Source organism: Rhipicephalus microplus, chromosome 5 (assembly GCF_043290135.1).
Source record: "Rhipicephalus microplus isolate Deutch F79 chromosome 5, USDA_Rmic, whole genome shotgun sequence".
NCBI classification, from domain to species: Eukaryota; Metazoa; Arthropoda; class Arachnida; order Ixodida; family Ixodidae; genus Rhipicephalus; species Rhipicephalus microplus.
In genome coordinates this window covers 99,661,926-99,806,104 of record NC_134704.1, presented here as the reverse complement: position 1 = coordinate 99,806,104, position 144,179 = coordinate 99,661,926, and the positions used below count along the sequence as shown (strand labels likewise).

Sequence of the window (144,179 nt, the reverse complement as noted above, 5' to 3'; positions counted from 1 at the left end):
GTCTATCTCGTGAGACCAAACGAATCGCTGCCCCTTTCTTAGCAGGACACGCATTGGTTCAACCATGTCAGCGAAATTGGGAATAAACCTAGAATAATATTCTACGAATCCCAGAAATGATCGATGGCTGGCTGGATCCGTATGCGCTGGAGTGTCTCGGATGGAAGCAACCTTCTCCTTCAACGGCACAATACCGTTCGCGGTGATCCTGTGGCCCAAGAACGCAAGCTCCGGCGTATCAATGACGCATTTTGTGTTCAATTTGAGTCCTGCCTCTTTCATGCACCTCAGCACGGCGGTAACATTCGCCATGTGCTCCTCTCTACCCTTCCCAAACACAATGATGTCATCGATAGAGAACAGGATGCCACTGCAGCCCTGCAGAATTTTCGACAACATACTCTGAAAAGCAGATGGTGCAGAAGCGAGCCCAAAACACACGCGCCTAAAACGAAAGAGGCCGTCGTGTGTTATAAAAGCCGTTAAATCGCGGCTCTCGGGGTGAAGCATGACCTGATGGTAAGCTGTGCAAGGTCAAGCTTGGAAAGTGGGTTGCCCCCACTAAACTATGCACTCTAAGGCAAAATTACCCGAAAAAGGAGTAACGGAGCCCAATAGGCGTGCGCGATGAATGGATAGACCATTGAGGAGCAACCACAGAGGGAAGCGTGCGGCACGAAACCACTTACTCTCCACTAGAGATGAACCGCCTGGACATTGCAGGATGGGCGAAAAGCGTTGCCAAGGTGACCACCCTCCTTCCCCACAGAACACATGTCCTTCTCCTCCCCTGCTGGCTAAGTCTTTCCCCGTATTTTGCCGGCGGCGATTGCGTAGCGTCGCGCTCGGGGTGCTCGACCACGGCCGCCTAACGGTCTAAGACGATCTAAGAATTACGACATGGTGCTTGTGTGTACGCCTGGATGAGCGTGGGCTGCTGCTTTAGCGTTTCTCTGCACCCGTGAAGTCTGGAGCAAGCCTCGACAGGTCACCACACCGCACTGTATATCTCTGGCTTCAAGATAGTCATGACCAACACACGACAGCAACAGTTGGGAAGGCCAATATGGCGGCTGAAAACAGGCCTATCGAATATATACTTCAGTCCGACTCAGGGCAGAAAACAGCGCTGGATTCTGAGGCAAGTAGGTTATCATTCTTTATTCTGCGCTACTTGTTGCGTGTGCGATACGGATCGCGCTTGCCGGCAACGGGCTCGGTCGTGTTGTATATCGCACGCACGAAATGCATCGGAAAGGTCAGCTTCGGCGTCTGCAGTTTGCCTGTGCTTTGCGACCGCCTGGCAATTGGCCGCCATTGCCGTCGGCCTCCCGTACGCTCGCTCATCGAGTGCTCGCCTGTCTTCGCCGCCGCGATGAGCTCCGTGCTGACGATATTGGGCTGAGACCTCGTCGCTGTGTTGAGAGTCGTCGAAAACACGTTGCGGGTTCTCGCAAAGAGCTTGGTTGTAGTATGTCGCGCGCTGTAAGTGCACCAGCACGGGCTAGCGAGGCTTTCGCTAGCGTCGGAACTCACTGAAAATTGTTCGCCATTACAGTTGGCTTCCCCGTCAGTCGGTCGCAAGCAGCTCGGCGCAGTCCGTTGGCCACGGCGGCGGACTCGCGTTTGCGCGCTGCACTCGCTTGAGTTTGTGGTAAAGGGCCGCATTACCGCCGATTTCTTCGGCGCTAGCTCCAAACCAGCTCGGCGCTGTTCGTGGCGGCGGCTAAGCGTACGCTCGCTCTACTGTTCAAAGTTCGCTGGCGGCAGACAATTCCCGTGCGGTGCCGTGTTTGGTCTCGCGTTCGCTTGCTCCAGCTGAACGACGTCGCTTGTTTAGGACTCGCCGACTTGTTAGCGGCACGGTAGTTCGCGCAGTCGTGACTGCGGCCGCCGCTCCGAAACTGTTGCGCTACGGGGATCGAAATGAGTCTTTGGCGGTGTGTGACATCACGGTGAAATTATTAGCATGTCATATTTCACATATGTTTTCATTTCACCTTGCACGTATTTCTCATATGCATTTGTATTCAATCTTTGTCGCGTGTGACTCACTATTTTACATACTTATTGTGCAGCCGTGGGCACACAGCGTGCTGAAGACTGTGTGCGCTGGTGTCTGCGATGACTGTCATCTATCTCTTTCGTCAGAGCAGCTTCAGAAGGACTGTGCGAGATGTGAAGGTAAAGTTATTTGTGTGTCACATTTTAACGCTTGTTTTTATAATAACGTGCACGTACTTGGCATATGCGTGCATATTCATCTTTGTGACGTGTGCCCAACTATTTTTACTATAATATTGTACGTGGAGCCGTGGGAACACAAGAGGCAGAAGGCTGCATGTGCTGGCGTCTGCAATGCCTGTCATCTATCGCTTCCGTCGGAGGAGCTCCCCAAGGAGTGAACAAGATTTGGGAACGAGACTGGACTTGTACACTTCACCATGAATTCACTTAAAAGAATGGGGAAACTTCATTTGTATGTAGAAAAATGAAAGATTTCGATGTCTCACTTTTGTCTTTCGTTGTTGCCATGACTGTGAAAGCAGTTACACATAGGTGGCTAACTACTTTTTCGCGTGTTCTTTTCCGCGGAATTCGTTGCCTACTGCGCAGAAAAACAGGCGAAAAAAGTATTAGGCCTGGCGGAAAATAAACAAAAAACAATGTTTGAACTGAGGACAAAAAGTACATCCGATTGGAGTATTTGAGTGGGTCAACCGCTCGTCCGGCAAGGTGCAACTGTGAGGACTAACGGTTGCCCGGTAAGTGTAAATGTGGGGATTGGCAGTTGCTCTATAAGGTGCAATTGTGAGGACTAAATGTTAGTCTTCTGGGGTGAACTGTGGGACTAACGGTTACTCACCAAGGTGTAAATGTGAAGACTAAATGTGAGTCCCTTGAGGGGACTAACTGTTAGACCTGGTGTCGCTAGTCCTTAACAGGATTAATGGTTGTGGCAGCCCGATTAGTCCCCAAAAGGACGAACCACACACCCTTATAACACCCTTTTGCCTTAGAGTGTGCAATAGCTCTTCTGTATGAGAGAGGGGAAAGCTATCTGCTACGATGGCTTTGTTTATCTGTCGAAGATCTACACAAAGGCGGATACCTCCATCTTTCTTTTCAACCACAACAATGGGAGACACCCACTCGGATGCCTCTATTCGCTCTATCACGTACATTTTTTTCCAAGCGGCGCAGTTCTCCCGAGACTTGTGGTCGCAGTGAGAGCGGAAGGCCCCTGAGTTTTGAAGCAATTCGCTCTCCTGTCGACCGTGTTTTGACGCGATGAACAAAACCCTTTGCGATGCAAAGTCCTGGATCGAAAATAGCACCAATTTCTTCGACTAACTCTGATGGAAGGTGAATGGACTCCTCCGCCTCCATCATGACTGCGGTGTGCTCCGTTTGAGCGCTAGTACGCACTGCTGTCGTTTCAAGACACTGTAGTGACGACCCATCAATCTGCAAATTGAGCGCCCTAATTTATCAATACCCAAAAGCGAGGTGCCTTGTTCGACGACATAAAGAGAAGCATTGTTGTGCAGTTATTGTACGTGACATTAGCAAAGAAGCAACCGCACACTGGAATGGGTTTCTTCGAATAGTTCAGTAGTCTAATTCAAGCAGCTGAAAGCTGCTGACCTTCAAAATGCTGCCTAAATAGGTCATGCGTCAAAATCGATACTGATGACCCTGAATTCACAAGGAAAGTTAACTTCGTTTCTCCAACTGCTACCAATACGTAGATGATTGCGGGTCGAGTGGATGTTGTCACGGCAAGAATGCTCAATACTTCTTCAGTTATCGTACTTTCGTCGTCTAGTTCACGAACAGGAGCGGCGTTTCTGTTGCAGACTGAGCGGAAATGACCCAATACCGCAACCATGACACCGCTTGTTTTTGGCGGGGCAGCGGAATGAAGATGCGTTGTGCCGAGGTGAACCGCAGCGGTAACACTGGCCCTGTTGGCTGCGCGGTCGCTTCGAGGGGTCGCTGGCAGAAGATGCGGGTGGAGGGGTGTTTCCGCGAGCATTTATGCTCTGTACATCTGCAGTAGCAAATTATTTGCAATCATGGGTTGCCTGCTCAAACTGCGTCGCTATTAGTACAGCTCGAGCGAATGAAAGAGAAGACCCTTCAAGCAGCAACTGCTCGCGCAAGTTCCGAGATATAACGCCCGCAACGAACTGGTCACGCAAGGAATCTTCCTGAGAAGGAAAAGAGCACGTAGCAGAAAGCTTACGTAATGCGGTAATGTACAGTGGTGAGCACTGTTAGGGTTAACACGCGAGCGCGTGGCCGACGGCACTCTCAGCGTCCCGTTACTGTCATCACTAGAAACATTGCGCATGCGCATCACGCCTTCCGCGAAATATTTGTTCCACCGCGCGCATGACGTCATGAATGCACTTGTTCGTCGTCTGCTAGCTGCATTTTTGTTTTCTAAGCCCATTCATCCTACATTCTAGGATTTCTTTAAACATCTGTGCTTGAACAGAACAAGACAAAAACTTGTATATATGTGGGGGCGTGTCTATTCGTCCTCTTCAAAGTTGTTGTGCATGCAACGCCATATATAAAGCAACCAAACATCTTTTTCAGCCGTTGATTCTGTCGCCAGATCGTATTATGGCTAGTGTTCCTGATGATGAACGGCGCTCAATTGTCGATCTTTCCCTGAAAAGTTATTACCAGCGGTATATTGGCGCTTTAGTTAATAGGCTCCTGAAGACTGAACAGCATAATTCAAGCCTACAAGTTTGAAGGTCGCATTCAGGATGCACCCCGCGCGCCCCGCACTAAAGCTACCACAGACGACAAAGACGCCCTCATAGTTGCAGCTGCTGTTCGTAACCCTTTCTTGCCAGCCCCAGCAATACGCGAGGACATGGGTTTGGACGTTTTGGACACCACTGTTCGATGTCGCCTGCGTACTGCGCGCCTTCTCAGTCGCGTCGCAGCGCAGAAGCCACTACTAATGGTGACACACAAGGAAGCACGACAGCAGTTCGCTGAGTTGCACGAAGCATGGGCATCAGAAGAGTGGGGTCGCGTCATTTTTTCGGATGAGTTCACGTTTTCAACGCGACAAGGCCAATGATTGCGTGTTCGGAAACTACCAGGCACACGGTGAGGCAAACTTCCTGCATTGGAAAGCAATTGTTTTAGTTAACGTCAAAATGCCACGCAGGAACGACCCAGACAACGTACGAGGTGTTTCTGCCAGTGGGAGATCGAGTGTGAGCGTGTGGGGTGCTGTTTCAGAATATGGTTTAGGGCCCCTGCAACGTATACGTGGACACTTATCGTCGGAACAATACTGCAACTTTTTGAGCAATGTGCTGTTGTCATATGCGAGCAGTTTATTCCCAGACGGTGACTACCTGTTCCAACAGGACCGGTCACCGTTACGCACGGCGCAGGCTGTCAAGGAGTTCCAGGCGGAACAGCACATGCAGCAACTGGAATGGCCTCCGAAAGGAGCGGACCTGAATGTGATAGAAAACGTGTGGGGCCGTCTAAAAGCTTCTTTGGCAAGGAAGCCCCTTTATTCCGCGAATTCTGACCAGTTGTGGGTGCAAGTCAGCAACGAGTGGGAAAGACTGAAAGCCGATCGGGAATATGTTCGATCACTTTACGACTCGTTACCGTCCAGAATAGCTGCAGTCGTCTGTAAGTGGTCACATGACTCGCTATTAGATTTGCTCATGTTTTTATATTTGGTCTCATGGTCTTGTTTAACATTTATTGCAAAAGTGCAATTTTCTTGAATAAAAAATTTAATAGTTATCCCTCTAACACTCACTTTTTTCCTTCACGCAGCAATCTTCAATCCAGATGGACCTTGAAAGGCAGAAAGTATCAGCTCAACGAACAAAAAATGCGGCTAGCAGACGATGGACGAGCGTAACGATGACGTGATGCACATGCTAGAAAGAGTGTTTCGCAAAGCACATGCAGCGCATGTGCAATGTTTACAAGGATGGCTGTTACGTGGCACTGATAGTGCCATCGGCCACGCGCTCGCGTGTTCACCCTAACAGTGCTCACCACTGCACTTATTGATTGTTTCACCGATTTGCTACACGCGCCTACCGAACCGGTGCCGTTCGACCACGACATTTGTTGTTGTCGTGAAGTGCGCATGCAGCGCTGCGACAGCGGTATCGTGCGATGACGCTTCATGCTGTGTCTGAGACGTGTACTTGATAACTCCCGAATCCGTATGAGTAGTTGGCTCACCGGACTTTGCGTTGGCTGAAGATTGAAGCGGTAGTGTGTGAAATATGCACTGGCCTTCTACGCCGAGGCTGTGGATTAGGAGAGCCTCACGACGGTCCGGCGCACAGTCCGAAGCACCAGATGCGAGCAGAAAATTCTCGAAGATGCGGATCCATTGCGGCCAGGCAACAGCAGGGCGGCCAGGCGTGGGTAGGAACGGGGGCGGTGGTGCCAGTCCGGAAACAGTCATGGCGCGGGAAACAGTGCGCGAAAATCACGAAAATCACACCCTCTCCTAAACGAGCATCTTCGTCGCCATTGTAGTGGCGGCTTGTGTCACCTATGAATGAACGACTAGACAACTTGAGTGGCCATCGGAACAAAAGCCCCTTTATTCCAACTTGCGCATGCTTATATACATAAACAACACTGGTGCCACCTGCGGCAGTGAACGTTTAATCGAAGCCAAATAGACCAATTTACAATAAGTAGCATACAAGGGGGGGGGGTAAAGGAGGGATTAAAATGATAAGATTAAAAGGTAAAGAGATAGAGAGAGGAAGGAGAGAGTGAGGCGCCGGGACAGCGAACGACAAAAAAAAACGACGGAAGTAAAGAGGAGACAGGAAGGTCAGACACAAGTCGCAAGAGTCCGAGGACGGGACACCACTGGGCTAGAGCTCTTGCCGGCGTCAGGAGATGGCGTAGGGTGAGCCCAGTCGACCAGAGCTGCGCTGTTATCGGAGATCGCGGGGGCTGTTACGCCTGGGAATCCACACCGAACGCCAATGCCTCTGCAAATGCAATCTGTGTCAAGGCCAGTGAGCGAGCCCGCTTGATGTGATCAACTCAATGACGTCATCAAGTAGCGACGCTGGTGTGTCACGCAATGCACAGCGACCTCTCAGCCCACGAGCCCGATAAAGGGCACCTTCCAGACTAGTGAGTCTTACGCAATGCGTGGCAACATCCCTCGTCCTTGGGTGCAACCACACGCAGCGGCGGGTCCCCGTTAGAGAATTCTCACATCACGGCCAGTAGCGCTTCTGGTCTGATGTTGATGACGCAAAAACCCACCCGGTGCCTATAAAGAAAGCCAAGCGGCGCGTCGCCAGCAGCTGACCTTATAGTCAGAGAGAAGCCGACGTACACGTCAGAGAAGTCATCTAGGCTCTTCGAGTCCCTAAGCTGTCGGCCCCAGTGCCGAATACGTAACGCCTCTATGTAACGCCTTTATGCTGTACATAAACCTTGCCTTAACTCGCCGTCGTCTCGTCCGCTCGTCTATCAGCTCTGCGCAAAAGCAGCCGCGAGCTGAGTAACACAAGCTACCAAACGGCTGATGACCTTCGCCGTGGAGTTCGGAGCAGAGGCGCCTTCAGGACCATGTTGGCGTCGCACCTTCGTAACAGTGGTGGTTGCTTCGTGCCCTTTTGTTGTCGGCACAGCCGGGGTCCTTGTAAGCGGCGAGGTTACGTTCATCGTAACCTCATCGGAAGTGTGCCTTCGTAACAGGGCACAACCGGTCAGCACAAAATCCAGAGAGCAAGTCATGTCCACATTGGCAGTAGGGGAGGGTGAAGTGATTTTAAATGAAAAGAAGTGAAATGTAAGCCCCGTAACTGTCCCTCAGTGAGAAAACACCTCAACAATAGCTCAGGAGGGGTGGGGGTAAAGGAAGGAATTAAATGATAGGATTAAAAGGCAAAGAGAGAGAGAAAGAGGAGGGAAAGAGCGAGGTGCAGGGAAAGCGAATTACGCTGTCGTCGGAGCTCGGCGTCAGGAGATGGCGTAGAGCAAGTTCAGCCAGCCAGAGCTACGCTTTTGTCGGAAATCGCGAGGGCACAACCAGTCGGCACAAAATTCAGTGAGCGAATCCTCTGTCCAAATTGCCGGCGCTGCTGGACCACAGCTGGGCTGCGTGTTTCCGTATCGTATCCCAGGAGAAGTATGAGAAAAAAATTGGCAGCATATCCACGGAGTGAATAATGGAGAGTGGGGCGAAGCATTCGTCCGTCCATTCGTTCTTGCTTCCGTCCGTCCATGCGTCCGTCTGTGTGACCGTCCATGCGTCCATCCACCCGTCCATGCGTGCGTCTGTTCGTGCATCCACCCCTGCATCTGTTCATGCGTCCATCCATGCATCTGTTTGCGTGTCCATCCGTCCATCTATTCAACACTCCAAGTACCACCATCTCGCATTTTTTCATCATATATTACCCATATAGAAGCACCGCCATCCAGCGGACATTCAAAGGACTAAACGAGAGGTGGCACACACACATTTTCTTACGGCTTGCGCTCCGGGTCTGCTCCCACCTTTAACCATCTCGAGTTCATGGTATATAATAGTCCACTGTATTGTCACGGGGCTGTGACGTGGCTGAAGACAGGAGACTTCGTGTTGTGATTTAACTGTTTATTTGGGCGAACATGTGTCCGGTAAACGGAAAGTCCAATTACAGCAGCAGTCTTGCACAGATAGCAGGACTGATAGCGGCGAACGGAGCGTCGGCCTTCGATCAACAACAACTGACAAGCGGCGAAGTGCGTCGGCATTTATACTCTTGCCGTCGAATGTTCTAGCGTTATCGCCGGCGGTGGCGTAGGTTCCAGAACCATCAGTACCATTCGCACAGTGGGCGTGATCTTATCGAAATGATCTACTACAGTCCGGAACCTTCTCGAAAACTGCAGGCGTGGTTTGCGCTGAGAATCGTGTGGTGCACATGTTTTGGGACGATAACAAACACTTGGGAAATGGAACGTGGCATTGCCCCCCTCTGAAAAAAAGGCATCGTCCCGATGCTTTAACTAAAGATGAAGGTACGATAATAATGCAAGAAAGTACAATGAATAAATTACTATACAACAATAATACAAAAAACACTGTTTCAGTTTGTTAACGCGCATGAAACGGCTTGAGGCGCGCGACATGGACGACTTCAGGTCGCGATCGGCGTCGTTGAGAGTTCGTGATGCCGTCGGGGACAACCTCGTAATCAAGTGGGCTTAGACGTCGAACCACCCTGTACAGTCCGAAGCACCGTCGCAGAAGCTTTTCACTTAGTCCACGTCGGCGTATCGGCGTCCACACCCAAACACGTTCACCGGGCTGGTATTCCACGAAGCGTTGTCGAAGGTTGTAACAGTGGCTGTCGGTCGTCTGTTGATTCTTGATACGGAGACGCGCAAGTTGTCGGGCTTCTTCGGCGCGTTGAAGGTACTCGCTCACATCGAGGTTTTCTTCGTCGGTGACGTTGGGTAACATGGCATCGAGCGTCGTTGCCGGGCTCCTTCCGTAGACCAATTTATATGGAGATATCTGCCTCGTCTCCTGCACCGCCGTGTTGTATGCGAAGGTCACATACGGAAGAATGGCGTCCCACGTCTTGTGTTCGACATCGACGTACATTGACAGCATGTCGGCGATCGTCTTGTTAAGCCGCTCAGTGAGGTCGTTGGTCTGGGGGTGGTACGCTGTCGTTCGGCGGTGGTTTGTTTTGCTGTATGCCAAGATCCCTTGAGTTAAGTCGGCAGTGAACGCCGTTCCTCTGTCGGTGATAAGGACCCCCGGGGCGCCGTGACGTAGGACGATATTTTAAACGAAGAACTTAGCTACCTCGGATGCACTGCCTTTTGGCAGGGCTTTTGTCTCGACGTAGCGGGTGGGGTAGTCGGTAGCTACCACGATCCACTTGTTTCCGAAAGCCGACGTCGGGAACGGCCCCAGTAGGTCCATACCAATCTGCTGGAAAGGTCGGCAAGGTGGATCAATTGGCTGCAGAAGTACCGCTGGCCTTGTCGGCGGTGTCTTGCGTCGCTGATAGTCCCGGCATGTTCTCACATAAGCAGTGACGTCGGTGGTAAGACGTGGCCAGTAGTACCTTTCTTGTATCCTCGCGAGCGTGCGAGAAACACCGAGGTATGACACTGTGGTTCAACACTCGCTAAACCTTTCTAAAACCAAGGAGGTTACGCCCAGCGAGTATCACGTAGCAACCTTTTCCTGTCAGATAGTGCTCAATGTACATGACAATGGCTGCTAATGGGAAATGAGAGACAGGAGAATTCGGCTTTTACTTTGTTATGGCTTGCGCTTCGTATCTACTTCCCACCTTTAACCACCTCGAGTTCATTCATGGCATATACTAGTTCATTGTATCCATGTCACTACGGCTCAACGCTCGCGAAACCTTTCTTAAACTAAGGAGGTTACACCCAGCGAATATGACATAGCAACCCTTTCTTCTCAGATAGTGCTCAATGTACATGCCATTGGCTGCTAACGGGGATCACAACGTGCGCATTAACTAAAAGCTGAATGCTGCTGTCTCTCATTCCCCATTATCAGTCATTGGCATGTATATTGAGCCCTATTTTTTATTGTTAAACATCGCACAGAAGAAATCTTTCAATGGCACTACCTTGGGGGTCAAAATGTTATACTTACTCCATACTACAACGGCTACGAGGGACGAACGGGTGCCGTTATAAAAAGCTTCGTCCCTAAAATGCGGCGCCGCTACTGGCTGAAAGCTATCACATGATCTAAACGCACTGGCGGTATTTTTTGTTTGTTTTATGCAAGAAGGCGGTGCGTATTCACCTTTTCATGAACGCCTCCCTGGGCGCCGCCATAGCCCTCTTTGGGCTGTGCAAATTGGCGCGTATCCTCGAAAATGCATTGCAACGCTGCGCCTTTAGCCTTAGTACTCCCGCGCACAGCGCATCATGGCGCTGTTTTTCGCCTCCTGTGAAAAGGTGTATAGACGCTAGCATAACGCTAGTTTTGCAATACGCTGGTGAAGCTTGATGAAGCCGTACGCCGTAGCAATTACGCCGAAACGTGTGGGCTTTTCGCTGACGGTGTCGCTGAAATGAGTAATGTTCTTACGCAGCTGGTATGCTCCGATTTTTTATTTATTACGCGTTAGTTTGAGCTGCCAACCGGCAAAAAAGACGCACCACTTGAACTACTCCGGATGTCAGCCATTTTGAGGTAAGTGGGTTTGTATCACCTGTTGAATTTGCGCTGTGGGTTTCTGCGTTCCACGCGTAAACTAAGACGATACAAACTTGTTTCAATGTTAGTTGTTTTGTGACGGTGCGCTGTATCTCACTATGCCGCGCGTTCGCCCAACGGTCCTTTGCCATCTTATTTCTCTTTATATCACGCGACCCACACTACCAGCTTGCTCGCTGTTAACGCGCACAGTGTTCATGAAGCTGACGTAGTAGAGTGGTTGGTGCCTAGGCGTTCCTCAGGTGCAACTCCGCTTTTAAGAAGGACACTTAAAGCACAGCATGGTTCTTACCACATTAAAAAGTAGATAGCGCAGTAGTCGCTCCCAGCTTGATGGCTAATCTAACGTTCAAAAATGTTTGGGTTGTTTTGAAAAAAAAAATGAAATATGAAGCAGGAAGCGGTACATGTCACTCAATGGAGATCTCTGTCATGTTGAACAAAACAGGCAGTGCATGTAGTAGTGTCCAGGCACTGTTGTCCATGCAACTTGAATATTAAAAAAAATGTATTGCGAAACAAAGAACAAGGCTACTGAATTCAGAAACATAGTTGTACAGTACAGACACACGTGGTATTTGCAGACACAGTTATTGAAAATATTGCACCCATTTTTTATTACTGTCACTGAACATATATTCCACAAACGTGTTGTTGATACAAATATCGATAAATGAACTGCAAAAAAACTGCTTTGCAAGAAAAAAGAACTAGCAAGAAATTAGTGAAATAATACACAGTATGAAAACACAGACAAAAGGAGACAGACGTGTTCACTCGTTAAAAAAATAAACTGCTTTATATTTCATGCACTTCTGAAAACGAGATAATTTATGAGTCACTGCACACGTCTGTCTCCTTTTGTCTGTGTCTTTTCATGCCATTTATCACTTCATTGTGTTTCAAAACCAATTAGTCCACAAAGCCATTAACTGCAAATAGGTTTCCTAGAATGTGACGTGTTTTGAAATAAATGATCATGTGAAATAAGAGTACTTCACATTGCATGTTATCTAAGGGAGACAATGTCATGATCACATTAAATGACACTTCTGTTCTCAATTTAACATACCGTGCAGCAGCCAAATTTAGCTTATCCTTTACTGGAAGCAGAATTAAAACACCGCGATATGTGAAGCAGTATTAAATTTTGGAGCGAATTGTGTGCTCTAATATCTTGCACACATGACATGAAATTGCACCAGAATGCCATTACACCGAAAGATATTGTCACGGGGATAACAAACACACGTACGAGAGAAACGAGTGTATTTTCAATTATTCTAGGTAGGTGTGACATCCCAGGCGTGCCAGCATCTCGCGCGGCGAGTCTGCTTCTTCTTCATCGATATGTCTACGACGGCGAAGCCAGGCCCGCTGCCTTGTATCAATATGTCCTGCTACCCTTTGCTCAAGCCTCACCATGGTGGTTGTAGTGGCTAAGAAACTCAGCTGCTGACCCGCAGGCCGCGGTATCGAATCTCTGCTGTGGTGGCTGCATTGTCGATGGAGGTAAAAATAATGTAGGCCCATGTACCCAGATTTGGGTGCACATTCAAGAACCCCAGGTGGTCAATATTTCTGGAGCCCTCCACTACGCCGTCTCTCATTATGGCATGGTGGTTTTGGGACGTTAAACCCCACATATCAATACAATCAATACCTTTTGCTGAAACAGTCTCTTTCCTCGTCCAGTTCATGCGAATGCGTAGTCCACCCAATGTAGCTTTCTTTGCAGTTTGTCCACAGCTTAGTTAGTTTTAATTTCTTTCCTAGTGATTTTTTGAATGGTATGTTAATCAGCAAGCATGAACTCCCCCTAGAAATTCTTCATGAATATTAGTGTTGCCTTAAAGGCAGCACTAGACTTACGATACCACTTGGTAAGCACAGACGTGAGGGTGAACATCTGATTCACTTGTTTTTGTTTGTTTTTTAGTTATCTCGTACAGACTGCCGGTCTTGAGCAGGAGTGAATATAAAACGAAAAAATAAATGAAATAACATGTGAATACATCTGAGAAATTACTGTATACAGAACCTGAGTGCTGCATGTGACAGCACTCGCCACTGCACGTGGTACAGTAATTGTTGAATTACATAGCTGGTTAATGAAAAGCAAGCAAAGATTACCATCACGCAGCTGGTTGATCATAAACAAAGTAAAAAGATATGAGCAGAGAAATACAGCAAGCAGTGTGAGATTGTATGTCAAGAATCGACATATAGAGCATATTACTGTGCTCGCATATGAGAAGTAAAGATTAAAAATCAAGGCTAGTAAAGCAAACAGAAGACAATTACTGTATATCGAAGATGCATGAAAAGTGTATAGAAGGCCCAAAACTAATTTATATGAACAATCAAGTGCACGGAATAAAAACGAACTAGTCTGGCATTGAACGAGCTCGACAGGCGGATTCTTTCAAATATGGGCACTGCTGTAGATGAATATCTTTTGTTCTGATATTCGCTAACCCTCATTGGAGAAAAGGCCCAGATTCGCTACTTCCGTACTCGCGGAAAGAATTGTTTCTGATCTGCTCCTAGCTCTGTTTTATCTACTCCGACTATCTATGTCAACCATCGTAACTCTGAATTTCGGTGTGTTTGTGTCTGAAATTTCACTTTTTCAGATGCTTCCAGATGCATAATTATTTCCACGCATGTTTTGTTTACTATCAGAAAAAAACTAGCCATGCGATGACGCCTGGGCTTTCAACGCAACCTAGGAATAAGAGTTACGTGGAGAAGTACGTTTGCATTTTATAAACAGACTCATTACCTTTTGGTTTTTTTGCACTTCGTGAAGAAATGGTATATTGCAAATTCTAACAATATGCACCATAAAACTCAGTAGATTAAAAGGCTAGGCTTTACATTTTATTTAGACAGTTTTTTTTATTTTGCACTCATGTCAAAGAAACAGCACCGATATATAAGGGTAGTGTATTTCACTGTGCTACAGCAGCAAAATCTGGCCACTTTAGTGGCTGGCACTCTTTATATATGCGGTCCATATTGTATGATAAAGAAAATTTCAGTGACCTGTATAAATGCGATATAAGTCAGCAGAAATAAAAATCTATTTTTTTTTAAATTACTGAACTCATGCGACATTTTCCAATTACATGTGTGAACTTCTTTCCGTATTTAATACAATCACTCCTCACATAACGGAATGGCGTCTCATAAACAATTTTAATTATGTCCTTGTTTTTCTCACTTCTTTTGAGTGTCTTGCCCCAATATGTAGCTTGACCAAGATCAACCCACAACAACTAGCCGAAATTCCTACACTGCTCCAGCACCCTCAGTGGCACTGCCAGGCACACTATGCTAAATTCCGTGCTCTTCTGTGCTCAGCTTCGTGCAAAATGTCATGATTCGAAGTGTTTTAAGACAATCTATGCATGCCTTGGGGTTTTGCCGAGTCCTGCCTGCTGTGTTGCATAATGCTATTATTGTAATTATGAAGGGTGATGAAGAAAATTCAGTGCCTCATAGCAATATTCCATAAAAGATCTTAAATACTGCCACAGAAATTAAGGCTTTACATAAAGTCTTAATTTAAAATTGGAATGCAGAGTGTACAAACATGTCAGTCTTTCATCAAGAATACACTTGCGTCATTTAAAGACTGTAAAGAAAAGGGTGAGAAATGAGCCGCAGTAGTGAATACGCTTCAAAAATAAGTTGCAAAGTTAGTCAGTAAGATGGTGGTTGAATCAAAGAAACATCTAAGTGATGCTCCACATGCAATGATTTAAAATGTTAATACTTTATAATTTATATTTTAATTCATAATGTAAATACTCTACAATTTATAGGGATTTAAAAGTTAAAAAGTTCATCCCGACTGAAGAGAGCATCAAGCTGAGATGAACTAAAATTGATATGCGGTCATAGTGGGCCAATGAAAAATTGTTGAATGCGTGTATTGTGCATGATTGCAGAGCCAGCAGCAAGATGTAATTCTGTCAAGTCTTATCAGATTCTCCTTGTCATCCAACAGACTTCTTAATACCTACTGCTCTGTCTTGGTCGTGAGGAAGTTATCGATTTGAACACGAGCATGAAGGTCATAGCGTACAATGTGAGGCTCATTGTTGCTCATAAGTACAGAATTTGAGAATGGCCCCAATGTCTAATTCAGGTCCTGTAAATGCCTTTGACCTAAGATTATGTGCTTTTGCTAGAAACTGTGCTGTAATCACTGTCCAAGTATGCGATTTCTTTCATGATAGGCATACAATCATATCACACAGCTGTTCTTCATTGGTGGGGCCATATGATTTCTTTACAGAAAAGAAAAACGTTTTGCAGTGTAAGTTATGAGCACAGAATAGCCAGTTTTAGTGGAAATATTGTCTGCAGCTGTCATCCTTACTTGAAAAGAAGCTCAGTGTGTGAGAAATCGAAGCCGGAATCCAGATAGTGATCATTCATCCTGCCAGAAAATCGTAGAAGTGCTTCAATATTCTTGCTTTCATATTCCATAGTTCATAGTAAAAAGATTTGAGCAGAATTTCAGCACTAGTTGAAGCAATAAAGATATGACTAAGCGCTTGAATTGAAATGAAAATGTGGTGGTTAGAGTTTTTACCACTGGTTTATATTTATCACAAGCGCAAAGTTGAAATACGCAATATGCAAACACGGACACATGAGATATGCACAGGGAAGTTCGCATGTCTGCGTTCTTTTTTGCTGCTGTGCATCTTTTCAGTTGTTAGTCGGCATTTGTGCACCTGCACGAATGCCGACTGGTGTTTGTGTTTCCATGCCCTGTCTCTTAACTTGAAACCAACTAGCTCAGCTCTGTTATTGGAGTGCTCATGCCGACTTGTCTCTCTTTAAATAATATTGTCCAATTCATTACAGGTAACGTAAATACATGAAATCTTGAGGCATTCCTAATGTGTCCTCATTGTTCATCATGCCATGAAAATTATAGAGCACCTTGTTATTTCTGTAAGATACAACTGCCTTTGAAAAAGCATGCAAATTTTGAACCCCCCCTTCCTTCATATACACATGTCTCTTAAGACACTGGTTATTACTAAGCAATGTCAAATGTATCATAATTTATCCAATGGAGAGCTTACCTGACCTGTTAATTGTCCTGGTTCATTTTATAAAACAATTGTCAACTTTTTAAAAGAAAAATTACTATAGCGTCTATACCATTTATTACCATATTTGAAAACAGATGCTTGCTTTGTTATAACAGATAATAATAATAGCTTAATGAAGCAAGTTGAATGATCTTTTGGCCTGCATCAAGAAGCTGTTATACATTAAACAGCACATCTTTAATGAAGTATTGAGAATTTAGTAAACAATATTGTACAGCCATTTACTTAGAGGTGTAATAAGCTAGCCTGATGAAAAACTAGAAACAGTATGCAAGTGTATAAAGAATCTAATATGAAGGAAAATAGCAGGAAGTTTACATGTCAAAGATGCTCTAGGTGGTGTTGGTTTCGCATTAAGAAATGTATGTGCTGTCATTGGTTTCTAGTTAAGAAATATTTCCTGTTTGGCAAGTAATAACTACATATGAATAAACAGTGTTTTTTTCCTCTTAGACGGCTTTAAAGGAAACTTAAACGCTTTTTGGGGAGGGCTTGAGGTTTTGCATTGTTATATTATTGTCATTAGTAAACCTTGCACATTGAATTAATTAAGAGCAGCCTGTGCACAAATACCATGACATGACTTAGCAACTGATTAGCATTAATTTAGTTGACATGAGAGGCTGGGAGATGAGTGCTCCCTGCCTTTGAAAATGATGTATACTTACAAGAGGCCGCTTTGGATTTTTTAATTACGGTATTCCCGAAACACATTTCTTTTTTCATTTATATAGCATCAAGTTTAATTGCAATGGAATCGATCAGAGTTGTGACAAATGAACAAATATTCACGAATCGCCTCCCGTCTTTTTTTTACACCGTAGTTGAATAAGATTGCGCACATACGCGAACAAAATCAAGTACTAGGGTTTCTTGCGTCACGGCAAGCACACGATCTCATGATAAATATCACGCCAAAGGTAACCTGCATACGCTCTCGGATTTACGTTGTGCACCACTTCGCCTATTGCAACACAATCCACGCATACACCACGGCGTCCATCGCGAAACGATCCGCGTATACATTGCCAACAGCCGGGGAAACATTTGGCAGCAAAAAGCCCAAACATTCCGGTGTCCGTCATGCCTGCGTCGCAGGGATGGCTCAATCTCTACGGAGCGGGGCTTCAGCGCGGCAGCGCAATCGAACTTTTCTTGCGTCGTGTCAAACACATGATCGCGTGCCAGAAGGGCATGCACTACACACTCGCAAAATAATAATGTTAAACACCACTGCGTTCATTGTAAAACGATCTGCACAGCCGCGCGTAAACCCAAATTTCTACGACGTACGGCTTCAACCAGGTTCGCAAAACCACTCTGGCGTGTTTCCGTGTCCCGTATTAATGGTAAGCACCACTACGTTCATTCTAAAATGATCTGCACAGCCGCGCGTAATCCATGTTAGTGAAAAACCCTAATTTCTACAATGTGCGGCGTCAAGCAGCTTCGCGAAAACCACTTTGTGGGCACCGCCGTCTTGCATGAAAAGAAACAAAAATAAGCACAACAGACCGGAAGCGCGTTAGATCACGTGACCTTCTTCAGCCAATAGCAGCACCGCATATTCCATGCACATCTCCTGGGATATGATAAGAAAACATGAGGCCGGGTGTCACAGAACGAGCGCCCAAAAAGGGCGCGCCGCCAAATTCTCGCGACGAAACGCGTCAGAGACACCACGAGGTCAACGAAAAAAAAGAAAACAAGCATCCAAGGACTCCTCGGGCGCGCGACTCTCCGCTCTCGGAAACGTAGGTTCGCCCACGAACCTCCTCACCCCACAACGGCGGCCGAGCAAGTACTCGAATGTTCTAGATCGAAAGGGGCGTGGTGATGCCGGGTTGAGTCACCCGTCGCGGACGGCATTCGAACCGTCTCGCCCTCTCCCCAGCCTTCGCTGCGTATCGCACCGACGAAACGACGAGAACTTTCTGGAATCTCGCGCGGAAGGTATTTAATGGAGCAGCCGAGGTGAGAGATCAGGAGAAGACGGAAGTTAGCGCCAGAGCGCGTAGGGTATCCTGCCGTGTAGTCGGCGAAGGTTTTGTCCGTAGGGATAAATCAGGAGAAGACGTGAGGTTTCCTGGAAGAGAAACTTCGGAGGAGAAGACGGAAGTTAGCGCCAGAGCGCGTAGGGTATCGCACCGTGTAGTCGGCGAAGGTTTTGTCCGTAACGACAAAGCAGGAGAAGAAGAGGATTACCACCTGAGTGGTGAAGGCTCGAGCTACCGGCAAGAGCGTGTGTTTACTGCTATCGAGCGAAGACGCGTGGCAACAGCTGCGTGTGTGAAGCCGACGTGTTTCCGGCGAAGAAGTTTGAAGCTTGGAGAGTGGCCAATTGAAGACACGAGGTTTCCTGGAGGAGAAACTTCGGCGAGGTTTTCTGGAACAGAAACTTCGGGGGTAGCGGAACGACAACAAAGCTGGACTTTGAGTGAGGGATTCTCGGAAGAGTATCATCCAGACTTTTGTTCCAAGGACTTTGGACTGAATGGGTTTTCTATCTCTTTAGTCTTTAAGTGTCTTGGTTGTTCAATGCATGCGACTGCATTGTAGTGCGTATTGTTGTCGGTGTCCGTTGTTTCGAGTGTGGCTGATTGTACTGTGTAGTACGTTGTTTGATTGGTGACGTATTGTATGCAACGATTGTGGAGTGTGCATACTTGTGTATTGTTTTTTGATCTGCCATTATTGAGAATATAATTTTGTTGGTTATCAACTCTCGGCTCTGACTTGTTCTTTGGGCCACAGCCGGCGTCCACTGGCATGCCAAAAAGGACCACTTCTAAATTGTCCACGCTTTCGTGGTGCGGTTCAGGGGACCGATACTTCGGCCCTTGGAGTTAGCCCGGCGATCGCCTTCCGAATTAATGGGTCCTGTGTGACAATTAATCTGGCGCGACAGGACCTTTTGGTGCACAGTGTGTCCAAGGTAGTGAGAAAGAGCCTCGAGTTGTTGATAGTGCTATCGGAACGATTTTGTGTGTTGCTCAGTGTTCTCGTTATCGAGTGCAGGAGAGTGTTCCGATATACTGATTTAGGCAGATATTTTTTGCACGCGGCAAGGTTTATTTGCGAGACACCATGGATCTCGAAAAGTTAGTAGCTCTTGGTGAGAAGATGGGTCTTTCTGGCGCCGAACTACGGAAGTGGGTCACACAGAAGGAAAAAGAAGAAAGAGAGAGGGCCAAAGAAGAAAAGGCAGCTGAGTTGGAGAGAGAGAGGTTGGCAGCTGCGAAGGAAGAAAAAGCAGCTGAGTTGGAGCGAGAGAGGTTGGCAGCTGAGAGAGCCAAGGAAGAAAAAGCAGCTGAGTTGGAGCGAGAGAGGTTGGCAGCTGAGAGAGCAAAAGAAGAAAGAGACCCGCAGTTGAAGTTGGAGCTGGAGAGAGAAAAGCTGGCCGCTGAGAGGGCGATAGAAGAAAGAGAAGCGGAGATGGCTGAAAGAGAACGGCAGCGGCAGCACGAGATGGAACTCGAGCGGCTCCGTTTGCAACAGCGAAGTGAAACTCCCGTCCAAGCTAGAGTTGTAAGCAGCGAATGGAAAGATCATGGCTTCCGCTTGAACCCAAGCAAGCTGCTCGTAGCGTTCGATGAGAGGAAGGACGACCTTGACGCGTACCTTCACCGATTTGAGACGATTGCGAGGAGCCAGAATTGGCCGGAACATCAATGGGCAACTGCTTTGAGTACTTGCTTGAGTGGTGAAGCGCTCAGTGTGTACGGTAGGCTGACGCCGACCGATGCAGCCAACTATGCAAAGGTGAAAACTGCTTTGCTGAAGCGATTTAGATTTACTGTGGAAGGATTCCGGGACAGATTTCGGACAAGAAAGCCAGCTGATGGTGAGACGGCTACGCAGTACGCCGCCCGACGTAGCCATTATTTCGACAGATGGATTGAACTTTCAGGGACAGCGCAGGAGTACGATGAGCTCAGAGAGCTCCTTATTAGAGAGCAATTTCTCACTGGTTGCCACCCAAGCCTGTCGCTGTACTTGAAAGAGAGGAAGGCTGAGTCACTTGAAGGCATGCTTGAATTGGTTGATCAATTCTTGGAAGCGCAAGGTGGAACTAATTTGGCCAAAGTCAAGAAGGAGTGTCCCGAAAATTCGAAAATTTCGGCACCCGAACAAAAGAAGCGTGCACCGGAGAGTGTTCCGCGATGTTTTCTGTGTAACCGAGTGGGTCATCGCGCTAGCAACTGTCAACTAACTTTACGCGCCCTACAGTTGCAAAATGTTTCAAATGTGGTCAGACTGGGCACAAGGCAGACGCATGTCGAAACTGAGCGAGTCAAACTCACCAGGTATCCTGTGTGCTAGCAGCACCGAAATCCGATAATAATGCCGTCACTGACGGATTTGTAGAGTTGAAAATGGGGATAAAATCCCTATTGTGGGTGCTGTAATGACAAAACAGCCAACCGGTGTTTCGAAGGGAATGCTAACGCTGCCTGGAAAAGTTGCGGACAAAAAGATTATGGTGTTAAGAGATACCGGCAGCTCTACTGTTATCGTGCGGAGAAATTTGGTACAGGAAAGTGAGTTAACAGGCAAAACGAAACCGGTTTGCCTAATTGACCGTACGGTTCGGATGCTTCCCGAAGCAGAAATTGAGGTTGAAACCCCGTACTTCAGTGGGAAGGTTACTGCTTTATGCATGACGACCCCCCCCTGTACGACCTTGTCGTCGGAAACATCGACGGGGCACGAGGACCGAATGATCCGGAATGTTTGGGAGAAGACCCTAAGATAGAGCCCTAGCCAACCCAGCGACCGTGAGATACAGTGGAGGAGCAGCCCGTGATGGATCTCACTAGAGCCCAAGGTGAAGCCGCGGTGCAAGAGACAGTGAATGAGAAGATGATCGTGTTGAATGAGTTCACATACTGGGCAGCTGGACTTACGTCGGCACGACCTCAACCGAGCGACAGTGTAAAGGTGACGGAGTCGGCCAGTCAGGCCAAATGTCGGGACGTGAACAAGCGGGTGAATAACCGGGCAGGATCGGTTGAGCGTCATGACCCGTTAGCAGTGTCGGAAGTGACAACGATGGCTGAGACGCCGCCTCAGATACCGTCGTTGGAAGGGGCTCGCCGGAACAAAACGAGCAAAAACAATAAGAAGAGATTAAGAGAGCACCGCAAGAAAGGGCGCAAGCGCCGCTCATGCACAGGATAGGTGCTGAGGTCAAATCCGAATGTATTTGGCAGGGCTGAGTGCCATATGTTGTGTTAATGTTCTTGTTATCCTGTGTCACAATTGTATGTCGAGCGAATCAAAATGTTTGTTGCAGTGATGTGATGTATAGTATTGTACAATTGTGGTAATGAGAACTTTGTATATTTGTATTGTTTGGAATATGTGATGGAGCATTGTATTCATGTACCTGTGGCTATATTCTATGTGTAGTGAGATTGAATTGCAATGTACAGTTGTATTGAGTGATCTATTGTGATTGTGAAGTGTCATGAGCGACGGATTGTGTTACAGTCTGTGAGAGTGTGTGGTGACTGTTCGCGCTCTTTGTGTGGTTTTGAATATTATGAGATAATATTCTTAAAGTGGGGGGCAGTGTCACAGAACGAGCGCTCAAAAAGGGCGCGCCGCCAAATTCTCGCGACGAAACGCGGGAGAGACGCCGCGAGGTTAACGAAAAAAAGAGAAAACAAGCATCCAAGGCCTACCCGGGCGCGCGACCCTCCCCTCTCGGAAGCGTAGGTTCGCCCACGAACCTCCTCACCCCACACCGGCGGCCGAGCAAGCACTCGATTGTTCTAGATGGAAAGGGGCGTGGTGATGTTGGGTTAAGTCATCCGTCGCGGAGGGCATTCGAACCGTCTCGCCCTCTCCCCAGCCTTCGCTGCGTATCGCGCCGACGAAACGACGAGCACTTTCCGGAATCTCGCGCGGAAGGTATTTAATGAAGCAGCCGAGGTGAGAGATCACGAGAAGACGGAAGTTAGCGCCAGAGCGCGTAGGGTATCCCGCCGTGTAGTCGGCGAAGGTTTTGTCCATAGGGACAAATCAGGAGAAGATGTGAGGTTTCCTGGAAGGGAAACTTCGGAGGAGAAGACGGAAGTTAGCGCCAGAGCGCGTAGGGTATCCCGCCGTGTAGTCGGCGAAGGTTTTATCCGTAACGACAAAGCAGGAGAAGAAGAGGATTTCCACCTGAGGGGTGAAGGCTCGAGCTACCGGCAAGAGCGTGTGTTTACCGCTATCGAGCGAAGACGCGTGGCAACAGCTGCGTGTGTGAAGCCAACGTGTTTCCGGTGAAGAAGTTTGAAGCTTGGAGAGTGGCTAATTGAAGACGCGAGGTTTCCTGGAAGAGAAACTTCGGCGAGGTTTCCTGGAAGAGAAACTTCGGGGGCAGTGGAACGACAACAACGCTAGACTTTGAGTGAGTGATTCTCGGAAGAGTATCATCCAGACTTTTGTTCCATGGACTTTGGCCTGAATAGGTTTTCTATCTCTTTAGTCTTTAAGTGTCTTGATTGTTCAATGCATGCAACTGCATTGTAGTGCGTATTGTTGTCGGTGTCCGTTGTTTCAAGTGTGGCTGATTGTACTGTGTAGTACGTTGTTTGATTGGTGACGTATTGTATGCAACGATTGTGGAGTGTGCATACTTGTGTATTGTTTTTTGATCTGCCATTATTGAGAATATAATTTTGTTGGTTATCAACTCTCGGCTCTGACTTGTTCTTTGGGCCACAGCCGGCGTCCGCTGGCGCGCCAAAAAGGACCACTTCTAAATTGTCCACGCTTTCGTGGCGCGGTTCGGGGGGCCGGTACTTCGGCCCTTAGAATCAGCCTGGCGATCGCCTTCCTAATTAACGGGACCTGTGACACCGGGCTAGATGACGGCACGCCAGCGTGTGCAGCGCGCCTACTTGTGCCTTCTTCTCGCCGACAGATGGAGAGACGTAGCGTGGCGTAGGTGGTGATGCGGACGTGAGGAGTGGGCCCGAGCGTTGCGAGTAGTGGAGAGGGTGAAGCGAGTGAGTTGACACGCGGCGAACGGCGATAGGCTCGGGAGTGAATGGCGTCATGCGCGCGCACAGCGAGAGAAGGCGTGGCCTATTTGGCCCCAACCCGGTGCGGAGGAATAAGGTTAAACCACTCACTTCCATTGAAAAGTTTGCCCGACGTATCGCTGCTCTCTAATGCGGGCACTTGTGAAGCCACTGGAAGGTCGATACACTGTCCCGGAAGCTGGCGTTTTCCGGGCGTTTTAGGCGTGCAATTGATGTATTATCTGGCGCAGTAGTTGTGAGTGTAATTTTTCGTTTCCTTTTTATAATATGGCATATGTGTTTAGAGATATGTTTAAAGATTTCGAGTACTTCATACACTAAAAATGACAAACACCGAAGTAACGCCGTTCGAAATGGTGGGTGCTGTGATCTACAACTAGTGCATGCAACAAACCCTACGATTACATATTACTTGGAACGCCGTGTAATGCTACACGAAAAGTGACAGACGCCATATTGATGCCGTTTGAATATGCCGCAGTGCTGTTACATACAACATTACAGTAAGGTGACAGAAAACATTACAGTAAGGTGACAGAAAAAATTGTCATGGCAATTTTTAGGGGCGAAGCTCTGTAAAGCGGCACCTGTTCGTCCCTTGTAGTCATAGTCGTAGTGTGTAACAAGTGTTACATTTTGACCTGCAAGGTGGTGCCAGTGGGAGATTTCTTCTGTGCTTTGTTGAACAATAAAAAGGTCGCGGCGTGCTCGTTAACTGAAAGCTGATTGCTTCTGTCTCTCATTCCCCATTAGCAGCTATTGGCATAATCCAGTAGGAAACGTGAGTAGAAGTGTTAAAAGCCGACTTCTGCTGTCTCTCATTTCCAGTAGCAGCCATCGTTTACCTGCAAGGTAGTGAATAGTGAGATTTATCCTGTGCGTGATTAAACAATAAAAATGTTTGTTCAAAACGCCGTTGACTGATGAAATAAAGCATCGAAAGACGCCAGATGTTTTCTGAAAGCAAAACGAAAAGACGTCAGATGTTTTTAAAGCAAAACAAAAAAAGACGCCAGCTGCTTAACGAAAGACGCCAGGTGTTTTCAAAAACAATGGTTTTATCGGGCGAATTAACGGAAGACATTTTCACGGTATTACTTCCAGGAGCTTCGCCCAATCTCATCACCATTCACCTTGTGGATCTGCCGTCATTTTTTACAAAAAAAAAGCAATGAGTGCACTGGTAGCCAGGAGCGCGAAGGTTTGTCTCTTGTGATTGATTTGAGAAAAAAAAGGCAGATCCCATTTAGAGTAGGAATTGCTGATATGCGAAGCGCGAAAGAGAAAGTTTGATATGTAACTTTAAAATCAGCACAGCAATATGAGGCGGAGGTAAATGATGCCGTACATGACACTCATGTCATGATTATCACGTTTAGACGTGTCATTTACCTTCGCCATCTATTCACCTCTCCTGATATCGAATTTGGTATATGTGCAGCTAGCGAAACAGCCGCGAGCACGCTATGAGCGTAGCGTGTATATAGTAATGTTTTGCACTACATGAATATCATGATTATCATGTTTGGACAAGTCAAATACCTTCGTCGTCCATTTGCGTACCGTAATACCAAACTTGATATATGTGAAGCTAGCAAAACGGCAGCGAGCGCATGGAACGTTGGCGCGTGCACACGCTGGGCGCCACGACAGTATACGCTAGCAGAACGCGAGCCCTCGAATAGGGAGTTTTATAATACCGTTTGCAAGCACTGCGGGCGTAGCGGTAGCCATAGGAGCTTTAGAATAGCGTTTGTCCTGCGGCAAACCGAAACGCACGATCGCAGCGACACCGTAGCCTCGAAACCAGCGCTTGCGGGCCACATGCTGCCCGCGATCGCTGCACGCAATTTCGGATTTTCTGCGTGTGGTCCGTGAATGCGAACGCCGACTCGCGTTAAGACGCATGCGCAGGGCCGGCGACCACACCACAAGGGCTGGCATTGAGCTATTCTAAAACTCCCTATTGTCTGACACTAGGCGGGACGAGCGTCTGTCGGCGAGGTCCTGTGGCAACCGGCTTGAAATGCGACATGCTGCATTAAGCACCGATGACGCTATTTAGACTGTACTGCATTTGCTTAGCTTTGTGACGGAAGGACGCCGGGCACGCTCACACGCGCATGGTGGTGGTGGTGAAACATTTAATAACCAATAAATGGTTACAGAGAGGTGATTGGGTTGGGGCCTTATTGGCCTCCTACCCTCATAGCACTAGGTGAACCCCTATTCCGGAGCTCCATTGGCAAGCAACGCCGCCCGCACCCGTTGAACCAGGGCTTTTTGGGCCTTCAGGTCTTGACATCCGAGCAGGGCCGCCTCCCAGTCCTCTCTCGTGGGGTTGGGGCGGGGGGGGGGATAGATGGATTAGACTGGCACGCCCAGACGATGTGGAAGCTGTCAGCCACCTCACCGCAGAACTGGCACGTGCCATCAAAGGATGAACTGAAATGTTTTAGCCCCGCCAGGCACAGTACGGTATTGGTGAATAGTTTTACAAGGAGGCGCTCGTCAGCGCGATGCAGTCCCTCACAAGGGTCTGGATAACGCCGGTGCTCCTCCTTGTAGTAATTGGTAATATCTTTGAATGAAAGCGCCGAGTTGTCTGATTGGGAGTAGGCTTCTAAAGACAGGGAGATAGCCCGGGAGGAGAGTGCGCAGGCGGCCTGATCGGCCTATTCGTTACCCCTGAGTCCTTGGTGACCGGGTGCCCAAAACAGATTTCGCGAAGTTGGATTAACGTATCGGCAGCTAGGCTCCAGTATGCGCTGAGCAAGCGGTGAACCCCACCCTAGCTGATAGTTCCGACAGGCCCTACGTGAGTCGGTGATGATATGTTTAGAAGAAGCATAGGTGAGAGCCAGAGCGATCACAATCTCCTCCGCATGTGTTGCGCTGTAGGCTTTGAAAGTGAGCCCGTTTACGGTGTTTGTGTTGTGTATGACTGCGGCCGTATACCACCCCCCTATGGTGCGGGCCGGTAACGTCCACGTTGCACACGTGCTCCTCTTGACCAAAGTATCGCTGAAACGTTTCCGCGCGCGCCTGGCGGCGACCACTGTAGTTTTCTTTGGACATGTTGCGGGGAAGGGGTCGGACCCGGAGGGCGCGTCTCCAAGGTTCTGGCACCTCACCCTTTCCTCAATATAGTAATCGTGTTTGATGTGTATTCGGTCCAAGAGGCGGCGACCAGAATGGGTCTGTGCAAGGCGCGTGTATTGGTTAACGAGGTGGGCTTCTCGAAGTTCCCGGTAGGTATTCACCACGCCTAGGGCCAGAAGTCTCTGGTTGGACGTAGTGATAGAGAGGTCGAGGGCCCGCTTGATAACTTTACGGTGGATGACCTCGAGTTGATCATCCTCGTGTTTGCGTAGGTGCACATAGGGAGTCGAGTAGAGTATTCTACTCGTTACGACAGCATGGGCAAGCCACATTGCATCCCTGCTTTGCAATCTGCCGCGCTTGTTGGAGACCCGGCGGACCATACGGCCCACCTGGTCTCTCACCGTGTGAAGTTTGGCTATTGTGGTGTCGGCCTTGCGTTGGTGGTGTATGAAGAGGCCAAGGACGCGGATCTCCTTGGCCTCACGGATAGGTCCCGAGAGAAGACTGATATGAAGCTGAGTTGTGTCCTGAGGGGAGGGACGTACGTGCGCAAATTCTGACTTAGCCGGGGCACACTAGAGTCCGCAGTAGGTTGCGTAGTCGTAGACTACAGTCGCTGCTGCTTGCAGGCACGACTCCATGTGACCCAGGTTACCTTGCATGGCCCAGATCGTGATATCATCCGCGTGAAGAGCGTGATGTATCTCTGGTAGAGAAGCCAATTTGGGGGGAAGATGAAGTATGGCTATATTTGATAGAAGGGGAGAGAGGACCGCGCCTTGAAGAGTTCCCCTCGAGCCGATGACGTAAGGCCCATCTTCTTCATCTTGTATGCGTATGTAGGCTTGATGGTCTGTAAGAAACTGTCAAACATAATTGAATGTTTTATAACCACAGTTGGTCTGACTGCGGTGGTCAAGGATTACCTCATGCTTCACGTTGTCGAGCGGCCCTTTAAGACCCAAGGCCAGGACTACCTTGTCATTGTGGGTGCATTCAACAGGATCTAATATGTCATGGTGGAGCTGTAGAAGTATATCCTGGGCTCACTTCTGAGGGCGGAAACCAAAAATGGTGTCCGCAAAAGTGTGCTGTGTTTCTAGAAACTCGGAGAGTCTGTCGCGTACCATCGTTTCCATCAGCTTGCCGACACATGACGTGAGGGAGATGGGGCGAAGGTTCTCCACGTCAATAGGTTTACCTGCCTTCGGTATGAAGGTCACGAGAGCTGATTTCCATTCAAGCGGGAGAAGAGTTTCTGTGCTAGCTGTGTTGTCGTTCCTGTAAAGTTGTGCATGACCTTATGTAAGTGACGTTAAGTTTCCGTGCGTGTTTGTGTTGGATCGATGAGAGCGCGAAACAGGCGCCATGTGTTACGACCAGACATCTGGCGTGCAGCCTTGTTGCACCTGTCCACCCAGTTAGTGTCGGCTAGCTGAGCAGCATATTCTGCAGCTTGCTCCGTGAGTTCTAGGATGCGTTTCTCGAGGCGTCTGTTATGTTTCTGTTTTTTCCATCGTTTGGTGAGGCTGCGGCGGGCCTGCCAAAGATGGAGGAGGTGGTTGTCCACGTCTGTTTGAGTTTCCGTGAGCTGTATCAGCCGTTCGTGTTGTTTCAGAGTAGACGTCAGTGATTTAGACCAGGTGTCGTATACCGACTGGAGAGGGTCAACGATAGGTAGAGAGGCGCGGAAAGTTGTCCAGTCTGGGATACGAGCTTGTGTAAGTGGGCGTTTTAAGGGACGCATGTACACGGTTGTGTTTAATACACAATAGAGAGCTTTAGTACTGCGGAATGGTGCTACGTACGCATCATGCAAGCGCCTTGCGTTACGTGGCGTCGTTTGCCACTAATCGGCTTTTAGTACGCCGTGGTACCCGCGTACGTAACGAGCGAGAAGCGTGTTGCGCCATCTGGTAGATCAAAACAGAAGCACGTGTTGTTGACAGCCAATGTGAGCCAATCCAAGTGTTATAGCCAGATTATGACCATATTTTAAGCCACAGAGCCAGTCGGCGCTTGCCTTCGACGTCACCATTTTGCAAAACGATGTCTCGCGCTGTCGCGAACTTGTTCGAGAGCGGCGCGATCACCTCATACGTACGAACGCACGCATCTCATGCGTGCGTACGTAGCGGCTGCGTACGTAACGCGATACGTGCGCGTTGCGGTCTGCGCATGCGTACTACGCAGAACGTGGCGTCCTTACGTACGCAACGCCGCCACGTACGCAGCGTACGCAGTACTAAAACTCTGTAATGATCACTACCGAGAGTGTCCTGTGTGTTCAGCCAGTCGGCATGGCGTATGTTGCATGTAATAGTGAGGTCCGGGCAAGTATCTCGTTGAACAAAGTTGCCTACACGTGTCGGGCTGGCGGGATCAGTGTGGAGAGTGAGTCCAAGTGTAGAAAGAAGTTCCGTAAACTTCCTTCCGCGCATGTCCTCTCGCGGGTAACCCCATAACCTGCTTGGGGCATTGAAGTCGCCGGCAACCAGGTGGGGGTCCCTTCCGGCCACCTGCATAGCTTGTGTGAAAGTTTCGCTGAACGTGACGTTCTTAAGCTTTGGGGGACAGTAAATGTTTAAAATATGAACCGGCGGGTCGGATCGCCTTATGGGCAGCACTGACACCATCGTGTATGGGAAAGGCGTTGTTGTTAGGAGCGTGGCTTCCTGGGCAGTATATTGCTTGTGAACAATTATACATGTCTCCGGGTTGTGTTGAAAAGTAGTGTAATTCGTGAGTTTGACGTCCGTGCCGGGTTCCTGAAGGGCAACCATGGCAACGAGGAACTAAAAGGTCTCAAGATAGAGGCGGAAATCAGCCCGCTTCTTGTGGTTCTTGAGACCTCTGCAGTTCCACTGTGTTAGCAACAACGGCTGAGTTGCTCTGGCTCGTGACCTAGGGTTGGGGGCCATGTTCGGGGATGGAGGGTGGCGTTGTGTTGTTAAGATTACTCACTTCACTAGCACCCTGTGCTGACGTGCTGGAGTCTTCAAAAAAGTCAGACTCATTTGGAGTCACTCTGTTAAATTTTGAGGGGCGATTAACGTCCCTAATAGGCCCGACGCGCTTAAGGACGCGTGGATTGTCTTGTATCCACTTTTGAATAATATGAGTTAGAGTTTGTGTCACCTGTGCGATGACAGTCTCCATCTGGCGCGCGATGGTGTCGTGAATAATTTTGGGGAGGTCAGCCAGTTGTGTTTCTATTGCATTCACCTGGGTCTCCAGGGTCGCGACGCGACTCTCTACAGTAGTAGGAATCTCCCTGTCATATTTTCCTCTTCGTCGCTCAACGAGGGCTGAGTAGTGGGATTGGTTCTGAGCGAGTCAAGTTCGCTGGTTAGTTTTTCGTTCTGAGATCGCAGAAGGGCGAGCTCATGCCTGAGTTTTTGTGTTTCGGTAGTGCTTGTGGTTGAAGAAGGTGGAGGGGAGGGAGAGGAGGTGACCTCTGCCCAATCACCTACCTTGAGTAGGTTGCGTGCAGCGTTGCCAGATGGAGCGCCAAGAGCTGGCGATTCCGCCGCGCCAGGTGGTAGCATTGCCGTTCTGCTTTGCCAGGGGTTTGCGCCTTGCCAGTTGACCGGCGCTTCGGTTTTGTTGGGGTCCCCGATGTCCTGGACCCTGGTTGCTGAAGCCTGATGAATTTTTCGGTGCATTCGCGGGAGCTGGGGAGGTGCGGACCCCCGCAAACTATGCACGTTGGGTTGCATTCGTGGGGGGCCATCCCCTCGGGACCAGCGCCCACGTTTTGGCCACAAAGGCTGCATCTTTCGGTGACCGGGTTGGGACAGATATCCGCCCGGTGCCCTAGTGCGCCACAGCGGTAGCACGCTGGCACTGTCTTCTTGTACTCCCTGACGGGTGTCAGTTCTGCGTAATAGTGGACGAAACGCGGAATGTTCCTTTCCGCGAAAGTCAACACAGCTGCGTTGGAGTTCCCCAGCTTGCGTGCATTGACTAGTTTACCACCACGCCACTGCACACTATGTTTCAGGGACGCACTGGTTTCGAGGTTGTGCACAGAAATCACGCCGCGACACACATCACCAGTGAGCTTGAGGTGACCGCGAAGCAGCAGCGGTCCTTTGCTGGTGTTGATTTTAAAGCCCGACAGCAGTTTCTGAACCACGTCGTTATTCTGCGTACCACAGATGATGATGTTTTGCTCCCCATCGGGAGAAATGGTGATGTCATTTATGTGCTGCCTTCCGATAAGTTGGGAAATGGCAGCGCCGAGCTCACCTTGTTGAAACGCTGTCTTGAGGGCTACTGTGATGCGTGGCTCGAGCACGATCACGTAGTCGCCAGGATTCATCCTGAACGTTGGTTTCGGCGTCCCCTTGGAGACTGGTGAAGTCTTTTGTGGTGCTTTAGGAGATGGAGCGCGAGCGTCTCCAGTGGTTGGATTGCTGAGAGGAGTTTTCAGTGCAGACGCTCCTTCCGCGTTTCTTCGGCGGCGATGCCGTCCCACGACGAGTTGAAAAATGTCGGCTTGCTCCGCCGAAATGGTGGATGGGCCATCGTCTGATTGATTTGTCGCGATATAAGACCACGACCGAGTCGGAGGGTCATAGCCACGTTTTCAGGCAGCGCCATGTTGAGGAGTTGACCGAGGGGCGTCTTAGAATCCAGCAGCAGTGGAGCCGCAGCCGTGAGGCTTAGCTCGTTGGCTATGTCGTCATGCGAAGTTGCTCGAAGTGGCCTAAAATTGGGCGCGCCTGGGTAAGATTGGTGTCTCCAGAATCTTGCTGATTTGCAGATGCAGTTGCACAAGTTTTAGAGCAGCCACATTCCACACGCGCATGCGTCAAAGCAACGCGCCGCGGCTTGCGCCTGCGAGTATATGCCAGGCACATCGGTGCCTGGCGTGGCATCGCCAGCGTGACTCGACGAAGCGAACGCCGGTGCGCACGCGCACGGGTCACGTAGAAGTGTTTTGGGGCTTTGAGTGTGGCACGTAGTCATGTTCTTACACGACATGCATCTCATGGCCCCGACGCGGTGGTCTAGTGGCTAAGGTACTCGGCTGCTGACCCACAGGTCGCGGGATCGAATCCCGGCTGCGGCGGCTGCATTTCCGATGGAGGCGGAAGTGTTGTAGGCCCATGTTCTCAGATTGGGGTGCACGTTAAAGAACCCAAGGTGGTCGAAATTTTCGAAGCCCTCCACTACGGCGTCTCTCATATTCATATGGTGGTTTTGGGACGTTAAACCTCACAAATCAAACAAATCATGACATGTATCTCATGATTACCATGTTTCCACCAGTCACATACCTTCACCATCCATTCACATGACGTAATACCAAATTTGGCATATGTGAAGCTAGCGAAACAGCCGTGAGCGCATCATGAGTGTGGCAGCTAGAAGTCGTAGGTGGCTAGACAGATAGATAGATACGCTCAAAGTCGCCGAAGAAATACTTCTCATTTAAGACAACGTTGGGATGACAGCGTTTTTATGATGAGTTCTTGAAACCATGGGGTGAAAACATGAATCTGCAAAATGGCACCCACCAAATCTGCTTCTTGTAGACGGCGTCCAGTTGTCTCTCTTCAAAGTACTGACCCACATCTCGATTATTTGAGGCCTCGAGCAAGAAAAACTGCATCTAAAAAAATGGCAGATCTCAAGTACAGTGGGAATCGATGATATGCGAAGCACGAATGAAAAATGTTGATACGTCCCTTTAAAATCAGTACAACGTTACTAGGTGGAGGTAAATGATGCCGTATATGACTTCCGTGTCATGATTATCATGTTTGGATGTGTCGTTTACCTTCGTCATATATTCATGTCACGTGATACCAAATTTAGTATATGTGAAGCTAGCGAATCGGGCACGAGCACGCTATGAGCGTGGTATATTCTCATGTTCCTACATGACACGCGTGTCAGCATTTTCAGGTTCGCACCAATCATATATTTCGTCATCCATTGTCATAACGTATCATCGAATTTGGTATATGTGGAGCTAGTTAAATTGCTGCGAGCGCATCATGAAAAGCCCATTATACTCCAATATAGCGTTGACGCGCACGCACGCTGGGCACAACAATGGTACGTAAGCGAAACGCGAGGACTTATATAGTTGAACGCTAGGCGCGACCAGCATCCGTCGGCGGGGGGGCGCTGCGAGCGCTCGATGGTGACGGACGCACTCCACATCGCCTCCGTAGATTTCCTGCTATTTCTGCGGACATCCACCTTGGTACCCCTTAAACTTGGATTTATCGTCACCGCCAAGCTCTCCGCTTCGCCTAGACAACACCTTCGTCCAGGTGGGTCCAGTTTTGACAACTTGAGAGACGTTCTTCACTCCCGGCTACAACGCCGCCTCGCTAAGGGCTCTCAGTCCGGAGATGGCGGCCGCTAACGTGGTTACGGGCTATGATCCTGCCTCAAGCCAAACGCTGTCCATGGAGATTTCATCCTCCGAAAACACTATGCCATCGGAAGATGAATACCTCGACGACATGGTGAGACTGTGGCAACGCAAGCAAACGAAATCGAAGTCTGCGTCTCAACAACAACGAGACGCCACAGCGGGCCACCATTCCCCAGCCTTGCAAGGAACGCCGGCGCGCCATTCCTCCGGTGGTGTGCCTACCTCTGCTCCGTCCTCGCAGCCAGCGAAGCAACGCAAGTGGCGTCCGCGTCAAACTCCTCGCTTCTCTCGCGACGACTACATCGTGGTAGTGAAACCTCGCGTTCCCTGCGAGCTACGCACATTTGTCCCGGCCGATCGCGCGGGCGATGCCATCCGCAGCTACCTCGGCGACCGGACTACCACGCAAATTCAAGTGTTGCCAATCTGGGAACAGAACATCTTGGTCTGTAGCACCACCATTTTGCCTATGGCACAGCGACTCCTCGGGGACTTCCAGCTGCAAGTGGGGGATCAGCAGCTGCCCGTTCAAGGCCACGCCAAGGCACCAGGGGATACATGCAAGGGCGTCATCAACGTAAACCCTGCTGAAAGCCCGGAGAAAATGAATTCTGAACTGTATTGGCCTCGAGGTACTATCCTTGCGGTCCGCAAACTCGGAGATTCCGCGGCGGCGGTGGTGACTTTCGAGGGCACGAAGTTACCCCGCTTCCTCTTCTACCACTGCGTGGCGACGTATATCCGCGCCTACAAGAAAACGGTCCCTGTTTGCACCAAGTGCGGTACCATCGGTCATCGACCTCCTCAGTGTCCACACCCCGCTCCAACCCAGTGTGCCAAATGTGGAACCCCCGCACCTGCAGGTCTCAATGCCCACGACTGCCACCCCAAGTTCCTCCTCTGCCACAGCGCCCATGAGACTGGGACCAGTGGCTGCGCGGCAAAATATCGAAAATATCGGAAACGCAAGCAGCCCTCAACATCTCCTCGAGGGACCACCTCATGTTCGTCACAGTCAGACAGCCGCACCAACCTGCATCATTCGGCTTCACCACTCCACGCCGACACTCAAGCATTCCCACCGCTCGAAGCACCAGCGGCGGTACCTCAGGTGAGCAGTTGGGCAGGGAAAGCTGCTTCTAAGCCTCTCTCACCCCCTTCTGTCGATCCTCCTTCTCCCGAACTTGCGGCCCTTCGCCAGCAAGTTGCGGCACTTCAAAAGTAAAATTCTCTTTTAACTAAACAACTCGAACTCTTAAATAAGCGACTTCAACCCCAACAACAGTGTACTGCAAGGCCATCCGGTATTGCCTCCTCTGTCCAGGCGGCTACGCCAGCTACGTCCAAGCTTAGTCCTCGCGCTAAGTCCACTCCCATTAAACCGACGGTTCAAGCAGCCATGTGTACTCCAGCACTCGGAACCGGTGCCACATCTACTCCAGAAGCTCTTGAGGCTCCTGGGGCACCTCAGGTTCACATGCACGCTAACCAAACTCTCCCTAGCGAAGAGCGCACCCCGCGCGTAGAGGAACGCCTCACGCGCGTCGAAGCTTCGATTAATCACCTCCTCACCAGCTTCTCGGTCCAACGCATAGTAGTAGAGGTTACCCAGGCTATTCAAGCCTGGGCAGTCACCCAGTTTCAACCCAAGGCATCGCGTTCCCGCTCCTGCTCGGTGAGCAGTGAGGGTACAGCTCCACGGCGTCGTCGTAAGGTGGCTACCGCCACACCGCCGTCGGACAATCTGGCCTCCGTGCCCCTCCCTGCCTCTGAGGATTCCGAGCGGGACATGGAGGACCAAATATAAAACCTAAGACAGTCACGATGGCTACTAATCGTATGTCCCGTTCAAACATTGCGTCTAAATTCGAGATCATACAGTGGAACCCTGGAGGCTTCGGGAACAGGCGAAAGCGTTCACATCTTTCCCTTTTCCTCAGCTCACTTGGCTCTCAGCCGGCCGTCTTGGCGCTCCAAGAATCTGGCGCTGCTCCATCCCTTTCTGGATACTGCTCCTATGTAGGCGGCACCACCACATGCCTCCTCGTGCATAAAGCTTACACGGCGATACAGATTGACCTCGATCTGGATCTTCCTTACGACTACTGCATGATATCAGTGATGTCTCAGCGGAGGGGCCAACCATCAATACATATCTTAAACGTGTACTGTCCCCCTCGCCTTGCGAGGGCTTCGTTTGCGCATCTCTTCCATCGGGCGCTGCGTATAGCGGCCCGACAACCATTGGTGATTGTCGGGGACTTTAATGCCCCCAGCCCTCACTGGGCTTACCACTACGAGAAGGCCCGGGGCAGAGCGCTCAAGGAGCTCATTTCCTCGCTGAGCCTGACGCTTCTTACCGATCCGGCACAACCCACACGTTCCGGCAACTCGGTCACGCGAGACACATGCCCCGACCTCTCCCTCACCCGTCACATCCGTGATGCTACATGGGAAAATTTAGGCGAAACCCTAGGCAGCGATAACTTTTTACTCCGCATTTCGTTCACACCGCGGCAGAAAATGCGCCAACACTGGGGCCAAGCTGGTCTCACCGATTGGACTCAGTTCAGAATGCAACCATTCCCCGCCGGCCTCTCCTCGACCGAATATGCAGCGTGGGCATCATACGCTCTTTATATGAAACAAGCGAACACTCGCACCCTTGCAACCTCTAATTTGACTCCTGCAATCGATCCACGCCTCCTACATCTTTGGCACGCTCGCCGCGGGCTCATAATGCGCTGGAAACGCAACAAACTTAATAGGAAACTTCGCGCTCGCATTGAGGCGCTCACTGCAGAGGCGGCCGCATACTCCGCACAACTTTCCGATGCTAACTGGGCAGACACCTGTTCGAAGGCTGCAAACCAGATGAGCTCTAAGAGTGCGTGGCGACTCTTTAGAAGCCTTCTCGATCCGTCCACCACCAGGGGAGAAACGCAACGCCAGCTCCACCGTGTTCTGCATGCCTTTCAGGGCACTACGGATGAACTCGCGCGAGAACTTTGTGACCGCTACATCTGCCGCACAATTGATCCCGCAGGCCCAGCATATACGTATTCCGGCGCCCCTAACACCGACCTCGACGCCCCATACACGCTTTCTGATTTACGATTTGCACTCACGAAAATGCGACGGGGCACGGCCCCTGGACGCGACGGAATCACAGTATCGCTCCTGGCAAATCTTCCCGACCAAGCACACCTCTCGCTACTCCACCTTATAAATTCGATATGGGACGGTTCTCCACTTCCAACGGAATGGACCACATCGGTCGTGACATTCATTCCCAAATCGGCAAAGTCCGTTAGTATTGAGGCACTGAGACCCATCTCACTTACGTCTTGCGCAGGCAAACTCAAGGAAACCATGGTTCGCGAACGCCTTTCCGCCTACTAGGAGGCCAGGAGGACCTTTGCCGACACGATGTTTGGCTTTCGCCCGCATCTGTCGGCGCAGGACGTCCTGCTCCAGCTTCAACACGATATCATAGAGCCGACTGCTATGCGCCATAACGATAAAGCCGTGCTCGCTCTCGATCTCCGCGGGGCGTTCGACAACGTCAAACACAGCACTATACTCACTAACCTGTCTACCACAAAATGCGGGCAGAAGACTTTCAACTACATTCGCGCCTTTCTATCACATCGCACCGCCTTCATTCGCCTTAATTCTACCGAGCACGGCCCGTACTTATTAGGCACGCGGGGTACACCTCAAGGGGCAGTCCTGTCTCCTCTGCTTTTTAACCTGGCGATGATGAACCTCCCCTCTCTTCTAAGCGAGGTCGAGGGAATACAACACGCACTATATGCGGACGATATCACAATCTGGACCAACACCAGCTCGTTAGCGCAAATCGAAGAACGCCTGCAAAAGGCTGCCCTTCTGGTGGACACCTACGCAGGTTCATGCGGCCTGGAGTGCTCTCCAGCTAAATCGGCTCTTCTTTCAGTCTCTCCGCTACCGCCACCTCAAATTTTTCTTCCGTCCGGGCCCGTCCCGTCAGTGCAAAATATTCGGGTTCTTGGCCTTCACCTCACATCGTCCTTGGATCCAAAGGGCACTATAGCAGGCCTCAGACGCACCAGCGAACAGGTGAGCCGCATGATACAGCGAGTTTCTACCAAGCGCGGCGGCCTCCGCGGGTCTCAGTCCCTCCGATTGGCCCACGCGTTTGTGACCAGTCGCGTCCTCTACGCCTTGCCTTACCTTCGCCTGCGTCGTCGACACGAGCACCAGCTGGACATCCTTCTTCGTTCAGTCTACAAACGCGCTCTGGACCTACCTATTGCAACTTCCAACAGCCGATTCGCGGCTCTGGGGGTACACAACACCTTTGCAGAGATGCGCGAAGCTCATCGCGTTAACCAAATCAATCGACTGTCGCAGACGCTTTCAGGGCGCCGTCTTCTACACAGACTTGGCCTTAACCCGATATCTGACCAAGACCCTCTGCAGCCGGTACCAGAGCTCTGCCGTCAAAAGCTATGGGTGGAACCTCTACCGCTTAATATGAACCCCGACCTCCATCCTGGCCGTAGACTAGCACGCGCCGCGGCCCTTCATACGCGACACTCCGATCGTCCTGGTGTTTTCTACGTGGACGTCTCGGGTCCCTCCTCCTCATGTCACTTCACGGCTGCCGTGATTAGAGAGGGCAAACACGTCGATGGCCTCTCCTTTCGAGCAGACACAGTAACACACGCTGAAGAGGTTGCCATAGCTCTGGCCGCCTCTTACCCTGCCTCACGCACCATCCTGACGGACTCGCGCTCGGCCTGTTCTCAGTACCTTCAGGGTTCCATTGCCCCGCTGGCGGCTAGCCTGCTACAGGCAGCCTCTTGGCGCTTTAACCCTCATCCCATTTGTATAGTCTTGACCCCAGGCCACTCGGGCCTGCCCGGCAACGAGGCGGCAAATGCCGCTGCCCGCGCTTCTCCTGTCCGGGCCGTTGCCCCTCCATGTCTTGAGACAGAATCTGGCAATACCAACCTGACGTGCTTTCGCGAAATTTTGGCTTATTACCGGGCTTCGCGCCGCCTCTACCCGGACCCCGCACGCGGTTTGGAGAAAGCGGACGAACGACTGCTACGCCGCCTGCAGACGAACACCTTTATCAGTCCGGCGGTCGCCAGGCACTTTTTGCCGTAAATCAATGGCACCTGCTCGACCTGTCATGTCCTCGCCGACACATATCACGTCGTAGCATCGTGCCCAGTTAATCCCGTCCCTTTCTCATCCCCTTTTCCTATCCCAACTAGAGAGGCTTGGGAGGAGCACCTGCTCGGCTGCTCTACCTTGGCTGCACAACGCTCCTTGGTGGAGCGCGCACGGGCAGCTGCCAGCTCCACTGGCGTCCCAGAATAGGGTCTTGCCACTCTAGCACGCCGATGGGCCACGTCGGCACTCTCTAGTAGACTTCTTCTGAAATAAATGTTTTTTACCACCACCACCATCCGTCGGCGCGATCTGACGGCCACCGGCGTGAAATGCGACATGCTGCATTTCGCGCCGATGCGTTACTCAGACAACACTGCGTCTCCCTCTTTTCGTGATGGAGGGATGCCGGACGTGCTGAAACGCGTATGCGCCAAAGCAACGCAGCGCGGTGCGCGCCTGCGAGTGTATGGCAGGACCGGCGCCTGGCGTGGCAACGCTAGCGTGACACGACGAAATGAACGCCAGCGAGCACGCGCACCACGTCACGTCGAAAAGTATTGGCGTTTTCACTGTGGCATGCAGTCATGTTCTCACATGGCACGCATATCATGATTATTATGTTTGCACCAGTCACATAACTTCGTCATCCATTGGCGGCGCGTAATACCGAGTTGGGTACATGTGAAGCTAGCGAAACGGCCGCGAGCGCATCATGAGCGTAGCATGTAATCACGTTGTTACATGACACGCATCTCATGTTTATCATGTTTGCACCAGTATCATACCTTTGTCATCCATTCACGTCCCGTAATACCAAATTCGGTATAATTGAAGCTAGCGAAACTACTGCCAGCGCATCAAGAGCGTGGCATGTAGTTATGCAATTATATGGCACGCATCTCATGATTATCATGCTTGCATCACTCACATACCTTGGTCATCCATTCACATACCATAATACCAAATTTGGTATATGTGACGCTAGCGAAACGGCAACGAGTGCATCATGAGGGTGAACGTAGTCATGTTGTTACATGACACGCACGTCATGATTTTCACGTTAGGGCCTGTCGCTTTTGTGTGCCAGTGAATCATGCCATACCATACAAGCTTGACAACATGCCATGTGAAAGAAATTACTGCAAGAGCTAGATGCAGGACCATGAAAAGTAAATCATGACATTCATGACCCTCATGTCCTGATTTTCATTTTATGACTAGTCAAGTATGTTCTTCATACCGTCATGTTATGCCACACCAAGTTTGGTATCGATACTGTTATTGAAACGGCCAGGAGAGTTGAAAGTCGTAGGCGGCTAGATAGATAGATAGATAGATAGATAGATAGATAGATAGATAGATAGATAGATAGATAGATAGATAGATAGATAGATAGATAGATAATAGATAGATAGATAGATAGACAGACAGATAGATAGATAGATAGATAGATAGATAGATAGATAGATAGATAGATAGATAGATAGATAGATAGATAGATAGATAGATAGATAGATAGATAGATAGATAGATAGATAGATAGATACCCTCAAAGTCGCCGAAGATCTCTAAAAAATGCTTCGCATTGAAAATCAAACACCTCAAACATGCCTCAATAAAAAAATGGCGGTCAAATACCATATTTCCTCGCAGAATGCGTAAAGCAAATATAACTTGGAGGCACCTATGCATGAAATGTCTTCGCGATGACATTTCTGGTCGATTCGTAAAGTTAACAACCAGCGGCCATGATAAAGCTCTCTATAGGCCCGCATTTCATTAACAAGCTGAAAAAAAAAGAAGCCGCCGCGCACGCAGGAGATGACTGTTCATGGTGGAGGCTTCCGGGACACCAACGGCGTCTTCCTGTGGCTTCCACCACGTGCGCTCAATGCGCCATGCAGCTCCCCCCTAGTAGAGATCAGTTGGTTACACAGGCCATTCAAAGAGATGCTTCGCGTCTAATAATCAGCCCCGTGCTCGTTGAGATCCTCACAAACTGCTGACAGAGCTAATCACCGAGGCCGTGTCCTTCACGAGTCCAGTCACTACGTTCTAGCGCGTCGCTCCACCGGCGTGCACCCTTTTCGTCCTCTTCTTGATTGTCTGCTCGCACCCAGAGCACGTGGGCATGGCTGATTAGTTTACTGGCTGGGAGATATTACTAGCTTAGTAAGAACATTGTATGGTCATGCTAATTAAGCCAGGTCGTGCGTGCTAAGACCAAGGTAATTAAGCGACATATTACTAAGACTAGGCTGATGAATAGATGTAAAGCTAAACATCGTAAGCTTGTGCTACTTAGCACAATGCTTATTAGGAGCATGTAAGTTAGAACCAAGCTCATCAGTGCCTATGACTGTGTTAATTAGCATTGTGCAACTCAAGATTATGCCAATTACTATCTTTCGATCAAGACCTCGCTAATTATACCTGTTCATTCGCAGAGCACACTCATCGAAAAAAAAAACACTTTCTTGCAAGAATGAATGTGAAAACCAACAAAGGTAAATCTGTACCCACATGAAAGTCTACATGAAAGTCTGAACAGTGAGGTTACGGTGGAAAGGTGTGCGTGCTTTTATGCCTGCAGGACATCACGTTACGGTGATGTCCAGATGGAGGTTACGGTTGAAAGGTGTGCGTGCTTTCGCCCCGCCGCGGTGGTCTAGTGGCTAAGGTACTCGGCTGCTGACCCGCAGGTCGCGGGTTCGATTCCCGGCTGCGGCGGCTGCATTTCCGATGGAGGCGGAAATGTTGTAGGCCCGCGTGCTCAGATTTGGGCGCACGTTAAAGAACCCCAGGTGGTCGAAATTTCCGGAGCCCTCCACTTCGGCGTCTCTCATAATCATATGGTGGTTTTAGGACGTTAAACCCCACAAATCAATCAATCAGGTGTGCGTGCTTTTATGCCTGCAGGACATGTCCTAACATGCACACCGTCCACCACGATGTTGATACGCAAAGAACATTTCAAACCCGTATATTGAAGTACCTATCATGATTATCATTTTAAGTCCTTTGCAACCGATATCAAGTGTTATTTTATTTACAAATTACCAGCTGCTCTACTGAGAGCTTGACACGTGAGCCCATAAAAGCGGCTCATTGTAACACACCTACTTACTCTGACGAAGGCCGTGCCATGGCTTAAACGTTAGTAAAGCGGCTTCTTCCTTTTCAATGTGTGCTACCTTCAGCTTCATTTAGCACACAAGCACACACATTATATATATATATATATATATATATATATATATATATATATATATATATATATATATATATATATATGAGAAAACCAAGAATCCACAATTCTGTTGTGCAACTATAAAAAAATATAATAACACTATGATCGGCCTTCCTTAAATCACACACTAGACAAAAGCCGATACTAAGCTTACACGCGAATAACATACGTACGAGAACGTCTTGGCGGTAGCAGCTATATTCAAAGGTTATCATTCAAAGGCCTAATTTCGCAGCTAAATATGTTTTCTTCTTCTTTGAATTCATCCATTTGGCTCAACCAGCCAACGCCTGGTATTTAAAAGTTAATTTCATTTCTTTCGTTGCTACCGTCCTTGATTCATGAAACGAAAAAGCAACGTTCAATTTCAGACTTACACAAAAGATGACAGATGAAGACAGGCACTGCCTTCGTATTCGTCTGCCATCTTTCTTCTTTTGTGTTTGTCTGAAATTAGGCGTTGCTTTTTCCTTTTTTGCACAATGAACGAACTTGCCCGAGCCTTAGTCTTAGCATGATTTCATAAAAAAAACTTCGGAACATCTCCCGCAACAAAGGATGTAATTATGAAGATCACTTTTAAATACAATATTTTTAATGCAGAAATTTTGGTCTGTCTGTCACATGATGCAGGCATGCGGATAAACGTTAAGCACTCGCTTAACGCTTAGGCATTTTGAACATTGTCGATGAATAGGCAGATATCACGAACACCTGAGGCGCAATATCAATGCGTAAGTATTTGGAGATTAGCTCTTTTACTACGAAATATACAGATACGTAATTCCAAAGACCCTAATGTTTCTTACGCTGCGCTGAAATTGTGACGCTATGCACAAAAAGCACTCTGCCGACAAGGGATCCTTCATGTGCGTGCTCACGTGAAGGCTCCTTACTGATGACGACATCATGCTGCCTTCTAGCAGTGGCCTTGAGTTCTGCATGTCTCCCGATGACACTGCCAGATGACGTCTATATCTCACGCAGCAAGGCCTCTATTTTATCAATACCAGCCAGATGTGGCCGATCTAACATGGAGGAGACAACGTCTGAGGCAAAGCAAAACATAAACGGGCACTTCCCCTGCTGAAGAATGATATTTGCAGCGAAGCACCAAGACATGACGCCTAATTTCGGCATTGAGGATTATCAGACACAGTTCTTGAAATCCCTTGTATTCGAGACTGGAGATGTATAGGTCTGGTTGTGTGCATGAATGCGTGTCTGCCCCTGTTTCTGTGCGTGCGTGCATGTTCAAACCACAGCAGGGCGTCGAAATATACTTTGTTTCACACACACGTTACTTGTAGCGATCCGGGTTTCGTGGCAGAGTGGTGGACCTAGTCTTTTCCTAGAGCACGCATGGAAATGCTTATGCGCACGAAAATTGGAAATGTAGATCCTGGACAGATGTCATTGCAGCTGGCACTGTCGACAATGATATGATGCAGTGTGCATGTGGCACATTACTTCAAATGCTCATCTAAATAATAGCCATTCTGAAATGAATATCTATGACATTTTTTAATACTGCATATTTGCTACGACACATTGCCAGAAAAAAAAACAGAACATTGTATCCTTATATTGTTTTATATGTCAATGTAGAAGGAGCAGCGATTACATATTGCGCAATGATGTTGAGAGCATTAGTCCATCTTCAATCATCCCCGACGTCTACCGAAATCGTATGGCATGTGCGAGCGTCTAGCCAAACATATTAAAACAATTCCGTACGTGTTGTGAGGTGTACAAGTGCATCCTCTTCCACATGATTGCCATGCGTGTCTGTTTCTGCACTGAATAAAAGAAAAACGCAAATAGTATGAAAATAAGTAAACTGAAGGGCAATGTGTCAATTTGCGATAAATTAGCTTAATTAAACGCAATGCTTGCACTGAGAACAACAAGAAAAGAAAAAGAATTACGCGAGGCCTGCATGGAAAGCACGGCGCTTTCACGGTGAGTGCCAGAATGGCAGCACTTATAAAACTAGTAAACTATCTTAGGGCTACTAATACAAGTAGGCTTGGAAGCTACCCGCTATACCGTAAATCACAACTTTTGTTAACATGGCAAGCACTCGCTCCGCCGTTATTGGTCATTCTGCAGAGAAACGAGGTACCCGCTAGGCATTTGCAAGGCATTACGTGCACTTTGTTTATGCGGTACCTGATGGTGAATTGTATGCGAGATCTTTGCAATCAGTTGGATGGGAATGATGGATAGTACATAGATTTGCCTAGCCTTCCGGCTGGCGGGTTCCGAACGGACTTGTGGCTTCGTTTAATGAAGTGTTTTAGTTGCGATTAGAATAAAAAAAGCAATCGTTTTGAACTTCATGACCTCATTCAAATTGGTGAGCCTAAGAGGTCACGGTAGTGAAGTGCAATCGCTGAACATTTTCAAATTGTTACTTCGTGACAAAGCAGCTCCAAGCCGCTCGAAGCCAAATGGAGCCGAAAGTAGGAAGGCATCATCATTCCCATGCTTGCTGGAGCCTCATGCATTGCAGCTCCCATAGACACTAGTTCCAGAGTTTCATCTTGCGTACTTGTAGAAAACTCTATACTCATGATAGCTTGCACTGCAAAAAGGCCTCGGTCACCAAACACAAACGTGTTGAGCGGCTCAACTTTTTGAAGGACCTGCGTGAACAATCCCTCCAATATTACGAGGGCATGAGATGCACCCGCATAGTTATCAATAAAGGCAAAAAATCCTGAATTTATCCACAATGAATTCGGCAGAAGTTGCATCCTCTAGTTTCCTAAGCGGTATACTCAACATATGATTCGCTGTCTACAGTAATATAGTTACTCGTGCTGGGTGGCAGGGTCGCGTTGCGGATAACGGTAACACATCATTCACCCAACCTTTCTTTTTAACTGGTAGTATGCAAGGTATATAACGTCTTACATGACATAACGCGTGTAATACCAGACCTATCATTTTGACCTATAATAGACAGTGACGTTTGTTATGGCATCCTCTAAAGCGATTCATTTTGTCACAAAGAATTGCTCATTTTCGTTCCATGACACCGACTATGACTGTGTAACTAGTAGTAGCTCCTACTATGCAACAGTTCTTTATTTCCTGACCTTCTAAACCAAATGTTTTGGTCATTTCAGTAAATGCTTGTTTTGTGGGATATAATATTTGACGGGCTATTTTTTATTCACTTTTTAAGTAATTTGAACGTTATTAACCAAGACTGTTATTAGGCAATAACTTGAATATTTGACTCATTTCTTAAGAAACAGTGCTAGACAACCATTATTAAACATATCCCATAAGTCAACAGCAGCCAAACGTTAGCCATGAGAAGCGAAAATGACCAAGCACGAGCTAATCGAAGTCTGCTACGTGACGGTGCGCATACAATATCCACTACAGTTGTGCACGGGCTCAATGGTCGAGCCGTAGCCCAGCCCGGGACAGCCCGACGTACTAAATCAAAACCAGCCCGATGCTCGAAATCAAAAGCTTGGGACTGGACCAGTCCGGCCTGACAATACGGAGGTTTGCGGCGGAGAGAAGAAGTCGCTTTCCGATAACGAGGTATTTTATTCAGCATATCAAAGTGAAACCTAAGCAAACAAGAAACGACAGTCACAATAAGCATATACCATTGTAAGTTGTGTAAAAATTAAATATTCACTGATTCCGGCTTCAGTGAAGTGTAGCGCTTCTGCGTCACACATCTCGCCCAACTGAAAAACCACTTGAACTGCGAATGTCATTTAGCGCAATCATTGTATATTTACAATAATCACACTGTTTGTACGTCCAGAAGTTTAGTACCTCAAGTATATATATCCAAGGTAAAGGCGGTACGCAGTACAAAACAGATCTAGCGCAATCCACCTGTCCTTCCATCCATCCGTCCGTCCGTCCACCCATCTATTCATTCATCCATTTATGTGTGCAGATTCAGGAGAATTTCATTATTTAGCGGTAATTACTAGAGGACACTTTTCTAAAATCTTAAAATGGCAATGAGTTTTTTGCATTCATGACTTCAATTTTGTCAATTGATTTACCTGCCTCACCAAACTAATTAAAAATAATAATTTAGGTTCCTTAATAACTGTTCTAACTGATGTCTTCAACCCTTTTAAGAGGCCTGCCACTACAGAAAAAGCAACTCTGAAGACGGCGAGCAAATAGCGCCGTGTTTTAATTTTTAATGAATATTGCACATATTTATTATAACACACACACTCTCTCTCTCATTATATATATATATATATATATATATATATATATATATATATATATATATATATATATATATATATATATATATATATATGATCGACATAGCAATGTTTAAAATAAAATGGAACCCTACTTTTTCGGCAATACATATAATTTGTCTAAATTATTCTCCTTTGCATCCCATACAAGCATGCTATAACTCAAAGTAATGTCCCTTAAACTACGTCAGCCATGCTGGCTTGCCCTAGCTGAGTATATAAACCTTAAGACGCCATTCATTTATGTGAGTCACCAATCTGTGCACTGAAGTCACACAGTACGGAAGCATCTAGTATTTCTCCTCTACAGAAATGCAAACGCCGCACACATTCGGGTCAGCGGCCGAGTGCCGTACTAACTGAAGCACTGCAAGAACTCGCCATGAATAATTGTAAGCCAAACAAACTAAGGTGCACGCCTGGAAAAAAAGTCTCTCCTCTTCTATGAGCACACCTCCTGGAATGGGCCTGTTGTGCGTCTATTCAAACACTGCTAATTTGTAATAATATAAATTGATGAGGCTTAGCATACCCAAAACACGATATGTTTATGTGAGATGCTGTGAGGAAGGGCTCCGGAAATTCCGACCGCCTGGGGTTCTTCAAAGGTCGCCTAAGTAAAAATACACGGGCCTCCAGCATTATCGCTTCTTTTTATTATGCGGCCGGTGTCGCCGGGATTTGAACTGGTGGCCTATCAATTAGCAGCCAAGCATATAACCACTAAATCATTGTGGCAGGTTAGTGCAATGACTGTTAGGCATGTTGAAAATGGAAAGATTTTGTGATAGATGGGCAAGCCATCAAACACGTGGACTTAAAAACCAGCAAGTTTATATAAGCAGTGACTAGCACACTATATAAAATGTAGAAATAGCTATAGCTGTACTTACGTCATTTGTACAAGCATATCTAATTCTCGCGCCAGCACGAGGAGGAAGTCCACATCTGCAATAAAAAAAAACCATTGCATTACGTTAGATCGCACTACATCACACTACATAACAATACATAACATTACGTTACATTGCACTGCATTACATTACAATTAACTACCCTGGTTCACACACCGACAAGCTGAAATTATTTAAGAAAAAGCGAGTTTATCCCACATCATGTTGACCTGTCAAAAGGCGGTTGAAAAGGGTGGTGCGATCACTTGTGATGAGCAGTGAGACAACATGCTCTTCAGCAGAGATCCAGAGGAACAGCTCTGGCCAACCTGACGAGCCGAGGATGCCGCTAAGGCTCAAGGGTTCCTGGCAGACGTCTGAGCGTGAGATCTGAACCTATGAGGCTGCCGGATTCTTACAATAACATTCCATATTTCTCCTCCAAGGTGAAACAAAACCGAGAAAGTATAGCCGCGTGCGTTTTGAAGGAAGTAGGACTGTAATGCCATATCGCCTTGTTTATCCGCTTCAACGTATTTGCATGTTATTGGGCTGACCTGTTCACCAACCTAAGTCCCGCATGAAACACCGAAGACGGAAGCACCAACAAAGGGATCACCGCATGTGCGAATGGGCGCTCTGACAGGCTCTTTTCGGGAATTCGGTGTTCTGTTGCTATGTGTCATGATACATTTCATCATTGTTTGACATCTTTGAACGACATGCGAGAAATTTAGACGTTATTGTGGGCTGCACACAACAAGTTATACGAACTAAAAAAGTAGGGCACCATTTAGGACAAAAAGTTTATGCGCGAGTCATCCCAATATATTTCGTATGTGTACGTGCCCAAGAAACATCTCTCGAGCGTCAAAACGAATCCCAGACAACCGCGAACGAAGGAACATTTTGTCAATTATTTATTCATTTTTCGCAGAATTGTTGGTATGCAATCGCCGCTCAATAAGCCCCAAAGTTTGATAAGAAGGGCTGGCGATATTTTACCCCAAATTTCGGACATGATGTTTTGTACACTTTCTTTTCTCTTCCTGCCTCCCCACAATAAGCAAGAAGAAACAATAAAAAACCTACCCGGTTTCAGTACTAATTGCACGCATTCAGTTTTGCTCTGGCTCGCAGATATCAAATCATATTGCGTTTGGCGAACCACGTCGATAAAGTAAACTTTTGCTTTAGTGAGGCATAAAAGTGTTGCTTATTTAGTATGACAGTCGCCGGCATGTAAACTGAGCCGGCAATAACAGTGGAATGGGACGCAGGATTGAAACTATGTCTAGTTCGTAGTACCTCGCAATGCAACGGCAACGCAACCACATGCAGCCAAAAGAAAGGAAGTGGAACGCTAGGTTTCGTGTAATGTCTTGTCTCTGTCCGTTGGTGGCAGCGATGTCTACGTTATGAAGAGTGATACGCCTGATAATCTGCATCCAGTACTACGAATCGCAACAGTGTTGCTTAAGATCACGCGAATTTCCAGTGGGCTCAATTGTATCTCCCCATCTTTGCCTCCCTTAATCCACTTGACGCCAGCGTAGGGTATCAGTCCATACGCGCATCTGATTCATTTTCCTGCCTTTATTTCCATCTGGGATGTTGCTGCTCTACATCCAGCACACTGCTGGTGTTTGCTTAGCTTTTGCATTGTAAACTTCGCCTCCTATAAGTGTATGCGGACTTGTGGTGATTGTTAGACTCGCTGGCTTTGTCAGTGTATGCAACCTGGTAGTCTTGAACTGTGTTCATTGAACAAAAGGCATCGTATAGGCATTACCAGACGTTAATAATTTACTTTGAATAAAATTTGGGCACCGATCAGAGACAGATGTTGTGTTATTGTTGTAATGCACTTTTGTTGAGGGCAGTAAAGCAACAACTCTCTGCTGGTTAATTCTCACGCATTGCGTAGCATTTTTGATATTACTTAATAGAATTATACTATTCGAACTGGTATGGATGACACCGAAAAGAAAGCGCCATTGTAACTGGAGACGATCCCTCCGGTGAAAGGAGTGGTTACGCTATGTTGAGCCTGCCAACAAAAATTTTATAGCGGAATTACGCAACCCATTGTTCTGCATCGCTTCACTATAGATCCTATGCAAAATTGCTGCCATCTGTCGGCCGTTGTGTGAATAGCCGCCATGTTAGAGGCTAAGCGGGGCGCAGTATGCACAGTCCGCGCAGGGCCACGTGTGTTTACGTAGACGTAAACGCAAGGCGTAATGACGTGAGGCGTTTGTCAGCTGATAATCGCAATGCCGACGTATTGCTGCGTCTCTTACAGAGCAAAGAGGAACTAGGAATGCTGAAGAAGAAATGTAAGTCGTAAACTTAGTGTTCCTTGTTATTTTCTCAAGCTGATGACGTTTCCAGCATGTGCTCCGGCTACTGTTCCTGAAACATGCGTTTGCGTTCTTCTTTCTAAGCGTGGTATGTTGTCATGTTCCTACATGACATGCGTGTCAGGATAATCATGCTTGCAGCAGTCATATGATTCGTCATCCATTGACGTCAGGTAACACCAAATTTTGTACATGTAGAGCTAGCAAAATGGCCGCGAGCGCTTCATGAAGGGCCCATTTTACTACAACGTTGCGTTGACGCACGCCCACGCTGGGCACAGTCACGCTACGTTAGCGAAACGCGGGCACTCTATGGTCTGGTGCGACCGGCGTGACCAGCGTCTGTCGGCACGGCCCGACAGCCGCTGGTCAATTGGCGCGGAATTCCCGACGATGCGTTACCCAGACAACACCATGTCTCCCTCTTTTCTTGACGGAGAGATGCCGGACGCGCTGAAACGAGCATGCATTAAAGCAACGCAGCACGATGCATGCCTGCGAGTATATGGCAAAACCGGCGCCTGGCGTGGAAACTCCGGCATGACGCGACGAAATGAACGCCGGCGAGCACACGCCGCGTCACGTCGAAATGTATTGGCACCTTGACTGTGGCATGTAGTCATGTTCTCACATGACACGCATCTCATAGTTATCATGTTTGCACCAGTATCATACCTTCGTCATTCATTCACGTCCCGTTATACCAAATTTAGTTTAAGTGAAGCTCGCGATACGGCTGTCAGGATATCATGAACGTGGCATGCAGTCATGTTTTTACATGACACGCATCTAATGTTTGCGCCAGTCACATATCTTCGTCACTCATTATTGCACCGTAATACCAAATTTGATATATCTGAAGCTGGCGAAACGACTGTGAGTGCACTAAGAGTGTGTCGTGTAGTCATTACTACACGACATGCATGTCATTATTTCCACGTTAATATCTGTCACGTATGTTCGCGATGATGTCATGTCATACCATACCAGTTTTGCAACATGTCATGTGAACAAAACCACTGCAAGAGCCGCAGGACCATGAAATGTAAATCATGACATTTATGACATACATGTCATGATTTTCATGTCACGACTAGCTAAATATGTTCTTCATACAGTCATGTTATGCCATACCAAGTTTGGTATTGATACTATTATCGAAACAGACAGGAGAGATAGAATCCGTAGGCGGCTAGATAAATAGATAGGTACGCTCAAAGTCGCCGAAGTTGGCTAAGAAATGCTTCGCATTTAAAACGCGCCGTTGGGTCTGGCTCTTGAGCGCAGAAACGCGTGGTCTTCTTTTCTAGGTCAAAATCCGCTCACGTCCTCGACCTATTACAACTAGGTGATAACATGGTATTTCAGTTGCATTGAGAAATCTAGGTCTGTTTTTGTACCAGCGCGCTGTTGATTGATTGATATGTGGGGTTTAACGTCCCAAAACCACCATTTGATTATGAGAGACGCCGTAGTGGAGGGCTCCGGAAATTTAGACCACCTGGGGTTCTTTAACGTGCACCCAAATCTGAGCACACGGGCCTACAACATTTCCGCCTCCATCGGAAATGCAGCCGCCGCAGCCGGGATACCAGCGCGCTGTTATTGTCATAACATTTACTTTCACAAGTGAGGTATGCCCGACCACGCACTCGCATTTGTTCCAGCTGTTTCTTCGTAAAAGTGCAAACGCAGTCTAACTGAGCAGTATAAAGTTGAATGAGTTATAGCCACAAACTGCTGATGCAGTTGCACTTGTAATATTCACGTGGACTTGCTCATATACGACAAAGTCTCCGCGTTCACCATAAACATTGAGTGAGTTTGGCGTTTAATGGGATCACAGCAGAGGATTCAGCTGTGAGCAGATGAAGCCTTTTAAACACATAGGTTCACTATGTACCCTCGCTATCGCTTGGCAATTTTTAAAAAATTTTTGCCTTGGCATGCAGAGCACGAAACGACCCTTCATCTGGCAGCCTAGCCCCCACTTCAGATCAAGGAAGTGGCCTGCATACCTGCGAAAAAAAAAATTCTTTCTAAAGAACTGCACAGATTGATTTAAAATTGGGGCATTTTGTTTTTAAATCTTATACTAATAAATACACTCTCGCTTACAAAATAAATGAATCGATTCGCCAAGCTGCACTTACAGAGCCGTGCTAATGAGCGCTGCCACCACAAACGAGTGCAGAATTACGGGCTTCATCTTCACGGCGTCTCTAAGACTCAACTTCTAGTCTTTGCTTAAATTTATAACAATGGTTGACAGACAGGACATTTGTTATACAGCCTACGTACAGCTAGTCTTTCTCTGTCATTCATTATGCCCTTGTGTCTATTGTTCAGTCGGGGTGGCAGGCATACGGATTGCGTGTTCTCGGATTCTTGAATTAATTACGAAGTATTTCGATCGAACCAAATGGCAAACTACTCGTGCCGAATATTCGAAGTCTCGAATTTACGCACATTGCCATGAAATAAATAAATTAGGAATCTTGGCCAAAGTTTCAACTGGCTGCCACAAGAGCAATACGATAAACAGGCTCAAAATATGTAAGAGTGGTACCACAACAACAAAATAAAATGAAAGTTCTACAACTCGGTCCTACTTTCACAACAATTTAGCATTACGCTTATGATTTTACTCTATCGATTGCTCACAAACACACAAAAAAAAACTAAGATTGTACAAAGATAATTTAAGCGCGAGTGCGTCTTACAGAGGTCATTCGTTCTTAAACGAGGCTTTTCAGTGGCTTAACCAGTGATACGAGTAGGAGACGGCGAAGCGTTTGGGAATTTAAGTCACAATATCGCAATGAGTGATATATTGATAATTGGCGCTGCAAACTCTCTCACGTCAAAACCTTTATGACGCATGTGCAAGGATACACATTGTTGTACGCTGTGGTGACGTGTAGTCTCCAGCTTCAAAAATCTGATATGTCTTTGTCGGCAGTGGTGCAGCCAGCTAACGAACTGGGGTTCTTTAGCCGTTGCACGCCATGAATAAACATCAATTTGTATGCTATGCTTAACATGTAAAACCTGATACTCCAGACTATGCTCATAAATAACGAAAATTAACGTCCCAGCTTTAGAAAGTTGAATAGCATGCTTGTTTAGTCTTAGCATAAAAACACAAAGTACTTACCATTTCCGAAGGCATTTTGCACGATATAAAACAATAGCGGAGTTAACAACAGCCAGGTAAAACTTGAGACTGTGAAATAGGCTGATCTTAAAGGGATACTAAAGAGCTAGCAAACGCTTTTTCGTTAGTTCGTAAAGTACCCTTTCACAATTCTGAAAACACCACTCTGACCGCAACACGATGCTTTGTGAATGACAAAATGCGCTAAAAGAAAATGCAAGTAAAGGGGCCACCAAGAGATTCCCGCACAAAACACCCTGACCTCATAAGTTTTGAAGACGCCTACAGTGTCCCAAGTAGCTTCTAATTAATAAAATTGAAGTAAATTGTCATGTAGGAGCCATAGACCTAGCATACAAAGTTTCAGAAATTTTCACCTAGCCAATTTTGCGAAAATACGCAAAATACATTTTGAAATTTGTTATGTCACAATGGGAGATTTTGTTGCGTAATTTAAAATGAAGCTTCAATGTTGATTTCCTCCGCTAATATCAAAGTTTTGACAGTGAAGCTTATGACATTAAAAGTATTTGAGTGCAGTTTATCAATGTAAGCTAAGTCATTGTTTATAATAAGCTCACACCAAACATATAATCTGGGTCCGCTCGGCGAGGCACCGTTCCAGCGAGTTTTCCAGTCTGACTGCAGCGCCAATACACATAGCCTAGCGGAAAAAAAAAAGCAACCTTAAGACAGCTTCGGTGAAAACGCAACGCGACGCGTGCGTCTTGCACCCTGCATCTGTCGGCGGATTGTGGCAGGAATCACTTCATGGCGCCCCTTACTTCATCGGAAGGTCAAGCCGACCTCAAGAAGAGAAGACGTCGGCGCCGACGGAAATCAGGCTCTCGGTTGTCGCTGCAGGTGGCAAGGAGGACCGCAAGGAGGACCGCAAGGAGGATCGGCGTGGAAGAAAGTTCACGGAACATATTTCCACTCTGGGCCTCACTATCCTTACGGACCCTGCACACCCGACCCGTGTTGGTAATTCGGTAACTCGAGACACATGTCCAGATCTCACACTTACCAAGCACATCAAATATACAGAATGATTAAACTTGGAAACCCTCGGCAGTGACTACTGCATTTTTCTAACTACAATTCGGACATATCCCCTTACCCGTCCCCACCACCAAGCGAAACTTCTGAACTGGGACAAGTTCCGTTCGGAGTACACGACTTTGGCACCCATAGCTCAACAAGGCTATGCCTCTTGGTCCCAACACTTTGTGACATCCCTTCGCCAAACAGAATGGACGATTCAGCTCTCAGAAGCCACTGTGGCGGTGGATAACCATCTCCTGTGGTTCAGGGAGGCTCGGCATAGCCTAGTCCGCCGATGGCACCGACAAAAGCATATTCGTCAGCTCAAAATCCACATAGCATCGCTCACTCGGGAAGCAGCCGAGTACGCGGCCAAGCTCTCTGACTCCATTTGGGTTGAACGCTGCAACGATGCCTCCAAGCATATGTCAAACCGCAACACGTGGTGTTTCTTCAGGGCTCTCATCGACCCTAGCCAAACATGCACAGAAACGCAAAAGCATCTTCAACGTGCACTTCACGCTTACGCGGGTGACGCGGATGGATTGGCATAGGCGCTTAGAGATAAATATCTTTGTGGCTGGCAGGGCCCCATCCGACCAGCGTTCTCATATGCAGGCTTGGAGAACGCAGACTTAGATTATTGCTTTCAACTACATGATCTGAAAGCGGCCCTGTCCAAAATGAAGCGAGGAACGACGCCGGGTAGGGATCGAGTGACGGTTAGGCATCTAGCCAACCTCCTAGACCCAGTAAATCATCAGCTCCACGACTACTTCAATCAAATTATGTAGGGGCATGAACCATGGCCAATTGATTGGAAAACGGCTTTGGTAACGTGTATTCCCATACCAGGCAAGTCTATAAACATCGCAAATCTACGACCTATTTCCTTAACCTCGTGGGTAGGGAAGCTTATGGAAAAGATGCTTAGGGATAGGCTCTCCGTCCGTCCATCCGTCCGTCCGTCCGTCCGTCCGTCTATCTATCTATCTATCTATCTATCTATCTATCTATCTGTCTATCTATCTATCTATCTATCTATCTATCTATCTATCTATCTATCTATCTGTCTGTCTGTCTGTCTGTCTGTCTGTCTGTCTGTCTGTCTGTCTGTCTATCTATCTATCTATCTATCTATCTATCTATCTTTCTATCTATCTATCTATCTGTCTATCTATCTATCTATCTATCTATCTATCTATCTATCTATCTATCTATCTATCTATCTATCTATGACTTTTAGTTCTCCTGGCCGTTTCGATAATGGTATCGATACCAAACTTGGTATGGCATAACATGACTGTATGGACAACATATTTGTCTACTAATAACACAAAAATCTTGACATGTATGTCATGAATGTCATGATTTACCATTGACAGGCGTGCACATCTGGTTTGGCCACACTGCACGATTCCCTTAGAGTGCATAATCTCCGTTTCTGCCCTAGTTTTCGTTTTTTTCTTTATTGCCTTGCATATCAAGAGTGTTCGCATTTTATATTGCCACGAACGTAATTACAGACAGCGACGAAACGACGTCTTGCTTGCCCTCTGACCAGGACGCAAAAGCCCTCTTCTTTCTTCACTTCCCAAGGATTCCACCTACAGTTGATGGCTCATACCCATTACCTGTGACATTACTCCCTCTCCTCGAAAAGCATCGGCTCGATGCTGGTAATGAGCGTTGAGAAAAAAAATTAGAAAGAAAATATGCTACCATGGAACCCAACAACTCCGTCGTAAGAGGAAAAAAATAGGCTGGCGTCATAGAAGTACTCAATAAAGAAAGGGGTAAGTACACAAGACAATAAAAGAAACCAAAGTGACAAAAAATAGTCATTGGATGGTAAGTTAGTCCACGTTCGATGTATGACGCGAGAAATATGGCTTGAGTCTTGACACGTGCACCACATCACTTTGTGGAAACCGACGGGAACGTCTTGAGGCGCCCTCAGGGAGAACTTCATACGTAACGTCACTGAGTCGGCGCAGAACTTTGTAAGGGCCAAAGTAGCGCCGAAGCAACTTCTCAGAGTGACCACGCTGTCGGATGGGAGACCACACCTAAACTTCATCGCCTGGTTTGAAGGTAACCTCTCGGTGTGTAAGGTTGTAGCGGTGTGCGTCGGCAGTTTGGCGAGCCTGAATATGGCATCGGGCGAGTTGACGGGCCTCCTCGGCGCGTTGAGCGAACAATGCAGCGTCCGTGTTGAACGTGCTCAAGTTGTTGGGAAGGAGCATTGCGTCGAGCATTGTAGTGACCTCTCGACCATGAACTAAGCGAAATGGGGTGAAACCTGTACTCTCTTGGACTGCTGTATTATAAGCAAAAGTTACGTAAGGGAGTATATCATCCTAGTTGTTGTGATCAACGGCCACATACATTGATAGCATATCTGCAATGGTCTTGTTCAACCGTTCAGTGAGTCCATTTGTTTGGGGGTGATAACCCGTGGTTTTCCGATGTTCTGTACCACTTAGTCTCAGCACTTCTTGAAGCATCTCTGCGGTGAAAGCTGTACCACGATCAGTAATTATTACAGTTGGCGCTCCGTGACGAAGTACGATGCTGGTGACAAAGAACTGTGCGATTTCGGCTGCGGTAGCTTTGGGCAGGGCCTTTGTTTCACTGTAACGCGTTAAATAATCGGTGGCAACCACAATCCACCGGTTTCCAGACGAAGAGGTGGGAAATGAGCCGAGCAAGTCAATGCCAATTTGATGGAATGGTGTCTTCGGCGTGGCGATAGGCTGTAGTAGTCCTGCTGGTCGGACAGGTGGAGTCTTACGGCGTTGACAGTCGCGGCATGTGCGGACGTACTGCTTGACTGTCTTCGCGAGGCGGGGCCAGTAGTATGAGCGGCGAATTATTTCCAATGTGCGCGTGTAGCCAAGGTGTCTGGATGATGGTTCGTCGTGACAAGCAATTAAAATATCGTCCCGAAGCGAGGTCGGCGCAACCAGTAGGTACGTAGCCTGGGTATGGTCGAAATTTTTCTTATAGAGGACTCCATCCCTGATGCAGAACGAGGCCAGCGAACGTGCGAAGTTTCGAGGAAAGCTGCGTTTTCGGCCTTCGAGGTAGTCAATCAGCGGGCTTAGCTCCATGTCGTCGCGTTGTTGTTGCGCCAAGTCGGTTGCTGACACAGAGGAAAGGAATGTATCGTCCTCTTCAACGTCCGCGTTCGTACTTCCAATTGGTGCACGTGAAAGACAGTCAGCATCAGTGTGTTTGCGTCCTGACTTGTGAATGACTGTAACGTCAAATTCTTGCAGCCGAAGGCTCCAGCATGCTACACGACCGGAAGGGTCTTTGAGGTTGGCGAGCCAGCATAAAGAATGGTGGTCGCTAACTACCCTGAATGGTCGACCGTATAAATAAGGGCGAAACTTTGTTATAGCCCAAACAACGGCTAGGCATTCCTTTTCTGTTGCAGAGTAGTTTTTCTCTGCAGATGATAGTGTTCGACTTGCATAGGCGATCACGCGTTCTACGCCATTTTGCCATTGAACCAGTACAGCTCCAAGTCTGACGTTGCTGGCATCCGTGTGTAGCTCTGTGGCAGCGTTATCGTCAAAGTGACCGAGTACAGGTGGGGCTTGGAGATGGTTTCGTAGCGCGTCAAAGGCGTGATACTGATCATGACCCCAAACAAACGGTACGCCGTCTTTCGTAAGTTCATTTAGCGGTTCAGCGATTTTAGAAAAGCCTTTGACGAAGCGTCTGTAATATGCGCAGAGTCCCAGAAATCGGCGGAGGTCGCGCTTGTTTGTTGGGACAGGAAATGCGGCAACAGCTTTCGTTTTCTCAGGGTCTGGATGTATACCGGCGTGGCTGACGACGTGACCAAGAAATTTCAGTTCCTCGAATGCAAAGTGGCATTTCTCAGGTTTGAGAGAAAGTCCAGCTGTTCAAATCGCATGAAGAACTGCCTGTAAGCGCTGGACGTGCTGCTCAAACGTGTCTGAGAAGACGACCACATCGTCAAGGTAGACAAGACACGATTGCCATTTTAGCCTAGAAAGAACCGTGTCCATCATTCTTTGAAAAGTAGCTGGTGCCGAGCATAAGCCGAAGGGAAGGACCTTGAACTCGTAGAGTCCGTCAGGAGTAATGAAGGCGGTCTTTTCACGGTCGCGCTCATCAACAGATATTTGCCAATAGCCGCTGCGTAGATCCATGGAAGGAAAGTAACGAGCATTGCGAATGCGGTCCAGCGAGTCGTCTATTCGTGGTAAAGGATACGCGTCTTTCTTCGTGATCTTATTCAACTTTCGGTAGCCGACGCAAAATCGCAGAGTACCATCTTTTTTTTTACTAACACAACAGGGGACGCCCAGGGACTGGTCGATGGCTGGATGACATCGTCCTTGAGCATCTGCTGGACCTGTTGGCGTATAACGTCTTGTTTTTTTTGCGAGACTCTGTAGGCATGCTGTCGAATGGGTCTCTCGGTAGGCTCGGTGATGTTACGATGCTTGGCAAGCGGTGTTTGGTTAACTTTCGAAGTCGTAGCGAAGCACTCCCGAAATGAGCCGAGTAGCTTCAAAAGACGTTCCCGTTGTGCAGACGGTAGACCCTGGTTTACGTTGAGAGTGCTTGCAAATGTCATGGCGGAATCGTCGCACGACGAAAGAGCAGATAATGTTGAGGGACCAGGGGCGTCAGCAATATCCTCAAGGTATGCGATCGCAGTGTGTTTGGTAAGATGGCGATACTCCTCGCTGAAATTCGGTAAGATGGCGATACTCCTCGCTTGCCAAGGGGTAGTTACCTTCCTCAGTTGGGATGCTAGGGTGCTGCTCATAACCGAATAATCGGCGCCGGTGTCGACGAGAGCAGTGACGACGTGATTATCCACGTGTACGGTGATGTCGGCGGAAACAGTCTTATGACTTTTGGAAACGACTGGAAAGTCAGAACGGTCTTCGTCGGGTCTTTGCGTCGAAGGAGGCTCTTTGACAGTTCGTTGGAACGCGGCTTCACCCCCAGAAGCCGCGGTTTATAGTTTCCCCTGTGGGGACTCGGTGACCGGCCTCTGAAAGGAGCATAAGATGACGAGGGAATGGTAGGTGACGTGGGGCGGCGAGGTGATGGTGATCGTGATTGGGGGCGTTGACCAAGGCGAGGAGCTTGCTGGCCCGTAAGGTACGCTTCGATGTCGCGAGGACGCTCACCATAACGCGGGCGCCGAGCATCAGGGTGAAAGCCACGGAGACCAAGCTGGCGGTACTGGCAGTTACGATAGACGGGACCCGCTTCGCCACAGTGGTAGCAGAGTGGACGGTTATCGTACGTACGCCACACGCTGGCCTTTGTGGCGTTCTGCCGCGATCCAGACGGACGATAAGTTGGTGCACTCGGAAACCTTGAGGCGGGTGGCGGAGTCGAAGAGGTGCCCTGGAATCGATGGCTAGCCTGATCCATTCTCCCCATGGTGGGATCAGGGCCATGTGGTGCAGGGGATCGAAGAGCCGCCGCATAAGTCAGCACAGGGGCCTCAGGCCTTGTTGGCGCGAGTGGGGTGACCGCCTGTCGGATCTCATTTCGGATTAAGTCTGTGAGATCACTTACAGGTGGTTGGGGTCCCGCTGCTTGGAGTTGGCGCAGCTCGTCCCGCACGACGCTTCTTATGAACTCAGCGAGGGCATGCCTCTCGCTGTCAGCCCCGATAAAGCATGCAGCAGGGGTCACGTCGTGGCGTTCATACTGTGACGACCTATACTGGAGAGTACGCTCCATTGTGGTTGCCTCATTTATGAACTCTGCCACAGTCGTCGGTGGATTGCGCACGAGTCCGGCGAAGAGCTGCTCTTTTACCCCACGCATTAAATGCCGCACCTTCTTTTCCTCAGACATTACAGGGTCAGCACGCTTGAAGAGTCGAAGCATGTCCTCGACAAACATCGAAACTCTCTCGTTGGGTCGTTGGTTCCGAGACGAGATTGCCTGCTCCGCTCTCTCTTTCCTTTCAGTGCTGCGGTACGCATCACGAAACTGTCGGCTGAACTCATGCCACGTCGCAAAGGAACCCTCATGATTCTCGTACCACGTTTTGGCAGAGTCTTCTAACGCAAAGTTAACTCTCCACAGCTTGCGAGCTTCATCCCATTCGTTGATGTTGGCAACTCGATTGAAGTGATCAAGCCAGTCGTCAACATATTCATAAATGTCTCCGTGAAATGAGCGTGGTGTTTGCGGCGCATGAAAAACACGCGGGAGAAAAGAATAGGCGTCGTTGGTTTGACTCGCCTGGTTGTTAGTTGAAGTTGTCATCTCACCTTGAGAGAGGGAACGGTACTCGGGAGATAGTCCTCGCAGGCGGCGACTGCTTCTTGCCGTGGGAGCTGTAGCTGTCTCCAAGTAGCTCAGTGTGTCGGCTGAAAATCTGCAGCCGAGGCGCATTTACCCAGCACCTCCACCAGTGCCACGAACGTAATTACAGACAGCGACGAAACGACGTCTTGCTTGCCCTCAGACCAGGACGCAAAAGCCCTCTTCTTTCTTCACTTCCCAAGGATTCCACCTACAGTTGATGGCTCATACCCATTACCTGTGACAATATATTTACATATTGGTTCAAATTCAAGTCCATTACAAAATACACCAACAGCATTTAATGAGGTACCATCAGCTCTTGACTGACTATTAATCAATACTTGGGCATTCGTAACAATCGCTCAATGTGCCCAATCTAGTCTGGCACATCCTCTTGGCCTTTCAGCATTTCATGAAAATGACACACAGATTCGCAAAAATATTGGCGCACAGCTAGCACTTCTACATTCGCGTTTTCAAAGGCACATCGGGTTTTCCATATACTGTGCAGGCCCAGAAGCATGATGAGATGATAAGGTACACCTGCCTCGTTTTTAACCGAAAGAAAACGGATGCCATGTGGACTTAACGGTAATTCTTTTTTCAAGGTTCTTTGCAGTATGTCCCAAAAAAAAACACCGCTTCAGCACTCTATAAACACGTGTTCAATTGTTTCCGGTTTATTACACAAGTGACAGTTTGTGCTCCTTGGCACGAATATTCCCCTATCCTGCAACCACGTTTTAACTGGTAAGGTATCAGCATGCAATTTAAAGAAAAAAGTTTTGACCCCTGCTGCTTCAAGCATTCTTTTAACACGTTTCAGAACATCCTGACCTGGGCCTGCACAATATAGCTGATGGTACAATGGTACAGGCAGTAAAACATCGACAAGGTCTTTATACAATTTTGTACGTGGTACTTCAGTCAGATACTCTAACAAAAATCTCACTGACAAAAAGTGGAAAGACGAAACAACTTCCTTTAAATACCCTTGCATTGGTCCTTGCATATTTGATGATGGTACGAGAAATCCTGTCAGCACTCTAGATAACCTTAGTTGTATAACAGTTCTCAAAAAGGGGTCATCTACATCACGCAGAAAAAGGAAACGATTGACAAGTTGTCTAATGTACAAATGAACTAATCCAAGCCCGCCATCTCTAACTTTTATGAACAGGTTTGTGCAGCTTGATCTTTCCCATACAGAGCTCCATATGAAGATTGCAAACACTCTGTGTATTTTCTGAACACTTGTTCTATTGCAGTGCAAAACCTGCATTACGTACCACAGCTTGCTCACCATAAAGAAGTTGCACGTTGTGGCCTGTGCGAATATTGAAATACCTCAACCTTTTCATTTTTCTACATCATTGCGCAATGCGTGTGTTTCTTTTTTCCAATACGGTTCACTGTCGTGATAGAACTCCAGCCGCACTCCTAAATACTTCCTTGGTGTTTCCTGCCATTTAATGTTTAGAAATACTCTTGGCGTGACGTCCCATTCCCCATGCCAGAAGCCAAGGCACTTATCCCAGTTCACGGCACTACCATTCGCCTGGCAAAACGTTTTCACGGCATTTACAGCATGCATTATGCTCTCATAATTTGTACAGATAACTGCAATGTCGTCTGCGTATGCAAGGAGGCTAACCTCAGCTTCATGCAATTTAAAGCCGCTTATTGCAGTGTTATTTGCTACACTTAAACAGAAAGTTTCAATAAAAATAGCAAAATGCAGGGGTGATAGTGGGCACCCCTGTCTCGCTGACCGCAGGACAGGTATACGCTCACCCGCAGTTTTATTTATTGCCAATCTCGTCGTGCAGCCTGTGTAAGCCATGCGCACTCCGTCGCTAATCAAACTCCCTACGTTAATGTGCTCAAGTAATGAAAGGAGCAAGCCGTGCGGCACGCGATCAAATGCCTTTTCGAGGTCAGTTTGAAGCATGGCTACAGTGAGATGCATAGCGTCACAACTTTCTAAGATTGACCGTGCTATGTTTATGTTGGTCATCATTTTTCTTCCCTTTATGCCACAAGTTTGGTGGGACCCAATCAGTTTTGTCAAACTGTCTGGAGTCTTCTGGCCAATATTTTCATCAATATTGTATAGTCAACATTAGTTAGGCTAACTTGTCTATATGCAGTAACACTTCTTAACTTCGCGGGATCTTCTGTTTTAGGTATTAAGACCGTGTGGGCTGACAAAAACGATGGTGGAAGTTGTTCACATTTAAAAGCCTCGTTAAATACCTCCCCCAAAATAGGTGAAATTACGTGTTTGAATTCCTTGTACACTATAGCACTGAGACCATCTGGTCCTGGAGACTTACCATTGTTTAACTTATCAATTGCTTTTTCAACTTCTCGCTCTGTTATAAGCAATTCCAACATCTCCTTCCTTTCATCATCAAGTCTTGGCAATAATGAATGAAATCGCTATTTAAACGATCTGCGTGTACACTGGATGGTGTGAATAACTCTTTGTAATATTCGAAAAACGCACCGGATATTGCATCTTTCGTGTGGCACCTTGTTCCTTTATATTCTATTTCTATTATTTCACTTTTACAGGCATGTCGCTTCTCATCTCCAAGAGCTCGTTTTGTTGGCATTTCTCCCGATACCAAGTTTTCTGCTCGAGCTCGGATCAATGCTCCACGATAACGTTCTTGGGCTATCAACTCTAGCTTGTGTTTAGTTATGTTTATCTCCTCGGAAAATGTTCCGGCCTGAGTACATTCTTCCGCTACTAACTGTTGCAAGTTTTCACGCAAGTGCACTTCAAGTTCTTTTTCAGCATGCCTCAGGATACTGGCTCTCTCAAGTGCTTTCAGTTTAATGGTCTGTTTAAATATTTCCCACTTATGTCCCCAGGATTCAAGTGTTCTATTTGCTAAGTCTTCTATGGCCTGTAGAAAAATGTGATTAAACTCTTCATGCTTTAATAGCTTTACAATAAAGTTCCAGAGGTCCCAAGAGAAATGTTTGTTATTCCTTTTATGTTTACCCACTGAGAATGAAACCAAATATTGATCACTAAACGTAACAGGTGTAACTCTGTAATCATGGCACGAAGGAATGATTACGGAAGACACGTATACTCTGCCCAGTCTAGCATGATTGGAACACTGAAAGTGGGTAAACGTAGCCCCCTTTCCACTGCAAAGACATTCCCTTACGTCCTCTAGCTGAGCCTTCGCCAACATATTGATTAGAACGACAGTGCTTGAATTTCTGTATGGCCTGGAACTTGATTTATCTATACTCGAACAAACGCAGTTGAAATCACCGGCCAAAAGTAGTTTACGTTCACATTACAAATACACATCAAGTTTTTCAAAAAACTCCTTTCGATCTTGAATCACAGTGGGTGCGTACAAACAGATTACTCTCCATTTTTCTCTTGGTAAGGATAAAACACATATAATAAAACGACCCGCTTCGCAGGTAGTTACGGACTCCACTTTCGCATTGAGGCTCTGCCGAATTAACAAGAGACAGCCTGCAGACGTATCCACTGCGTGACAAACGCACACATCGAACAGTCTCGTGAAAGGCTGCACCATTCGCTCAGCGTGCTCTGCACTCTCTAGGGTGGCGCTCCGGTCACCGAGCTGAGCAGACGTGCTCCGAATGAGCTCCGCAGTTTTCGCTAATTGTGCCGCCTTAACTGCTTCCAATCGATTGTATATCATCACTACTGTGTCCGTGAACATCCCTGGACTCGATTGATGCTATTTTTGGTCCGGCCAATCGGACTTTTCGTCAATTTTTGACGTTTTCTTCACTTGTGCGACGCTGGGCCTAGCGGACCACGCCTAGGCTTAGCGCGAGTACGGCGGGGACGCGCAACTGCGTCGGCCGCCCGGCCCGGCTCAACGCTCGACTCCTCATCGCCGAAGATGGCCTCGGCCTCATCGCAGCTCAACGCCGTTTCCCACAACCGTTTCGCGGCCCTTGCTACGGAAGACATGGACTTTTGTGCTGGCGGCAACGACACTACGACCACCGACACGATCAACGACCAAGAGGTGCTACGCAGCACCGGCCGCACCGCAGTCGCGCTGCGCGGCAACGACTTACACCCAAGCGACATCGCGGGATGGAAAATCTCCGGAAAACAAGTAAGCCAACGACTTAATAAGCCCCAGCTTAACGAAGTTACCCAAAGCAACAAGCCAACTCCGCAATTTAGTGAAGCTCAAGCAAAACGCATGGTAGCGAGAATTACTAAAGCGTCCCGCATGCCGCTGAATTTGACGCGGGAAGAGCAGAAGGTTGTAATACGACCGAGAGGAGGGCTATTCCTAGCAAAACTGGAAGCTGACATCGTAATGTCCGCAGTCATAACGGCAGCCAACGTTCCCAAGACCGCAGCGAAAGCAGATACGATCTGTATTAATCCCACGCAGAACATCATCGTGATCAGCACGCCCGATGAAGAACGAGCACGTTACTACGCAAGCGTACGCTCTCTGTACATTGGGGGCCGTAGCTACGAAACGCATGCCTACTGCACCGCGCCTCACGGCACAGTGAAAGGAGTAATCCGTGGCATCGCAGTAGAGAACACTGCCGAAGATCTGCACGAGAATATCGTTAACCAAGCAAACCCGCAGGCCCTCGAAGCACACAGGATTGGAAACACTACCTCGATCGTCATTTTGTTCGCAGGAACAAAGGTTCCCAACTACATAAAGTATGGCTCCATTATAGTAAAGTATGGATTATACAGACAACACCACAACGTATGCAAGACATGCGGCAAAATCGGCCATCGAGCCGATGTAAGCCCCACGCCGGAAACCAAGATCTGCTTTGCGTGTGGCGCGCCTAACCCGACGGCAGACCACGCGGCGCGGTGCAAGCCACGTTGCAAACTGTGTAACGGAGCCCACGCCACGGGCACGGAAGGCTGTACGAACAAGTACAAGGTGCCCTTCGTAGTTACTCAGCGCAGATGGGAGCGCAGAAACGCGGCGTCAGCGTTTTCGTCGCAAGACTTCCCGCAGCTGCCACCGCAACAACAGAACGAAGCGCATCTATCAAAGAGAGGACGCAGCCGCTCGAGGAAGCGGGACAAAAGCAGGAGACAATCGGCGAGCCGCGGCAGAAGCACCGACGGCAAGCGCAGCGAAAACATGAATTACAACCGCAACCAGCAGCGACCGGGCAATGTGATAAATGGGGCCCAAGCAATCAACCCGCAAGCGGCGAACCGCAATCCGCTCAACCACGTAGCTGAAGCAAAGGACAACACCATCCAGTCACTACGCAATGAAAATGAGCAGCTCAAGCGATGCATCGCTGAACAGAGAGCTCAAATGCAAGAGATGAACGCTAAGTTGAACCAACTCATCAACGCACAGCAGCAGCAGCAGCAACAACAGGTGACTCCGCCACCGCCACTGTCGCCACCGCAGAGTCAACCAAGACCCCCGACGCCAAAGGAAAACAACACAAACTCAGCCATGGAGGTACAAGTCCCAGTTACTACGGAAGCTAACAGCGCAGAACACGAAACGATCGACGTTGCTAGGACAAGCGAACCGGCACCCAAGAAGCGAGCGCTCGAATACGCACGTGAACGAAGAGTCAACGCTAGGCTGGACAGCCTAGAAGAACGTCAAGATCAACTAGAACAGACCATGAAAGCCAACTACGAAACCCTGAGCCAAGGCATCAAAGCTACTAACGATCGCCTCGATGCTACCAACGCACGCCTCGACACATTGGTGACACCCGTACATGGCATGCAGTCTACCATACAAGGAATACAGACTAAGTTGGATGCACTAATACACGCGCTGACGGCGTCAGGACTAATCCCCCAACAGGCCTTCACCCAACCGCAATAATGGACGGGACAACGGCAACAGGCACCGCTAACCACAGAAACAGAGCACAGACACAACAGCATCATCTCCTCATATGGCAATGGAATCCCAACGGCATACAGGGGAGAAAAGCATCGTTACAACACTACATAAAACAAAGCACCAAGAGACCCGACGTTATAATACTACAAGAGACGCACAGTGAAACCCCACCGACGTTACCGGAGTACAGATCCTTTGCGAAGCCCCCCAGCGCACGAACAGTTGGTAAAGGCGCAGGGCAGGGGGTCTGCACCTTGGTAAAGAAGAATCTAACTTCAACAGATCACGAGCTGCTACCCAACGGTGCCATCGAGCACAGCATGGTTGAAATCGTCACAGGGAAGCGCAAGCGCCGTGAAAGCACCTTTATAATCAACGTGTACAGCAATCCGAAGCACTTCCAGCAAAAATTCCGCACCCTTGTGCACAAAGCGCAACAGCTCGCGGGCTCCAACGTAACCCTACTGTGTGGAGACTTCAACGCTCAACATACGGCATGGGGGTATCTATACACGACGGCGAAGGGCCACAGTCTCTACGACGAAACAATGGACGCAGGTTACCAATTGCTAAACGACCCCAACGCACCTACGAGAAACGAAACGTCGTCGCAGCGAGACACAAACCCGGACCTCGCTTTCATAAGCACGGCCTCAGCACTGCGTGGAGTCACGTGGCGGAACACCGGGGAGACGTTGGGAAGTGACCACTGCATACTCGAAATTACAATACCCATCGCAGAGAACACGCAAAGAGCACAGCAACAGCAAATCATCGACTGGCACGAGTACAGAAAGAAATTAGAAGACAACGTTACGGAAACCATTGAAAACACAGAAGCATGGACCAACATGTTGAACGCCACGACCAAAGACGCCACTCAGACGGTAGAAGCGGAGCCGGAGGCTACGATGCTGGACAGCAGACTAGCGCACCTCATGGAAGCCCGCAACTCGCTGATACGGCGCTGGAAACGTCAACGCCACAACAGAAAGCTACGCAAACGTATAGCACAAATAAACAGAGACATCGAGCATCACAGCGCAGTCCTCTGCAGACAGCAGTGGCACGCGGTGTGTCAAGAAGCGGACGGTCAACTACACAAAGGCAAGACGTGGCGCCTGCTACGCCACTTGCTCAACGATCAGACAACCAAGGGAGCTCAGCATTACATGCTGAACAAGACAATTCACAAAGCCGTCAAAGAAATGGGAGAGGCTGAGGTGCAACGACGCCTGGACGCCAAGTATCTCCCCGTAACGCCAACGCGCCCACTCCCCAGCTACGAAGGGGCAACCAACGAGAAACTAGATGCCGACATCGAAGAATGGGAAGTGCGAGCGGTTCTACAAACAATCAACTGTAAATCAGCATCCGGACCGGACCACGTCACCAACAAGGCATTGAGGAACTTGAACGACACGGCAATCGAAGCCCTCACCAAGTACTACAACCAGTGCTGGCGGACGGGCAAGCTACCGCAACAATGGAAGACCGCGAAAACGATCCTGATCCCCAAACCGGGCAAACCACCCAGCATAGACAACCTGAGACCCATCTCTCTAACGTCGTGCGTGGGCAAGGTGCTTGAACACGTCCTACTGAACAGATGGCAACGTTATTTGGAAGAATCCAACATATATCCACATACAATGCTGGGGTTCCGGGCCAAACTGTGTACCCAGGACTCCATGCTGTTGCTCAAGAACGAAATCGTGGACAGACACTTTCCCACGTTGGATAACAGAGCGGTGCTCGGACTGGATCTCCAGGGAGCATTCGACAACGTACACCACTCGGCCGTCCTTCGGCAGGTGTCCCACTTCAACATGGGGGAGAGGACGTTCGCTTACGTCAAAGATTTCCTGACCAACCGCACCACGCGGCTTGTGGCAGGAGAACTACAACTACCGCTCAAGCAGCTGGGGAGCACGGGGACACCACAGGGCTCGGTGATCTCCCCTCTGTTGTTCAACCTTGTCATGATAGGCGTTGCAAGAAGATTGGAACGCGTTAGAAACATCAAGTACACGATCTACGCGGACGACATCACGCTGTGGTCAACGGGAGGAAGCGACAGCCAGATCGAGGCAGCCCTCCAAGAAGCCGTCGCCGCCGTAGAAGAATACCTACGACCCACCGGACTCAAATGTTCACCAACCAAGTCGGAACTGCTAGTGATCTCACCGCGAAGTGCGCGACGCCCGACAACGCAGAACATCAACGTTGTAACCCAAGACGGAACGCCGATACCGCACGTGCAGACACTCAGAGTTTTGGGGCTGCACCTCCAGGACTTGAACCGCAACAACGTGACGGTACAGAAGCTCCACGCAAAGCTCTCGCTGGCAACCCGCCTACTCAAGAAGGTGGCCACGCGGTACCAGGGCATGCGAGAAGACAGTCTACTACGACTCACCCAGTCGTTTGCAGTCAGCCACATCTCTTACGTAGCGTCGTTCCACAATTGGAAAGCGGCGGAGAAGATAAAGATTGACGCGATGATCAGAAAGGCGTACAAGACGGCCCTGGGCTTATACCCCCACACCAACACAAAACGCATGCTCGCGTTGGGCGTTCACAACACGCTGGAAGAAATCGCCGAAGCCCAGCGAACGGCGCAGTATCACCGCCTGTCCCAGACCAGGACGGGAAGAACGATACTACAGCGCATCGGAATCAACTCGCCAGCGATGACTCCGGAGGTAGCAAAGCAGCTACCCCGAGACGTTCTCCAAAGACTGAAGGTTCCACCCTTACCGAAGCACATGCATCCACAAGAGCACCAAGAAAGAAGAACGGCGAGAGCCAAGGCCCTCACAAAAGGTCACGCCAACGATCCGCGCGCGTACTACGTGGACGTGGCGAAGTATCCCCACCAGCCAAATACGTACGCAGCAGCAGTCATCGCAGCAGACACTGGAGTACTCACAACGTCGGGAAGCATACGGTGCAAGTCGCCCACGCAAGCCGAAGAGTTTGCAATCGCACTGGCACTAGCGATCCCGGATTGCCGCACGGTCCTCAGCGACTCGAAGACGGCAATAGCCAACTTTGCTACAAACAACGTCCATGGAACCACTGCAAGAGTATGTTCAACTATAGCAAGACCGGAAACCAACATTACCGTCAAGTGGTTCCCTGCGCACGCCGGGGAGCTGGACGTGGGCCCGAACCGCAACGAGGAGGCAGATACGGAGGCACACGCGCTAACTAGCCGCGGGTCTCTGTCAACGCATTCCTCGGAGCCGCAACGACCCGATGCCGAAGACGGAGAGTATTTCATAACAACCTAGGCCGACGTTCAGCAATGGTACAGAACGAGCAGACGCCTCTACCCACCGCCTCACCGAGACCTACAACGCAGAGAAGCAGCCACACTACGGCAGCTGCAAGTACAAGCAATATGGACCCCCGTCTGGGCAAAGCTCGTTTGCCCGGAGGTTTACACCACTGATGTATGCCAACACTGCAAGAAGGCGCGAGCCACCCAGAGACACCTCCTTTGGGACTGTGCACCACCGCCGGGTAACCACGAAGTAATGCCAACTGCCATAAGCAGCAAAATTATCAGCCGAGAGCCAGGCAATCAAAGAGACGTGGTCCAGCACGTGCTTAGCATCCTGGAACGCCAGCGGCCGAAAGCGGCGCCCCCACGGGTTTTACGCAAGTAGGTTGCTGCTCCGGGACGTCCGAGCACGCTAGTGTCTCGCTTTAATCCCCCTACCCCTTCCCCCTTTATGCCGGATCGTCAATAAAGTTGTTTCACTCACTCACTGCACTCTCTACTTTAGTTTCCTGTACAGCGACGATGGCTAGATCTTGTTCTATATTCAGGCGGTAAAGCTGGTTTTGCCGCCGTTTGGCAGAAAGCCCACGTACACTTAGGGTCGCCAATCTAGTTGTCCCCATCGTGATGAGAAAAAGCCGAGCGAACGACGCTTACCTTACCAACACCTAACCCACTGTCTGGCCGACGCTCAAGGCGTCGTCCCATCGCCGCCGCGTGAAAGCGACGACGAACACAGGCGGCCAGCACCCCGAGACTTTTTGGAGCCAGTCACTCACCACTGCCCTTGATCTTCCTGGGTCAGACGCTGCTGGGACGCCGCGTCTCCCTCATTTAGGCGTCGCTTAAATGGCGTAGTTTCGACTATATCCATGTGCGAACTAGCGTCGGACCCGATGACTGGTTCAGGCTTGTGTTGGGTTTCCGTCTGAGTCGAACGCTGTAGCGTTGGAGTGCACATAGCCGTATTTTCATCTGTGTCATGCTTAAGTATCTCCACCTCTTTTTCGCTGGTCGCCACTGCATGAGACGCCTCCACTCCTGCCTTCGACTCCGCGGCCCTCTCTGCTTCCTCTTCATCAATCAGCAATTCAGCGTGGTCGGCATTTGTTGCTCGACTTGCTACACTGGCGTAGGAACGAATACATTCCGCCTGCTCATGCCCAAAAGCGCGACATCCAGCGCACCTGGGTCCCCTGAAGTCGCGTCGAATGTGTCCAGTGTTCTGACAACACAGGCACAGCGGCGATCTTCCTGGCACGACCACCAGTGCCGTGCCGCTCCCGAGACGCATCTGCTGGGGTATGCGATCCGTAGTAACGCCTCCTTTAAGTAATAGACGAACGAATCTTGTGGTTGACTCAACTCCTTCGAAGTCTTCGTCTCTCTACTTGTCGCTGATAACTTTTTTCACTTCACCGTACTCCCGGAAAGCACGCCGTACAGTCTCTGCGTTGACGTCAAAGGCTACCCAATGCAACTTGAGACGCACCTCTGGCCTCTCTGGGTCGACGACGACGCAGGGTCGGTCTTTCACGGAGAGTAGGCCAGCGTCCAGAAGTGTCTTCTTGGCCTCATCTGTCTTCATGTTAAAAAGCCAGACGTGCGACTTCTGACACGCTCCTATGCCGCTCACCTCTTGAATGATGCCTTGTTCCTTGAGCGGCTTTCGGAAGTCATTAATCCCGTACGGACGCGCTGCAATGTCACAGTGCAGAACCAACGTGCGTCTGAGTCCTTCTCCTGAGGGCAGTGGTGGCAGAATTAAACGGTAGTCCTTGGAAAGTGATGTGCAAGAGAAACAACGGCCAGCGTCGGCCGCTGTAACAGCTCTTGACGAGCCTGCCATCCTGCGTCCGCACGCGTCGGTGACCAGAAGCAGAATGTCTGCCCTAGTTTTCGTGTGGTGATAATAATGGCCATCGTGGGCGTGCCAACCGCTTTTGATGATAACACTCGCAATTCCTTGCTTTTACTTCAGCGTCGCAGTGTAATCAACGTGTGGGCAAGATAAAACAAAAAGAGAAAGATAATCGGTTTGCGGTTGATTTTCGAACGATTGTCACATCTCGTTCGCCAGCGCTGCTTTACTAACACCCTTCTTACAGAGACCGACCGGAAAAGGCTTCCCTTTACATGGAAATGCCGAGCGTTTCTTTGGAAGAAAGAGCGCAATTGTTTCGCTTTACCGGCACAAAGCGAAACTGCGTGAAATTTTCAGCATTGTGAACCGAACTTTGTCTACTATACATAGAATTTGCCAGGCCTTCCGTGATGACAAACCGGGCTACAGTCCTCGCCTTCGGCTGCAGTAGTCACTCTCTGTATTTTTTATTTTGCTCCTTTCAAATAGCATTACCATACCTGGAACACAAGCGGAAATATTGCACTATAGACATCTATAGGGGGATCCCGCAGTGCTGCCACACCGGATGTGGAGGCCTGTCTGTGTCAATGACTAATGAACGGCGCGCACTAAGCCATTGATAAGGCTTGCGCCACGCGCTTCACTGTTTATTGCCAGTAGTACAGTGCAAGCTGTTATGTACAGCGACAATAACTCTTTAGAAAAAAATGTTTAATGATTTCGAGTACTTCGCACTCAACTATGGGAGAGCAGTGAGCTGTACCGCAAAAATGTCCACCCTTAACGGTACCCTTAACGGCACTAAACTCTGCATGTTTAAAAAAAAATTGGTGAATGAGTTAGAGTACTTGGTACTCTACTATGGGAGAGCACTAGGCCATCCCGTGGGCCTCTGATACACAAAGCGCTCAGAAAAAAACTGGTAAACAATTTAGTGTACCTGGTACCCTACTGTGGGAGAGCACTAGGCCGTCCTGTTGCTGGACTTGAGACCTAAGAAATACAATACACTACTGTACAGTATCCTGACCGTAGTACTTCGCACTACTGTTGGAGCCGATGAGTCAGTATTCCAATTCATGCCTCCTATCTTTAGCACCACGAAAAGCACAGGCTATTTCCGCATCTTACTAAAGTTACTTACTTACGTACTAGTATCTCACGCTCTTGAGAAAGTGTGAGACTGTTCTTAACAAAGCACATGCTGTCTTATAATCGACGATAGCAAAGTAGGGTATAGATGGCCTGCGCCAAGTAATTACTTGCTAGCAGTATGGCAAACCTCAACTTAATCCTCCTTGTCGCAACTACTGTGGCCGCTACATAAAAGAAGTAGGTATTCCAAATATTTGTGAAGAGTGACCACAAGTGAGCATGGTGAAGCTAGGCGAACCTTCCAACGGCGAGGCGTCCCGCTTGAGTTCGGCTGCACCTATTGAAGCGATAGCTACATTGGCCGTATTCGCACTGTTTAGGTGCGGCTGTAGGCCGCACTGCGAGCTGAGCCGTTGTCTCGAATGTTGCAACCGCAGCAGTTGGCAGCGCTGCTTGCTGCGCCATCTGGCATAACATAAGAATAGAAGCCGGTTAAACCACATCGCAACAGAAAATGAGCTGGCGTTGCATCGCAGCGTGGTGGGATTCATCGGCAGATATGGGAAGTGAGTCGGAGATACTGAAAGAAGCCGGACGTATTTTTTGGAAAGAAATCAAAAGGGTGCCACGAGCGGAGGACACAGCGAAAGAAGGAGCTGCACGCCTCTAAAAGCCCAATTGTACAGAGAACCAAGCTAAACAGCAAGATTAACCGCATCTCTCGATACGCACACCCAGGCATAACTGAGTTAAGCCACGCCCACTTTTATTCTGGTATACGCAATAGCTTCACCTGCGCGATCGCCGTCCGTAGCATGGGGCTGACGGTGATGTACATACTCGCACTTCTGTGGGCGCCGACGTTCCTCGTATGTTACTGCTCCTCAGTAACATACGAGGAACGTTCGGTCTCACGAGCCCTTCGCAGCGCCGCCTTGTCTTCCAACGTCGGCGAAACCACCGCGGTACCGTCACCTCCAACGACGGGTGCAGTGCTGGCATTCGGTTGTATTGCATTCGTTGTTGATGGTAGCGTTGTCTCCGGGACATCCATCGCACGACCCGATCTCGACGGGAGACTGAGAGAGAAGGCGGGCGTGCGAGAGAGAGGGGAGCGCGCGCAGATGTGGTGAGCGAGGAGAGCGGAGGAGCGAGTGAAGAGGGAGGGGGTATAAGGCGCGTTATTGACACCGATATCAGCGTCGCGTTCGTGGCTTATTCGGTAGAGCGTCGCGCTGCGGCCCGCCAAGTCCTCTTTCTTTAAAGATAGAGAGGAGACTACGGACGCCGCCGACGGCGGTGGATGGTTTGGGGTCGCTTATAAGTGTATTCACACTTAAAATGGGAAGTAGATACGAAGCGCAAGCCGTAAGAAAGCAAAAGCCGAATTCTCCGCCTCTCATTTCCCATTAGCAGCCATTGGCATGTACATTAAGCACTATCTGACTGAAAAAGTTTGCTACGTCATACTCGCTGGGCGTAACCTCCTTGGTTTTCGAAAGGTTTAGCGAGCGTTCGGCCGCAGTGCCATGAATACAGTGAACTAGTATATACCATGAACTCGAGGTCGTTAAAGGTGGGAAGTGGACCCGAAGCGCAAGCCGTAAGAAAGTGTGCGTGTGCCACCTCTCGTTTAGTCCTTGGAATGTCCGCTGGAAGGCGGTGCTTCTATATGGGGAATATATGATGAAAAGATGCGAGATGGTGGTACTTGGAGTGTTGAATAGATGGACGAACGGACACATAGATAGATTCATGGATGGACGCATGAACGGACGCAAAGCGGCTGCATGGACGAACGCAGGGACGGACGCACGAACAGACGCACGCACGGATGGGCTGATGGACGCATGGACGGACGGAAGCAAGAACGAATTGACGGACGAATTCTTCGCCCCACTCTCCATCATTCACTCCGTGGATATGCCGCCATTTTTTTTTCGTGACGGAGAACGCCGGACGCGCTGAAACGCGCATGCGTCAAAGTAACGCAACGCGGCGCGCGCCTATGGCAGGACCGGCGCCAGGCATGGCAACGCCGGCGTGACGTGACGAAACGAACGCTGGCGAGCACGCACACCGCGTCACGTCGAAATGTATTAGCGCCTTCACTGTGGCATGTAGTCACGTTCTCACACAACACACATCTCATGATTATCATGTTTGCACCAGTCACATACTTTGTCATCCAAGGGCGTCACGTAATCCGAAATTTGGTATGTGTGAAGCTAGCGAAACAGCCCGGGCGCATCTAGGGTGTGGCACGTAGGCATGTTGTTACATGACACGTACGTCGTGATTATATTGCTGAATGTGTCATTTACCTATGCCGTCCATTCGCCTAATACCGAGTTTTGTATAAGTGAAGCTAGCGAAACGGCTGCCAGCGCATCATGGGCATGGCATGTAGTCATGTTATTAAATGACACGCATTTCACGATTTTCATGTTTGCACCAGTCACATACTTTCGCCATTCATCCACGTCCCGTGATACTAAATTTGGTACAAGTGAAGCTAGCGAAACGGCGCCGAGCACATCATGAGCGTGGCATGTAGTCATGCTGTTACACGACACGCGTGTCATATTTTTCATGTTAGGGTCTGTCGCTTGTCTTCGCCATGCAATCATGTCATACGATACCAATTTTGCAGCATGCCATGTGAACAAAACCACCGCAAGAGCTGCAGGACTATGAAATGTAAATCTTGGCATTCATGACGTACATGTCATGACTTTCATGTTATGACTAATTAAATATGTTCTTCATACAGTCATGCCAAGCCATACCAAGTTTGATATCGATACCTTTATTGAAACGGCCAGGAGAGGTAAATGTCATAGGTGGCTGGCTAGCTAGCTAGATAGATAGATAGATAGATAGATAGATAGATAGATAGATAGATAGATAGATAGATAGATAGATAGATAGATAGATAGATAGATAGATAGATAGATAGATAGATAGATAGATAGATAGATAGATAGATAGATAGATACGCTCAAAGTCGCCGAAGTTCGCTAAGAAACGTTTCGCATTTAAAACGCCGCCAACCTGGCGTTTCTCATGACATCATGAGATCGCATGAAGTGTCTGTCAGAATTAGAGTTGCGCTAGACAAGTTTGTCCCTCGTATACTAGCGTTGCGTCCCCCTGGGCCCTAATGTAGACCCCATTAAACCTGGATATTCAACTCCTTCGCCCATTTCTGAATCAGGAAATTTATTCACCCTCCTTGCGGCGTAGACCACGTAACAATGAATTCCATGCATCGCGCCATGTTCGCAAGTTCGTCTTAGTATCTATTGTAAACGAGATGACGCGACCTTTCTGGACTGCTAAGACAGCAGACGCTACTCAGAGCAAAAGGCTAAACTTCGGAAACTCAGACTTTCGGAGAGCGTGTTTCGCGTTTTTTCTTGCCTGAACATATTCGATGTTCAAGTTACAGTTGAAGAACCTTAGGGCACAGCCTTGTCGGCGTCGTTAGGATCGCCGGGCTTCCCTTCGGTGCGGGGCGCCGGAACCGAACAGAGCAGGCAGCCCCGTGCACTTTGCAGCAAGAAGAAGAGCGTGAAGGCGCGCTGTGCAGTGCTGCGCGAGGGGTCGAAGACGGCTCAAGAAGCACACCATTGTCACTGGTGCGGAGCTGAAATGCGACTCTTCGAGCCTCCAAGCCTCAATTACGGCCACAACGCCGAGTGCCCGAATACGTGGAAGTGGGGCCTCGGACTGCGGCTATCCGTCACCGGCTGACAGAATGCCTGTGCACGCATCAGCGCCAGCTGCCCAGACCCATGCTCCGGAGCAGAGGGCGAACCAGGCCTGCGGGCTCCATTCGACACCACGGGTGGTCATCAAGCTCAAAGAAAACGCACTCGTCACATTCAGCGTGCTGGAGGCATGTTTTCCACGAAGAGATGGTTTGTGTGTGCGTGTGTGCGTGTGTGTGTGCGTGTGTGTGTGTGTGTGTGTGTGTGCGTGCGTGCGTGTGTATGTACGTGTGTGTGTGTGTGTGTGTGACTCGCCAGCTGATTGAAAGAAGACGTCATCCCCGATTCCCCTAAACCTGGACTTTAGGAACTTTGAGGGCATACAAACGCGAGAAGGGGCCAGAGAGAGCAGATCTGAAACCAACTCTAAAACTGTAAAAATGTAATTAAATATTTCGCATTCCTTTTCGGAACTTGAGTCCGGTTCTCTCCAACAGCAGCTCTTCTGAAAGACGAGGTCTTCGACCACCTGGGTGGACGCGAGAGAACCAGCGCATTCAGCAGAGTTTCTAACCTCAACCGCGTTCTAACCCAGTTTCTAAGGCCGCTTTTAGCCATTCTTTAAGTGCAAGTTACAGCTGCGACGGCTGACACTGGTTGCGGCGGCGGAAAACCACGTTAACCAGTTCTTATGCTGTTCATGATTGCACAGACTCTAAAGCGAAATAGCGCCCTTTCATTATTATCATGCCACAAGGAAAACAAAATCAGCACTCTCATATTTTCCTTCGTCTACAAACTACATTTCTGACTTTTTCTTTGTTTTTTTTTCGTTGATATTTCTTGGAAGCTAATGCGGCAGTAGCGGACAAGAAATTAGCAGAAATCGTGCCACGATTGGCCCTATACTGTACTGCCCTTTGGTTTGTGGCACACCCCCATAGTGGGTTTTGCCATTTCGCCAGGAGCGAACCAACCAACAAGTTAAAGTAGAAGAAGACTAAATATCCGCCATGGCTTCGGGTAAGGCACATTCATATTGCATTGGTTTGGTTGGTTTGTGGAGATTATCATTCGTTTCAAAGTGATTAAAGCTCTAAAAACCCCAGATAATTTCCACCGCCTGGAGTCCTTAAACGTGTACTGCCATGGTCCAGTATACGCGGGCCCTTACGAGTTCCCCTATATCGCTAGGAGATCGGTGTATTCGGGATCGAACCCGTTGATCAATTGAGCACAGAAAGCGTTGAGGCACTGCAATGGCTCGTTCGTGTTATATGCGAAGCATTTTTTCGTGAACCTCGGCGACTTTGAGCGTATCTATCTATCTCGCCGCCTATGACATTTAGCTATCCTGGCTGTTTCGATAATGGTATCGATACCAAACTTGGTATGGCATAACAACACTGTACGAAAAACATATCTGACTAGTCATAACATGAAAATCATGACCTGTATGTCATGAATGTAATGATTTACATTTGATAGTCCTGCAGCTCTTACAGTGGTTTCGTTCACATGGCATGTTGTAAAACTGGTATGGCATGACATGATCGCATGGCGAACACAAGAGACAGACCCTAACATGAAAATCGTGTCATGCGTGTCATGTAACAACATGACTACATGCCACGCTCATGATGCGCTGGCGGCCGTTTTGCTGGCATCACATATACCGAATTTGGCGTTACGGGACGTGAATACTTGACGAAGGTATGTGACTGGTGCAAACATATTAATCATGAGATGCGGGTCATGTAACAACATGACATGCCCTGCTCATGATGCGCTGGCGGCTGTTTCGCTAGCTTTATTACACCAAATTTTGCATTACGGGACATGAATGGACGACATAGGTAAATGACACAGCCAAACATGATAATCACGACATGCATGTCATGTAACAACATGACTACATGCCACACCCATGATGCGCTCGTGGCCGTTTCGCTAACTTGATATATACCAAATTTGCTATTACGTGACGTCAATGGATGACGAAGTTATGTGACTGATGCAAACATGATAATCATGAGATGCGTGTCATGTGAGAACATGACTACATGCCACAGTCAAGAAGCCAATACAATTCGACATGACGACGTGTGCGAGCTCACGGGCATTCATTTCGTTGCGTCACACCGGCGTTGCCACGCCAGGCTCCGGTCCTGCCATATACTCGCAGGCGCGCGCCGCGCTGCGTTGCTTTCACGCATGCGCGTTTGAGCACATCCAGCGTCCTTCCGCCAAGAAAAGAGAGAGACGCAGTGTTGTCTGGGTAAAGCATCGGCACGAAACGCAGCATGTCGCATTTCGCGCCGGTTTCCGTCGGGCCACGCCGACGGATGCTGGTCGCGCCGATCGCACCTGGCGTCAGACATGAGTGCTCGCGTTTTGCAAACGTAGCGTCGCTGTACCCAGCGTGCGCGCGCGTCAACGCTACATTGGAGTATACTGGGCCCTTCATGATGCGCTCGCGGCCGTTTCGCTACCTCCGCATATACCAAATTTGGTGTTACGTGACGTCAATGGATGAGGAAATATATGACTGGTTTAAACATGATAATCCTGACACGCGTGTCACGTAAGAATATGATAACATACCACGCTAACAGCGTGCTCGCGGCAGTTTCGCTAGCTCCACATATACTAAATTTGGTATCACGTGACGTGAATAGAGGACGAAGTTAAACGACCTATCCAAACCTTATATCATGACACGGAAGTCATGTACGGGATCATTTACCTGACACCTCGTAACGTTGTGCTCATTTTGAAGTAACATATAAACCTTTGTCATTTGTGCTTCGCATATCATTGATTGCCACTGTACGTGGGATCTGCCATTTTTTTTTAATATTGCTGCGCATTTCTCAGAATGTCATCGTCGAATCCTTCGATCGATTCGATTGCAGATGGTGTAGATAGCAGAAATGCATCATTATATTTCTGTGCGGGTGACCTGTTGGCTGTTGACTGAAGCGCACTGCCTATGCTGTAAACGAGAGCTGCTCACGTAGTGTATTTTTGTTCACGGCAAAAGTAACACCATCTCGGGATGTTACCGATCTATTACTTTCAGTGCTACTTTAAATACTGCGCAATACGTATAATAGGCACAGTGTCAGTAATGAATAAAGTAAAACGCCTTGAATGGTATTTCAGCGGGAGGGTGAGAAGGTCGAATGTAGATTTGCTTTTCTCAATGTGACCAACATAATTATCATGGTCATGAAGGAGGGGTAATTTTTAACAATCCTACGTTGTAACCAAGGGCATATTTACGTCATCTTCGAGGAAGTACAGCGCCGTGCGTGCAGGCGTACACACACACACGCACACACACACACACACGCACTTTTGCATATATTTCCGCATATATTCAGGCACATATCTCGGTTATTTGTGTCAGCTTGACTAAGTGCGTTCAGGGTGTCCCTCAGAGAGCTTAGTTGAAGTTTGGGTGTAAATGGTGGCAAAAGTAGAAGCATCAGTTCTGATGTACTAGCCTTTTATCTTCTATTCTTCTGCACAGGCACGTCTTCTACGAAGTACAAGCCACAAAAAAAAAGGCACGTGGAAAAACAAAGTTAATAATATCGCCTGTTGCTGAGGTAATTTCTAAAAACAATTAACGTAAAGTAACAAAGTGAATGAAACAATAAATGTACGCCAAGTGCTGTAAAGGCCAAATAATCAGGCGTGCGGAGCGATTTACCGGATACAGTCTCTCGTTCACATACGGTGGGGACTTAAGAGCTTCGGTTAAACTCCTCGGCAGCGCTACAAGCGCTATAAGTGGTCACCCTGTGTATTCCAGGAGCGCCCTCTGCTGACGCGTCGACCACACAGGCACTGCCATCCCCAAGCGGCGCAGAGGGTGAGTTAGCGTTTCAGATTCTAATATAAGTAGTGGTTATGATAATAGCATTACTATAATTATCATAGTTCGAAATGCCTAACCCTATAGCTATAGGCGAATCGCAGCATTTTACACGCATTGCCATAGAACAAAATACATCGCATTATTTTCCGGAGACATTAAGTCCATGTTATATCTCTATCTGTGGCTGTCAGATGCAGAGCGCTTGAGGTTACCAGGCTGTCGTATGCTGTCTTCATTGCTTGTCGTAACGCAGGGAAGACCACATGTGTAGCATATGCATGCGTAGCATATCCAGAGGGCGCTTGCTCTAAAGACAGGTGCCCTTTGTCACACCTGTCCCGTTTATTAGGGAGGCGATCGCCGGGCTAATTCCAAGAGCCGAAGTATCGGCCCCCCGAACCGCACCACGAAAGCGCGGACAATTTAGAAGTGGTCCTTATTGGTGCGCCAGCGGACGCCGGCTGTGGCCCAAAGAACAAGACAGAGCCGAGAGATGATAAACAAACAAAATTATATTCTCATTAACGGCAGATCAAAAACAATACACACGTATGCACACTCCACAATAGTTACATACAATACGTCACCAAACAGACAATGTACTACACAGTACAATCAACCACACTTGAAACAACGGACACAGACAACAATACGCACTACGATGCAGTCACATGCATTGAACAACCAAGACACTTAAGGACTAAAGAGATAGAAAACCTATTCAGTCCAAAGTCCTTGGAACAAAAGTCTGAATGATACTCTTCCGAGAATCACTCACTCAAAGTCCAGCGTTGTTGTCGTTCCGCAGCTCTCGAAGTCTCTCTTCCAGGAAACCTCGCCGGAGTTTCTCTTCCAGGAAAACTCCCGTCTTCAATAGGCCACTCTTCAAACTTCAACTTCTTCGCCGGAAATCCGTCGGCTTCACACACGCAGCTGTTGCCCGCGTCTTCGCTCGATAGCGGTAAACTCACGCTCTTGCCTGAAGCTCGAGCCGTCCCTACGGACCACAAACTTCGCCGACTACACGGCGGACTCTCTACGCACTCTGGCGCTCACTTCCGTCTCCTCCTGTTCTGTCACTACGGGCAGAACCTTCGCCGACTCCACGGCGGAATTCCTACGCGCTCTGGCGTTAACTTCCGTCACCACCCGCTTTCTCGTCTCGGCCGCTCGATTAAATACCTTCCGCGCCACTTTCCAGAATTTTCTCGTCCTTTCGTCGGCGCGATACGCAGCGAAGGCTGGAGAGAGGCGAGACGGTTTGTCAGCCCTCCGCGTCGGGTGACTCAGCTCGGCGTAGCCACACCTCCTTCGTTCTGGAAATTTCTAGCGCTTGCCCGGCCGCCGCTGTGGGGTGAGGAGGTTCGTCTGCGAAGCCGTGCTTCTGCGGGGAGAGCGCGCGCCCGGGAGCCTTGGATGTTTGCTTTCCTTTTTTTTTTCTTTTTACCTCGCGGCGTTTCTACCGCCCGTTGTCGCAAGGATTTGGCGGCGCGCTCTCTTTTTAGCGCTCGTTCTGTGACACTGCCCCCCCCACTTTAAGAATATTATCTCATAATATTCAAAACCACACAAACGAGCGCGAAAGTCACCACACACTCTCACAGACTGTAACACCATCAGTCGCTCATAACACTTCACATTCACAATAGATCACGCAATACAATCTTACATTGTAGTTCAATTCCACAACACATGAAATATAGCCACAGGTACATGCCTACAACACTTCATCACACATTCTAAACAATACAAACGTACAAAGTTCTGTCTATCCAACAATTATACAACACTATACATCACACCATCGCACAGAACACTGACTCACTCGACATACACTTGAGACACAGGATAACAAGAACATTAACACAACATATGGCACTCAACCCTGCCAAACACAATCTGATTCCACCTCAGCACCTATCTTGAGTACTTCGAACAGCGCTTGCGCCCTTTCTTGCGGTGCTCGCTCGACTTCTTGTTTTTCCACGTTCCCTTTCGGCGAGCCCTTTCCAACGACGATATCTGAGGCGTCGTCTCAGCCATCGTTGTCTCTTCCGACACCGTTAACGCGTCATTCCATTCGACGGGTCCTGTCTGTTTATTTACCCGCTTGATAATGTCTCTACATTTTTCCCGACTGGCCAACTCCGTCTCCTTTACACTGTCGGTCGGTTGAGGGCGTGCCGACGTAAGTCCGGTTGCCCGGCCCGTGAACTGATTCGACACGATCGTCTTCTCCTTCGCTGTCTCTTGCGCCGCAGCTTCACCTTGTGCTCTAGTGAGATCCGTCACGGGATGCTCCTCCACTGTATCTCGCGGCCGCTGTGTTGGCGAGGGCTCTATCTTCGGGTCTTCTCCCAAACATTCTGGATCACTTGGCCCTCGCGCCCCGTCGATGTTTCCGATGACAAGGTCATACAGGGGGGCCGTCATGCATAAAGCAGTAACCTTCCCGCTGAAGTACGGGGTTTCAACTTCAATTTCTGCTTCGGGAAGCATCCGGGCCGTACGGTCAATTAGGCAAACCGGTTTCGTTCTGCCTGTCAACTCTCTTTCCCGTACCAAATTTCTCCTCACGATAACCGTGGAGCTGCCGGTATCTCTTAACACCGTAACTTTTTTGCCCGCAACTTTTCCAGGCCGCGCTGGCATTCCTTTCGTAACACCGGTTGGCTGTTTTGACATTACAGCACCGACAATAGGAATTTTCTCCCCATTTTTCAATTCTACGAATCCGTCGGTGACGGCATTATTATCGGATTTCGGTGCCACTTGCACACAGGATACCTGGTGAGTTGGACTCACTCCGTTACGACAAGCATCTGCTTTGTGCCCAGTCTGTCCACACTTAAAACATTTTACTGCCGGAGGGCTCGTAAAGATCGTTCGACAGTTTTTCGCGCGATGACCCACTCGGTTGCACAGAAAACATCGCGGAATGCTCTCTGGTGCACGCTTCTTTTCTTCGGGAGCCAATTTCTTCGAATCATCGGGACAATCCTTCTTGACCCTGGCCAAATTAGTGCCACCTTGCGCTTCCAAGAATTGATCAGCCAATTCAAGCATTCCTTCAAATGACTCAGCCTTCCTCTCTTTCAAATACAGCGACAGGCTTGGGTGGCAACTAGTAAGAAATTGTTCTTTAATTAACAGCTCTCTAAGCTCATCGTACTCCTGTGCTGTCCCTGAAAGTTCAATCCATCTGTCGAAATAATGGCAAAGTCGGGCGGCATACTGCGTAGCTGTCTCACCATCAGCTGGCTTTCCTGTCCGAAATCTGTCCCGGAATCCTTCCACAGTGAATCTAAATCGCTTCAACAAAGCAGCTTTCACCTTTGCATAGTTGGCTGCATCGGTCGGCGTCAGCCTACCGTACACACTGAGCGCTTCACCACTCAAGCAAGTACTCAAAGCAGTTGTCCATTGATGTTCCGGCCAATTCTGGCTCTTCGCAATCGTCTCAAATCGGTGAAAATACGCGTCAAGGTCGTCCTTCCTTTCATCAAACGCCACGAGCAACTTGCTTGGGTTCAAGCGGAAGCCATGATCCTCCCGTTCGCTACTTTCGACTCTTGCTTGGACGGGAGTTTCGCTTCGCTGTTGCAAACGGAGCCGCTCGAGTTCAATCTCGTGCTGCCGCTGCCGCTCCCTTTCCTCTCTTTCTTCTTTCAGCTGTCGCTCCCTCGCTTCTCTTTCTTCTCTCGCCCTTTCGGCTGCCAACTTCTCTCTCTCCAACTCGGCTTCTCTTTCCGCTTAGGCTCTTTCGACCGCCAACCTCTCTCGTTCCAACTCAGCTGCTTTTTCTTCCTTGGCTCTCTCAGCTGCCTCTTTCTCCTTCTGGCTTACCCACTTCCGTAGTTCGGCACCAGAAAGACCCATCTTCTCACCAAGAGCAACTAACTTTTCGAGATCCATCGTGTCTCGCAAATAAAACCTTGCCGCGTGCAAAAAGTATCTGCCTCACTCAGTCTATCGGAACACTCCACTGCACTCGTCAACGAGAACACTGAACAACACACAAAATCGTTCCGATAGCCCTATCAACACTCGAGGCTCTTTCTCACTACTTTGGACACACTGTGCACCAAAAGGTCCTGTCGCGGACGCCAGATTAATTGTCACACCTGTCCCGTTTATTAGGGAGGCGATCGCCGGGCTAATTCCAAGAGCCGAAGTATCGGCCCCCCGAACCGCACCACGAAAGCGTGGACAATTTAGAAGTGGTCCTTATTGGTGCGCCAGCGGACGCCGGCTGTGGCCCAAAGAACAAGACAGAGCCGAGAGATGATAAACAAACAAAATTATATTCTCATTAACGGCAGATCAAAAACAATACACACGTATGCACACTCCACAATAGTTACATACAATACGTCACCAAACAGACAATGTACTACACAGTACAATCAACCACACTTGAAACAACGGACACAGACAACAATACGCACTACGATGCAGTCACATGCATTGAACAACCAAGACACTTAAGGACTAAAGAGATAGAAAACCTATTCAGTCCAAAGTCCTTGGAACAAAAGTCTGAATGATACTCTTCCGAGAATCACTCACTCAAAGTCCAGCGTTGTTGTCGTTCCGCAGCTCTCGAAGTCTCTCTTCCAGGAAACCTCGCCGGAGTTTCTCTTCCAGGAAAACTCCCGTCTTCAATAGGCCACTCTTCAAACTTCAACTTCTTCGCCGGAAATCCGTCGGCTTCACACACGCAGCTGTTGCCCGCGTCTTCGCTCGATAGCGGTAAACTCACGCTCTTGCCTGAAGCTCGAGCCGTCCCTACGGACCACAAACTTCGCCGACTACACGGCGGACTCTCTACGCACTCTGGCGCTCACTTCCGTCTCCTCCTGTTCTGTCACTACGGGCAGAACCTTCGCCGACTCCACGGCGGAATTCCTACGCGCTCTGGCGTTAACTTCCGTCACCACCCGCTTTCTCGTCTCGGCCGCTCGATTAAATACCTTCCGCGCCACTTTCCAGAATTTTCTCGTCCTTTCGTCGGCGCGATACGCAGCGAAGGCTGGAGAGAGGCGAGACGGTTTGTCAGCCCTCCGCGTCGGGTGACTCAGCTCGGCGTAGCCACACCTCCTTCGTTCTGGAAATTTCTAGCGCTTGCCCGGCCGCCGCTGTGGGGTGAGGAGGTTCGTCTGCGAAGCCGTGCTTCTGCGGGGAGAGCGCGCGCCCGGGAGCCTTGGATGTTTGCTTTCCTTTTTTTTTTCTTTTTACCTCGCGGCGTTTCTACCGCCCGTTGTCGCAAGGATTTGGCGGCGCGCTCTCTTTTTAGCGCTCGTTCTGTGACACCCTTACACTTATTCTTCGAGTTTCTTGATGATAATTAAAGTGTGGAGCACGTTAAGTAACACCACGTTTAAAATTAGGAAAAAGAAGAAACAAGCGAGAAAAAAAAATAAATACAGAGAAAGAAAAGGACAAAGAGGAAGAAAAGTAGAAATAAATGAAAATACATAAACCTGAAAACTGAAACAAAACTGAGAAATCAATAAGAAAAACAGGAGAGAAGAAAAAGAAAAAAAAAGTGATAGAGAAACAAAAAAAAAGGCTGCCCAGCTCGGCGACCTCCTTCAGTTTTGGGAGCACTAGTGCCAAGCTGCCTTAATTTTGCTGCAAATGACAAGACCACGTAAAAATGTTTTGTTGGGATTTTTCTTGTCTTTTTTTTACCTTTGCGTTACTAAAGGGAAGCCAAGTACGGCCTAGAGCAGCTCTCGTGGGCCATTTCCCCAAAAGTGAGTGTATGAATGAATGAGCGAATGAATTGCAAATTCTTAAATCATGCTTCCAGTATCCACTACAAAATGGAGGGTGAGGGCGTATGAGACATGTGCATCCACGGCCCGACGAAGGAAGTTTCACCCCTCGAAAATGACAAGACCACTTTTGGAAACGTGCCCAATGACAACCCGTGTTCAGAGATTTCCCAGCTTCTGAAGCTTGCTCACTTTTATTTTTGCCCCTGAACTGCTATCATTGTTAATGAATGGAAACAATATTTGTGTTACCTGTGCGTGATGTATTCGGTTACGTGCTGCTCCGCACGCATATACAGTTAGATGAATTATAGAAAAAAAAGCATACACACACGCTGGCATGTGCCTTATCTGCGTCAAGGCTATGAGGCATGCGCCGTAAAGCGAATGACTACTAATTTATGTTGTTAAGGTGTTTATTAGCCGGCAACCAGCGATCATACGCTATGGTGACAGTGACGGTCAAGCACGGACTCCCAACGCGAGCGGCGTCCTTGTGTGGTAGCCGCAACTAGAAGGTACTCAAGAGTTTGACCCATTTCAGAGTTCGGAGGCTTGGCTACAAAATTCATGCGCCCAAGCCCAAGCACACATGTATTAAAAGCAGTCCCATTGAAATGATCTCCCATTGAAATGCGCTCATTGACACAGTAAATGGCAGCGGTGCCCTTGAACTGAGCAGCACAAAATCTCAGACCAAGTATTTACCAAATAGTTTTTGCCACTATCAATGCCATAGCTTTATGTATATATGTGTCTGGACGTGTTTATGTGAAGAAGACCACGTATACGTGACGAATATATGACGTCAACACACAAAACCAACTTTAGCATAAAACTTGTTATGCGCCGTCCTATAGCAACGCCGTTAGCTGATACAGGGCATTACTGCGGTGCAGGTCATATCCTCATTACTGTCAAGTGGTGGTCTTGGCCGAAATATTACTTTTTTTATTATTTCTCTCAAAATTGCCATGCAATGCTTCGCTTCGTGCAAGTTGTAAACACACGTGTATCGGTCAGCGCGACACGTGGTCTTTTCTGGGCAACTAAGCGTATACGTGAAAGGTACGCTGTTATTCCCCAAAAGACTTTTTGTTAAACGTAATGTTATAGTTCTGAGGGAGTTTCTTTTTTTTTCATTTTCTACTCCTCCTTACGATGGTGCATCTGATCTTTCACTTTGTTTCATTTCACGCAGACAAGATGGCAGAGTAAGTAAAAAAAAACGCACAATAGTCCCGAAGCTTATTTCGCAATGGTCCTTTACTTTCGCAAACATCATTTTTAATAACATAACCCACGATAAAGCCACTTTTGCCACCTAATGCAAATTTTTATTTTAGTGCTACTACCTTTTGAAATAAGTTGATATTGGCGATCAGCTTGTCAGGGTATACCCATCATTGCAAATTCGTTAACAATCATGGAAACTCACCATCGTTGTGATTTCCACGTCAGGTATCTCGTGATTGAATAAAAATGTTTAGTTGACGAACTCGGCGCAACATCCTGCCAGATAGTGCGACGTAAGCGTAACCAAAGATAACCATGATAAAAGTTTGGCCTGTGATTCACGCATTGGCAAATGTTAATAGTCATGACAACACGAGCACACACCATCGAAAGCTATTTAGAACATATTTATATTGTAAACTGTGGTATGCGCAATCGGTATATATTTAGGAACTTATAGCGACGTCTCGATTCGTAGGCTCCACCCGTCTGGCCCAGCCTGAATGTCGCTACCGTAGATTTCCCTATGAATAGACTATAGAGGGAACTCTGGCACTAGTGTCTATGGGAGCTGATACGCACGGCGCTTCATCGAACGTGGGCATGATGGGCAGTGCTCAAACATGCCTTGTTTTTCCTAGTCTTCGTTCTTCCGGCTCCGTTTGGGTCCATGTGGCCTGAATCTGCTTTGTCATGAAACGACAATTGACAAGTGTTCTGCAGTTGTACTTCACCACCTTAACCTTTCAGGCTCACGAATTCAAATCGGTCGTGAAGTTCAAAACAGTCAGTTCTTTTATTTTAGAAACGAAACCAAAACATGACAACAAAACAATCACAAGCGCGTTCGAAGCGCTTGTGGCTGTTTGTGACTAAGAAAATTTGTTTACTAACCATCATTCTCACGGTCGCTGAACGATCGCTATGCCAGAGTCTCCTCTAGTTGTTTTAAGTGCGAATGCACTTTATAAGCGACCCTGAATCCGCCGTCCGCGGTGCGCCTCCTCTTCTCCCCTAGCAATGACGCGAGCAGCGGAGAGAAGCGTCTGTAGTAACGGTGCAGCGACCTCACACACCACGTGATTGCGCGCGCTCCGCCAACTGGAAAGGGAGAAGGCCTCAGTTCTCCTCCCTTTCCAGTCGCACCACGTCAGCTAATGGGGCGGCTGCAAGAGGCGGCTTGACCGGTTCGGCGGGAGCGATAAGCCGACCGGTCCCAGCACGTCGCAGCAACGCACGTGCGGCTTCAGAATGTTGAAGGTGCGACGGTGAGATGCCGTGCAAATGCTGTGTGCCGCGATGCCGTGGCAACTACACCGTGGACACGAAAGTGCACGTTTTCAAGTTCCCAAGGGATCAAACTCTGACGAACGCGTGGATACGCGCTGTGCCACGGGAAGACCTCTCCGTGACCGAGAATTCCAGGGTAAGCTTTCTTTCTGGTAGAGCATTGTTGTTTCATTGCAAATGTAAATTCAATATTTGCATATGCTCGAATAAGTGGTTCACAAGCCGCACTTTGTCAAATACTCATTGGTTTGCTCATTGTATCTAAATTTCCTTGGTAGGTATGCGAACTTCACTTCAGAGAGGAGGACATCATTCGAGAAGCCCCGCATACCGATGTAACTACTGGCCGCACAATTACAGTGCCATTATCCCATGTTCACCTCCGCCCGGACGCTGTACCGTCCAAGTTCCCGAGCTGTCCGACCTACCTGTCTAGGTAGGTCGGACAGCTCGTACGAAAGCAGGTTGAGGCATTACATCCCAGTTGCAACGTAGTTGTCAGCAGCGAGACGCTGTCGAAGATACAGGAAGTCCTTCCTATCCTGGTCCACGTTGCAGGATATGCCGTGTACGCAACCCTAAAAAGGTTGAATTGTGCAAAATGCAAGGACTTGTTGACTGTGGATAAGACAATCACAGTGTCGGCCGCCCATGAACACTACGATCTCGTGAAGCAGTTGGACCGTGGAGGTCTAGTTTACCCATCGATGTTTGCGCTTAATGCTGTTGCTCACTGCTACGTTGTCGTAGAGCAGCTCGCTACGCAACCGGAACTGCTCCTGATGCGCGAACAGCGCCAGTTCGTCATGGAGCTGGCGCTGCATTTGCTGGCCAACGAAGAGCCATCTGACTTCGACACCTGTGAGAACGGTCACACAAGCGAATCAGTGCTGAAACACATCCTGCGGTGCAGCACTAACATTTTACTGAAGAACGTTTGTGGAAAGCTCAACGACAAACTTCTTGACGCTGCTGACAAGGCAAAAAAACGGAAAGCCACAACTCTACAGAACAAATAGGTGAACAGCTTCTAATAAAGCGCAAACACAAAACGAAACTAGTTTGTGTAAATAAATGTTTCGCTCCTATAATTTGCTTCGAGTGAAACTTATTTTAAACTACGTGCATGCTCGTTCTTGCAAGAAAAAAAAAAAGCGCCCGCTTGGTAATTCCATGCGACAACCTCTCTTGAACAGTGCTCCGTACTTTTACCAGTCCGCCCTATCGCCTGACGTCACTAGAACAAAGCTAAGGCCTTGCCTTTCTAGAGGGTGTTGGCTCCGCCCTCCGCTCTGTGGCTGCTCGCGCCCGCGCAGCCACAACTTGCTCGAGATTGGCGAGTCGTCATAGGTATGGATCCATCGCAGGCATCAACCTCGACTGCGATACCTCCACCAACGAGTACAACGCAATCGAATGCGAGCATTGCACGCGTCGTTGAAGTTGTCGCGTCGGTTGAAGACAAGGCAGCGCGGCGAAGGGCCCGTGATGCCGAGCGCAAGCGGGAGAAGCGGGCCGCGAACATAAACATCATTATTGTGCGAATTTACTGTCACATACATGTGTCAACTTAGCAAGATTTCCCGAGAGGGTCTAATGGTTCCTGGGGATTGCAATGTGGTCACACGGGGGAGTTTACGTGAACTCATTGGCGAATGCCAACGGATTTTAGCTTTATTCCTCCTCATAGCATCACCCCGTGTATTCGCACTTAACCATACTCACCCTCGGGGAAATGCTTGGGAGTTTTTTAGGGGCGAAGCTCCTTAAAGCGCCACCTGTTCGTTCTTCGTAGTCGTAGTCGTAGTGTGTAACAAGTGTTACATTTTGACCTGTAAGGTGGTGCCGGTGGGAGATCTCTCCTATGCTTTGTTGAACAATAAAATGTTCGCGGCATGCGCGTTACCTAAAAGCCGAATGCTCCTGCCTCTCATTCTCCATTAGCAGCCATTGGCATGTTCCAGTAAGAAAGGTTAGTAGAAGTAGGAGTGTTAAAAGCCGACTTCTGCTGCCTCTCATTCTCAGTAGCAGCCATTGTTTACCTCCAAGGTAGTGCCTGGTGAGATTTATCCTGTGCGTGATAAAACAATGAAAATTTTTTGTTCAAAACGCTGTTGATTGAGGAAAAAAACCAACGAAAGACGCCAGATGTTTCCTAAAAGCAAACCGAAAAGACGCCAGATGTTTCTAAAGCAAAAAAAAAAAAGAAGACACCATCTCCCTAACGAAAGACGCAAGGTGTTTACTAAAGCAATGGTTTTATCGGGCGAATTAACGGAAGAAAATTTCACGGTACTACTTCCAGGAGCTTCACCCTATCTCATCCTCATTTACCTCGTGGATCTGCCGTCAATTTTTTATAAACGGTTTCAAGGTTGAAAGCCTTGTGCCCCCAAAAAACTTCCACTCACCTCATTTACCAGCTCGTAAAGTCGAAACTAAAAGGGTGTTTTCACGTATTTTCTAAGTAGGTAAAATATTGTATTATTTTCTCACATAAGAAAAAAACATATGTAATATTCAAGGCAATCTTTTGTAGTTTTTATGTAGCTCAAAACAACAATCATTTGAATATATTTTGCCAAATAAGGAAAAAAATATTGGCACCATATCCACGGAGTGAATGATGGAGAGTGGGGCGGAGCATTCGTCCGTTCATTCCTTCTTGCTGCAGTCCGTCCATGCGTCCGTCTGTGTGACCGACCATGCGTCCATACACCTGTCCGTGCTTGCGTCCGTCCCTGCGTTCATACATGCATCCGCCTCTGCGTCCGTTCATGCGTCCATCGATGCATCTGTCTGTATGTTCATTCGTTCATCTATTCAACACTCCAAGTACCACCATCTCGCATCTTTTCATCATATATTCCCCATATAAAAGCACCGCCATCCAGCAGACATTCCAAGGACTAAACGAGAGGTAGTAAACGCACACTTTTTTAAGGCTAGCGCTTCGGGTCTACTTCCCACCTTTAACCACCTCGAGTTCATGGTATATACTATAGTTCACTGTATTCATAGCACGGCGGCCCAAAGCTCGCTAAACCTTTTTAAAACCAAGGAGGTTACGCCCAGAGAGTACAACGTAGCAACCTTTTCCTGTCAGATAGTGCTCAATTTACATTCCAATGGCTGCTGGTGGGAAATGAGAGACAAGAGAATTCGCCTTTTACTTTCTTACGCCTTGCGCTTCGTATCTACTTCCCACCTTCAACCACCTCGAGTTCATTCATGGTAAATACTAGTTGATTGTATTCATGGCCTGGAAACGGAAAAACTTTATTTAAAAAAAATGGTAGCACATCCACGGAATGAATGATGGGGAGTGGGGCGAAGCATTCGTCCGTCCATTCGTTCTTGCTTCCGTCCGTTCCTGCGTTCGTCTGTGTGACCGTGCATGCGTACATCCGCCCGTCCGTGCGTGCGTCTGTTCGTGCGTCCATCCCTGCGTTCGTCCATGCATCCACCCCTGTGTCCGTTCATGCGTCCATCCATGCATCTGTCTGTCTCTCCGTTCATCCATCTATTCAACACTCCAAGTACAACCATCTCGCATCTTTTCATCATATATTCCCCATATAGAAGCACCGCCATACAGCGGACATTCCAAGGACTAAACGAGAGGTGGCACACGCACACTTTCTTACGGCTTGCGCTTCGGGTTTACTTCCCACCTTTAACCACCTCGAGTTCATGGTATAAACTAGTTCACTGTATTCATGGCTATGCGGCCCAACGCTCGCTAAACCTTTCTAAAACCAAGGAGGTTACACCCAGCGAGTATAACGTAGCAACCCTTTAATGTCAGATCGTGCTCAATGTACATGCCAATAGCTGCTAATGGGGATCGCAGAGTGCGCGTTACCTAAAGGCTGAGTGCTCCGGTCTCTCATTCCCCCTTAGCAGCCATTAACATGTGCATTGAGCACTATCTTTTATTGTTCAACAACGCACAGAAGAAATCTCTCAGCGGAACCACCTTGGAGGTCAAAATCGTAAGGACCGCTATTTAGGGTATGTGCCACTGGTGGTTACGTACTACGAGGGACGCACAAGCCACGGAGCTTCGCCCCTAAAAAGGAAACCCTGCAGGGTTGCCGGCCCGGGCTCAGGCCACCCCGACGTTTTGTGCGGTGAGGCGTAGCCTTTCCACCGCTGTCCGGGCCCGCCGGATTGCCCACAGTTGGTCGTGCAGATCTGAGCTAGTCAGAGCACTTAGCCAACGCTCCTCGAGAAGGTCCGGTTTTATATTGTCCTCTCGGTATATTACTGTGACCTGTGTGCATTGCCGTACAATATGTGCCATATCTGCGTGTTCGTGTTTACAGAGGGTACAGCTTGTTTGCGGGTATTGTCTGGAATTTACTCTGTTCGGGTGTACTGGATTTGAAAAGGTTCTGGTTTGCAATCTTTGCCAGTCTGTTTCTTGAGATCTGTCTAGCTGTTTGTGTGGTGGCGGATATTCTTCTCGTTGTCGCCTATAATGTGCCAATATGTCATGATACGTGACCAGTCGGTCTCTGTCGTCTTGTATCGCATATTCATTATTGTCATCAGCTCCATCGTCCCCATCGCCTCCACCGGAGTCGTCCCCCCTTCAGTGGTGGGTGTGGGGGGCCGGGCCGTCGCTATCCGAGTCGTGGTGGGTTAGTTCTCGCACGGTTCGGTGAGCCTTCTCGTTGAGCTTTTGAGGGATGGTTGTGTCTTCGATGTTAAATCCCCCGTGTGGGCCGGGATCCACTTGAGGTATTTGGGTACACTTTTGCCGTTCCGGAAGTCTTCTGCCCTGCGGTTCAGGATTTTGGCTGCTTCGGTGGAGACCCATCTCTTTGTGAAATTCCTAATGGCCATCTTGGAGTCGCTGATTATTAATCTGTCGTGTTTTTGACCATTGACTACAGCCAGTGCAATGGCCATTTCTTCCGCTGCCTCCGACGATTTGGTCCTTATGGAGCCCGCGGTCAAGGTCTTCCCTTTTGTGTCTATGACCGCCATTGCGAAGAAGGAGCCATGCATAACCCTATTACTGATATCTTTATTTCGAGAATACCGGGCGGCGTCTACAAAAAGCACACCCTCCCGCATGCCATGATTTTTAAGGATCATTTCCGTGCGGCTTTTTTGTCTCTCAACGTTGTGTTCAGGGTGCATATTTTTTGGGATGTTTTTCATAATTGTCGCGGACCGGACATCCGGGTGAATCTGCGTCTTGGGACCTTTCATTCCGTGGTAATTAATGGAGATCTTTTCCAAGATTTCTCTACCACCATGGTTCCAGACAATCGTTCGAGTTGCGCTATCCTTTGTGCTTCATTAATCTCGTCCAGCGTGTTATGTACTCCGAGTTGTAGCAGCCTTTCGTTCGTTGTGTATTGCGGTAGACCCAGCACAGCTCTGTACGCTTTTCTAATCAGCGCGTCGACTTTGTCTTTCTCGGCTTTGTTCCAGTGGACGAACGCCGCTACGTACGCGACATGGCTGATTGCGAAGGCCTGGACGAGTCGTACGACGTTTCTTTCTTTAATGCCCCTTTGTTTATTGGATACTCTTTGTATTAGCCTAACAGCCGCCATGACTTTATTTTCCACGCGCGTTATAGTTTCCCCATTGGTTCCCCTGGCTTCGATCCAGAGACCCAGGACTATGATCTTCTGAACCAAAGGTATCGCCGTGCCATTTCTAGTGGTTATTCTGATTCTTTTGTGTAATTGTGCTACGTTTCTGCAATGTATGCCTAGTCTTTGGGGGGTGGTACAGTAGCAGTTCTGATTTGGCCGGTGAGCATTCCAATCCGGTGCCATCCAGATTACTCTCGACTGCATCCACGGCCTCTTGAAGTCTATTCTCCATCTCGCCTTCACTGGTGTCTTGCGTAGTGCAAATCGTAATGTCTTCTGCATAAATTGTGTGATTGATGCCTTCGATTCGCTCTAATTTTTCTGATAATCCCATCATGACGAGGTTAAACAGCATCGGTGACACGACGGACCCTTGTGGTGTGCCAGCGCTGCCCATGTCCACTTGGATGCTCTCCTCCTCGTTCAGTCTAACCGTGGCAGTTCTTACCGTAAGAAAATTTCTGATGTATTTGTACGTGCGCTCACCTAGGTCAAGTTGCGCAATTCGTTTTAGAATGGCTGTGAGCTCGATAATGTCGAAGGCCTTCCTTAGATCTAGCCCGATTATTGCCCTCATGCCTCGACCAATGGGGTGTATGACTTGCTTCTTTAGTTGTATCATGGCATCTTGTGTGGAAAGCCCTGTTCTGAAGCCGATCATGTTGCTGTGGTATACGTTGTTAGACTCAAGGTAGCCGTTAACCATGTTGAGGCAAGCATGCTCCATTACTTTACCGACGCAAGAAGTCAGGGATATGGGCCGCATGTTCTCGATTTCTAGGGGTTTACCTGGCTTAGGAATGAAGATCACGTCGGGTTTCTTCCATTCGTCGGGTATCTTCCCGCTTCTCCAGCACTCGTTGATGAAGTCTGTCAAACGGCTTGTTCCCTGGTCGTCCAGGTTCCGGAGCATCTTGTTGGACACTTTGTCGGCACCTGGAGCTGACTTGGTCTTGATAGCCTGCAGGACTGCCCTGATTTCTTGCTGTGAAAAGTCTCTGTCAAGATCTTCGTTGGGAGAACCCGAGTATTCCTGGTGTACGACTGCCGGGGGTCTGCCGAGATAGAGCTTGATGATTTCCGCTGTCACCGCCGTTTTGGTAGCCGACGGGTCCAGCAGGTGCTTGAGGATTTTCCATGTCTTGCCTGCGTTTATGTTGCCGTCCATGGCATCGCACACATCGTCCCATTCCTGATGGCATAGCTGGGTACAGTGTGTTTCGATGTGCTTGTTTAGCTCGGCGAGTTTTCTCCTTAAGTTTCGATTGTGTTTTTGCCTATGCAGCCGTTTCTGAATAGATTTTTTGGCTTCGACAAGGTGTGCAAGCCTGCAGTCCATCCGCATTGAGAGGGTTCCGCCACACTCATCTTCCTCTTCTCGTCGAGCCAACCAGGTAGTCCACTCCATTTCGGTTGTGGCTTTTTCTACGTCTCGTAGAAGTTCCCTGCTCCATTCTTCTATGTTTTCGATGGGTCCCTGTTCTTTCTCGTTTCTGCTTTTGCGGAATTTGCCCCAATCTACGCGGATGATTGTTCGTTTGCAATTCCTGGTGGGAGGATTGCCTAGGGCGATGCTGAGGATCCTGTGATCACTTCCCAGGTCTTCGAAGGTGTCTTCCCACGTGATTCGCCCGACGTTCTTGCAGAGGATTAGGTCCGGCGTGGTGTCCCTGTGCGGACCTACACCGATTCTGGTGTGCGAGGCTAGCTTCAGAATGGTTAGTTCGGCCTTTTCGATGAGGTCGGCAAGGTTTTTTCCTTTCTTTGACGAGTGCCCATATCCCCACTGCGTGGGTGGAGCGTTAAAATCTCCTCCAATAACAAGTCGGTTGTCGCCTGCGATGTTCATCGTTTCGTTAATTAGTTCTTAGAAATAATGCTGTAGGCCCTTTTTAGACGGGCTGCTGTATACGTTTAGGACAAAAGTGCTGCTCTCCTTTTTGCTGCGTGGCACGACTTCTATAAGAATGTGGTTGATATCCGTGACTTGCTTCGTATAATGTGGGATAGCAACTAGCCCCTTCTTCACTAATGTGGTCACGACTATGTTTCTCCCCTTTCCTTCTGTGCGTTGTTTGTGGGTGGCATACCCGGCAATTTTGGCGTGGTCGAATGTCTCCTGCAAAATGATCACGTCAGGTTTTTTCTTTTTGTGGTGATTTTGATTAGTGACGCCATCGATGCTTTTTTATTAGAAAAGCCACGGCAGTTCCACTGCCATATGACGAGTTTTCTAATTTTGATGCCCGCCATGTCTAAAAATTTTCTTCTCTAGCTCTTCGAGCCGCTTGTCGTAGTTTAGTGACAGCGCCTTACTCTCCGCCTCACTGTCGCTAAGTCGCACGACCAGCATCACGAACATTTTCTCCAATTTGTCCGACAGTTTGTTTATCATGTCTTCGAGGACGTCTGCTTTTTTTGTGCTAGAACGGGGCCTCTTGACCTCTTTTTCTGCGTCATTTTGCTATTTCGTCTTCGACAGCGGGATTTTTCGCTTGGCGCCTGGTTGCTGTGTTTCCACTGCTACCATTTCTACCTCCTCATTCTCTCTCTCCCCTGTGGTTTTGGTCGCTGGCGTGGAGAATGCCGCGATGGCGGTCGACCGAGGCGACGCCTGTATCTGCATTTTCATGAGTATTCATTAAGTGTTTAGTGTAGTTCATCAATTTTTTAGCTGATTCACTGTTTTGCTTTTTTGCTTTTTCTGGCTCCAGTCTGAGTAGCTTGTTTTCCGTTCTGTATTTCTCTACGCGTTTCTCTATGTCTCTGTAATTATCTCTAGCGTTACTATTATTGCCGGACCTTGTAGAATCGCGATTGGCCACTACGTCTGACCAGCCCACCTTTTCTGGCGTCTTCTGTTCTTCTTGCTGCTTCGTTGTCGCTTCGGGCGTCCGTCCCCTCGAGGTGGATCATCGCCCACTCCTGGTCCTGGGTCTGCTTCTGCACCTTGACCCCAAGCGACGTAGTCCCCAGGCTCCCAGCCTGGACTTGGATCTGGATCTGGACCTCGATGTGGGTTGACGGGCTGGTTGTGTGTTGCTGCTTACCCAGGTGTCCTGGTCGGGTGAGTCGGCTTCCCGCTGGAGTTCGTCCTCGTTTCTCCTCGCAGCCCACCTTCGTTGCTTTAAGAAGTATGGCGTCTTAAATTTAACCCTGCAAGTTCGGTCTGCCGTGGGGTGTGCGTCTTCGCAGAGCTTGCACTTGGGAGTGCATTCATGGTCTCTGGTAGAATTTTTGGCACCACACGCCAGGCGCAACTTGTCTGTCAGTCTTGGGCACACATCGGGCCTGTGCCCGAGCCTCCCGCACTCTTTACAAAAGTCTATTTGCTTCCGGTAGAGGGAAACTTTCATCATGATGCTGTTGAAGTAAGCCCACATGGGGACCCTGTTGCATTCGTACAGTAGTATCACGGTGGTCATGCTCCCCAGTCTCTTGGCGTACGCCAATGAAGGGTTCCTCGCGTTCACCAGGGCATGCATGAGCTGATCATGTGTGTACTTCAGGGGAATGTAGCGGATTATCCCCTTGGCCATGTGTTCCGAAGCCGAGACGTAGGCGTTGGTCTCGTACTTCCTCCCGTTGATTTTTAAATCCTTGATTTTGACGAATTTCGTCGCCGTCTTCTCATCCGGTTTGCTGATCACCAGGATATTTTGTGTAGGGTTGGGGCAGATCGTGAAGATTTCGTCGTTGCTCACCCCTGCTTCTTGCCGTATCGCTTCGTCAAGGCTAGCTCCGCACGTGTGTCTAATGCTCAGCCCCTCTCTTGGTCTGACGATTATCTTGATGTCATCTGCAGGAAGCCTTGGCATCTTGCTTGCTTGTAAAATCTTGCTCACGATGCTCTTCCTACCTTTGCGCGTTGGACTTCTCGAGTGGGTGCCTTTCTGTGCTGTCTTTTCGTCAGAGGTCACACGGCCCTTCCTTTTATACGTGAACACGAACCAGCCCTCCACGTCACCGTCAGCGTCTCGTCTCGTTGGATCGCTATCGTCCTCTCTAGTATCATTACTTGAGATTTCCCCCACTTCTGCATCATCTACGTCCATTTCGAAGGTGCATTCGATCCCTTGGCTTAGAACTCGGCACCATTGATCACCCTTCCCGAGGCCGGCGTCGGCATTGTCGGTGTAGGCTTAGCTGGGCACACTTGTAACTCGGGTGGTTTTTCCCATCGAAAAAGCTTCAAAAAGAGTCTCTCACCTAGGTTTCTGGTGCCAAAGCGTTTGGATGGACCCGCTTTATCCTGTGGTGGTCGATTGCCAGGTATTTGACTTGATAAAACTGCGGAACACATTCATAAAAGGCAGAGCCGACGTGAAGCGCGTCCGCAGCGTTGCGTTGCCCAGCAGCCATTCATGGCACTGCGGCTCAACGCTCGCTAAATCTTTCTTAAACTAAGGAGGTTACACCCAGCGAGTATAACGTAGCAACCTTTTCTTGTCAGATAGTGCTCAATGTACATGCCAAAGGCTGCTAATGGAGAAATAAGCGTGCGCGTTAACTAAAAGCCGAATGCTCCTTTCTTTCATTTCCCATTAGCAGCCATTGGCATGTACAGTGAGCACTATTTTTCATTGTTGAAGAACGCACAGAAAAAATGTCTCACCGGCATCACCTTGGTGGTCAAAATATTATACTTGTTACATACTACAACGGCTACGAGGGACGAAAGGGTGCCGCTATGAGGAGCTTCGCCTCTAAAAAGTAGAAAATAAGCGGGCTCTTTTTTAACGCTTTTCTTGCCCACCGATGCTATTGAGACACGTCAGTAGACAAAACCGAATGTCATCGAGGGTTTGTATTTGTAAACACTGAAAAAATGTCTATACGCGGTTTCAGATTGCAAGCGTTACATCCAAGGAGCATTTAGGAAATTGCTGGAGTGGAAATTGTAGCCTAGGGGTGAAGCCGTGTCTCTGGAAAGATGGCGGCTGTGGCGGGCACCTTACTAGGGGCATGATAAAGTACCACCGTTCAGCCATTAAGAACCGAGCGTTCCACTCGCACGCCCAACGAGTATAATGTGGAAACTTTTTCGGGCCACATAGTGGTCCAAGTGCGTATTATACGTACTGGTTTTTCTTTGTGAGCTTCGATCGGAGGCAAAGCCATTTGAATATTCAGTCACCCATACTCGTTTTTGTATGTTATCTCGTCGGGAAATTTCTTTTAATTTAGAACTCATGTAGATCTAACACTAACATATCAAAGCCACTTAATTTCTAAGTGGGCACTATCAAAAAAGAGCATGTTTCCGCCATCTTGGCAGTGGCAAAAGATGGCTTCACTTCAGCTTCTACTCCAGCAATTTTTTTTAATCCCCCTTGGTTACACCCTAAAAAAACTTCCGGTCACCTCAATTACCAGCTGTTAACATCGCAACTGAAAGGACGTTTTCAAGTTCTTTTTTACGCGAAAGAAAGTCTTTCTAACTTTTTAGATAAAAGGAACGTGCACAAAGTTAAAGGGACTTAAGCGTGTCGCATTCCAGTAACAGATTGAGTGACCCTGCCCTCAGTGCTGTCTCCAACTTCCCGCTGCCCTGCCCCTCTACTCCAGTTTTCTCAATGGAATTCGCCATTAGCGCGCAGGGAACGTTGCAGAAAGAACACAGACATAGGACAGAGCGCACTTCTCTGAAACGTTTCCTGCGCATGTAAGAAAGTATACTTCTTTCAAAAATGCAGTGCCAACCAGCCCAAGAAGACACTCTTTTGCCCCTCTAGTTAATTCTAGAAAACTCTATGCTTGCTAACACCTATGATTACGTGATGACTGACACAGCTGCTGCAAAAGCTGCCGCCAAGCACCACGTGTCGGCGTGCTCACCTCCCACGTGTTTAAAAGTGGCTGACGCGACAGAGGAAGTGATAGCGGCTCTAAGAGGGCTATATATATATATATATATATATATATATATATATATATATATATATATATATATATATATATATATATATATATATATATATATATATATATATATATATATATATATAAGAAATGTTGACAAAAAGAAGGAATGTGACTCACGAGATGTCACCGTCGCGGCGTCCTTACAGGAGGAACGATAGACTGAAGATGTGCCAGTTTTCTTTGCACTGGCTCGAGACGGGGTGCCAAGGGGGAGCTCTCTTCTTGCGCGCCCAATGGCGCTGGTGGCAACTGATCTGCCGTGTAAAGGACCTCGGATAGGCCTCGCGATGTTGCCTGTTGTCACAGTATCCGTCGGTTCAGTGACTCCTCAGGGAGCTTGAATGTTGCAATTTGCCAATTTCCGTTTAGTATTTTGCTTCTTTGCTTTGGAAGCAGCTGACGTAGCTGTATGCTCCTCTTGTTGTTGCTGAGCAGCCAGTGCTGATGCCTGTAGGCCCGTGTGCTTACACTTCGGTGCACGTTAAAGAACCCCAGGTGGTCAAAATTTCCGGAGCCCTCCACTACAGCGTCTCTCATAATCATATGATGGTTTTGGGACGTTCAACCCTACATATAAATCGATCAATCGCTGCTACCTGTTCTTTTTATAGAGCATATTAACAATGTATTTTTAGTTCTTGCATTTGTATATCGTAAGCACGAGCATCTAAGCTATACTGCCGCGACGTCGACATCTCATGAGTAACTGAGTAACATTCCTTCTTTTTGTCAAAATTTCTTCGAGATATATATATATATATATATATATATATATATATATATATATATATATATATATATATAGGCAGGCAGACTGGCAGGCAGGCGGGCGGGCGGGTGAACGAACGCGCGCGCGGACGGATAGAAGCATAGACGGAAGCACGGATGGACGTACAGATGTATGGAAGAATGCACGCACGGCACGGACGGATGGACGCATGCATGGTCGGATGAACGTATTCACGGACGAACGCGTGGACAGACGAACAAACATTTCGCTCCGCTCATCATGTTTCACTCCGTGGATATGCTGTGATTTTTGTCTTTGCATGATGGCGAACAGCACACACACCAGCGAATATGAAGTAGCAACTGCGGTAGGCACAGCGGCTTTTGCCTAACCTGTGAAACTAAGTGCCCAACTACAGCGCCAGCACATCTTCGTCTCGTAGGAGTGGTAGAGTACGTGAACTGAACCAGAGATGACCACATTGAAGGTTCTGCGAAATTGAGTGTTTTCTTGCCTTTTGTAGTGTTCAGCAATGTGCAATAAATTTATCTATACAATATGTATCAGCAACAGCAAATTGAGGGAACTGATGATACTTTGTACCTTTATAAATTGATAAGGTAAAAGAAACCGTGGCAAACAAAATGTTTTTCCTACACTTCGCAGTTTAGCTTACGCTGAAAATATTGTGTTCTCTCATTTCTTTCGTTTAGTCAGTGATTGAAGTGATATAAAACTAAGCACTCAGTATGTGTATGTACTATGTTGATGAATTAACTCATGAAACTTCAACAATGCAGAAGCTCACTCACAGGTCTCATGGGGCTCAGTATTGTAGCCGTGGTCGTGGTCCTAGGTGTCGTCGGACTCGCCGTCCTGGTGAACAGTAAGTATCAGTCGATTCCATTTAAGCGTTATCGTACAAACTTGTACGCATGTTGTTTAAATTCACTTATTTCTGATTATGATAAAAAAACTTCATTTCATATACCAGACGTAGCTGGGTGCGCAGAAACGAAGAACCAGACAGAAACTCCAAGAATGGCATGCCTAAATAATTGACTGCAACTTCGCCTGAAGCACTTTTTCAAGTAACCATTCAATGGATTCGCTAAAAGAGCTCATTGCCTCAAGAAATCAACGCGGAAAAACTTCAAGAAACCATTCAATATGAGCGGAGTTAAAAAGATTTGTCGCGCGCTGCGAACGCATTCTCTCTTCTCTCATCCCGATGAAAGTGCTGGAAGCTAAGCAGAGAGACATGGCAGAGGTAAAGAAAATACGTCACGCGTGCCCAACGACCTTGAGCACTTTTTCCTTTCTTTTCTTCGAATACGCGGTTTTCAAGCGTGATAGCGCGCGCACGCGTTGTCAAGTCGCAGCCTCCCGAGGGAATACCAAGGAGGATTAAAAATATTGCTGGAGTGGAAATGACTTCCCGGGAGTGAAGCCGTTCCACTGGCAAGATGGCGGCCATGATGGCGGCTGTGGCGGCCATCTTGCTAGGGGCATGATAAATTATCACCGTTCAGCGAATAAAAACGATGCGTTTCCCTCGCATGCCCAACAAGTTTAATGTGGGAACTTTTTCTGGTTGAATAGTGCTCCAAGTGCGTCTCACAGTTACTGGTTTTTCTTTGTGAGCTTCTAATTGAAGGCAAAATTTCTTGAAGATTCAGTCATCTATACTCGTTCTGTGTGTTATTTTGTCGGGAACAACAATCTTTTAACATAGAACTAACGTAGCATTTACATAACATATCAAAGCTACTTGATCATCAAGTGGGCACCATCAAAAAAGAGCATGTTTCCGCCATCTTGGCAGTGGCAAAAGATGGCTTCACTTCTGCTCGCAAGGCATTGCAAGAGCTTCCACTCCAGCAATTTTTTTTTAATCCTCCTTGGCGAATACCCTCAACGACTGAGCACGCTATGTTCAAATCAGCCAATGGCGGATAGATAACCTTCTACGAATAATTTTTTAACGTGTTCCGTCATTTGTCGAGAGAAGAGAAAGCGATTTTTATGCTGACATTCATAATTTATTGGGAATCGCAGGCGGCGTGCTATGATATATTATTGTCTCGCATGTTTTCTGAAGCCTCTACTACCGATCAGCAGCGTTTCCCAATTATGCTCAGAAAGTGTTGCAGGGCCCTTCTAACAGTAAAAAACGACAAGGTTTTGAGCTTGTTTTGAGTGGTATTCTAGTTCACTCGCCATGCTTCGCTTCTCGGTCCGTATCTATAATTGTGCCGTGACAACAGAAGCACCTGTGGGCGCTACATCGACTGCCATAGGCTTTTCCATGGCGCCTATTGCAAGTACACTTGGAAAGTACTCACTACGCCACACTTTGCGTAGTTGAACAGCTCGCGCAACGCGACACTTTGCGAAGTAACCACTACGCCTAACTTTGTGTAGTTTTCGAAGTACCCGCTACGCCACACTTTGCGTAGTTGCGAAGTGCCCACTGCGCTGCTCTTTCCGCAGTTAGGAAGTACCCACTAAGCCACACTTAGCGTAGTTGCGAATCGCACACTACACTACACTTTGCGTAGCCGAAAATTACCGGCACTCTTCGCTGTGTTACGAAGTATACAAGACGCCACACTTAGCGTTGCTACCTGAAGGCAGCATATACAGTGACTATACTTGGCGTAGTTGTGAAGCGCGCTCCATACGCCAGAGCTGCGTACAGTTCTGAAGTACCTACTTCGCAGTGAGAGGCCCTCCCAGCGACGCTTGAAAGGCTTCCCATAGTTCCTAAGTAGTGATGAAGGGCTGACCCAACGGGGAGAATACGCAGGGCAGCCTAAAAGGATGTGGTCAAAGGTGGCGGGTGACTCTGTAATGAGTGTGCCAGTGTGCAATCAGGACAATAGAAGCGGAAGGGGGGTAGTATGTCGGAGGTTGGATAAGTTAGGTTTTCGATTCCTATCTAGGTGAATCGTTTGGAGGGGGAAATGCCGTGGTGGGGAGGAGAGATCACATGCAAGACGTGCTTGTCGGGCGAGTTCGGAGAATGTGTGGGTCCGCTACCTCGAAAAAGATTTTCTAGGGTGCCATTTGATCGGATAATATGTTGTCGGGCTATGTTATTAGCAGCTTCATATGCGAGATTGCCAGAATAAGCCTGTACTCGCACGGTTTCAATAAGCATATAGAGATTTACGATACACACCCTGAATATTCACCGCACGGGTGAATAGATCGTCGGTACCCGAGGAAATTCTAATGGTGTTCGTTTCCGCCTGATGTGGTGTGCGTCTGCAGCGTAGTAATTAGAGCCCCATGTTTTAGTACCGGTGGCCTATATTTGCAAAGAAATTCATCGGGACATGTTTTTATGCACATTTATTCATTTACTCTTAAACACCGCATCTTGATTACCGCCGCTGGTCTTTTATTTCGGTGAACTTTCCGTCCAGCCCCTACTTGTAGCAGCGTCCGAGCCACCAGTTTCTGGTCGACCGAAGGGACAATTCCTAAGGACTTGGCTTTCATATTGCGAGTGCAGTAAAATATGTTATATAACAAAATGCAGGAAGCTAATAAAGGGCTTGCTTTTTATTGTCGACAACTAGTTGAAACGGAGGTCCAAGAAGTAGCCTTAGGGTTGATTATTCGCAATGGTTTGATCAAAGCGTAGTATATATTAAATGCGAAGCATTTCTCAGCGAACTTCGGTGACATTGAGCGTATCTATCTATCTATCTATCTATCTATCTATCTATCTATCTATCTATCTATCTATCTATCTATCTATCTATCTATCTATCTATCTATCTATCTATCTATCTATCTATCTATCTATCTATCTATCTATCTATCTATCTATCTATCTATCTATCTATCTATCTGACAACGCCTTTTAGCTCTCATGGCACTTTAGATAATGGTATCCATAGCAAACTTAATATGCCATAAGATGACTGTATGAACAACATATTTGACTAGTCATAACATTAAAATCATGACATTATGTCACGAAAGTCATGATTTACATTTCACGGTCCTGTAGCTCTTCCGGTTGTTTTGTTCACACGGTATGTTGCAAAACTGGTATGATATGACATGATTGCATGACAAACACAAGCGGTAGACCCAAACACAAAAATCATGACATGTCATGTAACAACATGACTACATGCCACGCTCATGATGCACTCGCGGCCGTTTCGCTAGCGTCACGTATACCAAATTTGGTAATACGGTACACGAATGGATGTCGAATGTATGTGACTGTTGCAAACATGATAATCATCAGATGCGTGTCATGTAACAACATGACTACATGCCACGCTCATGATGGGCTGGCGGCCATTTCGCTAGCTTCACCTACACCAAATTTGGTATTACGGGACGTGAATGGATGATGACGAAACACTGATATTGGTGCAAGCATGATAAACATGAGATGCGTGTCATGTAACAACATGACTACATGCTACGCTCATGACGCGCTTGCGGGCGTTTCGCTAGCTTCGCATGTATCAAACTCGGTTTTACGTGACGCGAACGGACGACATGGGCAAATCACACGTTCAAACGTAATAATCACGACATGCGTGTCATGTAACAACATGACTACAGGCCGCACACTACACTACAGGTCGTTTCGCTAGCTTCACATATGCTGAATTTGGTATTACTTGACGCCAATGGATGACGAAGGTATGCGACTGGTACAAACATAATAATCATGAGATACGTGTCATGTGAGAACATGACAACATGCCACAGTCAAGGCGCCAATACCTTTAGACATGACGCGTTGCGCGTGCTCGCGGGCGTTCATTTCGTCGCGTCATGCCGGCGTTGCCATGCCAGGTGCCGGTCCTGCCATATACTCGCAGGCGCGCTGTGCTGCGTTGCTTGACTCATGCGTGTTTCAGCGCGTCAGGCACCCCTCCGTCACGAAAAAGAGGGAGATGCAGTGTTGTCTGGGTAACGCATCGGTATACAGTAATGTTACTCTATGGAATCGGCGCAAAATGCAGCATGTCGCATTTCGCGCCGGTTGTCGCCGGGCCGCGCCGACGGATGCTGGTGGCGCCTGGTGTCAGACTATAGATTGATTGATTGATTAGTGGGGTTTAACGTCCCAAAACCACCATTTGATTATGAGAGACGCCGTAGTGGAGGGCTCCGGAAATTTCGACCACCTGGGGTTCTTTAACGTGCACCCAAATCTGAGTACACGGGCCTACAACATTTCCACCTCCATCGGAAATGCAGCCGCCGCAGCCGGGAATCGAACCCGCGGCCTGCGGGTCAGCAGCCGAGTACCTTAGCCACTAGACCACCGCGGCGGGGCCAGACTATAGATTGCTCGCGGTTTACTAACGTAGCGTCGCTGTGCCCCGGGTGCGCGCGCGTCAACGCTAAATAGGAGTATGTTGGGCCCTTCATGATGCGCTCGCGGCCGTTTTGCTAGCTCCACATGTACCAAATTTGTTGGTACGTGACGTCAATGAATGACGATATATATGACTGGTGCAAACATGATAATCCTGACACGCGTGTCATTTAAGAAAATGACAACATACCACGCTCATAGCGTGTTCATGGCCGTTTCGCTAGCTCCACATATACTAAATTTGGTGAATAGATGAGAGAAAGGTAAACGAGACATCCAAACATGATAATTATGACATGGAAGTCATGTACGGTATCATTTACTTTCACCTCGTATACACTGTGTTGATTTTAAAGTGACATATCAACATTTCTCACTCCTGCTTCGCATATTATCGATTCGCACTGTCTGTAGAATGTGCTAATTTTTTATTTAACTAAAAATCATTTAGGGGACGATAGACAACTGGATAAGAGCTAGCGAATAAGGCGTCTGTTGCTCAACCAATGAAGCTACGGCGGCAGTCGCCTTCACGTCTACTCCGTTGGGTATTTCAGTGCAAACCATGAAGCTGTAGTGTTCACCAGTGCTACCCGTAGCCATGAAGGCGCGTGTGGAATACTCTTGACAGATGAAGTCACGTAGCTCATCATCCTTTTATGAGCTGGCAGACTTTCAATATGAATGAACGAAGAATGCACCACACTGTTTCATTCGTTTGGCACACAATAGTAACGTTTTCTCCAATTTCTCTGAAACATGTGAAGGCTTCTACTGCGAGCATCGCATTAAGCCTCCCTCGCTTTTAATAAACAATTTTGATGCCTCGAAGTCCCTGGATCAGTATTTATAAACCGGGCTTTGACGGCAACTAATTATTGCCTTTTGTTGCCTATAATATGCATATATAACACAGGCATTGACAAAGTGTAATGGTTTGCGAATACGTGAAGTTTTCACCGAACAGGGCCAGTCGATAGCCATTTCGCAGTAAATTAGATGCCGACTTGATGGGCAGGTTATTTCATAGACGAAGACCCTGGTAGGTTTATTCGGCCTCGTACTTCTCAAACACATCTATTTTTATCTCTTCCTGACAGCACGCGTGTACATAGACAGCATTCCAGTGCATGTCTCCTACCCGTCTTCCGCCTTTCTTTTTTGTCGTTTACCTAATTTCGATTCTGACTGCTTTGAAGCTTGAGCGGATTCGCTAGGCTAAAGAAAACATTGAGGGTGAAAACAACAGAAAATCCCGACACGTGGCACAGGTTCAGTGAAGTAACAAATAAATTGTGGTTATGTAACCTCTCAATATGACGTGAGTGATGCCAAAATAGTATCCCTTCGCTGTGGCAGATTGCAGACTTTTTTTTGGCGGTCGCTGGAGGTTCGTTGATTTATTTAGCCTAGCCCCACAGGATGTGCGCAACGATCTTCAAGCGTTGCTTCCTAACACATGTCATTTATTCTCATCAAGGTAGGACATGTCAGCAGGTAAGGAATCAGTGTACGGCTGTAGGGGCATCTGAAACACGTTGCGCTCTTTAGAAATATCCGCAGGTTGGAAGCACTTCTTGCAGCTGACGTATACAGCCACTGAAATGGGGGGGGGGGGGGTGCCTGCGTAATAAATGTGTCTACAGGCGTCTGGCATTATGGCTTCCCCCCTAAAGATTCATGTAAACTAGATACACCATTCCGTTTAGTCTCTTTGCGTCACTAGATTACCCAAAAAGAGAATGTGTGCACTTATTGCTTTTTGTTGCGAATTGACAGTAGAGGTCTTTTTCTTTGTGTATTCGCTCAATTTGTTCTTTACTGTTCTGCCTTTACTGCGTCGTTGCAATAGCCCGCCTATTGATTATAGCTCCATGCTTCGATAATTGTGTGAGCGTACATGCTAGAACACTCCACAAAGAAAAAAACACGTAGCTTTATTTTTTTTTTCATGGGTGTATGACGTATTATGTGTTCTTGTGCGTTTACTTGGTTCACGTATTTTTAACTCTTTTTTTCTTTCTTTGCCGTTCTGCCACTATGCCTGTCAGTATTGCGTGCCACTTTTACTCACAAACGTAATGGTCATTGGACATCCAGTATGACGAGACGCCAACCTTTAGAAAAAAAAGGCTTATTACAAAGAGAAGGTCAAGCTACTGAATGTTTTCCAGAAGAAATTGAAATTGCACTGAAATGTGATGAAGATGAACTTAATAATTCGAATTATTTTATTGACCACAACTGGAGTTCTTATGTCTGAAATATCTTGATTATACATAACAGAAAACTGGTCACATGCGGAAACTAATAATCTTTTTCTTTTTTTGTCACCACTCGTCGCACGATGGCGAGAGCGTTTCTTTACCTTAGTCTTGTTAGCGTGTTGTACGCACGTAAGTACACGCAAAATAGAGTGTGACAGAAGTTTGGCAGTGCTGGCTGCAGTATAACTTACACATCTTTTTCTTTGCCTTCTTTCATTGGGCAGGTCTAGGAGCCTTCGCTTGCTGCGGTCCCACGGCGAGCCGGGGAGGAAAACGAAGGCGTCGCTATACCTCGGGGACTGATTGATAATGTACTATACGCCTCTCAAGATCACAGCGGCTACGCGTTTATTACAGTTTGATTGAGTAAAACGCCTTCATTTGTTTTATTTCTTTAAAGGCGATAGCATTAGAAAGCTCGTGTCTCAGAAATTCAGCCGTCGGCGTCGGCACTGTAGGTTATGAGCAAAAAGTTGTCCGTGAGCGAAAAATTGAGAAAGAAACAAATAAAATCACGAAGACGATTTTCGGTCCCATTGAGGATTGAACCTAGGACATTCGTGTGGCAAGCAGATGTCCTACCACAATGCCACGATGTTACTTGCAGCTGCTTCAAAAAAAAAAAACAGTACATAAATGTCAGGTAGTGGAACGAGTCTCCTCAACGCGTTCTGTTCGACAGGTGTCACGACGAAAATGAGCCCATTCGGTGATTTGCAGGCGCATTTGGGAGGCCATCAAACTACATCGAGAAAAGCCGGGATAGTGCAGCCGTTGCCGCTAAAAACACACAGCAACACTCAAAAACCGCAGGAAATGAACAAATTAGTCCATCTAGCGGAAATCATATAGCACGTTTTTGCGGAGGCGTTGATAAAACAAACACCAAACACTAGATAATGTGCTGCCATCTGTGAGGCATTGTGAGACTCTTTATGCCCCTTCATAAAATGCCATTTGAACAAACCACAACACGTGCATAGATTTAGTTTTTCATTCTCACGACACCATTAAAGAAGTGAAGTACTGCAGTTGCGATTTCACCGACCATAAGGCGATGCTTTTTGCGGTTGGAAGGAGGAGGTCTCCAGAAGAACAAGTCGGACAATTGCCAGATAACTAACCCACGACGGATGACAGAATGTGGCCATTTATGAATACAAGTGTCACGCCTACGCGCAGTTAATAATACAGGACCATGTGACAATATGGCTGTACAATATTTTCATGAAGTTGTTATCAAACTTCTGTGAAATAGATCGAAAACCTATACCAATACTCTAGACCCTTTCGCTGTAAGCAGTGGAACGGCTTCCAATTCTGTGCATTAGCGTAGCGAAGAAGTATTGACGGGGAACGAATGCTTTAGCGAGTAGCCCGCTCATTTTCAACACTTTTCTCGGCTTAGTCTTGCCAAATAGTTCAAATGCATTTTCTTTTAAACTACACACAACATTATAGGAGTTAGTCATCAACTTTAAGCACTTTCCATTTACCAGAAAGCGGAAAAACAGTTTTTTTTTCCTTACTCTGCCCCAACTAAAAAAAAAAAACAAGTTCTTTGCTTCAGTGTTAGAGAGTGATAACTGAAATAACCGGACGTTCCATGAGAAGTAACACGTGATGCTGCTCCTGCTATGTTGACATCGACCGAAAAGGTGGATAGATACGTCGCGCTTGCGCACTCGCACGTTTGTGTGCGTGTAACAAAACATTAATAAGTATGCACTTAGCGATTGAAGGGCGCACTAGGAGCCAGATTTCACTATCGCGTTCAACTCGTGAAGGCGAAGCCTAAGGGGCCTCTACCCATGTGTGTTGTGTTAAAATACGAGAAATATAAGACAAATAGTCAGAAATGCGAGAAAATATATTCAGAAATAAAGCAACGCATGACAGTTAGGATGATGATAATTCTTCGCGTCTTCTTCAAGCATGGCGACAATAAATAGCTGGAGTAAAATTGCTCGCCGGGCAAGTCAATACGTGTTCAAAAGCTCTAGAAGTTTGTCTAGTTAATGCCTCAGCGGCGCCTCCCGGAACAGCACCTAAAAAACACATGTATATTCTCACCATAGAGTTGCGAATTATGCTCCGCGAGTTTCAATGACATCTTGTTTTGCATGTTATTTTGTATTCAAATAGCACTTGCCTTTTTTTCGTGTTTTGTACCTTTTCGTTCCTACTGAGACTTCAAAAGATAACGACGAAAATAAAGACACTTGACTACCATGCCTGAGCTATGAACATTAGGTCCCCATATTTCTGGTCAAGTATATTAGAGTTATTTGTAGAGAGCAGTGAAGTTTTTCATGAGTCAACTTATTCAGATTCACTCAAACTCCCTCCGAGTCTGAGTTTCCAAGTCTGAGGAAACTCTAGTGAGGAATAGTTCGGCATGGTCAAGTCTGAGAAAGTCTGGCTGGGAAAATATTTAGTGACTTAGAGTCCGAACAAGTCTAACAAAGAAAACTTAGCCTCAGTTCTAGCAACGTCTCCTTTATTTTATGGATGACAGCCAGATGCACCTAATCTAGCCGTTGACCACACTCTTCTCTAGCCGTTTTCTGTTCTCGCTCATCAATTAACTTCACGAGATGAGCTGAAGGTCATAGATGGTCCGAAATGCGAAAGTACGGGTTGACGATTTAGAACATGGGCGAAGATGAGCACACTTCGTATACGAAGAAGAGCATACCTCAAATTGTTGTATAAGATGAGCACACCTCACATTGTTGGCAACTGTGGCAGCTTCATACGGCGATGAAAGACAGATGGCTCGCCACTCGTGCACGCTTTGAATATCTGGGTGACCATACGTTCTATTGGCGTCAAATGAAACGCAAACAGCAGGGCGTGTGGACCATGCATTATAAAAGATACAGTGCGCGCCATACAGTCATTACGACTGACAGGCGCGCACGTCGGGTTAGGCAGCACTGCGCAATCCCACTTTGATTATTTCCCTTGCGTTCCGGCTGTGAGATATGGTAATAATGATGGGCAAAATGCACGTGCATAACGCTTTGGTATTTTCAGTTTTCATTTTTTCACTTTATTTTGTCTATTTTTGGTTTCTTTTTTGAATATTAGAGCCAGAATAGGCGTGATCGCTCGATGATGCCAAAAAGCATGTGCAAGCTCTCCAATGGTGCTGACAGGTGGGCTGCACTGTACTTTTGCTAAGGCTTATCCACGCACTTTACTGTTCTCGTTTCATGTGACGTCGATAGTACGTGAAACCCGTGCTGAATAAGTTCAACATTTGATCATGTGGTAAAAACAATGCGTGCCGCACTATTCATGCTAAGAATTTACTCGCAAAATCTGCAAAAGTAACCGAAAAAAAACAACGATGGAAACGAGAAAATGGTCTCGCAAAGAAATTCAAAAGCTCTTTTTATCTCTAGACGTCTAATGTTGATCAACCCGCCGTGGTACTTCAGCATCTAAAGTGTTACAATGTTAAGCTCGAGTATGCATCCGTGAATTACCACCCCGCATATCGACAAGGTATAGAAAAACAGAAAAACAAAACAATACACCAGCACAAGTTGAGCTAGATGCACGGTACGAAACCAAAGTGTGTCTAAATTAATGCGGAAGACTTTAGTACGGCACACCTCATAATTATGTCGTTGTTTCATCACGTAGAACTCTATGAGGGTGTGATAATTATTGAGCTTTGACGTCCGAAAACCACCGTACAAATATCACTGTATGAGGGAGCCTGTATTTGAGCGCTGAGCGAATTTCGGCACTTTGACGCTCGCTAATGTATATCTAAATGTAAGCAAACTGGCCTCAAGCACTTCTCATCTATCTAAGTGTGGCTGCTGTGGTGAGGAATTCGATCACACCACCTTGTTGTCTCGACCACCATAACCACCAAAGACCACCGCGATGGATCTGCCGACCAAATCGAAAGCGTGGTGCCAAGAGCTGTAGTATCTTAGGCGAGGGGCTAAATAGACGTCTATTCATGTCTGTCAGTGCGGGTCCTCTCCTCGTCTCCGTTTTTTTGGCACAATACCTATATTCCTCAAGTGCATGAACAAGCTAGCTTGGCAGCGGGCCCTGTTATATGACAGCTGCTTCGCCACAACCACAATAAAACACGTTGTATACCAACGAGGGAACATCAGCACCTACGTTATCGCTTATGGCTGGAATTGTGAGTCGAAAAATATGAAGTCCGGGCCACTCGGCTGCTCTAGTATCGGAGAAAGACACATTCGAATCGACCTCTCGTTTCTGTCACCAACCCCCACCTGTTGAGTGCACAGTGACGCGGTAACATGGGCAAGCCTTTTGCCGCTCCAAAAACAAGGCTGTGGAATCATTCATCACTTAAGTGGTATACGTGTAACAAAAACACTTTGCATGCGTATGAAAACCTGGATTACGAAAGAAAAAAAAAATACCTGGTTTATTCGGGCGTTCTCAGCTGAATTGTCAGCGGAAACTGCACCTGCAATGTTCGAGAAGCTTCGGAACTGTAGCAGATTATTTCGTGAAGATTACGCCCACATCAAGAACATCACAGGTTTTTCTGGAAGCTACGTAGCCGTTAGCTATAACGCTAGAATATTCTACGGCGCGCGCTGTACCGCTTGTCAGTTGAACCACGGCCGCCGCTTTATTCGCGGGTATCGGTGCCACACTGCAAGTGTGTATCGCTGTCATTTTACTGTTCGTTCGCCGACCACAAGTTCATCTTAATAAACAGTGGCATCTTCGACCTTGAATCTGCTCCCTTTATCCATGTCGTGACGTATTTTATAAAACCACAAAATCGTGGACCATTCGTCCTCCCCCCCCCCCCCCCTGTTGGTGTGCGCCACAGTTAATAGGCGAGAAATAATGAATGACATTTTAATCCGCGCCCCTAGCGTGGCAGTAGAGTGTTCTACCACAGAGCTACGCTGGCTTTTTTTTGTGTCTTTAATACTAGTTCTAGAACCATGCCGCTTCATTGAACTCATGGAAAGAGAGACCTGATAAGGGCGCTATAACGTTCAAGGAAATTGCGTTAATTTGTGCATCGCAGGGTGGCAAAAGAGTAAAATTGCAAGCAGTCATCGAACGATTGTCATAGCGCAACGAGTTCATAACTTGATATTTCCCACCCACTGCGAAGTGCTGAACCATATTTTTTTATCTTCACCAGCAACATGCACCGCCAACGAAGCGCGCAGAATGCTTTACAGATGTGTAGCGGGTACCTCGCTTTTCCGCCCAAAGACGAATAATGGGGAAGTGGGTGCTGTGTTAGGTCACAAATATTAAGATTTGCGGGGTAGTCGATACTTCGCAGAAAGCCAGAAAATCAAACACACTTGGTTCTGCCCCAACATGAAGCTATGATCAGAAGTCACACTATAGGCATTATCGTAATCGGCAGTGATATTTTTAATACCAAGAAAAGAATATGGACAGTAGTTATCGCCCTCCTAGTTGTGATACATGTATTAGAGTCCTGGAAAATCATTTAAGACCACGCACATTTTGAAAATGCCTTGTCAACTATTTAAACGCCTATAATAAGCCTCTCTGAAATTTTCTCTGTTGTGCTGCTGCAAATTGCGCTGTACATTGACTGTGTATTTATGTGCTTTTTAAATTTATGATAGGATGTGTAATACTTGTCAAGTTCTATAGAATAATTTTTGCCTATTAGACTGATAAATGCATATATAATTGTCCTTCCGCTCTGTATATCACCGTGCACCTTTTGGAGAAAAATAATAGCACTTGTCCCTCTATATTCAATCACGAATGTCTACCCATAAGACTAGACATGGTCACCTGAAAATGAGTTCATCCTATGTTTGTGTGTTTTTAGTAACCACCGTAAATGGGAAGAAAGTAATATGAACGATAAGAAAACTTCCCCTCTGCAGAGACCGAACTAGCAGTCTTTGAATTCGAATGTTGCAGCTTCGTGCCCTGCCGACGGCAAGATATCGCTTCATCCACCGTATTTTTTTTACATTAAGATCACAATGATTAGACTTCCTTACTTCCTTTCTTGGCTTCATTATGGCCTATAGCTTTCATTATTATTGCATTTAGCAAGAAAAAAAATCCCATAAAAATTGCCAGTTTCAGGTATTGTCATGAGGTTCGCAAGTTTCACATCGTGCACATGTGGCTCCTTCACAAATACATTGTGTTTGTATAGTCATTATGCGATTTCGTGATGTGTGGCGAATCTTGTATGTGTGTTTTTATCGCGTGATTTCATGAATTTCATGACGTGCGTGGGTGTGAGCACGCAGGGTATGACAGAGCAGCAAGACATGTTAAGCAGCCAATCAGCCCACGACAATAAGAATATCTGGGGCTTCACGTCCCGAAAACCCGATATGACAACGAGAGATGCCGCAGTGGAGGGCTTTAGAAATTTCAACCGTTTGGTGTTCTTTGACTTGCACAAGCATCGAACAGTCCCTCACTAGGATTCTATATAACCCCAGCATTACCACCACAGTACTATGAACGGTAATGTACGCCGAAAGCTTTACTGGTGGTACTGATTAGAAGACGCTTTTATTAGGGGGCGCCGTAGAGGCAAGGAGAGTGGACCATTTGGTGTTCTTTGACTTGCACAAGCATCGAACAGTACACAGTTCCTACCAATTCGCCTTCATCGAAATGTGACCGCCGCGTCCGGGATCGAACCCGTTACCTTTGATCCAGCAGCCGAGCACCTTAACCGCTACACAAACGCGCCAGACCAGCTCACGCCAGTCGAGATGGGAATGGTACACAGGAAGGTAGGCAGTGCGTTCTGTGGCTCACTAGATTCTGACATTATTGGACTTTTCCTTGTGCAATTGCGTAAATGAACATGTGCATAGTGAGCACGGCAGTGGCACTGATCCTTTAAAATAACAAAAAGTATTCACTCGTGTCACACAAGACGTTCATAAAAGGGTGCATAAACAACTTGGACTTCGTTTGGATTTGTGAAGGGAAGAAAGGGGAGACCACTCGAATCTGCACTGAATAGGCGTGAACTTGAAGAGTTTTCTGTTAGTTTGGAGCAGATTTTCAGATTTCCTGGTTGAGTCCCTGTGACCGGTAAAAAGGGCGTCATGACTGTACGAATACACACACCTACACTAGATACCACCGTACGACGTGAAAACCTTTCTACTAGGCAAGCAAGGTACAGCACCAATGATTAAAAAACGTGTAAATAGAAGTGTTCGCAGTAGTCTTTATTATTTGCTTTGTTCATGAGAAAAACAAAATTGGCATTAGAAAAAAGAATGTGCCCGGAATTTTCCATACATTGAAAAAATAACGATGAGCATGGGTCTGCAAAACGGGCTTATGCGGAAAACCCGTTAAAGTTTTGTCGATGAATGTGGATCACCGGACACAAAACGTCACGCTAAAGTTTTGAACAATGTTGGCTCTTGTTCTTGCGGGAAATATCGCCACTGATGAACAGGTTCATGGAGTCACGGTGTGCGGTTTGGAGGTGCTAGGGACTGAGGCGGACAACTCAAAGACTGGCGTGCTGAAAAAGACAAAAAACAAAGGTAAATAAAAATACCCATGTACGTACGATAAAATAAGTGTTTTGCAGCGTGAGTACACGCTCTCAATAAGGGGTATTTCGAAGGTTCCGTGCATGTGAACCTGCAGATAATACAAATGGTGCTGGCCCAAATAAGGCTATGGGGTTATTACTAACCACACTTGGATAAAGGAGGTAATGTGGTGTTTATATGTGTCTGATTACATCTATTCATTTAAAAAAAATGCCTCAAAGTCTTGTAAAAGGGTTTTGAACAAGAGCTTTCGCAAGAGGATTTGTATAAGCAAAACAAGATTGAATTAAACGAAAGTACCGAATATATACAATATATAATATCACACAAGGTGAAACGGTATATTGGTCATAATTATATATTGGTATAATGGCCACAAACAAGAATATCAAAGAGAAATTCGCTGAAGTGGGCAGATACCAACTATATAAAAACCGAATAGTATATTTTGTGCGCGAGTCGGCAGTGCAAATTCAAATAGATATGCATTCCACAATAAGTAAAAAGAAATAAAAAGACAGTATGCAATTACGAGGTTACGCTCCGGATTGTGAAACGTAGAGTCGGTTAAATTTTGTCAGACTATTTTTTTTCAGAGACAACGAAAAAAAAAAAGAAATCATTCAAATGTCACGAGGAAGCGCTGACAAAGTGAATGAGCTAGCGCTTCTGTATATATGCACGGGAAACTAAGCTGATTATGCAGTCTGCGATATGGGCGGGGTGAAATTTCAAGCAGCGAGGAAGATTTTCTGTCCGTATGAACGCGTTGGTGAAGCGGATAGAAGAACTCAAACTTAGAGGTAATAAGAAAAAGAAGTGAAATATGTTTTATTCGTGAGAAATACAGAATATAATGAGGGAATGGCAAGGAGCGACAAACGAGTGACCCTGTTTTGAACAGATTCTAATGAGCTCATTGTGTTCTTTTGGTAGGGTGACCACAGTGGACAGGCGAATTCGAGATGCGGGCTATAGTAAACGTCTGAAATGTTGTCTTGCACTTGTTGCACGGTGAATTTCGCTGGGTTCGATCAAAGTACTGCAGTAACCATGATGCGTTAGTAGATATAGTAGCAACGTAAAGGCGCCAGAAAAAGTTTGATAGGAGCTTTATTCCCAAGTACTTGTGCCAAAGAACTGGAAAATCCATGCTATTGTTTATGTTTTTACAAGTAAGAGAATAGAATGCTTTGCATTTAGGTGCATAAGGGTTATTAGCCAAGTGTTACACCGAATTAAAATCAGATAGATATAGTTTTGAAGAAGGTTATGGTTATCAGAAACACGTAAAACTACCAGCGTGATACTAGATTATTAGGATGGTCATCATTACGCGTTAAAAGCTTGGTCCCAACCGTTACCTTGTGGTACGCCTGGGCTAATATAAATGGCGATGAAATATTGTTAACTATTGACAAATTTTGGCGATTTAAAAAAAGCTCGTTTGCCGACTTTGTGGCTGTAAATTTAATTGGAAAGCAGTCAACTTTGAAATAAGACGGAACTGGGCTACATGGTCGAACACCTTATAAAAGCCGAGAAAACACTGACATTATGGTGCATGTCAAAACGCTAGTGGGGAGGGGGGTGAAATTAGAAAATTTCTAATAACCAATCGAATAGCCTTCAATTCAATTCGGTTGTCGAGCCAAAAAGTACATATTTGAAATACCGAATATCTTCAAAATTATTTTTCAAGTAAACAGCAACAACGAGAAATGTTCTAATGAGTGACACGTGGAAACATCGTAGAATATCTTTTCTTGTTTTCTAATGGCTGACATGCAGACAGCTAATGTAGGGCACTATCAGCGGCCTATTAATGACGAGATGAAGGCGTTTGGCTAATAACTGCATTGCCGCTGAAGCAAGAGTTTGAGCAATAAACTATTTTCTCTAAATATGTCATGATGTTAACTATAAATATTGCTTCATATTTAGGTAGCAATTTTACTTACAATCGGTTTGCAAAGCAACAAGTTCACTGTAGTAATCCCTTCTATATTTACCTCGCAGTTACAAAATATTTACAAATATCTGGTTGCCGCCCAGTTTGAAACAATTCTAGCAATTTTTTTTCGCAGTTGAAAGTAATTGTAGTGCTCGTTTATCAATGCTCCCAAATATTTGTGCCAAACAAATGGGGCGTTTGTCAAATTGTCAGCTTACATTTACTAGTCAGATTTAAAAATCGTTGCCTTACTTTAGGAAAAGTATTTCAATAGCATTTAATTCGTACTTATATTCTATTTGTTGTCCCCGCTATTCATGTGGTATTCGATTTGGTTTAAAGGGTCGCTATTCGCGCACCCCTACAGAGCGCAAATCAGTCATGAATTCATAAAGTTTGTGTCTTGGATGATAAACTTTTCCTGAAGCTGTGCCGATTAGCAAAAAAAAAAAAACCATTTTCGGAAAGGTTTGATTAGTGGTGAAAAAGCAAAAAGAAAGTTCCATGTGACAAATAAAATGGTGTGCGCAAACATTTTGCTACAAATACATGTTAGATAAAGCGGGCTGTAGTAATATGGCGAATATCTGGTACCTATTGTTACCTATTTTGAAGATAGAGACCAGTTTCGCAGTCTGAACATTGCATTGAGAAGAAGCCTTCCTGGAGATACAATATACTACTAGTCCCACTATTCACCTTCCTGAGTGGCACAAATCATTCGGACCACCAATTATTATAGAGTAATTCGCAGCAAGCCCCTTCTTGCGTTCGACGAAAACTTGCAGTGGAATGCCACAATCGATGAAGTTCAGCGCAACGGTGAGCGAAGGTGCCTTTCTGCGCATCGTAGTTACCTTCGTTTATTTGAAGAGTTTCGCAAACACCCCTGGGGCACATCCAACAGTTGCGAGTAATGCAAAGGCAGTTTTATACATAGCTGCGTACCAGCGAAATCCGGTTATATTTCGGTGCCAGTATACTCACCGCAAAGTGACATTTCCCGAGAGCCCTGCACGGACGCGCATTGCGTGCCCTGAGGACATTGGGAGCATGGCCAGCCGTCCGTGTACACGGGCTGCCTCAGCATGTTTCCTCTGCAAAGACACATGCACACAGACAAAATAAAAAATATATAGTTATTACGAGTATCTCCCAGCGTGCGCTGATCGGAAAAGTGTGCGGAAGGACATTTCTAGTCGTAAAACACGCTCTTACAGCCGCGGCTTGGTTCGTGCCGTGAGTATTATTAAAAAACTAGAGAGAAAATTACGGCGAAGGTGGGTGAATCTTCTATTTTAAGGCCCCATTGGTCTTTGCCACCCGCCGGGCCAGAGCGAGTACACTTAAAAAGAAGTACTTGGGGAGTATTTCTGCCATGCAACAATAATCATCATCTACTTCGCGTACTTTCCTCGCGTTATCACCAAGGTTTCGGTGGTTCGCGCTCACGATCAGTGCGCTCGTCATCAGTGTGACATAGCATTCCTGACAGGAAAGTGGTCAGCGCGGGGTTTTCAAGAAAGGAAACGCGAGCAAGTGAGATGACTATTATTGTTCCGTGGCAGTACAGAATAACAATGCTCTCTTGATCTTTGCTAGAAAGCCAGACCTCCCACTGCCTCGGAAATGTGTTTCTTCGTCAAAAGGGAGAGACCACCTGGCGCGCTTGCTCACTGCCTATACCTTTGAATGCCAAGGTCTCATCTGCGCAGAGCAGCGGCCCACCTCGACGACAGCGTCTCCAGAGTAATCTCCGTCATTCTGGCAACTGTACTACAACCCCACATCATATGTGTTTGAGTGTTGCTGATCATTCCCAGCATAATTTTCACGTGTCGTCCTGATGCCTGTGCGAATATATCGGCGAAACAATCCTTGTATAGTGAGCGTGAGGAGAGTGAACTGCACATTTTCGCTGTTAATGGCCGAATATGTTGGTTACGAAGAGCGCAGCGCAAATGCTCGAGTGTGCAGCACTTCGCTGCCCCTAGTTAATAGTCCTTCGCACGTTTCTCCATCTTTCTTTCTTGCCAGATTACTCAAATATTGCACATTGTGAGCAATAGGGCTTACATGAAAGGTGAAATCATACAAGTAAAATGATTAGGTGAAGGAATAAACCACTGAATGTTTTAGGGCAAAGACGTTACATACACATAGTCACATCACATTGACTGTGAAGACGTTAGCGGCCGGGACGCGAAAAAAAAAACATAATTTCTTTACTGGGCGCACATATAGGGGCGGCAAGTCAAAATAATCATCACAATATAAGATGGCAACGGCGAACACAGCTGCCGGTTTTCGAAAGTGTGTTCAGTGGATGAGCCGTGGCGAATTTAAGCGTCAGTGCTATATGCGTTCGTAGTTGTATACTCCGTCATTGGCACCGCACGAACAATTAGAGCAATCTAAAACATTAAAGAAGGTTTCAAAACAACGAGGCGCTTTTGGCATCGAGGGGTGTAACGCCTTTAACACATCTTGCCGGTGTGATCCAACCGCAATAAAGACAAACCAACAAATGAGAAGCGCAAATACGCCCATCGTTGTTGACAATATACTTACCCAGGTTCGTAGTTGCACACCATGTAACGTCCGTTTAGCTGTGGGCAGTCAGTGGCACCGCAGCCTACTTTTGCAGTGCGCGACCAAGCCATCTGCGATTGTGACCAAAAAAGTCGTGGAAGAAGTAATGAAAATCCACCGTGCGAAAAAGGCCTGGGATACACCGCATGTATTGTTATATGTGTTTTTTGTCAAGTTTTATCAGCCCAGCGCATGTGTCGCATACCTGCACTGCGTATTCGGGATTTCAATGTTTTTTTTTTCCATACTGAATGACGAAAGCTATATATTGAAGCAGTAGGGATGATGAATTATTGCGAAGAACCTAGGTGTGAGTGACTTTCGTTGTTTTGCACACTGTATGGTTGCTGCGACGCTTATATGGCTTCTGTAACGCTCACACAACCTCCTGAAACAGCCGCATCTCGCAGTGTGGCGCGCGTTGTGAAAGTGTGCGCAGCACACAAATGTTTTATTACACTCTTCCGGATATTTAGGGAAGACAAATGCGGGCTAATGAAAATTCCACCAGCTGGTCGGAAAACCACGTGAGAGAACGAAGACCCAGCGAATGAAGAAATATTTTTTCTATTTGCCACGATTGAATTTTTTTCTTTCTTGTTCCACACTTCTAATTTTCGTACATGTGAACCAACGAGCCAAATGTTTGTGTTTGCGCATGCACCACGGCTTTGCGGACTCCACATAGAAAGATTTCATTGTAAAAATTGGGATGCTACTATAGCGGAATCACGAACAGTATGGAATGAAATATTGCGCATTTTCACACAGTGAAGCACAGAGCTTCCATTCGTTAACAATTTGAGTGCCACCTCAATTCCGCACTGTTTGTCACGCAAGAGACGCGCACCCAAATACAGCCTGTTGAAGACTCTTTGCAAGCGTCATCACGTGATGGTTGAGTGTGTGAAACAATTTCGCCGCTCGCTGCATCACGCAATGAGCTTATAGACATATGCACCGACTCTCTCACGGAAAGGGGGTTCATTAAGCGAAAGAATATACCATGTTCGTGATCAACGAAGCCACCTTCCGAAATGCATGGCGTCATTAGCGAAGCCCGGTAGAATAACAGTGGCGAAAAAGACCACTGACGAAAAAAGACCACGTGTTCCAACTCCGTTAGTAGGAGATTAATGAGCGCGTTCGAAGACACTATAGCTTGAGGAGCGATTGTTGTCATTAGCGAGCAGGCCATTTTTGGCTCGCCTGACTAAAAGCCTGACGCATACCATTGTCATCACAATGAATGAATAAATGAACAAACTCCGTATTTCTGGAATTCAGGCAATTAAGTTGCTTGTTCCTGGAACGAAACAATTGTTTTCCAACTTGACATCGTTTTCTGTACCAGTTTGTTAACGGCTGCGTGAAAAATGGTTTCATTAACAAAAGCAGTATTCGAGGCTGCTTGAGTGAACTCGCTTGAGAAGTGGAACAAATCTGATAAAGTTTCTGTACACACGTGAAGTAAATGCATGAACATCAAAGAGGTTTGTGAATCAATTATACCGGGTGTTCAAGGTTAAGCTTTATGCTTTTCTCAAACTTCAACACTAGGAGGAACATGTCAAACACTTTTGTACATAGCTTGTGCATTCAGGGGGACACAGAGTATGAGAAAAATATATATGGCTGTCAGTGGTCCAATTAACACAGATTTTATGTTTAGCTTCTCAGTGACTGCACTGCGAAAAACATGTAAAACACTTTTTTACAGAGATTATGTATCCAGGGGGACCCAAAGAAAAAGAAAGATCGTGGCTGTCAGTGAATTAATTAACTCAGATTTCATGCTTAGCTTCTCTATCACCACAGCATGCTTGCTTATGTGTATTGGAAAGTTGGAGGTAGTCGCGTTTCTACGAAGTTACACTTCCAAGGATACTTCTAGCATGTGTGTGCTCCGAAATATCCCGCGGCAAAGCTTAATATGTGCGTGATTGCGCACGCAAGGCGGTGAAGATCGGCGCAATGTTCTTTGCCGATGTGACGAACAATTATAGGTTGCTATTGCCAGCCAGTAGTAAAAGGGTAACCGTTGCCATCTTCAAATATATGTCTTCGAGCCATTGTCAGATTAAACGACCCACGCAACTGCCGCGCCTCTTTGGGGAGGAGCTTCGCGCCAGTGCTGCAGACACTGAAAACTTAATTACAAATGTAGGTTAATTAGGTGACTTACACCCATATCTATTGTCTCACTTTGGGTCCTCCAGGATACATAGGTTATGTACAAAAGGAGCAGGAGGATGAAGGAGGGAAAAAAGGGAGGTTATCTGCAAAGGGGGTTCTCATGTTCTTACCAGTGCTGAACGTCGAGAACATCATAAAACCTAATTTTGAAGACCCGGTAGAAGATTACACACGTGCAAACACGGACACAAGAGAACATGAAGATAGCGCAAATGCTCATTGGCCTGTTGTGTGATCTCTTTTCTCGTGTTTGGGCCTGGACGTCTACCTTTTTTTATCATAAATGCCTTCCAAATAACTAGTAGAGTAGATACGATCTACCTCAAATTATTCTCGTTGCATGCTTACTATCAGTTTAGAAGGAATTCGTAGAGGAAAATAGTGGGAAGTTTACAGAACCAAGCAATGCTCATGGCGACATTTTATATTATTCACTCTTGACGTAACTCAAGCATTAATTGCGACTGAACTTCATTCTGCGCGTTCAATCGGAGCCCCTTCTCACCTGCGTAAAGTGTCCGTTTCGGGGAGAGAAGTTGAAGCGGCCAACGATGTCCCGGCTAGTGCTCCGGTGTTCCTCCCACCAGGTCCTGATAGCCTGCTCCCAGTTGCCTCGGGGTGCCAGGAACAAATTTTGGCCGATGTATCCTCCTTAAATTGAGAGTATCGTCGTCAGGCAATGAAGAATCCAGAAAAGGAATAATGAAACATGGCTTAATTTTAGGGGGGGGGGGTTAGAGAGGCTCTGCAGTCGAGGGCGCCACTGGCCTTAGCTGCCCGTTGAGCATGGTCGATCAGAGATTGCTGGTTGGCCAGGATAGAGCGTCCCACTGCTCTAAAGTGTGCGTCTTTGTAATTTATGTATCTGTCACGGTTGGAAGGAACTATTATCAGCCCTAAGTAATCTGGTATGGCGTAGGACTCCCTTCGCATGAAGTGCAAGTTTCAGCCCATCAAGCATACGCGATTACAAATAGACATCATGGGATGAAAAAAAAATAGGCTATACAAGCTTTAGCTTCTGTCAACGATTTACAACAGAAACCGATGCGCTGATGCATTGCATAAACAATGCTGAGGGCTTCGAGTACCTAACTACATGGTTAAAATGAAGATCCAAATAACAGCTGCTGTAACTTACGCATACGGGTATCTCAACCTTTCATTTGATTAGTCCTAAACAAAAGGCAAGTACACAGACATTTAGCTTCCCACAGCCATATCTGGCAGGAAAAATAATGGCAGTATACAATTCCCCGTAGTGACCGACAGCATTACGCTGTTACCAGAATCGCAGTGTCCTCTATATACTTACTAACTTGACCACATCCAAAGCAGCCATGTTGGAAGCGGCAACTTTGTGAGTGGACTTGGGCACGCCTTGCAACTTCTCCATCATACTCCTGAGGAATAGGGAAAAGAAATAAAACGCAGCGGTATAGTAAAGGCTACGTCTAGCACCATCTCAGTGCAGGTAACACGACAACGTAAACAACGAGTTTTAAGCCTACAGTCACAAAGAAAACAATTGAAAAGCTCCGTATACCCATAGCACACAATAGCATCTGCTCAGTGTCGAATGCCTACAGGCCATTTTCCTCTCTCTAAGTGATTATGCAAAAGAAAGGAAAAGAAAAGTGCCGCCCGTAACTGTCCATCACTGGGATGACACCTCAACAGTACGGCACAAGGGTAAGGCGAGTGGAAATAAAAGTGGATAGGAAAAGAAAAAGAGAAGAAGTGGCAGAGAAGAAGAAAAAAAAGGCATTCGAGTCGTGTTCGCGTGCGCGTGTCTAGAACCTCAAAGGCCATTTTTCTTACAAATGACCGACTATAGACTTGAGATAAAGTGTCGCAAGCGTCGAGATGGCCACATGTTGTGAAAGAGGATCATTAAAAAAAAACCTCCGGATAACGATGGAACACGCATTCTTTCTTATACAGAAATTTCATATCAGCCGTGAAAGTGACAGACATGAATCGGCTTATACTTTTATATGAAAATTATCTTAATATTGCCACGTTCCATTTCCCAAGCTTTTGTTATCGTCCCAAAACACCACACGATTCTCAGCGCAAACCGCGCCAGCAGTTTTCGAGAGGGTTCCGGACTGTAGTAGATCATTTCGATAAGATCACGCCCACTGCGCGAATGGTACAGATTGTTCTGGAACGTACGCCGCCGCCAGCGGTAGCGCTAGAACATTCGACGGCGGGAGTATAAATGCCGACGCGCTTCGCCGCTTGTCAGTTGTTGATCGAAGGCCGACGCCGCGTTCGCCGCTATCAGTCCGAGACTGCTATCTGTGCAAGACTGCTGCTGTAATTAGACTTTCGCTTTACCGGGCACAGGTTCGCCCAAATAAACAGTTAAATCCCAACACGAAGTTTCCTGCCTTTGGCCACGTCACGACCCCGTGACATCTGGTGGAGGTGCTGCTTCGTTCATGTACCGCACGCCCCCGTCAAGCCGTGAACCCAGCCCACGTCGCGGAGAAGACACCGACGCCAACCAGGAGCAGCGAACAAGCCGCCGACAGCAAGGGCTACCACCGGAGTACGGGATTCTAGAAGACAAGGCGCGGAAGACCAAGGCCATGACTGGACTGCAGCGACAATGACAACCGCCGCATCCCTGCCCACGATGGTCATGCATCAACCCAGGGAACCACCAATTTTTCATGGGTCATCGTTCGAAGACCCGGAGTCCTGGTTAGAAACATACGACCGTGTGGCCACCCTCAACCACTGGGACAACGAAGAAAAGCTCCGGCGTGTGTACTTCTACCTGGAAGACACCGCAAGGACCTGGCTAGAGAATCGTGAGTCCACGCTCCGAACGTGGGATGTCTTCTGCGGCGCATTTCTGCAAACGTTCGCTAGCGTCGCTCGCAAAGAAAGGGCCGCTGCTCAACTAAAGACCCGGGTTCAGCTACCGAATGAGAAGGTTGGAATTTTCACAGAGGAGATGACCCGCCTATTTCGTCAAGCTGACCCAGACATGCCTGAGGAGAAGAAAGTTCGTTTCCTCATGCGAGGGGTCAAACAGGAGCTCTTCGCGGGACTAATGAGGAATCCACCGAACACCGTCCAAGAATTTGTATCCGAGGCGACCACCATCGAAAAAACCCTTGACATGCGCACCAGACAGTATAATAGTCGCCTGACTCCAGAATGCGCTGCTGCTCAAACTAGTGACTCCGAAAACCTGCGTGAAACGATCCGAGCGATCGTGCGGGAAGAGCTGCGCAAACTGTTGCCTCCGGCGCAACCTCAAGTGGATTCGATCGCCGACATTGTGCGAGAAGAAGTTCGGCAATCACTTCGAATTCCCCATACACCGCTGCCCGAGCCAGAAACTATGAGCTACGCCGCTGCAGTGCGCCACAACGCTCCTCCCCGTCCACGCCAAAACGCCGCCCCGTCGCACTTCCGTCGCCAGACACCACCGACCACCGACCACAGACACCACCGACCAGAACTCCTGCAGGCCCTGCACGACGATCCGACGGCAGGGCACCTCGGTGTTTCTCGCACGCTCGCGAGGATACAAGAAAGGTACTACTGGCCACGTCTTACCACCGACGTCACTCGTTATGCGAGGACATGCTGGGACTGTCAGCGACGCAAGACACCGCCGACAAGGCCAGCGGGACTTCTGCAGCCAATAGATCCACCTTGCCGACCTTTCCAGCAGATTGGTATGGACCTACTGGGGCCGTTCCCGACGTCGGCTTTCGGAAACAAGTGGATCGTGGTAGCTACCGATTACCTCACCCGCTACGCTGAGACAAAAGCCCTGCCAAAAGGCAGTGCATCCGAGGTAGCTGAGTTCTTCGTCGAAAATATCGTCCTACGTCACGGCGCCCCGGAAGTCCTTATCACCGACAGAGGAACGGCATTCACTGCCGACTTAACTCAAGCGATCTTGGCATACAGCCAAACAAACCACCGCCGGACGACAGCGTACCACCCACAGACCAACGGCCTCACCGAGCGGCTTAACAAGACGATCGCCGACATGCTGTCTATGTACGTCGATGTCGAACACAAGACGTGGGACGCCATTCTTCCGTAAGTGACCTTCGCATACAACACGGCGGTGCAGGAGACGACGCAGATATCTCCATACAAATTGGTCTACGGAAGGAGCCCGACAACGACGCTCGATGCCATGTTACCCAACGTCACCGACGAAGAAAGCCTCGATGTGAGCGAGTACCTTCAACGTGCCGAAGAAGCCCGACAACTTGCGCGTCTCCGTATCAAGAATCAACAGACGACAGACAGCCACCGTTACAACCTTCGACGACGCTTCGTGGAATACCAGCCCGGTGAACGTGTTTGGGTGTGGACGCCGATACGCCGACGTGGACTAAGTGAAAAGCTTCTGCGACGGTACTTCGGACCGTACAGGGTGGTTCGACGTCTCGGTCCACTTGATTACGAGGTTGTCCCCGACGGCATCACGAACTCTCAACGACGCCGATCGCGACCTGAAGTCGTCCATGTCGCACGCCTAAAGCCGTTTCATGCGCGTTAACAAACTGAAACAGTGTTTTTTTGTATTATTGTAATTTATTCATTGTACTTTCTTGCATTATTATTGTACCTTCATCTTTAGTTAAAGCATCGAGACTATGCCTTTTTCAGAGGGGGGCAATGCCACGTTCCATTTCCCAAGCTTTTGTTATCGTCCCAAAACACCACACGATTCTCAGCGCAAACCGCGCCAGCAGTTTTCGAGAGGGTTCCGGACTGTAGTAGATCATTTCGATAAGATCACGCCCACTGCGCGAATGGTACAGATTGTTCTGGAACCTACGCTGCCGCCAGCGGTAGCGCTAGAACATTCGACGGCGGGAGTATAAATGCCGACGCGCTTCGCCGCTTGTCAGTTGTTGATCGAAGGCCGACGCCGCATTCGCCACTATCAGTCCGAGACTGCTATCTGTGCAAGACTGCTGCTGTAATTAGACTTTCCCTTTACCGGGCACAGGTTCGCCCAAATAAACAGTTAAATCCCAACACGAAGTTTCCTGTCTTTGGCCACGTCACGACCCCGTGACAATATGATGAAATCTTGAAAAGGAATGGAAAAAAAGAACTTGGTTTCTTTCTAATATACTCTAGGACTGAATGTGGCTATTTCTAAGAATACAAAGAAGGCGTGATAGCAAGATGGCATCAAAGCACGCGAACAAGAATCATGATCGAAAACACAGTATTTAGTGCATCTTGTAAATTATGGATGGTTTATTTTCTTATCGCGCAAAACAGTCGCTTGTTGACAATGCAGATAAGATAGCTACCAGCTTACATTCGAGAAAATAAAAGACAAGAGAAAAGAAACCTTCCATATTTTTAGGCCACATTAGTATGAGAAACGAATGTACTTTTACGTGTAACGTAAAGCACGCTCACACATTTTCTTTGCAGCTGGGCAGCGTCACCGGACGAAACCACAAACTTTTGGCGCAAGAACTATAATAACATGATTTTGAGGTCTTATGTGTCGAAACCACGATATGGCTCGGAGGTACGCCATAGTGAGGAATCGTAAAATAATTTCTACCACCTGCGGCTTTCTCTTAAGTGCAAATAAATCTTGCAACACGCCTCTCCAGCCCTTTGACGTGATCGAAATGTGGCCGCCTCAGCCGGGATTCGATTCCGAAACGTACGGTTCAGTAGTCAAGCATCTCAACGACTTGACCACAGGGCTGAGGGTAAGCCTATTCACCGATGTGTGCAAGGGGGAGGGGGAGTTCACGAAGGTGGCCACTCCCTAAGCACGAAGAGGGGGGGTGGGGGTGCGCGGTCAGCCCTATACATGAACATGATTACGAGAAGAGGGGCGATGCAAAAAAGCTGCAACCCCCCCTCCATCTGGGGATCCTGAGCACGCCAATACACTGCCTCATCTCTGCTTCTTATTGCCTTGAAATAGATGGAAAAGCCTGCATTACCCAAGATTGGCAAGTACTAGCCCACCATAGACAATAGTGATGATAATGTTCGAAGAGTGAACACACTAAACTTTTCCAAAGCGGCCGTTCTCATCTCAGGTCAACATCAGATGTGGTTCCAGCATTTTATAGCAGCCTAACAAACATTAAATTTGTGTTCGTATGACTCAGTAGGCTATAGGCAGTAGGCTTTTTTTTTTACCTGAAAATATTTGTATGTAGGTATGTATGTATGTATGTATGTATGTATGTATGTATGTATGTATGTATGTATGTATGTATGTATTTGTTTATATACCTATACTGTTCGTGTGTATGACCAAAACATGCTAATTATTATGTATTCACCGCTTCCATGCGATACATGTAACTTTCCCATCTGCCCTCCTGCTTGGTCCTTATAGGACTGCAGTATGTAATAAATAAAAATAAAACTAAATAAATAAAATAAAATATTCATGCGTTCACTAGTTAGAGCATCGAACGCGTTATAATCATGCGTTGTTTACACAGGAGGAATACACTAAAGAAAGTTACAGAGGATACTGATGCCATCGCCCCGTATGACACCGATTACCACAAGTTGTAAGATTGGCCTATATTCAGGGGCGAATCACATTAAAACTGCACAATTACCCGCTGTCTATAAACCACCATCCGTCATCTACAGCAGATGCAGAAACAGCAACATCTGTGCACAACAAAAAGGTTATAAAAAAGCTGTTAACCAGAACAAACAAAAATAAAAGGCTATGGCACCGAAAAAACATTTAACCACCCATCAATGAAAGAATATGACAGAACAAAAGTTTAACGATAACAAAATAAGTGGCTGTTAACTTGAACAAAATTGATGGCCAAGATTTATGAGTCGTTGCACACTCCTTCGCTTCATCATGAGCATTCATTTGCGTGAACAGGCGTAGATGTTTCTTAATGTAAACATATTAAAAATGTAAAAATGTAAAATGGATTTTAGCGGGAAGGCTCAGTGCCCTCCCATAGTTGAGTACGAAGTACTCAAAATCGTTAAACATTTTTTCTAAACAAACATATCTTTTTGTAGCAACTTTTGGCGTGTCTGCGAATGTTGTGTTCTGTCGCGATGTTCTGTTGTATTGTAATTGGTGTTAACTGTCTGTGAGAATAAATTTCTCTAAACAAAGCTAGAGCATTAAAGCGTGCGGCGGAGATTGACTTAGCAGCTTTACTACAAAAGGGAGACATCCAATATGACACCCACCAGGAGAAGCATGTCTGCCGCCGGCGGGAAACCACCCAGCTTTCCCAAGGCCAGCGTCTGCCTCAGCTCGTTGTGGAAGCGCGTGATGAAGACGACTTCGTCGGGAGACACCGACTGCAGGAGAGTGCCGTTGAAGGTGCTCCAGAGTCCCGGCCGGATGAGGTTCAGCGTGGCCGGAAAGGGCCACGTTCGGTTCATCATGAACCAGCGGTTCGGGGTGTGCGGTCGAGTCTGCGGGTTCCACCACGGTGGGGGCGGGGGCGGGAACTGACTGTGCTGAGGCGGCGGGAGCTGCTGCACCCATATCGTGCAGGTCACGAGGCTCAACGCCGTGCAGATGAATGTGGCGGATCCCAGGGGCGTCGTCATAGATCTGAATCGGTGGTCAAGGATCGGTGGTCAAGAAGAGTAAATACGTCGGCTTGTTTTAATTGGCGATTCTTAATGCTTTGTTGCCAAGGAAAAAATATATTTACACTAGAAAAAAAGCAAGAGAAGCAACTGTATTTGCTGCACAACTAGGTAATTCAAATGAGCTTGCCGGTGGTGAAAAGGGTGAGGATGATATGTGGTGCTTAACGGCCCAAAACCACCATATGATTATGAGAGACAAGGCAGTTCAGGGCTGAGGAAATTTCGACCACCTGGGGTTCTTCAATGTGCACCCATATCCGAGCACACGGGCCACAGCATTTTCAGCTCCTTAGGAAATGCAGCCGCTGCAGCCGGGATTCAATCCCGTGACCGTGGATCAGCAGCCGAGTACCTTAACCTCTATAGACCACCACTGCGGGGCTGCTGCGAAGAGTGGTGGCCACGACTGTTTCGGTTCAGTTAATCGCTGCAGCCTGAATAAGGTAGTCAGTTGCCAAAAGGAAGGACTGACACGCCGCTAGCGAGGATGCTGGCAGTCGTGTCAATAGAAAGCGGTCCCCCTCGCTTTCAAGAAGAAGGCGATTTTGGCTAGCTTTCATGCAGCTCCGATTTCGGCAGTTCGGTTGAATGTTTTCCGAGTAACCTTAAGACAAAATCTCTGAAGAAAGTATAACTTTACCATTTTTGAATCGTACCGTACATGTCACCAGAAATAAACGGACCATTACTTACATCGATGCCTTGCAACAAAACAGTGGCAGATGGGCTCTTTGTGTCGTCCCGCGTTTTTTTTGTGTGTGTCCGTGTGTTTGGCGCACGACAATGAAGTTTGAGAACTGAATCGCGGGGCATGGTGGGACATCAAACAGAGAGGCAAGGCGCAAGACAAGAAACAGAAGGGGCTAATATTTGATCTTGCGAACTTGATTCGATGGGAATTAAAAAAATGCTTTTCTGATCATAATCATAAAGCCTTCTCTTGAATGTCAAGAGTCGTTCACATTGTATACACAAGAACAGGCTCCAAAAAGATTGTGCGTGATCTCCGGTTTGGTTCAGCGCGGAAAAATAAATGCCCGCATAAAATTGTTCGAGGGCGTAGTCGCCAAAGCTTATGGGGCCATGTGCTTGAAGATGTACCGAATATTTTTCGCCAGTTTTCAGTACATGACACGCTATAATTACTATTTATGCAAAAGCTTTGGATGCCTCAATGAATGACTCAATTCAGCACTCGGTGGTGACCGTTTCATGCGTCCAGGACGAGTGGTGCGAAAAATTATTTTGTCATGACGTCACTCATCATGAGATCACTCCCAAAAATGTGTGTCGTGGTCAAGGCATCATACACTGTAGAAAAAGAACGTGGTAAAGAGAGCAAAAAGAACATGGATTTCGCCTACGAGTCGTCTTAGGTGAATGCACATAAGACACTAAGTTTTCAGTGCGTGACACTAGAATACAAAAGCTGCTGCAGTGACAAGCAGCTACATGAAACTTGGGTAAATTGAACAATCCTTCACAATGTACAAGTCGAACACGTCAACGTTTCACTGTGATTGTATCGGAAAATTGAGAGCGTCATTGAGCGAAAAAAGTCGGAATGCTTGACATGTCGAACATCAAGCAATGCGATGCGACCCAGAGAGTTTTCAGTCCCTCAAAAATCATCCGACGTTTCTCACGATATCTGACATTACGACGTGCATTTCAGTGGGGCGCTTCGATTTTTGGATTTCTGGGTTGGTTCTGGAGACCGCGGGCTCTCCGAAAGCTACCGCTGCATACGGTTCTGATGAGAAATGACGTAGGCTGGCTACGCGCCTACCCGGCGACAGGCCGAAGGTCGCAAAATCGAGTGCAGGACAGCCAGCGTAAACGTGAACAAACTCTACCGTCATGGCAGCAAACAAAACAATGCGCCACGTTTATGTTGCCTTTTTTCTGCATCGTTGGCTTGGAAATACGTTGCTAAGCTCACCAAAAATCTGAAATAATATCCTCGAGCGTACGCATTTGGGGTAAAACTTCGTACACTCGCACGATCACTCGCCGCGTCCGCGAACGAAACAGCCAGCTGGCGCACGCTGCTTCGAGAACGATGCAAGGTGAGCTGCCGTGACGGTGAGGGCTTTACAAGCTCACGCCTCTTTAGTACATGTATCAGACACTGCACAACACGACGCGAAGTCACAGGGAAGTGATCGTGCCCCCAAAAGAGCTTGAAGATATATACCTGCTCAACTATCGCGTATCATCGCGAACACACGCTGACCAACTTACGTTTTTGTCTAAAGTTTATAATGCGATATGCGCAGATATCGGTACCATGAGTGCGCGTCGTATATAAAATAAACAGTTGCATGATACGTTCTCGATCAATTTTAAGAACTTGCCTTGGCCTGTTTTCCAGTCCTAAGTGACACTTAACGAATGTCATGTATATGAGCTTTGATTCGACCTACGAGGTGATAGTACGTACTGCGAAGCATTATTACGAAGACGTGAAAAAAGACAAAGCCAACGATGAAATGGGCCACGAAAGAATGTATGCATTTTTGAATCCATTCTCTGTTTTTTTTTCTCGCGCCGTATCGTATATTATCATACCACATATGCTGGCTCATAGATGGAAATGGGTTTGCACGCCGTTCGCGACCAGCGAGCATCACCAACAGTCGCGATCTAGGACTTTCTATCACCATCAAAGATCAATCTAGTAGTCAGGACAGAGGTTCTAAGGGGTTCACGTATACGCAAACATACGACGGAGCGAGCTAGTGCGATCACAATCGTCTTCGCTAAGTGCACAGAAAGCAGGCTCAGCTTCACAAACGACTACTACGAAAAAAAAAAAATTACACCAAAGTTGTCTCCATGCGTGCGTACGAACGTGTACTACGTACATAACTTTTAAGGCATGTGCACGACGCAGGCAACAGTTCACCGCATTGTTCACAGGAGGAAGCTTCACGGGAAACATAACAATTGCGATGAACAGTAGGTTCAAACACTCGCCGCCACTCGTAATTGCCTAAATTTGCAAGGGAAACAGGCTTTAGAAGATAACGGCACGCGTAATGACAAGCGAAGGCGCAGTCCTCAAGCTTCCACATTACAATCCATCGACTCCTCACAAAGATGGCACCGAGTGCGCATCGTACCTTTTCGGCGTCTGCTGTCCCGAAACCTGCCCAAAAGCTTCCAGAAAGCTTCCACGACTAACTTGTCCTGGAAGCGTCTGGCGACCCTGGTGCTCCCCGCAGGTCACCAGAACGTTTAACCCGAGAACGCCAACCGGAAGTGCGCCACGCGAGGGGGGGGGGGGCGGGGCCGAGCAGCTCGAGAAAAACGAGTGCGCTCTGGCTGGCTGTGGCAGCCCGCAGTTAGCCAGAAGTGGAAAATTCAAGAGCCCCAGTGAGAGAGCTTTGTGACTAGGAGGGCACAGCGCAAAGCGAATGGAAACTATCGCTTGCCAACGCGTGTGTTCTGCCATAATTCCATGCCGTGGCAGTTGTGTGGGGTCGTCGCAGTACGCCTCTATAAGTTCAAGAGGGTATCGTAAAACGGAAGACCCGTGCGTTTCACGCAAATTTAGCGACAATCGACGCAGGCGAAAGAAGAAAAAAAATGTCCGGTGTGGCCGCTTGGTACGGCCACCCACGAAGTATGTTATAATATTGATAAACAATTCCAACATTAGGGACAAACAAGGCTAGGGGATACCTCTGCCCGACGAGCACAGACATACATGTAATACACAGACACAGACATACATGTAATTACATGTACACAGACATACATGTACACAGACGTACATGTAATACATGTCATCATCATCATCATCAGCCTGACTACGTCCACTGCCGGACAAAGGCCTCTCCCATGTTCCGCCAGTTAACCCGGTCCTGTGCTTGTTGCTGCCAATTTATACCCGTAAACTTCTTAATCTCATCTGCCCACCTAACCTTCTGTCTCCCCCTAACCCGCTTCCCTTCTCTGGGAATCCAGTCAGTTACCCTTAATGACCAGCGGTTATCCTGTCTACGCGCTACATGCCCTGCCCATGTCCATTTCTTCTTCTTGATTTCAGCTATGATATCCTTAACCCCCGTTTGTTCCCTAATCCACTCTGTTCTCTTCTTGTCTCTTAAGGTTACACCTACCATTTTTCTTTCCATTGCTCGCTGCGTCGTCCTCAATTTAAGCTGAACCCTCTTTGTAAGTCTCCAGGTTTCTGCTCCGTAGCTAAGTACCGGCAAGATACAGCTGTTATATACCTTCCTCTCGAGGGATAGTGGCAATCTACCTGTCATAATTTGAGAGTGCTTGCCGAATGTGCTCCACCCCATTCTTATTCTTCTAGTTACTTCAATCTCGTGGTTCGGCTCTGCGGTTATTACCTGCCCTAGTGCACTTGAAGTTGTAAAAGACATAGTCTTTTACAACTTCAAGTGCACTATTACCTATCTCGAAGCGCTGCTCCTTGCCGAGGTTGTTGTACATTACTTTCGTTTTCTGCAGATTAATTTTAAGACCCACCTTTCTGCTCTCCTTGTATAACTCCGTAATCATGAGTTGCAATTCGGCCCCCGAGTTACTCAGCAATGCAATGTCATCGGCGAAGCGCAGGTTACTAAGGTATTCTCCATTGACTCTTATCCCTAACTGTTCCCATTCTAGGCTTCTGAAAACCTCCATTAAGCACGCAGTAAATAGCATTGGGGAAATTGTGTCCCCCTGCCTTACACCCTTCTTGATTGATATTCTGTTGCTTTCTTTATGAAGCACTATGGTAGCAGTTGATCCCCTGTAGATTTCTTCCAGAATGTTTATACATACTTCGTCTACGCCCTGATTCCGCAGTGTTTGCATGTGTCTGTGTAATACATGTACACAGACAAAGACATACAGACACAGACATACATGTAAGCACAGACATACATGTAATTTTGTCCCTGTTTACTTATGTATTTGGATATCCCGGCTATAACCAGAGCCTGTACATATCCCACATGTCCAGCTACACATCGGAAAAAAAATGAGGAGAACTGCCATAAGCCATATTGTCGACCAGTCCACGACACCAACTTGCACACAAATGGCAAGACAAGTTCTTCGATATTTTATATCAAGTTACAAGATATGTCAAACTGATCCCCGTTTCTTGTCTATATATGCGGGTGTTAATGTATGCGATTTCACGACATCGCATCTCAGCCCTCCCACTCTTAGCAAAGTTCTAGGTACGGTATTTGAGGATCGTCGCATTATCGTGGTCGAGGCTGGAAAAATTCAATCTCGAAGTTTTGTGCATGGGTGGTTTCCCTCATGCCATGAGGCATGGGGGACACGTGTTTTGTGCACACGTGCTGTCCCTCATGCCCCGCGACATGAGGGACATATGCTTTGTGCACACGTGCACATGTGCTGTCCCTCATGCCCTACGGTATGGCGGAGTCTTGCGTCAATTAACGTTGGCAGCAACTTCAATGCAACCGGTCATTTTTCAATTTGTAGAACTTTGCCAGAACCTACACAATTTCAGATTTGAATGTGAACCTATAGGGCAGTAGTTTGATCTGTCCCACCTTCTTCCTTCCTAGGTGGCGATGAAGTATCCACATATTTGCACATTCCTAACGGGAATCGGCCAAAACAGAGGACATAGCAAATGACTTGACGCAGGAGCTACATGTGTTGTGTGCACAACACTGGCGCATCCGTTGGGTCCCCTCATCGGTAGTCGTTTAATTTCTCTCGTGCAATGGAGACCATATTGAAACTACAGCAACACGCAAATGAAGGATACGCTTAAAAATATAACAAGTGACATTATATAACTAAAAACAGCTCGCTTTACTCCTGATACTCGATTAGAAACGTTGAAAAACACTTACAGTTTGGCCATGTTTGCGTCTTCAGACCGCCTGCTGGGAGCTATCCACGTACGCTGTTCATAGTGCCGAAACGCTGCTATAGGAAGAGTTTATATACGCTTTTATTTTCTATACAAGTGATAAGAGGTCCGATTACCAACACGAATCCCTATTTTTCTCCAAATCTTTCTTGTCATCAGATTGCATGGATGAATGAACTTTTCTATCATCAGATTATAAGGATGAATAGATATGTGCACTGCCTGCAACAAATCGTAGAGTGACTAGAACAAATTTAACACTGTTGTGACTGTTGCCTGCGCTATCAGCGCTGCGCCTGGAAATCGCTACATGCTGCCCCGTGAAACAACGCTGCCTCAATTTTATATTCAAGGCCGTCAGCATGCTTATCTAATCGCAAGAGGAGGACTGGACGAATTGGAGGAATGAACATTATTCAGAGAAGCCAGTTGAGGTGGTCGGGCCGAGGTTTTCTATAAAGGAACGTCCAGGGCTCGCCATAACGCCGCCTCAAGCGACACTAAATTTAGCACTATAGACCAGATCCTATAGCTGGTAAAGGGAAGCAGTATTTTTTGCGGGGGACTACAAGATATGGCAGAAAGGAAAACGCTGATAACTCCTATCCTACCCTCGATTGATATGTGGGGTTTAACGTCCCAAAACCACTATATGATTATGAGAGACGCCGTAGTGGAGGGCTCCGGAAATTTAGACCACTTGGGGTTCTTTAACGTGCACCGAAATCTGAGTACACTCCTATCCTACCCTCGATGCCAGCATTCAGTTATTTTGCGTTTGTCATCAGCTGATATGCGTTAGTAATCCTTAAGCTGCAGCACGAGTCGTGCCGATGGAGAGCAATGGCTGACGTCGAAACCGGTTGCGTCTGCTCTGAACGCGTGCGCGCTAGCACGCCTTATTCTTGTTATATCGTTCCTTTATCAATAAATTACCAAATAAAGAAATATACCATTACAGGTGGCTGATAGAGGGAGCACCGGTTTTGAAGTTTGCAAGTCGCTATCAGCAATACGAAAGTAAAAGAAGTCGGACGTTGTATCAGTGTCAAGTGAAAACCGAACAGCGGCAAGCCTTCGCGATGGTATAGTGCCTGCTGCCCCCTTATCACTGCCAAAAGGCAGGCATACATGCGCACATCTGCTGAACAGGATGCGCGCGCCTGTCAATGGTGATAACTGGACGGCATGCACTACACTGTCGCAAAGGCTTTCTGCTGTTCGGGTTTCATTTGACGCTGGTAGTATGTCTTTATATATCAAGAGAAAGATTAAAAAAATAAGTGCTGTGGTCCTTAAAATGACTTATGTATGTCTTTTCTAGTAATAGGCGCACATGCAGAATATATACGTGTTGTTATGTTGCTCCAGACATGCGAAATAATTGCTTTTTAATAGAAAATTTTACGAGTATGAACGCTGAATCTTGAGCAACATAGGTGGGCGCTGCGGATGGGGTCGGCCGTTTCGATTACCCGATGCTGTTAAGAGTAGACAAACAGACAAATGTACAGACAGACAGACAGACAGACAGACAGACAGACAGACCAAAATTTTGGCGTCGAAGGTCCCCAAGAAAGACTATTGTCTTTAAAATTGGCACATAACACGCACCTTGGGAATCCACTTTATGCGTATAGCATGCGCATGAAAGGTCACCCTCAGGTACATTTTTTTTATTCAGCGACAAGTTACGAAATGACGCTAAATACACATGTTTAACCGTTGCAGATGTTACTATAACCAGTTGTTTGCACTTTCGCAACAGTGTCAACATAAATACGAGTATTAGCAACACCAGAAGCGATAAGCTGATATGAATCGCTGGTGCTTGCGAGGGTGGTAGCCCTAGACATGAATTAACTTCAGTACATGGCACCTAACCACAGTTGACGTTAACACAACATGACGGCTGTATCATAGGAGTATTGTCGTAATGTTTATAAAGTTGGATAGCCAGCATTAAAATCACAATTGACGTTTCATGAACATTAGGGTCTATCTTAACAGCAGTTCCAAAACCTGGCGTGGCTCTGGGGGTAGAATGCTTGACTGCCACGCTGATGGCTGGGATTTCATTTCTGCTAGGATTCTCACATTTATTCTGTGAGTTCGTATGGTCAATGCTGCCAATGTCACTTTTTTCTTAACACTCACGTGTTAAAAGTACCCATACGTGTTCTGGCCGTTCCTGAGTAGATACCAAGTGTCAATCACCACATACCCGCATACCAGATGCACATACCCGCCTGTGGGTATATGCCACTGTCTGGCGGGAAGTGTTTGCCGACATAGGCGACGGGATTGTGAAATCACTCATTTCTACACCAGCTTGTCATATTCGTCAAACCATGTTACTCTCCCATACTAATTTCTGCGCACGCCAAGTTAAGATCACGAGAGCCAGCCAGATGTAAGCGGCTAGATAGATATATACGCAGATAGACGCAAACAAATGCTTCGCATTTAACAAAGCAGTCATGGCATATCCATGAAGAAATGATGATGAGTGGGCGAAGCAGTGCGATCATTCGTCGTTTTTGCAAATCGCCCATGTCATTGACCAATCACGCACGTGAGTGAGTGCCAAGCAATTTACCGTTACATAAAACGCTTGTTAGCCATCACTGGCATGTTGTGTTGAGCGTTGAATTCTGTTACTGGTTTGTGGTATCGGTTGCAGCCGGAAGTTTGTAAAGACGAGCTCTGGGAACGTTCCCCTGGTGGTTGTTCGTTGTTTCGAGCAGCACGAAATGCATCGAACATCATCTCGAGACGTCATTGCACAAGCGAGTCGTTGGCCGTGATAATCATCGTGACCATCTTAATCGTCATCAGCGTCATTGTCAGCGGCGGCTACGGCCAACAGCGCCAACACCAACGGACAAGCCTTAACCTTCAGAAACTTCACCTCTAAAGCATCGTGGCATATCCACGTAGTGAATGATGATGAGTGGGCGAAGCAATGCACAACTCATGCACAGCCCACGCAATCTACACACTGTACGTCACGACGATGACACTCATGGCGCTGAAGAACACATTCTCTTTCTTACATATGGGGGTGCTATTTTGGATTCAGTCTAGTTCCACCATATTGTCAAATTTCGTAATGGCGGCATTTTAGGCCAATCAGAGAAGTCGTAGCAGTTCACTGGGCTAATCAGCATCGATTAATGGTGGAATGTGACAACATAGCGGAATCGGACAGTGTCCAGAATAACACCCCCGGCACAGCCCGTGCAAGCTACCCACTATGCGCGATGGCGATGACGATGAAGCTGATGACGGACAATGACGTCTCGAGATGCTCTACGATGAATTTCGCACGACTGGAAACAACCAACCACCACCAGGGGTAATGGGCTCAGACCTCGCGTATGCCAACTTCAGGCTACATCCGATACCACAAACAGTAATAACGAAGGCCAAACAAAATTAACAGCTCAACACAACATACTAGTTATGACCCGTAAAAATTGTATATAACAGTATGCCATTCGGCACTCATTTACATGCGTAAGTGGTCGATGTCACGGGCAATTCACAGTAACACTGATTGATTCCTCGGCTTAACGCACTCATCATTATTCAGTTCGTGAATAAGGATGAGTGGGTGAAGCCCAAGATCGAATAAGCCAATATCGAAAGGGCATCAGGAAAGGGGCACTCACATTTACGCATGAAATCAACGCGCCTTTACTGTTTTATTTTTGTACAGCCGCGTTTTTCTCGCCATGACGGGATCAGCCACAGCAGTGATTCTATAAAGGCTTTCCTCTACCAAGTCTCTTCTAGCTCTCTCACTATGAGCGTATGAGGAGCTCATTAAAATACCAATTGAGAAGAAACAATTACTATTTGATGCCTCGGCTGAGGCCCACGTGGAGTCGCCCTGCGAGAACAGTGCCGCATATGTATTCCTTCTATTCGCGAAACAACCGCAAGAAATGATGGTGAGATTGGGCATCCGATCCTACACGCGACGACGCATTCGTGGCGTGCGACTGTTCGGAGCACAGCTCGGACGCTCCACCCAAGTACCGTACCTCAGCGTACACGCTCTCAAGGACTTATATCTTCTTTATTGAGTGCACAACAAACAACCTCGCACCTTCATGCTTCGTCGTATTTTTATTAAACTTGTGCCATCTCGAGCGACAAACATTGGAATGACCCGCATTCTTCGAAGGCTCTTCTAGCGTACAGCCTATAACCGGGTAGAGGATGTCGCTGGGGCCACTATCGATCAAACCCGAGCTTGTAGTCACAGAGCGCTTATTTCTATCAACATGTGTATGACTTGTATTTTTATGCCACACTTTTACGCTAGCTATTGCTTTTCTCGACAGCCTCATTGTCATGAGCATAGGTGGAAGCGGTGCTATATGCTGTTCACCGAGACAGCCGGCGTTGCTGTTTGCCCGCGAAATAGCCTTTCCTCGCAGCCTGATATCTCGCCGGCGGATGCAGAAATTGTACACTTCAGACGTCCTCTTGCTCTGCTACAGTCGGTGAAAGCCTAAGAATAAATATAGGCTCCACCTGGGAGGATGAATTGCCATTATTTTTCATGCTTCTGCCCTGTTGCTACTTCACGCTGCAGAAACGAAGGAACGCGATAAGGCGTTGCAAAACACTCTGAGCTGTTACAGCTTCGGAGCACGTCAAAGGCGGCACAACCAGGAACTTCAGCTGCATCGAACGCCAGAAGATGTTGTGTGCTGGTGAATAAGATATGAATTTTAGGGGCGAAGCTCATTAGGCCGGGGGTTCGCTCCTCCTCCATAATCGTAATATTATAGCAGGTAGCCCCCTCTAGTTATGAGTTGCTCAATAGATGTTGTGTGTATGTTTCCATGTCTCTACTGTTTGAGGCCAGGACGGGAGTATTGCGAACCAATACTTATCGTGCCAAATACAAAGGGGTAGACACAGTATGCAGTGCGTGTGGATTGGAGGAGCAAACTGCCGAACACCTGGTAATGTTCTGTAAAGGGCTTCACCGTATAGTCCAGGATGATGGCGCAGAGCTTTCCAAAGCACTGGGGTTTAGGGAAAGCAAGGGCAAAGTAGACTTTAGGCGGGTAGAAATAACTAGAAGGAGTAACACCCTCTAGTTTATTAGTTGCTCAATAGATGGTGTGTGTATATGTCCATGCCTCTACTGTTTGAGGCCAGGAAGGGAGTATTGCGAACCAACATTTATCGGGCCAAATACAAAGGGGTAGACACGGTATGCAGTGCGTGTGGATAGGAGGAGCAAACTGCCGAACACCTGGTAATGTTCTGTAAAGGCTTCACCCTATAGTTGAGGATGATGGCGCAGAGCTTTCCAAAGGAGTGGGGTTTAGGGAAAGCAAGGGCAAAATAGACTTTAAGCGGGTAGAAATAACTAGAAGGAGGCTATCTGATTGGTTGCTGAAATCAAGGCACGAAAGAAAATTAAATCTTTCACTGCAAAGTACCAGTCCTAAACTTGACCATTTAAAGGGAAAAAAGATAAATCTAGTTTTTGGTTCACTAAGTATTGCGGCTAGGTGGCGTTAGCCGCCGCCCGATTTAATGGGCACAGCCATAGCAATCCATCCATCCATCCATCCATCCATCCATCCATCCATCCATCCATCCATCCATCCATCCATCCATCCTTAGGAATAATATAACTACACCCGTCCGTGTGTCCGACCGTCAATGGATCTGTCCATTCATCCGTCCGTCCATTCTTCCGTACTTCCGTCCGTTCGTGCATCTGCGCTTCAGTCCGTATATCAATCCATCCGTCCATGAGTACGCTCATGCGTCCGTCCGTCTGTCTGTCCGTCCCGAATTTCGTTCGTTCTTCCACCTGTCCGTCTGTTCGTATTTCTGTGAGTCCGTCTGTCCGTCTGCCACACGCCCGTCCGTGGTTCCGTCCGTCTGTCAGTCCATTAATCTTTCCGTTCGTGCTTCCGTCCATGATCGAGATCGTCCATCCGTCTGTCTGTCCGTCCATGGTTCCGTCCGACCGTGCGTTAGTCCGTCCATCTGTCTGTCCTTCTTGCGTCCGTCCATTCGTGCGTCCATCTGTGCTTGTCTGTCCAGTCATGAGTTCGTCTATGCGTCTAGCCATGCGTTCTTCCATCCGCGCTTCCGAATGCCAGGATGATGTTGTGTATTGGTGAATAAGCGATGATTTTTAGGGGCGAAGCTCCTTAGGCCATGGGTCGTTTCCTCTTCCGTATTCGTGGTAGTAATGGAGCCGCCTCTACTTTATGACTCGTTAATTAGATGGCGTTGTGTGCACATGATCTTGGAAACAATATAAGATGGCGTTGGTGGTTTTCGCAGCATATACGTGAAGTGAATGATGATGAGTGGGGTGAAGCATCCGTTCGTCCATCCGTGCATCTATCCGTGTGTCTATCCATTCATGCTTCCGTCCATCCGCGCGCCCGTCCGTATTTTCTTCCGTCCGGGCTACCATCCGCCCGTCCGTCTGTCCGTGCTTATGTCCGTCCGTCTGTCCGTCTGTTCGTGCTGCCGTCCCTCTTTGGGTTCGTCCATGCGCCCATCAATCCATCCGTGCTACCTTTCATCCATTCGTGCGTTCGCGCCTCTGTCCATCCGTCCGTCTAACCGCACAGACTGATGGACACGTGTACGGACGGACGCTTCGCCCCACTCATCATCATTCACTCCCTGGATATAATGAGGTGTATTATACGTTCGTCCTAACCATTATGTCCTATAAAAGAGCAGCTCTAGTTGGACGTGCTTAACACAAAGGGATAGTGGTACACATTATTTTCGGGGCGAAGTTCTTTGAGCCATGGGTTGTGCGTTCGCGATGTATGTAGTAGTATCAGTAGTAGTAGTCGTCTTCGTCATCGTAGTAGTAGTAGTAGTAGTAGGTAGCCACCTCTCGTTTAGTCCTTGGAATGTCCGCTGCATGGTGGTACTTTTGAATGATGAATATATGATGAAAAGATGCAAGGTGGTGGTACTTGAAGTGTTCACTAGATGGACGGACAGATAGACAAGCAGACGGACGGATGAATGGACGTGCAGACGAGTGGACAGACAGACAGATGTATGGATGGACGGACGAACGGATGGACGCAAGGACGAACGAATGAACAGAAGCACGGACGGACTGATGGACCATTCTCCCCGCTTATTATCATTCACTCCTCGGATATGCTGTGATTTTCTTTCAAATGCGAAGCATTTCTTAGCGAACTTCGGTGACTTTGAGCGTATCTATCTATCTATCTATCTATCTATCTATCTATCTATCTATCTATCTATCTATCTATCTATCTATCTATCTATCTATCTATCTATCTATCTATCTATCTATCTATCTATCTATCTATCTATCTATTCATCCATCCATCCATCCATCCATCCATCCATCCATCCATCCATCCATCCATCCATCCATCCATCCATCCATCCATCCATCCATCCATCCATCTATCTATCTATCTATCTATCTATCTATCTATCTATCTATCTATCTATCTATCTATCTATCTATCTATCTATCTATCTATCTATCTATCTATCTATCTATCTATCTATCTATCCAGCTACCTGTTTTTCAACAGCGAAGTAAGAACTGAGACGATTATTCGCGTTCAACTATACCTGTGAGTACGTTTCGTGCGTCATTTGTGCGTGAGAAACGTGGGGCATGTTTCAATCTGCTTGCCATTCTGCGCGGAACCTTCCAATTTGTTGCTATCGCGTTAATTGTTTCGCCTTTGTGGCAAAGCTGTGACTTTTTCCTTTTTTTAGTAAAGCCTAAAACGTTGAGCTGTAATTGTCTTTCAGATGCATGCGGTGGCAGTACTTCTTGATTCTGTTTGTGTAGTTGTCAACATACCCGATCTCCATGAACATGCGTATTTCCTCTAGCAAGAAACGACCCATCACCGATGAATAACTCTATATAGGACGAGTTATACCTGCCTCTTTTGCAGTCTTCCATGAATTTCAGTATGCGGATTCATGCTACGTTATCCTTCCATTTTTCTATTCAGTGATAGGAGAAAGATGAAAGCAAATTAAGAATACCCCGCAAAGATTGTAATATCGTGATTTCATTATCAACTTTACGTATGCTATATGTATGCGTTTTTTGTTTCTCTTACCATACGATGGCAACAGCAATGTTAGTGGCAGTGTTACATCCATCTACTTAAATAAATGTTATTACTAAATTTTAGCGTTATAATAGCATAAGCTGCACTGGCCTAGGTTGAGCCATTTCACGTGGCTTACGGCGAGCAATTCTGTGCGATCTCCGGGAGCAGTGACAAAACACGGCAGACAGCTGGCACACCGCCGAAAGCCTGGAAGCTCCTGGAATGGCGTGCCGCTGGTGTGCTGGCGCTTGAATCACGTGAGATAACTCGCTAATCCATCCAACCATCTGCCTGTTCATCCATTCGTGGTTCTTCTGTCCATTCGTAGTTCACCCGTCTATCCCTCCATTCATCCGTGGTTCATTCGTCTGTCACAGTATAGCTCCAGCTACGCATGTACTGGCATAGCTGAGCTAAGCTGCTGCTAATTTTTAATCTTTAGGCAGGAAATGATTGCCTACGAAATTGATGTCTCGTGTTGTACGCTTTGGGAAGGTGTCAGTTCGCAGAAAAAATATGTGATCCTTTTTTTCTTCATAAGTTTCGTAGACGTCTTCCCTATAGCGAGAAAACGAAGTTTTTCTTTCACCAAAAATTATTATAAATATGGCAGACATTAACCTTAAAGCCGTTTATTTTGCTGCAGAAATCTAAGTGTAGAAATGACACTTTCGGAAGGCAATTAAAAAATGAAAGAGTGAGTTCCTTTCACTGGTTTAGGCGACGACAAAAAGACATGAAAGAAGCCCCACAATATTACTACCTACGCGCTCTTCGGGCAGGCCGAGCTCAAATAGAAGAGCATAAATTGTTTAATGAAGGATTGAAAGAGAAAGGACAGGGAGGTTAGCCAAATTGTTTAAAGGACTAAGCATGTGATATACCGTGAAAATATTACAC

General features: G+C 47.4%; 3 protein-coding genes and 2 long non-coding RNA genes across 5 annotated transcripts; 3 read left to right on the top strand and 2 right to left on the bottom strand.

Moving 5' to 3' along the window:
• Nucleotides 1-42,921: 42,921 nt before the first annotated feature.
• Nucleotides 42,922-51,108, bottom strand: LOC119173409 (uncharacterized). Its single transcript, XR_005110076.2, has 3 exons — nt 51,019-51,108; nt 46,503-46,557; nt 42,922-43,146 (listed from the first exon to the last, which is right to left on the bottom strand). It is a non-coding gene; the product is annotated as an uncharacterized LOC119173409 (long non-coding RNA).
• An 11,896-nt stretch (nt 51,109-63,004) lies between these two features.
• Nucleotides 63,005-65,404, top strand: LOC142817331 (uncharacterized). Its single transcript, XM_075894367.1, has one exon. The coding sequence runs from the start codon at nt 63,299-63,301 to the stop codon at nt 65,252-65,254; it is 1,956 nt and encodes a 651-aa protein (XP_075750482.1). The 5' UTR covers nt 63,005-63,298; the 3' UTR covers nt 65,255-65,404.
• Nucleotides 65,405-65,770: 366 nt separating this feature from the next.
• Nucleotides 65,771-69,015, top strand: LOC142817526 (uncharacterized). The gene is made up of 2 exons (XM_075894555.1): nt 65,771-68,558; nt 68,595-69,015. Exons 1-2 carry the CDS (start codon nt 65,824-65,826, stop codon nt 68,947-68,949), a joined length of 3,090 nt encoding a protein of 1,029 aa, XP_075750670.1. The 5' UTR covers nt 65,771-65,823; the 3' UTR covers nt 68,950-69,015.
• Nucleotides 69,016-79,057: 10,042 nt separating this feature from the next.
• LOC142817330 (uncharacterized) lies at nt 79,058-107,764 on the top strand. Its single transcript, XR_012895175.1, has 3 exons — nt 79,058-79,119; nt 100,505-100,590; nt 107,558-107,764. It is a non-coding gene; the product is annotated as an uncharacterized LOC142817330 (long non-coding RNA).
• A 6,775-nt stretch (nt 107,765-114,539) lies between these two features.
• On the bottom strand, nt 114,540-135,244 carry LOC142817329 (scoloptoxin SSD976-like). Its single transcript, XM_075894366.1, has 7 exons — nt 135,128-135,244; nt 128,853-129,225; nt 122,956-123,043; nt 122,146-122,291; nt 119,424-119,515; nt 117,840-117,949; nt 114,540-114,864 (listed from the first exon to the last, which is right to left on the bottom strand). Exons 1-7 carry the CDS (start codon nt 135,136-135,138, stop codon nt 114,806-114,808), a joined length of 879 nt encoding a protein of 292 aa, XP_075750481.1. The 5' UTR covers nt 135,139-135,244; the 3' UTR covers nt 114,540-114,805.
• Between the last annotated feature and the right edge of the window lie 8,935 nt (nt 135,245-144,179).

Bases quoted from the DNA above. Each gene is read 5' to 3' on its own strand.
- LOC142817329 (XM_075894366.1), bottom strand. The intron at 123,044-128,852 runs GTGGGTGTCATA...CCTATTCCTCAG, and splicing joins CGGCAGACATGCTTCTCCTG to GAGTATGATGGAGAAGTTGC. The intron at 122,292-122,955 runs GTAAGTATATAG...TCTCAATTTAAG, and splicing joins CTTTGGATGTGGTCAAGTTA to GAGGATACATCGGCCAAAAT.
- LOC142817331 (XM_075894367.1), top strand. From the start codon at position 63,299: ATGGCCTCGGCCTCATCGCAGCTCAACGCCGTTTCCCACAACCGTTTC.
- LOC142817526 (XM_075894555.1), top strand. From the start codon at position 65,824: ATGGACGCAGGTTACCAATTGCTAAACGACCCCAACGCACCTACGAGA. The intron at 68,559-68,594 runs CATAACAACCTA...GCAATGGTACAG, and splicing joins GCCGAAGACGGAGAGTATTT to AACGAGCAGACGCCTCTACC.